The sequence below is a fragment of the Lithobates pipiens genome, unplaced genomic scaffold (assembly GCF_037356315.1).
Source record: "Lithobates pipiens isolate NorthernLeopardFrog02 unplaced genomic scaffold, aLitPip1_a1.2 Scaffold_10, whole genome shotgun sequence".
NCBI lineage: Eukaryota > Metazoa > Chordata > Amphibia > Anura > Ranidae > Lithobates > Lithobates pipiens.
In genome coordinates, this window is record NW_027507686.1 from 37254001 (window position 1) to 37398179 (window position 144179).

The window sequence follows — 144179 nt, forward strand, 5'->3', positions numbered from 1 at the left end:
ATGAGCTTTTGGTGTCTGTTGCCTTTTGGCCATGGCTCTGCTACTCTGCCTGTCACTCTCCTTGGCCACTAACCACCACCCGTCTAGCCTGTTGTGTGTTCCGGTATCCTGGCCAGCTACATTCAAGGCTGTCTTTCCCTTGGAATCTACCTGTTGGTGTGCATGAGCACCTCATAATCAAGTATGCCTCTAGAAAGGCACTTCCATAGACTAGACTCTTGACACCCTTCCACTTTGGCTTTCTCTCTCCCTGTTCTCCAGTCCAGAGGTGCCTTGACCAGAGGTGTAAGAGAAGCCACCTCGTCATTTCGACCTCCAGCCAGGTATTTGATACCCACACAAAAATTAAGAGGTGTCAACTTTTCGATTCAGCCAATTGGCAACAAGGGATTCATTTAATTTAACTTCTACTGTTAACTGTTGTTCACAGCATAACGTCCAAGACACCATAGTAGCTAAATGCTTTCTTTGAACCTCCCAGCAATGATTAGCTGAAAAGGAGAAGCACCTACACAGGGGACACTGAGCTTGTCCAGAAAATAACTGTCCTATTTATGGTGCCAAATGTACAGTATTTGATTTTGAAGCTGAATGCCTTGGGGCTTCAGCAGAGAACTTGTTATATGGCGAAGTTGAATTTTTTTTTAATGAAGTTGATCTTAATAGGAAAAAAAAATCAAATCAAGGCCAGCTAACTTCATCCAAATGACTGTGCTGTTTATGAACTGTAAAAGTCAACATGCTTAATTTAAACATCTCACCCTGAGAGCCAACTTTCAACTCGTTCTACTTTTTCTTAACACATCATTTAAGTAAAAACAGTGGGGGGGCACAGAACCTTCAGGATACATGGGGCGTCACACAAAATCCATTTTACAGTTAATTGAGGATGGAAGAGGACCTATTTTTGGTTATTGCGCTGTACAGAAGTGGGAGGTATATGGATACATCTGTGTGAGCAGATGCTGAGAAAGTCGCCTGTAAAGACAGGAACAGGAGACGAAATTAAAAGCATCGTAATCAGGAAAATTGTAATATAGTGCTCTTTACACGGCAGGAACACAATGTTTTTGTTTTGTTATTCTTATTTTTCATTCCATGGGGAAAAAATATAAAAGACATACATTATTTTGTTCAGTAGTAGCTTGTAAATAATATATACATACACAATAAAGTTATATAAAATACAGTGAAACTTCGGATTGCGAGTAACATGGTATACAAGCTTTTCACAATACAAGCTATTTTTATCTTTTTAAATCCTGACTCGGTTTGCGAGAATTGTCTCACAAGGCGAGCAGGGTTCAAGCCACTGGGGTGTGCAGTATCACATTTGGCCAGAGGTGCGGGGGGGCCGGAGACACTCAGAAAAGCTCAAGTCTCTCCGAGTGTCCCTGAGCCTTTCCGAGAGGCCCCGCACCTCTAGCCACATACAGTACCGCATACACCAGCAGTGACTGTGGAACCAATTTTCTGAGTTTTCATTGATTGCTATGGGGAAACTTGCTTTGATATATGAGTTCTTTGGATTACAAGCATGCTTTTGGAACGGATTATGCTATTAATCCAAAGTAATACTGTATTTACAAAAAATCTATCTATCTATTGTACAATATACACAAACATTTATGGGATGCTTACATATGCTCCCCACCCATCTCACCTTGCTTTTTTTCTCTCTATCCCTTTATTCTTCCCTTTATCTACTTAATCTCTGGTTTACTTTCCTGTGTTCCTTATGCCTTCCTTCCCTCTCTCTCTTTTGCTCCTTGGTTATTGAATGCTTCTTTTCTTGATTCTTTCCTCCTCCTCCTCACCTATCTTCACCCTCCACCTTCCTGTTTTTCTTTGCTCCTCTCTTCACTTCTTCCATCCATGATACTTTCTTTAACTCTGTACAGCACTCCTTCTCTGCATTCTATATCCCATGCTTTCCTCCCTTTCTATTTCTTTTTTCCCTTTCTCACGCTCTTTCCCTCTCTCACCCACTCCTTCCCATACTCCCTCTGTTTCTTTCTGATTTCCTTCATCCTTCCTTTTTCCTTCCTTCATTCTGTTTTCCCTCTCCTCGTTTCTTTAGTCCTTCCCTTGCTACCCTCTTTTCCTACTTTCCTTCTTTTGCTACCTTTTTTCCTCCCTTCCTTCCGTCTTTCAATCCTTCCTTCCCTACCCGCTATCCTTTCTTCCTTCTTTACTTTGCTTGTTGCCTTTTTTTCCTATCTTCCTTACTTCTTTCAATCCCTTCTTTATGTCCTTTCCTTTTTACCATCTTTTCCTTCTTTCTTTTATTTCCTTTCTTCCTTCCTTCTCTCCTTCCTTCCCTGCCTTTTTTTCCTATCTTCCTTCCTTTTTTCCTTGATGCCCTCTTATCCTTCCTTCTTTCGCTACCCCCTTTCCTTTCTGATTTTCTTCCTCCTTCCCCTTTCATTCCTTCCTTCTATCTCTCTCCCTCTCTTAGTTTTTCTGTCCTTCCCTTGCTACCCTCTTTTCCTTCCTTCCTTATTTCCTTCCTTTGCAGCCCTATTTTCCTATCTTCCTTCATTCTTTCCTTCCTTTATTCATTTGCTACCCGTCCTTCCATTGTTACCCTCTTTTTCTTCCTTTCTTTCTGGTAGGCTAATTAGACCTTGTCTCAAAAAATTGTCCTTAATATGTGTATGTGTATGTCAATGTTGTATGTGTTTGTAAGCGTGTCAGGACCTTACGGGGTAAAAGGACCATGCAAAGCCGCAGATGGACTCTGGTGGCAAGAAAGCGCCCTGAGGCAATTCAGTTTGCATAGGTAGCGCTATACAAGTCACTCACTCCACTCACTCCTTCTTCCCTCCATCCTTCCTACCTTCTTTCTCTTGCTACCAGCACCGGCTGGTGTTTTTTTTTTTTTTTTTTTGGGGGGGGGGGGGGGGGGAGTGGAGAAAGTAAGACAGTAACACAGACACAGTGCACTTGTTCCCTATCCCTTACTCTCACAGTCTTATCTGAGGCTGCCATTACACACACACTTACTGTGATCCATGACATCCGCTGCTGCTGGCCGTTCCATACACTCACTCTGATCATGACTGGTCTTAGGGAAGTAAAGTTGGAGATTAAAAATGCTGCTGTCACTCCATAGGCACTGATAATAAAAAAATAAAAAAACAAATGTGTTACAGATACCCCCCCCGGAGCACAGCAGCACTTACCTTGCTAACTGTGTCCTCTCTCCTCTCCTGCGGTGTGAGCGAAAACAGGAAGTGACATCTGAGTCAGATGTCAATCAAACCGCTAGTGGCGCTTCGGAAAGCGCCGCAAGGTGGGATAAAAGCCCGCAAATGAAGCGCTACGTCTGGAATCTTGGGATTGCATTGACGTGGCGCTTCCATAGTGCACTGTGTCTGGCGCTCTTACACTGTGCACTATGTTAAAGGACTTTTTTTTTCTTAAAGGGGCAGTTTTAAAAAACATATTTTTTTTTGACTACACAGGAGGGGGGGCGGCGCCCGGGCGCCCCCTATGGACGGACCGCCACTGGCTCCGGACACATCCTCTGCGACCTGAGCCCACCCAATTTTGAAGACTATTAGAGCCCATGGCTCTAATCAGGTGCTTAAAAAAACCCTGGCCACTGTAATTCATGTGCCCGGTGCTCCGAAAGAGGCCGGACACATGAATAGAGGACGGCAGCGGCGGCCATAGATTGATTCATGCTATGCATGAATCTATCCACTGCATATAGGGAGTGGAGAGGAGAGCGGGGGCCGTGCCTGGGCGCCCTTAATGGACGGACCGCCGCTGCTTGCTATCCTTTTTTCCTTCCTTCCTTCAGTCGCTACACTCTTTTCCTTCCTTCCCATGCTACCCTTCCTTTACTTGCTACCCTATTTTCCTTCCTTCCTTTCTCCACTGTCCTTTTTTCCCCCAACCCGCTCCCTTACCTCCTTTCTCAATACTTTCCTCTTTTTTTCTCCGGCCTTCCTCCCTACCTCCCTCTTCCCTTTCCTAGTCTCCCTTCTATTCTGTATTATTCTTCCTTCCTCCCTTCCCCCCATTTATTCTTACCCCCTTTTCCCCTACTCTTCTTCATTATCTCCCCCCCCCTTTTTTTTTGTTCATTCTTGCCTTTCTTTGTCCCTCCCTCCATCCTCCTTCCCCTACTCTCCCCTTCTTTATTCTGTCCTCAATCTCTTCTCTCCTATCCATCCCTCCTTCCTCCCTAGTCTTGCTTCCTTTCCTTCTCCCTTCCTCCCTCTCCTTTCTCCCTTCCTTCCTTCCTCCCCTCTTTCCTGTGGTGTTGAAATCCATATTATAAGAGATGTATAACATTTCTTTTTTTTTTTACTTACCCAGCAGATCAGATTTATGCTTCATTTTCTCATTTGCAATAAAAACTATCAATTCCAATGTAATTGTTTCTTGCAGGTAACATGGACACGTTCCTTTCTTCCTCGGTGTACACCTCACCTCCGCTGCTAATTCTCCCTGACAAGGTACACTTTAAATCTGAAGCGGTATTGAAGGAAAGGCACAGAAACTCCTGATTCAAGCACTATTTGGAATCCTTTGTCTGGAAGTTGGGTCATGCATGCGTCCCTGAGAATTAATGGCGCTGTCCTGTGGGTTAAACTGGTTCACCCTCTCTGGGTTCCTGCCAAATTTCCTAGTGCAGCATCTTTTGTACTTCTCTGAGATTCCCCAGTGTCAGATTAAATGGAGCTTTTCGTATAATATAGCCATCAAATATTTCCGAATGAATATATCGGACAGAGAATATGCAAAACGTGAGCGGATGTGCTAGAGCAGCATAATTAGACAGACTCATAATGAAACTTATGCTAATCTGGAAACCTGCGCTGTTTTTGTGGAAGAGAATGGACAAAGGTAAATTGAGCAGACCGAAAAAAAAAAGGTTTCATCAAATCACTCGAAGTCTGGATATAACATTAAAAAGAGCACCTGTCACTTCTATAAAAAGACATAAAAGGAAATACCTTTTGGCACTGCCAACAAACTTGCATACAATCTGTGATTTTTTTTTTAGCTTTGTTTAATGCATCCTGAATCATGACTCCGCTGAAGATCATTGAGGGAAAACTCCATTTATGCTTCTAAAAAATTAGTAAATATAGATAGAAAAAAAAATAGTTATGCTGCGTACACACGACCGGACTTTTCAACGGACTTGGTCCGGCGGACAATCCGACGGACTTTGCAGCTGAGGTCCTCCGGACTTTCAAACGAATGGACTTGGCCACACACAATCACTCCAAAAGTCAGACGGATTCGAACGCGATGACGTAGAATAAGGAAGTTCATAGCCAGTAGCCAATAGCTGCCCTAGCGTCGGTTTTAGTCCGTCAGACTAGCACACAGAAGACCAGATTTTTTCAAACAGACTCGAGTCTGTCAGAAAGATTTAATGCAAGTTTTATTTCTAGGTCCGCCGGACTTTTGGGAAGAAAAAGTCCACTGGAGCCCACACACGATCGAATTGTCTGACAGATTTCGGTCAGCCGGACCAAGTCCGTTGAAAAGTCCAGTCATGTGTATGCGGCATTACATATGTTACTTTGGAATTTAACATCCTAAATAAATTAAAATAATAGTGCTACATCCTTATATGATTAAATCAAAATAATGCAGCAAAAATTGAAATGGAATATTTAAAGGCATGGCATTTTTCATAAAATACTATTTCTTTATTAAAGATACACATACTGTATAAAAATGTTTTTTTTTTTTTCTATACAACATGTCATAAAATTAATCAGAAATAGAATTTATCCAGTAAGTCTGTAACATGCCATATTATGAAGGACATATACTGATTTCTTGTGGCCCGACACTTTTCATGGAAATTATCCACTTCTTCAGGGGGCACTAGTAAAATTATATATCGAAAAGTGATCTAAACAGCAAGATATTCATTAAAGTATTACTAAACCCAGGACCTTGCGTTGACTATATCTGGTCTCCCACAGTACACAGAACATGGAAATGCAATTATTTTAGTAAATATAAACTGCTAAATACTTTTTTCATCAGAAGTATATAGCAGTCTTGTGACTTCTATCAATGGCCGAGCACTGGTTAAAGCTTGTAGGAGTTTTCATTCTCCTGACTGTCCTATGAAGCTGCATGACTCCTGGCCCTCTATCTGGACAGTGCTGGTTGGCCTTGTGCCAATCACATGAACCTTTAAAAAAAAAAAAAAAAAAAAAAAAAACTCTCTAGCAATACATATCAACTTGTTTTATATCAGTTACGACCCATGGTTAGTAAATGTTTAGACCCTTTGCAGTTTGCATACCAGCCAAGACTAGGGGTTTAAGATGCTATAATTTTCATGTTAAATCGCATGTATGCACACCTGGATAAGTCAGCAAGCACTGTGAGGGTCATGTTTTTTTACTTCTCCAGTGCTTTTGATACTATCAGGCTAGATCTTTTGGGCGAGAAGCTAGCAGCAATACAGGTTGATGGCTCCCTTGTGTCATGGAAGGAAGACCACAGTATGTGCATTTGCAAAACTGTGTTTCTGATAGGGTGAACAGCAATATTGGGATTCCACAGGGGACCGTTCTCTCTTTCTTTTTAAAGTCTATACCACTGATTTCAGCTACCAGAGTCTTGCCATCTTCAGAAGTTTTCTGATGAGTCTACGGTAGTGGAATGTATCAGGGATGGGGAAGAGACTGTGGTGGAGAACTTTGTCAAAATGTTGCAAAGACAAAAAAGCTGGTTGTGGACTTCGGAAAGAGGAAGCCACCAGTGATCCCAATCTCCATCTCGCTGGAGTGGAGCAAGAACACTGAGGTGCTCTATGAGAAGGGCCAGAACCGCCTCTACTTTTTGAGGAGACTGAGGTCCTTTAACATCTGCCGGACGATGCTGAAGATGTTTTATGAGTCTGTGGTGGCCAGCGATCTCCTGTATGCAATGCAATGGCTGACTGCTCTGTAGCCATCATTTGGCTATAGTGTGGTCGGCAAATGGTTAAAGATGTTATGCCATTCACTCTGAAGTGACTAAACCTGTGAAAAAGGTTATTGAGTTATTTCAGTTTTGTTGCAAGAAGAAATTACTAATCTAAATTCTTATGAAGGGGATCACGTGTATTACTGTGGTATGTTCATGGTGTATCTAGAAATACGGGATTTGTGTTTTTATATGGTAACTAAGTTAATACTTGTGGTTATTTGTCTATAAGTGAACATTCCAGTCAACCTTTATGGTTGGAGAGCACAGATGTAACAAGACTGTCAATCAACAGTGGAAGCAGTGATGATGGTAGATGAAGAGGCTTGGTATTGAGGGAACAGTTAGTACTTCATTTTCCCCATTTTAGTAGCAGGGTCTCTATATTGGAGCCTGCAGTGGTATAAGTTTTGCCTATGGGCCGAGCCTGTGGTTCTGATGTGCAAGGCCCTGTGAAGAGAAGTATGGCGGCTTCCCTGTGTGCCCAAGGATGGAATCTAAATAAAGGTGCGGTGTGAAGACTTGAGATTGTCCCTAACTCCAGCAGCCTTACTCACTATATTACGTTCTCACAATGCTATGGGGTCTTTGGTTTGGGCAGGTAAGAGCAGACCTAGCCACTGACTGGAAAAAAGACATGGTTCTTCTGTACGTGTGTGGGGCTATGCATGTAATGTGGCCGCTGGCCTGAAAGTGTTAATGTCCACATGAAGTAAGAGACGTATGCTGCGTACACACGACCAAACTTTTTCAATGGACTAGGTCCGACGGTCTTCCCGACGGACTTTCGGCGGAGTTCTGATGGACTTTCCGAACGAATGGACTTGGCCACACACAAGCACACCAAAGTCCGACAGATTCCAACGTGATGACGTACGACCGGACTAGAATAAGAAAGGTCATAGCCAGTAGCCAATAGCTGCCCTAGCGTCGGTTTTCATCCGTCGGACTAGCATACAGACAAACTGATTTTTCGACCGGACTTGAGGCCGTTGGAAAGATTTGAAACATGTTTTATTTCTAGGTCTGTCTGACTTTTGGGTAAAAAAAAAAGTCCGCTGGAGCCCATACACGATCGTAATATCCAACGGATTCATTCTGTCTGACCTAGTCCATCAAAAAGTCCGGTCGTGTGTACACAGCATTACAGTGGTTGTAAACCATCACATATATCCATTGAAGTGATTGGCCTCAGGTGATACACAGATGTGAAACAAATCCTTCTACATACATTATACCAGTTTATCTGCGGTCTTCTCCTACTACATTCGTTCAAATTCCAGAAGTCCAGAAAGCTTTTGTCTGGGCTGTCAGAAAACAGAGGGGTGAAAGCTGAAATTACACACTGCAGACCTCAGTGTGGAGAGCTTTGAGAGCTGATTGGAAGAGAGAGAGAACCCCCCTTCACACAGGAACAGAGCTGAGGCTGCCAATCACAACTTGTGCACTGCAGCTCCCTCCTCTGTCACCTTTTTTTCTCCTGGTGTCAGGAAAACTTGTCAGAAGTGACTAATAATGATAGCAGAGGAATGAAACAGCAGACAGAATATATCCAGAATGCAGGGGGAAGCGTCAAACTTGCAGCCTGTGAGATCTAGAACAGCTCAGAGAAATCAATAGCTGCTCCAATGATTAAAGAGGAGCCAAAAAGAACTACCATTTTCTAAAGTCCTAGCAACCTACCTATCAGGGTGGTACACAAATAATGGATTGGTTGTTACAGGCACCATGTACAGGTAACAAGGAACCTATCCTCCTGTCTTCGCACATTCCATGTGTCCATTTATATCTCAGGAAACAGTTAATGTGAATTTAGCAGTAGTGACCTCTCGGTTTGATGGACCTGCATGTAATGCACCAATAACTGTGTTTATTGCTGCTATTTTTAGTGAGTCAGGTTTATAATGTCTACAAGTAAAAACTGACCTTTTACAGGTAATTGATGGTATTGAGCCGATTTGCACAATATGCTAGAATTAAATACTAGATCATTATGGCCACCCTGCAAACTAAGAGAAAAAGAGGAGAGCGGGTAGAGAATTGATATCTCTCTACAATTAAAGGAGAACTGCAGAAAAAAAACAAAAAAACAACTTCTTAAAGAAGACCTTCACTTATGTTAAAAATGCAACAACAAATGCACAATTATGCTGCATTCACTGTGTAGTAGCACAGGAACATGCACAAAATCGCGCAATTTTGCATGCCTCCATGAAACATGCAAAGAAAGCGCATCATGTTTGCGGTATCATTCCTTTCTAATGGCACCCCAGATGCACACAGGTGGGTGGTTTTGTAATTCAAAAAAGCACACAGCAAAACATGCAGTTAAAAAAATGCGTGAATCTCAAAACTAAATAAAATGCCCTAATTTGCCGCGTATAGGGCAGCCCTTTGAAAATAATGGATTGCCATAAGCGTGTAGTGTGACAACGTGTAAAAAAGTACACATTTGTATGAAGCCTGATGCATACCTCCCAACATTTTGAGATGGGAATGAGGGATACCTACTAGCAAACGTATGTAGGCAGAGGACACGCCCCCTGTCACACCCCCTTAAAGGAGAATTAACCAAACAAAGTTTAATTAAATCCATAAGGGCTTTTTTTTTACCACTACTATTCCTTTTTATTGGCTTTTAAAATTTACAAATGCAGCAATTTAGAAATTGGAGGAAAGGTTTAGCATTGAGAAACACTTTTTGAAAGATAAAACGTGCATTTTATATACAACTATATAGATCAGCTCAAAATAAGGGACGAATGAGGAGGAATGAGGGAAAGAGGGACATTGCTCCAAATCAGAGACAGTTGGGAGCTATGCCTGATGTACTGGGTCATAGTGTGAATGGGGCCTTAAAAATGTTTAGAAATGGCAATCTACAAACAGATACAATAGTTACAGATAATAACAGACTTTTCATCCTTTGTATACCGTATTTATCGGCGTATAACACGCACCCCAAGTTTAGGAGGGAATTTTAAGGAAAAAAACTTTTAGGAGGGAAGTTTAAGGGGAAAAAAAAAACGTACATTTATATGCCCATCAGTGTCATCTGCAGCCTTGTCCACCATTGCAGTCTTGTCCCCCATTGCAGCCTTGTCTATTTATTTTGCTATTTGTTTTTTGTTTTTTTTAAATGCCACCGCCGAGATACAGAGCCGGATGTGTATCTCGGCGGCGTGCGGTAGTTCTCGGCGGGCCTTCGGCTCTTCTCGGCAGCTTTCGGCCGCCTTCGACCATTCTCGGCAGCTTTCGACCACCGAGCAGAGCTGAAGGCGGGCGAAAACTGCAGAGAATGGCCGAAAGCTGCCGAGAAGAGCCGAAGGCGGCCGAAAGCTTCCGAGAACGGCCGAAGATGGGCGAAAGCCGCCGATAATGGCCGAAGGCGGCCGAAAGTCGCCTTGAAGAGCCGAAGGTGGCTGAAAGCCGCCCAGAGGCTCAGAATTTCAGGGGATCGGCGTATAACACGCACCCACGATTTTCCCCTGCTTTTAAGGGGAAAAAAGTGCGTGTTATACGCCGATAAATGCGGTACATAGTTTTCTCATGGTGCCCATTTTCACTAAGGGCAGATGAATCCATCTCCCTTTACTTCCTGAAACAATAGGGCAGCCTCCTGGAACATGTAACAGTGCACATCATCTTGGGGGCGAGGGCACTGGTAATGTAGCCTTCTCATGATACATTTGGGAGACCCTGGTTACATCACCCAGTAAACAGTAAGTGGAGAAACAGTCGTTGAAAGTAAAATGTTTGTTTAAAAGAGATGTACCAGTATGTTTTTCTTTGTTTTGTTTTATTTTAAGGATCATACTTACCTAGGTGGATGTAGGGTGACCACGTGTCCCGGATTGCCTGGGACAGTCCCTCATTTTGCAGATCTGTCCCGGGTCCAAGGCACCTTCATTGCTGCAACAATACAGTGTCCCGGAATGAAATTGACACAGCCACCCTGCACAGTGCATTCTGCACCCTAATTGAGCAAAGCTTTGTAATACATAACTTATTGATAGTTTTTAATAATGTGGATTTAATGACACTTTAATGATAAAAGGCAGAGCTTTTATTAAAAAAAATCCTGCTAAATATGTTGTTCACACTCAGTAGTAGATGTCCTTAAAGGTATTGCTGTCATCACTGACCTTCTTCAGAAATTATTAAGCTTTAGATGGAGCGCAGAAGGGCTGGAAACTCTTTTGACACCTTAAGCGTTCCCTTCACTGAAACTAAGTGGCCAAGCCCAACCCCTGAAAAACAACCCCACACAATAATCCCCCCTCCACCAAATGATTTGGACCAGTGCACAAAGCAAGGTCCATAAAGACATGGATGAGCCATTTTGGGGGGGGAGGAACTTGACTGGCCTACAGAGAGTCCTGACCTCAGTCAGATAGAACACCTTTGGGATGCATTAGAGTGGAGACTGTGAGCCAGCCCTTTTCATCCAACATCCAAGCCTGACCTTACAAATGCACTTCTGGAAGAATAGTCAAACATTCCCATAGACACACTCCTAAACCTTGTGGACAGCCATTCCCAGAAGAGTTAAAGCTGTTATAGCTGCAAAGGGTGGACCAACTCAATATCGAACTCTACGGACTAAGACTGGGATGCCATTAAAGATTCATGTGCGTGTAAAGGCAGGTGTCCAATGCTTTTGGCAATATAGTGTATATACACAGTGTATGAATCGATCAATGGGATGATACATTGAAAAGGAAGAGTGAAGAACAAATAGATAGCTATACAATATACACTGTAAAGGAAGAGTGAATAACAAAAATTCTCGTAAAGGTTCATTTAGAGAATTTCACATTTAGGCAAAAAAAAATTTTTTTTCAGGGATGTTATCTCCACACGATGAAGAACGATATCCAATTATACTGTGATTCCAGCCTAGGATGTCATATAGCTAGCAGGGAGGAGGTATCTACACTGAATATTCATTTTTAGGCATGTGTCTATAAATATTTAAACATGTTTAATGATGTCTGCATAATCATGCGGGAAGTTTCTTCTCTGAAAATGGCTGTGTATTCTAAATTGTATGAATAATAATAATTTGTTATAGGATTGTGAACATTAAATAATACGCTGGCATTGTATTTAGAGACAATAATATTATGCCAGGCAAGATGAGTAAGTGCTTTAAATGCAGCCCACAAACACCCCTTCCACAAAATTACATGTTTGGTGAATGATCTTTGGATCATTTTAAAGTAGATTTCATGCATTCTATGATAAAGTGGCAGTTGATGAGAAATCGCATGACCTTTGGTGACGAGTGGTGTAAGATCACATGACCCTCTTACTTGTCGTTTTTTTTATAATTTCTTTATTTTCACAAAAACAGTGTTACAGTTACATAAGAAAAAAAGCCACGGCTATGACATAAACGTTAATGTGGAACTTTCCAATCTCATGGTTAGTAAGGTTTACTATTACAGATACTGCCAGGCTATATTGTCTTTAAATGATATAATGATTCTGCAAACTTTCACCATAATCAATAGAAAGCAACACGATTTCCCTTTTTATTATATTTTCCTTAACCAAGAAGAGCCCTGGTTAACATCAAAGAATAGAAAGAAGGAAAAGAAAAGAAGAGAAAGGGAAAAAAAACATTTTTCTCAAGTCTCAAACGCAATCAACTATTCACCCCTCTATTTTCCATTGGATACCCTCTACAAGACAAATTAGTGGACCCCTTGTTGCTGAGAGGTTGAGAAAATCTGTTCGCTATAAATAAAATAAGGATTTCAGAATTTCTGATATTTCTCATCTTGGTCTTTCAGCTTCATAGTAAGATTTTCCATTTGTTGGATTTCTGTTATTCTGGCAAACCAGTGTGATCTGGTTGGATGGGTAGTACTCTTCCACAATTCCAGCATACATGCCTTCGCTGCGGTAAGCAGATGTTTTAAAAGTGAGTTTTTATATTTTTTAATAGATAAAGGGATGTCATGTAATAGAAAAGCTGCCGAGTTTTCTCCAAGAGAAATATCTGTAATTGTTTTAACAGTTTAAGCAACCCTCGTCCAGAATTCTTTCAGGCCCGGACATTCCCAAAATGTGTGTAACATAGTGCCCTCAGTCTCCTGGTATCACCAACAGACATTCGATACCTGAGGAAATATCCGATTTAGTACTGTTCAGGATTTTATGCCCTCCTTCTTGATACCTACTCGCCAATGACACCTTATGAGCAAACAATAAAGTCCTATCCTTCTGAACCTGAGAGAATGTGGCCCCCAAATCTCTTGCCCATGATTGTAGGCAAGCAAGTTCTTGTGGAGCTTTCAATCCAAACAGCGAAGCATAACGATATAACACCGAATGTCTCAGCAGTTCCCCAGTTAAACATAATTGCTCAAACATGGAAGGTGCTCGTACTACAGCAAGTGTTTTTGGCATCGATCGAAGGAAAGCACTGAGCTGTGTCCAGTGAAGAAAATCCAGATCTGATGAAAAGTTACATTCAAACTCACTGCTTGCCATCAAATGATTGTCCATTGAGAAATGTAAGAGCCTACTAGAGCCGCAGCAGAGCACTAAAACACTAAAAGCACTGAAAAGCTGGTGTGCCTAGATTTGGAGTTAAAGGGTTCGGGTATGGCAACATAGCAGTAGTTTTAAAGATATTTTTCATAGTCCGTAAAGTGGCACCCACCATTGGCTGTATTTTCACATCCCATGGGATGTCTGCCTCCAGTAGCCATGAAAGCCCTTCCAAGGCTGTGGCAACCATTGCTTGTTTCATGTGGACACATGGCTTCTTATTTTGAAGCACACACCAGTCTACTACCTGTGCCAGATGCAAGTCTTCATGATATTTAACTGGGTCGGGAATCCAATCCCTCCTTTTTCTTTAGGAAACAACAAGATAGCCCTGCGTACTCTCGCTGGTTTCCTGGCCCAGATAAATCTCAAAGATCTTGATCGAAGATCTCTCATAAAATCTGGGGGAATCTTAATAGGTAAAGTTTGAAGTAAATACAAAAGTCTTGGCATCACATTCATTTTTATAATATTGGTCTTACCAAACCATGTAAAAACGTCCCTATCCCACCGTTAAAAGTCAAGTTTGAACTGTTGTGCCATCGGGGCAAAATTACGCTCAAACACCCTATTTAATTTATTCTGTATATTTGTCCCAAGATAACATATATGGGAATCTGTCAATTTTAAATCAAATTGGGTAGTTATCTGATTTTGAAGGGGTGCACTCAACTCCACCCCCATCACCTCAGGTTTGCTATAGTTCACTTTAAAATTAGACAATGCACCATATGTGCGTAACTCTAACAAAGAGCATGGGAGGGATATAATTGGGGAGGTTATAAAAAAATATCAGATCATCCGCATAAGCGGCATGTTTAATGTTCCCCTCCCTTCGTTGAGATGCTCCTGATATCTGGGTTAGCATGAATGATTCTTAAAAAAAGGTTCTAACGTAAGGATAAAGATGATGGGCGATAATGACCAGACCTGGCGCGTCCCATTGCATATGGGGAAATTATCTGACATTATGCCATTGATCTTGACCAAAGCAGTTGGGGCGGAATATAAACTTGTAAACCAGCTTTGCATGCCAGCCTCCAAGCCTATATGTTGTAGCATGGCTTTCAAACATGTCCAATAAACCCTATCAAATGCTTTCTCTGCATCCATGGATATAAGGACTAAGGATTTATGGTGACTTTGAGAAAAAAGTATAGCGCTCAGAACCCATTGCATATTATCTCGGTCTTATCAGGGGTGAAGCCCACTTAATCAGGATGTACTAAAGAGGAGATATGGCCCAATAATCTGGTGGCGAAAATCTTTGTAAAAAATTTAAGGGTCCACATTTAGTAGGGAGATTAGATGATAAATAAGACACTGTGCCCGATCTTTCCCCTCTTTGGGGATGACTGTTATATGCGCTAACAGTGTCTCTGCCGGTATTATCTGCCCATCGCCTAAAGAGTTAAAGGGGGCTATAAATCTTTGTGCCAGTTTATCAGAAAAATTCTTGTAATAAGATAGAGTATACCCGTCAGGTCCAGGGGCCTTATCAGGTTTCAATGATTTATGGGCTCCTTCTTCTACTCTAATTCCTTGGCTTAAGGGCTCCTTCTTCTACTCTAATTCCTTGGCTATCTCGTCGGACAACTCGGGCATTCCTGAAACTTGGTATTCACTGGCAGCGTTTCATCTAATGTGTGATGTCAGGGAGGGAAATTCACCCTCTAACTGGTATAGGCTGGCATAGTAATCCCTAAATGGGTGATGTGATTGCATGCCTTGGTCTCTCTAAGCCCTTGTACACGCTGTCGGAGAATCCGTTGGAATGTGTCCTATCGGACTGTGTTGTCGGATAATCCGACTGTGTGTGTTATGCATTGGACTGTTTCCGTCGGAATATCCGTCGGACCAAATTTTCAAACTTGCTGGAAATATTTTCTGACAAACTGGTCCGATAGGACATACTCCGGTCATGTGTAGAGAATTCCGATCGGACAAAGTGCCACGCATGCTCAGATCAAATTCCTACATCAAAGCTATTGGCTACTAGCCTGAACGTAGTCCCATCGTAACAAAATTACGTCATCACGTTCTGAAAGATCGTATTTTTTGTCAACTTTGTCCGACCGTGTGTATGCAACAGTTTCGGCCAAGATCCGACGGACAAAATCCGATGGATTTGGTTGTCGAAAAATGTCTGACCGTGTGTACAAGGGCTAAGAGTGTTGGCTAACAACTTACTTGCGTGCCCACAGCGAGTTAATTTATCTTTTGCTTTGTGCATGAGTAATGAATAAGTGCACTGGGAACAAGATTGAAAATTTTGTGGATACATTCTGGTGTCACTTTGACTTTGGATAGAAGTAATGGGTGCGTAAAAATTGGTCTTTGGGTGTCAGTGGTGCCACATCCCAAAAAGACTTAATCAGTGACATCGGCATCAGGGGCTTCATAGCTGATAATCCAGGACTGATTCATTTTTATAAAAGTCAAACGGTCCACGGAGTTTGTGGACTTACGCCTTCTATGATCTGTAAGAAAACCTCCTGCAGCACTGAATGCCCATTCTGGATGCAGGGCAGCCCAACAACTAGCATACTGGGCAAGTTCTGGTCAGTGGTGTATTCTCATGACACAGTAAGTCAGTGGATCATCAGCTGAAAAGCTCTCCATCTCTGTTCTGGCCCAGAGGTAATCATCCACTATGTGATGCCGACGCTGCCGATGGGATGTGGAAGATGACAGCGCTGGGCTGTGAGAACTAAAATTTTTTTGAAATGCCTCACTTAGGCGGACACCTTCTCCAATGCTCCTCTCTTTACCAACAGAAGACTCAAAACAAAGTTTTCCATCACACTGTAACCTACTGGAGTCAGCAAAAACAACGTGTCCTCAAGACATTTTATCTTCTGCACTCTTAGTAGGGATGGGATGAGTTCTGAGACCTTCCCCTTATAACGGTGGTCAAGGAGGGTTGCCAACCAGTAATCATCCTTCTCCTTTATGCCACGCATTCTTGGGTCCTTTCGCAGGCTTTGAAACATGAGGTTGCCCATGCCCTTCAAATTTGCAGAGGCTTGAGAAGCAGACTCCTCAGGGTCGCTCAGGATGACAGCATCTGGAATTTCCTCCTCCCAGCCCCGTACTACTCCCAAGGGTCCTGGGGTTGGAAAGGCATCACTTACAGATTGACGCATGTCTTCCTCTTCTTTGAAGCCTATGAAAGTGCCAGAATCCTCCTCCTCATTCTCCTCCCCACTCTCCTCATTTGTGTTCTGTGACATAGGAATGATGGTGATTGGATAAAGTGGCCCTTAAGGGGAAAGGAAGTCCTCCTCTTCCTCCTGCTGCTCTGCCTCCAGTGCCCTGTCCATAATGCCACGCGGAGTCTGCTCCAGCAGGAACACAACAAGGATTGTGTCACTGATCCATGCACTGTCTTTGTTCACCATGCTTGTGGCCTCCTCAAATGGTGACAATACAGTGCATGCATCCTTAATGATCAGCCATTATCATGGGGAAAAAAAAGCTGAGGCAGCCTGAACCCGTCGTCATGCTGTACTAGCATAGATACTCGTTGAAAGCCCTCTGCTGCATGTAAAGCCACTGCAGCATTCCCAAAGTTGAGTTCCACTTGGTGGGCATGTCAGAAATCAGGTGGTTTATGGGCAGGTGGAATTCCCGCTGAATTTCAGCCAACTGAGCACTGGCTGTGTACAGTATGACCGCCTGAAATGGCTACAGACTCTTCTGGCTTGTTTTAGTACATCTTGCAATCCTGGGTACGTACTTGGGAAACGCTGCACCACCAAATTGAGGACATGTGCCAGGCATGGCACATGTGTCAACTTTCACTGTCTAAGGGCTGGCAGGAGGTTTGAGCCATTATCGGACACCAGCATTCCTGGCTCCAGCTGGCGTGGTGTAAACCAACTGTGGGCCTGTCCCTGCAGAGCTGCAAGAATCTCTGCTCCAGCATGGTTCCTGTCCCCTAAACATACCAGCTGAAGCACTGCATGGCACCTTTTAGCCTGACTCTGGGAATAGCCCTTTGAACGCTTAAGAGGTACCTAAAGTTCATAGGACAATTCTGCAAAGGAGGGCATGGGGGTGGCGGAGGAGGAGGAGGGGGTAGAGCTTCACAGATCTGGCATCATCACCACCAGCTGTATGGAGACGTGGGGGCACAACAAGTTGCAGCACCGAGCCATGTCCTGCATCCTTTCGAGTTGCAAGCAGTGTTACCCAGTGTGCTGTGAACCAAATATATTGTCCCAATGAGACACAATTCCTCCCAATGACACCAACAATAGGGCACAATTCCTCCCAATGACACCAATGTTGGGGCACAAATTATCCCAATAACACCAACAATAAGGCATTATTTTTTTTCCTGACTGTGATGTTTTAATACTAATTATAGGCAGACAGCAAAGAGCTTGAACATGAGCTTGGTGTTTATTCGGGAGCATCAATCTTACAACTATCATAGCTTCCCGCCCCAGATCACATGACTAAAACTGTTAACTGTTTCCTACCATGCATAGGGAACTAGGCACTTGAAGTAGAACATAAAGCATACACATGATTACTTCTTCCCTCTCAAGTATGTCTCATATTAAATGTTTCAAAGTCCCTCCATATTTTTGGTTTAATAGCTCGACCATAGCAAGAGAAAGTAAGCGCTGGCTCATCATCCATAGGATTGGTGTCCAGTTGAGAGTCACTCCCAGCATTATCCATGTTTAAGACTTCTGTGCCATCATGGGCTTGTTTTTTATCTCCATTGTCACCCAATTCCCCCTAATGATGTATCTGCGGCAGTGTCTGGATGAAGATGATGCCTGTTTTGTCTCAGTTTCTCTCCACACTTGGTCTCGATTACCGTATATACTCGAGTATAAGCCGAGATTTTCAGCCTCTTTTTTGAGGCTGAAAGTGCCCCCCTCGGCTTATACTCGAGTCATCGCTGTCTGCCCGCTCGATCAGCGTGTCGAGCAGACAGACAGCGGCCATTCTGATTCAAAAGCCGCGCCTCCAGCTCCGCCTTCGCCTGTGATAGGCGGAACACTGAATTTCCCAGCAGCCTGTGTTCCGCCTATCACGGGCATCTTCTCATCCTCGTACTACGGACGAGGATGATACGACGTCCGTGATAGGCGGAACACAGGCTGCTGGGAAATTCAGTGTTCCGCCTATCACAGGCGAAGGAGGAGGCGCGGCTTTTGAATTTTACAATGGCCGCCGACGAAGAGGGCACGGGACGGAGGCAAGGCAAGGCACGGCACGGGACAGGACAGGACGGGACGGGACGGGACGAAGGCAAGGCACGACACGGGACGGAGGCTCGGGACAAAGGCTCGGGACACAGGTAGGCTGGACACACACACACACACACACACACACACACACACACACACACACGGATGGAGACACACACACACGGATGGATGGATGGATGGAGACACACACACACACAGGGATGGATGGATACACACACACACAGGGATGGATGGATGGATGGATGGATGGAGACACACACACACAGGGATGGATGGATGGATGGATGGAGACACACACACACAGGGATGGATGGATGGAGACACACACACACAGGGATGGATGGATGGATGGATGGAGACACACACACACAGGGATGGATGGATGGATGGACACACACACACACAGGGATGGATGGACGGACACACAGGGATGGACGGACACACAGGGATGGACGGACACACAGGGATGGACGGACACACACACAGGGATGGACAGGCATGTCTCACCCTCGGCTTATACACGAGTCAATAAGTTTGCCAGTTTTTTTGGGGGTAAATTGGGGGCCTCGGCTTATATTCGGGTCGGCCTATACTCGAGTATATACGGTACATATGATTTTGGTGAATTGGCTTCTTTTATAATTTCGATCAGGTTCCCATGTATTCCCAGTGACTCTGTGTCACACAGCTTTCCCAGGAGAGAGTGAACGAAGGGATTTTGTAGATTTATCAAAATACAGTTTTTGCCTTTTCTCATATTTATGATCCTCTGAGCTTTTACTCAATCCTGTGGAATAGACTAAGGCTGCCATTTCTGTGGTGCAATTAGCACTGTGGTCCTCTGTGTTCTACCCTTTAGCAGCTGTGCAGGTGAGCATAAACCTTCAATAGGTGTTGCATGATAGTTTAACAGTCCTAGGTACACATCCTGCCCTGATGATTGCGCTTTCAGTATAAGGGATTTGGCTATGCCAACATACTTCTCTGCTAGACTGTGGGTGATAGGGGCTGTGGGTGATAGGGGCTTGTGGGTTTGTGCCTGACTCCCCATTCACACAGGAATCACTGGAACTCAGAACACGAGAATTGTGGGCCATTATCAGACACAAGTTCTTCCCACATTCCATGTCTTGAAAGTATTGTTTTGAAGGCTCATATGACTGTTGATGCTTTTAAATTTCTCAGCTGCACTAGCTCAAAGTATTTGCTGTAGTAATCTACTACTATCAGGTAATGGTTGTCCTCAAAATGAAAAATATCTGTAGCCAGTCTTTGCCATGCCCATGAAGGAGCATTCCATGGTGTAAGAGGTTCTTTTGCATTGTGTTTTTGAAATGTCTGGCAAGTTTCACACTTCTTCACAAGTGTCTCAATATAAAAGTCCAAGTTAGGCCAGTAGACCAACTCCCGCGCTCTGCGCTTTGACAGATTGATGCCCAAATGTCCCTGGTGGATTTGTTTCAGTACTTCTGCATGCTATGACTTAGGAATGAGAATATGGACTCCCATAAATATGATATCCAAATGAATGTATAGCTCATCTTTCATTGGCCAGAATCCCTGTAGTTCAGGACACAGCTTCTTTCGTTTTTTTCAGCCATTACACATGATACGACTAATGCCCCGTACACACAAGCGGAAATTCTGCCAGAAAAAGTCCAATGAGAGCTTTTGGTCCGAAAATGTTACTGTGTGTATGCTCCATTGGACTTTTCCTGGCAGAATTCCAGCTAGCAAAAGATTGAGAGCATGTTTTAAATTTTTTGGTCGGAAAAATTTCCGATCGGAAATTCCGAACGTCTGTACCATTCTGAAGCACAAAATTCCTATGCATGCTCGGAAACAATTTGATGCATGCTCGGAAGCATTGAACTTAATTTTCTAACCCAAACTAGGATGCATCCACTTGCAGTACAGTGTCACAGTTTATGTCAAAATATTTCAGTATTGGCTCTGGATGTTTAGTGATCATTTTTTTCACTTTGTCGAAAGTCTTTTCCATGTTTGTATCCCAACACCAAACAATCTCCTTCTGTAGCAGTGTACGTAGCAGTGCTATCTGTTGAGCAAGGCCCTGTGTGAATTTGGATAGATAGTTGAAAATGCCCAGCTCCTTTCCCGAGGTTGGAGCCTTCATGTTAAGAACTGTAATCTTTGGACCAGGCTTTAAGCCTTCTTTGGTTAGTAGGTGTCCAAATTATGTAACTTCTACCCCAATTTGCATTTTGTTTGGATTGAATGCAAGATTCTTCTCACCACACCGATTGAGCAAAGCAGTAAGGTTTTTGTCATGTTCCATTTGATCCTTTCCATAGACCAGCAAATCATCAACTACTGTATTACTTTAACACCCTGTAGACCAGCGATCAATTTGTGTGATTTCTTTTGAAATATTTCCTGTGCAGATGCTATGTCAAAAGGTACCCTTGTGAAACGCCATTGACCCTAAGGTGAGTTGAAAGTGGTCAAGTAACTACTGGCTTCATCAAGACACAATTGCCAGTAACCAGAATGAACATCTAGTACACTAAATGCCGTTGCTCCTACTAGCTTGAGTGCTATATCCTCTATGGTGGGGAGTTTGTAGTGTTCTCTCATTATGACTTTATACAAATCATGTGGGTCAATGCATATATACAAATTGCACCTGTGTTCATCTTCTCCACCACAACCATAGAACTAACCCACCCCGATGGTTCTGTGACCTTTTTTACTACTCCCAGATTCTCCATCCTAGTGAGTGCTTGTCTAACCTAATCCACAAGAGTTAAAGGTGTTCTCCTTGGGACATGAATAACAGGCTGTGCACCCTCTTTTATACGTAGGCGGCTTACACCCGGGAGGCACCCCAGGCCCTTGAATAGATCACAGTACTTACGTTTAATGTCAGCCTCTGTCAGACCTATTTGTCCACCATCCACAGTCATTATGATTTTCACAAGTCAAATCTCTTTACTTATTCTGAGACCTAGCATGGCTGGGGCTTGTGTTTCTATCACAAACAATTGTAAAACCTTTTCAGATCCCTTGTAAGAACATTTTGCATGGCAGGGACCCATTACTTTCAGCTTTTCAACCCCATATCCCATTAGTTTCGGTAGGTCCTTAGTCTCTAAGGGGGATTCATTACTAAGGTGTTCCAGGTATATGTGGTTTGGCACACAATTTACCTGTGCTCCTTTATCTATTTTGAATGTGATTGGAGTTTTATTAGCACCTATCTGTAATGTTACAGTGGCTTCATCTGCAGACTGATGTGTTTTGTACTGCTGCAAGATATATTGGGGAGCAGTTTGAGTCTGACCCTGCATTGTCATCACTGTCCTCTATGGCATGTACAGAACGTGTTTTTGACCTTCCGGTTTGTGAAGACAGTTTACACATGCTGGCAAAATGTCCATCCTCCATTTTATAAGTGGGCGAACGAACAATATTTCCTATGACCTATTACTGTGCTGATGAACATGAAAGTTGCCATTTTAAAATGTACAACAGTAAAGAAACGCACACAGAGCAGAACGAATGTTAAGAATAAGAATAGGAGCACACAACAAAATACTTTTTTTGCAGCACTCTCTTCTATACTGTTCCTGCTCCCTCAATTTGAGGTCTGACCATTGTTTCCTCAGTTGATCCTTGGATCGCTGTACCCCAAAATTCCTGTGCAGACTCTTCACAACTTTAGGCATGATCTTGGCCTTTCTCACATTTGGCTTTGGGTAAGGTCCATACTTCCCATTATAGTCGTCCCTCTTGAAGATGTCCACCATCTCCACCATCAGCTATAAAGGCCATAATTGAGGCCTTCAATCTCCTCCGGAATCATGAGTTTCGGAGCTCCGGCCTTTTGTCATTGCTGCTCTCCTCTGCATGCAGCTGTTGTCTCTCCGCCATGTGCTCTCCCACTGCGCCGAAAAAGAAGAGGCAGGGAATAGACTAGAAATAACGTCAGAGGCGAGCGGAGTTTCACGCATGCGCAGTGTATATAAAGAAGAACACGCGTGCATCGTACGTACGATCTGTGAGCAGGGGGCGAAGTAACGAAAGCGATGATTGTTATAAGAACAGTACAATTTTAGGTTGGTGCATCAGTGGCTTTTACTGCTTATAGACTGAGGCCTATATTGGGTCACGATTAAGAGCGTTTTGCCTGATATTAGGGTTTGTCTTGTGTTGTGTCTTGCAGAGAAAATGGATCTATTCAATGATGAGGACTTTATCCCCATATTCATTGATATGTACAGGGAGCTGCCCTCTCTGTGACAGGTAAACCACCCCTTTTATAACAATAAATAAAAGAGGAAGGCAGCGCTGGATCAATTGCTGGAATTTGTGAATCCGGTGATCCCCACGGCAGACATCCCTTATTTGAAGGTTCTAATTGGTGGCATGTGGCGCTTATATTTGGGAGCTCAAGAAGGTCCAGGATTCCCTGAGATCAGGAGCAGCGGATGACATTTCTGTACCCAGGCTGTGGTACTATGACAGACTGCATTTTCTGGCAGGCCAGACAGCATGCAAAATGCTGGAAATGGAGGAGGGCCAATGCCTCTTATGTGAGGAAGTGATCTTGCAAGCCCTAAATAAGGGGTTGAGGGGCGAACTCACAAGCCAAAGCCACATTTGTGAGTTGAACCCTGGTCCTCCTCCTCCTCCACCTCCTGCCACACCTCCAACGCCAGAGCCACAGCCTGGAAGGAAGCATGTAAGGAGGAACCAGAGAGTGATGGCCTGGGTTAAGTCTGGTCTGGCAAAAGATGCCGGCTGTTGTATGACCACAGCCTGGGGACAGATATGTCACCTGCTGCTGTTCCTGATTTCTTGTAGTCCTGGACCGGATTGTGCTCACTATTATATGGACTCCTCAGGCCACCAATTTTGACTGTAAAATAACTGATGTGTGCCCTGGGGTACAAAGCCTTCGCAAATTTCACCAGTTCCTTCAGCGTTGCCTTCCTCTTTATTTTGTTATGACCCAGAATAAATGGCTATTTCTTTTTCACAAATACTTGGCTATGTGTTTTAGTTAAAAAAGGACAGTTTGTATTTTTATAATGTACCTGCCTACTCACAAACAATGTCAAATTAACAAGGAACACCAATCAACCTCCTTGAGGTTAAAAAATACAAGATAATAATGGTGTTGTGGTAACTTGACACACAAAAGGAGAAATAATATTATGGAGAGCACTAGAAATGCAGATCTTGATAAAAAAAACAAATAAAAAAAATAAAAAAAAAGTATTATGGAGATCTCATGAAAAAATTTGTGAGATCACGAGAAATTATAAAGAAAGAAGTTTGTGAGAACTCCAACCTCATTCTTCTAGCATTCTAAAGAAGAAGATAATCCCCTATATAAGGACACATACTTCAACAGAGGCTGTCCTCTGAAGTATCAGAAAGTTTGGTCCAAATGGTTGGAAGAACCATCTATGGCCTAGAGGAATCTAGATGGGTCTGAATTGAGAATAACCCCCCTAGCCTGAACACCAATAAGACACTATACCCTCCACGAGAGTCAACGGTGGGGAGCAAGTCCTTCCTGAGGTCTTTACACTTACCACATATAAGTGGGAGCAGTGGGTAAATGCCCTGCCATCTTTCCAATCAACACCTCATTTGAACATAGTGGTGACCGCTGTTTAATTGTAATGACGAGTTTATGAGGATGTACACCTATGCTTCTAAGTCACAGTCACTACTATACATCTATTCTGCGTTCTATGTTATTTGTTTGTTTGTGCTTTAGCACCAATAAAAAAAAATTATAAAAAAAAAAGAAGAGAATGCATTAAATGATTTCTAAATTTGCAGCAGGACGAATGTGCTATGTCCATTACGAATGCTAGTTTTACCAGACCGAGGGCTTCTGCCTCATAATTTATTCTGAGCATGCGTGGGACTTTGTGTGTCAGAATTATTATGTACACGTGATCAGAATTAACGTGAACGGATTTTGTTGTTGGAAAATTTGAGAACCAGATCTAAAATTTTGTGCGACGGAAATTCCAACAGAAACTGAGCGGCACAGTGGTGTAGTGGTTAGCACTCTCGCCTAGCAGTAAAAAGGGTTGCTGGTTCAAATCCCAACCACAACACTACCTGTGCCTGCATGGGTTTCCTCCCACACTCCAAAGACATACAGGTAGGTTAATTGGCTTCTGCCCAAAATTGGCCCTAGTATATGAATGGGGACCTTGGATTGTGGGCTCCTTGAGGGTAGGGACTGATGTTAGTGTGCAATGTACTGGGATAGGGACAATTGTAGACACTCACTCAGGTTGAACTAGATAGACTGGTATCTTTATTCAACCTTACTAACTATGTAACTGTCCGATGGAGCCTACACACAGTCGGAATTTCCGACAACAAGCTCCAATCGCACATTTGCTGCCATAAAAGTCCGACCGTGTGTACGCGGCATTAGAGGCAATAAAATTTAAGCGCTACACTAAAGTTTTAGAATTAAAAAAAATTGATTTTATTCCAAACTGTTGAATAAATTAGCCAACACATTTTGGGAACCACTCAGCTCCCTCTTCATTAGGGTTACAACAAAATTGTCAGGGTACTAACCAGAAAAGTTACCTGCACAAGCAAAGACCTGGCACACTTGCCAATATCCACCATGGCCGTGCTCATCTACACAGGGATGCACGTAGACTTATTGGAATTACACTTGGGTGCGCTTGTGTGTGCTGGTTCAAGTCACACCCTGCGTATTCTCTCAACAATTATTGGCACCAAATGCCCTTTATATTAACGGCAGCTATGCTTAGAGATTGATGGTTTATATTCAGTTCCCTGCATTCCTTGGTCCAGTGTATGCTGCATCCTTGGATCTCCTGTTACCAACCTGGCTTGACCCTGGACCCATCTACTGCTCTTCTCCTGGCTCTGCCCTCAGATGTTCTTATGAACTCTACTCTTGTTGATTCCCTGTGTATGACCCTGGTTTGTTCCTGACTACACTTCTGCCACTCTCCTGCCTATCATGTCTGACCTTTGGCTCATGTTCCTAACCACATCTGTCCAGTCCTTCCAGCCAGACCTATCTGCTTGCCCGGAGTGCCACTCTGCCCTAGTTGCTACTTCAGTCCTGTCTTCAAAGAGCTCCGTATTACAGCTGATTCGTCCAGCAACCACACATCTGGCAGCCCATGCTTCTTTGGGCTCAGCACCTCCTGTCCCCACCTTCAAGGGAGCTTTGCAAAGGAAGCCATCTCATCGCTTCAGCCTCTCACCGGGTACATGACACTAACATAAGACATGTAATTAGCCCTGATTAAGGGGGAGTTGTGTGGCCCTCAAAACATGTTGCCTCATTTATTCACCATAGATTGGGAATCAAACTTCACTTTTTGGACTGTAAAGATTTAGTGTGGCACTTAGATTTTTTAGACTTTAAACTTTCATTTACCTCCTGAGGTCTCTGTATTAGTTTCTTAATGTATGGAAGAAGCCCACATATCACTTGGTTGTCCATGTGGCTCCCCACCAGTACCAATGTGTCAAAGTCAAATTCAAACAAGTTCTTTTCACCTAAGGTTCCAGTGCCATTAACCTATCACTTCAAGAGCCACAATTATCTAAAATTTTTTGGCATCCAGTATACTTCAGAGAGTGTTAGATGCCTGCCCTCCACCCCACACTTCTGCTACTACTGTGTCCTGATCTGACCAGAGAAAGGGATCACAGCACAGAGGTGGACCAGGCATCTCCGAAAGTGGCCGATGCTGAAGATTTTCAAGTCAACTTAGCTTCTGAAGACAGTGGGTACCTGCAGGAGGGGCAAGTATTAACACTTTTCTTTTTAGACATAGCTTCGCGTTCTGATTGAAAATTAATGATGGGTTCTCTTTCTTTTGAAGGATGCTCCAAAAGGTGCAGGCAGATTTAAGATAACCAGTGGTTACATGTAAATCCATTGGCCTGTTCACATGAAAACCTCTTTCAATCTGTCTAATCCTTAGACTGGTCACATTGTTGTGGCAGCTTTATAGTTATCACAACAAGGTTCATTGTGCTAGCCATTGCACTGGATATAACACCTCAGAAAAATCCAATTATTACAGCTTTGTTTTGTGATCTGGCGCCTTGGATACTGAAACAAGAGATGTTTAATTAAATGACACAAAGGGCATTTGTAATGAAAGAAATTATCAATTAAGAATTTGCCTTGCATCGTTGAATAAAATAACACTTCAGACAAGTTAGAAGTTTTAATGCTAATGTGAAATAACATATGTCTGCATGTACCATGTCTGTGAGAAAGGTTATTCTTCTCTTCAGTGCCATGTCAAGTGTTTTTTTTTTTCCTCTGCCTGATGTCCAGGTGTAGAAACATTGGAGGCATTGGTAGATACTTCCAGGACCATGGCCAGCTCTGATGTATATTTAAGAATTAATGGGCCTTTGAGCCATTGGGAAATTGAATGTTGGAAATATGGCAAATGTTAAGAAGGCGTTAACTGAAGATGCTTTCATATAAACCATTTAGTCAAGTAATTTGAATACCATATCTGGAAATGAGTGAAACAGGTTTGGCTATTTAAATTAGTGCAAGAGGTAGGTACACTCCCAACAGACTGTACTTGCTTGATATTGCCACAACTTTATTGGTGGGGTTTACCCTAATGATTGCTCCCTGTGGGCCCTGGATAGCAATCACGGTGAATGTTACCTGTGTAAATTCAATAATACCTGCCCTTCCAAGAATACAGTTTTTGCCCATTTATATCATTGTGGTGCATAAACTAATGTGTATTATGATGTATAGTGATTCATTTCAGTTGGCTGCCAATGCACCGAAAATTGGACTTGCACAAGCTTTTCTGATCCATCACAGCACAGTGCTTGGTAGTGTGCTACCCTGCAGTATGTGCACCAGCACAAGTGAGTTGCTTAAATGCATTAGGTATCCATTGAAAATTAATGGCATCTTAACTCATGAATGCCTAGGTAAGAATGGGCCCTTTCAATTTTCTTTATTGGTGTGAGAAGAGATATGGGTTTGACTAGGTTTGGTAATATATTATTATGCCTATGTTTACCTGTTTGCTGAGCTTAGCTCGCACCTGCCCAGGCATGTTGGTCAGGCACTATAACATTGTGTGTAAGACCTGAGGGCAACCGAATACCAATAGGCCCACTTGCCTTCTGAGAAAGTCGGCTGCTATAGGTGAAGAACACAGAGTCAGCTAAAGTGCCTGACCACCTACACTAGGGGTTGGCATGACAGATAAATGACACATTTACAGATCTGTTCAGCTTCCATATAGTACAGCTGGCATCACATACAATTTCAGATTCACATTTCTTCTCTCTCTCCCTTCAGAAACACTTGTTCTGAGATTAGGATAAGCTATACTGTGAAAGTGGCACTAGTTATATAAAAAAAAAAAATTTAAGTCTATTTCATAAATAGTTTTAACAGTCTGGTACTCAGCACCCCGCTAAATTGTTGCTCCTCTGCAACATAGACTTACATAGTGACACAGGTTGTCCTTACTGTACTCCTCTTGTGCATGGACAGCTACAAATTCTGGTCTTCTGTATAAATTACTTTAGAAGCAGGAAACGAGTCATGCATAAGACACACCACAGCTTCAAACATTAACCCTAGCAGCACCAGTCAATGACTCTTCATTCCCAGCAGTGGCTGGCCCAAAGGGGACCCCCTCCAATCTCCATGCGGGGCACCGGACTCATAGATTTCTATGAGTTTTTTAAGCACATGATTGGAGCCTGAGGCACTAATTGGCTTCAAAAAGGTTGGGCTCGGGGCGCAGAGCACTGCACCACAAACTCACCCACTTGTGACATTAGCAAATCAATATTTGCTATTGTCTTCTGGCTTCTGCTCCCGGTCAATCAGGACAGGAGGCAGATCTTAAGACCGGATTAGCCGGTAGGAGAAGCCGGGGAAGCCACACCCTGCATGGGGTAAGTGCATATCTTGCGGGGGGTTTGTTGCCCCCCTCCCCAAAAAATGGAGCACCAGCTGTCACTGTTCATTACTCAAACATAAAGGGACCTTAGTATGTTCTTGCCTGCACATGCCCTGCATCAGGCAGTACTCGGTTGTCACTGAGAAGTTTGTTAAGCAAATTCAGTTTTGGTACCTCCATCATTGAAATCTCAAATATTTTCAGCCTAAAATATCATACTGAGCTGGCTGTAAACCACAAAATACATAAGAGAGAAGTATGGGATATAAAAAAATAAATAAACATTTATACTCCTCTAGGTGGATATAGCATTGGCCCGATGTTGCATATTCCCCTCGCTACCTCTAACACCGAGAACAGAGGGATCAAAGACTGCTAAATGCTTGGCCCTCAGTCTTCACTGTCAGTCACCGGCTCTCTGCTTTGCCCCTCCAGCGCTCACTGTCGGTTGTGGAGGGGGTGAGAGCATTTGGCTCAGGTTCTCAGAAGCATGCAGAGGTTGAGCCAGCTGGCGATCCAGGTAACTGGGTACCAACATTAAAGTTAGGATTTCTAGAGAGCCTGGAACAGCTGAATGATGTCAGTCAACAGTGGACTTTAGCCCACTATGGGCCACAGGAGTGCAGAATGAGGCCCTATAGGAGTGAAGAAAGAACAGATAGCCAGCATCTCTACCTTTATACCTTCTGGCATTTTTACCATATATGAGTCATATACAGTAAAGCACCAGCAGACATGAAAAATGCATCAGATGTCTCCAGCCTCCTTGTTTCACAGTTCTTTGTGTTTTTCAGGATTATGAGTGTGATGGTCAAACAATTGTGAGCACTATGGTCATACAAACATATAGACCATTGATGTTTTAACTGGCATAAAATGTAATAGTGGAGATTTTCTGCATACCCAGTCATAGCTGTAAGAATTTCATGATTGTTTGCTGGATTGGCTTAATAGCCTTATACTGAGCTTGAAACATAATACTTCAAGAATACAATAAAAGTTCAATATTAGAGGAATGGATGGATCTGCCTCCTTTAAAGAAGTACATCTAGGTAGTAGTGTAACTAAAGGCAATTTATTTTTTTCATTTTGGATAGAGTAAGAAAGAATTATAGCCCTGACAGGTTTCTCTTCACTTTCTGTCCCATGGGCAAAACAGGAAGGGAGGAAATATTTCTCCAAAGTGAGGGAATCCCAGAATGTAACTAGGGTCACCAGAACTATTGTACCCATTGGAAGATTTGCCCTCTATTAGTGTTCTGATGTCAAACCAAAATTTGGGATTTTCTTTTTGGGATTTTCTTTTACATTCACTTTAAAATGATAACAGGAAAACAGGACTAATAGGGAGAATGAATCTCACTAACGGGGGCACAGACAGCAAACAACAAAAAATTGGTTTTAATGAAGAATTAAAGGCACAAGCTTACACATTAGCTGTCCTTTAGTTAAAAAAAAGTCAAGCTTTGTACAGTACTTAACCATTTCTGAGTAACTCTGACATCTAAAATGAGCACCCCATCTGAGTAAAAAGATCCAGGTCACCCTGTTCCAGAGAGTTTCCAGGTAAACTATAAAAGTACAAAATACCACTGTGCTAATGGACTACCATGGAGCTTCAAAGTAGAAAATGCCATGGACAAAAAAAGAAAAAACATATTTATAATGCTGCTCACAGGATAATTTTACCATCAACACAACCATGCAAGCCACTTCTTCAGGTACACTTATGCCATGGAAGTATGGAGCCATGGAGCTTCAAAATACATACTGAAAATGTCATGAGAAAACAAACATGTTTCTATGTTTTTCACTGGATAATATTACCTTCAACACAGCCATGCAAGCCAGCAACTTCTTCACCTACACTAATCCCAGAGAGCCATTACTGAGGTATATGAAATATTGTACTGCAATGCCTTCTAGAGGAGCAATAATGCTACTAAAGAACTAAATATATAAACCCTTCACAGCAGCTGAGAGCAACTTCCAAAAACCATAGGAAGTAGACAGGCAGAAAATGCAGTGTGCCATGATTTTTATGTTGTCTATAACATACAGATGCAATGAGATGTCTTAAGCCTTGTACACACGGTTGGATATTCCGCAGACAAAACGTCAGACTTTTGTCCGATTGGCGCTGGCCAGGAACTTGTCTTGCATGCAAATGGCAAGGAATTGTCGGCCAACAAACAGGAACGTAGTGATGTATTAGACAAAGAGGAAGTTCAATTGTCATGGGCCACCCTTCGGGCTCCTTCTGCTAATTTTGTGTTAGTAGAAGTTTGGTGCATGCTGATTCGAACATTTCAGTTCTTGCTTTTCAGTTTGTTTCTGAATGGCCGTTCGTCAACCAGCCATGTTGTGGAATCGGAGGAGAGAATGTGCTATTATTGGGCTTGGAGTTATTGCTTTGACCCAAGTCCAGTCCAGGAACAGGAGCAGGAGGAGTTCTTGGACCAAAAATTGGTTGCTTAATCGTGACCAATTATGTAATGCTTCATTGCTGCGGGAGCTCCAGGAGAATAATTCTGATAATTTTAGGAATCATCTTCGGATGACCCCTGCTTTCACCAACTCTTGGCATTGTTGACCCCTACATTAAGAAGCAGGACACATGCATGAGGCTTGCCATTAGATGTCTCCAGGACCTCAAGTTTACCACTGGCATCTCCCCCCAGGCTCTGGGACTCATTATTCTAGAGACCTATTCAGCCATTATTCAAGTGCTGCAGAAGGACTATATTTCGGTAAGTTTTTTTTCCTTTAACATCACATTCTATGTGTTTAATGTTTGCTAATGTATTGTATTCATTTCTTGATTCCATAATTAACAATATTGTAATATGGTATGAAGGAAAATATGCATGTAGGCCAAAAAAGGAGCAGAAAAAGATTACAGCATGCATTAGAACAAATTTGTACACACCCATACACACTATCCCTCTTTTGTGGTAATATTTCTTGATGAATTCACCAAGGCATGTAGTGCAAGGGCCTGCCTGATTATCTTCAAATTGTAACGTAGAATTTTTTTGTCTCCTATTATCTTGATAGGTAATTTATGAATGGCAAAATGTGCTTCAATTTGGACAGTGTGTATCCATATTTTTAGAATATGACACTTCTTACCTGTCCACTGAGCTGGCAATAGTGTAAGTAAGGAGGGTCTCACACATTATTTATGCAAACAGCTCTCATAGAAGTGGAGAGGATTATGTGTCCAAAACATCTACCCATTACCCCCCCCCCCCCAATAACATTTTTAGAATGAGCCACCAGAGGGGGTGAGGAATCAGATAAGTTGACCTTACAGTTTTGTCACTAAATACTCCTTTAAGTTTTATACTTATGTTGGCCAAGAATGTTTGTGTCAAATCTCCCTGGAATGTTATGTGCACAGGTAGTCATTTCTTTTTACTTTTTTTTTACTCCACAGTTTCCTTCCAACCCACAGCAATGGCAGGACGTTGCAGCCCAGTTCCAGCATCAGTGGGATTTTCCCAACTGTGGTGGTGTTATTGATGGCAAACATGTCCAGATTGTCCCACCACCCTTTCAACTATAAGGGCTTCTCCAGCATAGTCCTGCTAGCTGAAGTGTTTGCCACATATGGCACATCTTGTTCCTGGATGTTGGGAAGAACGGCCACAACTCTGATGGAGGAGTCATTATGCAGACAGAGTTCTACAAGTGGCTGCAGAATGGTAGCTTAAACTTGCCACCTGCTGAGGAGAATGTTGAGGGCCTCAATATTGTTTTTCTTGCAGATGAGGCCTTTGCTCTGGGGGAACATCTTATGAAGCCATTTCTTATGAGGAACCTCACCCCAGAGCAGAGAATCTACAATTACAGGCTCTCTCGTGCCAGAAGGGTGGTTGAAAAAATTATTTTGGCATCTTCTTTAGTTGTTTCAGGCTGTTTTTAACACCAATTAACCTGGTACTATACAAAATAAATAATGTGGTATGATGCTGCTGCATCCTCCATAATTTTTTAAGGAGGAATGCTAGCAGCTACCTTGCCTCAATGCCAACTGATGCGGGCCCTGCAGTGTCAGGCCCAGCTGAAGACGCTGCAGCTCGTCCATCTGGGGGCGTGATGATGGCTCTAGAATCTGGCTGTGCTGGATTGCCCTCCCAAGATGCCAGAGATATCCGACAAAAATACCTGGAATATTTTGTGGGTAGAGGAGCAGTGGCTTGGTAGCAAATTGTAGCTGATTCTGCCTAACCTAATTATGAGATCATAAACTCATATTTGAACTACTGTTGTCTTTGTTTCTTATCTGTCTATTACGTTCACAAATGGGCATTATTTTGGCCCCTTTCTCCAATAGTGCAAATGTACCTTATTTGCTACATGAGGTGACAATCTCTTCTTCAGCCAACTATTATGGTGTGCTGTGGGTCGGCTACACACACAATGTTTTTGTTCTTAATGGATCTAATGCATGAAGTTCAAAAACATTACGCCTTTTGAACTCCTTTAATTTTGTTAGGTCCAACAATTTGCGGAGTTGCCTACATTTAAGAGCACATTGTCACTGTAAATACAACAACTTAACTAATACACTGGTATTGAGCATTGAAATAATATGTCACACATTGTTTAGTAAAATGCAAATACCATTAATGTCTATTGGACATGAACGTGAAAAATCAAAAGTGCTCATTTTAAAGGCTTATATGCAAGTTATTGTCATAAAAAGTGTTTGGGGACCCGACTACTGCCTCATGGGTCATGTATCAATGCAAAAAAAAAGTTTTTAGAACTTCCATTTTTTAAGGAGCAGTGATTTTAAGAATGCTTAAAGTGAAGAAATAAAAAATGAAATATTCCTTTAAATATCATGCCTGGGGGTCCCTTTAGTCTGCCTGTAAATTAGCATATTTTTTCCATGCTTATAGCAGTGCATTTCTAAAGGAAACATGTAATTTAAAATTGCTCACGCCTGTAATGTACAGACGCCAGTCCATTACCAGACCCTTTGGGTCTGATATGGATATTAAAACTCCAAAACAAAATGTAAAAAAGAAATGGCATGGGGTCCCCCCCAAAATCCATATCAGACCCTTATCCGAGCATGCAACCTGGCAGGTCGCAGGAAAAGGAGGCGGCTAGAAAGCTCCCCCTTTCTGAACCATACCAGGCCACATGCCCTCAACAACGTGGGGAGGGTGTTTTGGGATCCCCCCAAAGCACCTTGTCCCCATGTTGATGGAGACAAGGGCCTCATCCAACCAAACCCTTGCCTAGTGGTTGTGGAGGTCTGTGGGCAGGGGGCTTATCGGAATCTGGAAGCACCATTTAACAAGGGGGTCCCAAGATCTTAGCCCTACCCTTATGTGAATAAGTATGGGGTACATTGTACCCCTACCCATTCACCAAAAAAAGTGTCAAAAAAGTAAAAATGACAGCAGACCGTTGTTGACAATTCCTTTATTTAAAAAAAAAGTGTCCCGCGTTGTAAATCCATCTTTAATCATAGTGCCGACGGCCCGGAGAAAAAAAAGCAAAAACTGAAAATCTTCGCCTCCACAAGAGGCGCCCCGCTGACTGCCATTTCTTTTTCGCTTTGACATCTGTTATATAGGTAAAAGCGGGGCCACCCGGTGACTTACACGGGTGACCCTGCCCCCTCTGACCTCGCATGTTATCAGGCCAAAATCACCAGGGTAGGTAAACTTTTGATCAGGTTAATTTGATTAGTTTCTGTTGTGATTATTATTTAAAAAGAGTAAACACAGTTGATTGATAATAAATGGCTTCAGCCAAACACTAATCATGAGTGAAAGAAAAGTTTTTATGTTATCATTCATACTCTCTGAAAAATGGCCAAGAAATCATAAATTCTGCCAGGGTATGTAAACTTATGAAAACAATTAGATAGAAAGAAAAAAATGTAAGCGCAAATATTTGTGTACATGAGGTAATATAGCGGTCAATATGGAAGCAATAACAGCTCAATAGTCCATACAGCAACAGTTCTTAGGGTGAGGTGGCAGGAGGCAGCTGTCCTCAGAGAAAAGCCAGCTCTGTAAGTAGATTGATGAAGAGGGAGATACACAGATATAAGGTACGTTTTATTAGCAAAGTAAGTAATGCACTTACAGGAAATAGCATAAAAACAGGATCATCTGTAAATGGTGGTGTCTGCAGGTGTAGATAGGCATCCAAAATGAACGTCCACAGATCTGGCAGATGACTGGGGGAGCCTCAATCCATGTTGTGGCCACCAGGAAGTCGGCCTGCGCCACCATGGAGTGCAGGGAGATGATGTCACCAGGAAGCAGAGAGACACCACGGGAGAAACACCAGGGGAGAAACAAGTGAATACAAGAGGCTACGTGCTCAGAGCATCAGCTCCTTCTACAGGGTCCTTCTATCCAGTCACGGATATTTACGTGTGCGCGCCCCAGGGGGTGTCAGAGCGCAATTCTGGGAAGACGTCATAGTACGCCCCCCCAGAGTTATCGAGGCTCCCCCAATCATCTGCCAGATCCATGGATGCTTGTTTGGATGCCATTCTACACCTGCAGACCCCACCATTTACTAGACATGTGCACACTGAAATATTTTGTTTCGGAATTTCGTTTTTGGCCGAAAAATACATTTATTTTGTTTCTCCTGAAAATGTGTTTTTATTTATTTTGTTTCGTTAAAAAATGCATTCGTCCAAAAATCCGAAATAATTAAGGTCAAATCTTAAAGGCTTATGGTGTCTGTTAGAATTCTTCTATGGCCTATGGGCGGAGCATTTGACCATAAATGTCAGCTTACGGTGATTGCTTAGTCGAAACTTCATGTCAAATCTTTTTTCTCTAGGTCGAATAATCTTGGACTGAGTTAGGTTAGGCACATTCAACCTTTTTTGCTATTGTCTCTATAATGTCAAATATTTTCTCTCTATGTAGAATAATCTTGAACTAATAGAGCTAAGGTTAGGCACATTCGACCACAGGTTTGATGGACACAGATCGCTATTGTCAGCGTCACGTCGAATCTGCTATCTATATCGAACTGTTGTCACAACGAAAACAAAGCATTTGTATATGTCGGATCTTTAGGTTTTCGGATTCTGCACGTTCGCTATCGTTCGTTAAAACGATAACAAAAATACCCGAAATTCGGACGAAAACAAATGTACATGTCTACCATTTACAGATGAACTTGTTTTTATGCTATTTCCTGTAAGTGCATTACTTACTTTGCTAATAAATCGTACCTTGTATATATTCAGGTTGGCACTTTCTGCATCTCTCCCTCTTCCTCAAACTTATGAGCACAACTGTATATTTGTCACGATCGTCCTGGCGTCCCGGTCGCACACGGGAGAATTACCCACAGAAACCTGTTGTTGAGAACCCGTCGTTCCCCTTTGACGCGCGTTAGCGCGAACGGACGCACTCGGGTGCGCGTCGGCACGAACGAGCGCACACGTGTGCGCGGGGTCACGAACGGGCGCACGGCCACTCGCGGGGGCACGCTGACTCGTCGTGCGACCGTTTTGGTGCCCTAAAGGCTTCTTAAGGTCTCTGCTCCATTCCCTTCTTGCTGTCCAGTCTACAGCGTGTTCGGAGATTCTGCTATTCTGTTACCTGTTACCCGTTGCCTAGATTCCTGTGACCCGGCTTGTTCTTGACCACGATCCGTTGCTGCCTGCCTTCGACTACCTGCCTGTCTGACCACGTCTCTGCCTCGTCCCCTTGTACTGTGTTGACCGCCTGTTGCCGACCCGGCCTGTACCCGACTCTGCTGTTCCTGCCAACCCGTTTGGATTTCCTGTGCCTGCTGTCTCCGCTGACGACCGTCTGCTTGCCAGTCTATCCGCTTGTGCCTGTCGTCACCAGCCGATCGTCATCAGCCTTATCTACCTGCTGTCTGTGTGCTGCTGACTATCCGGACCTGCCTCTACCTGCCAGGCACTTGTGCCCTCTGAACTTTTGAATCCCTGTTACCACCTCCAGGGGTTCTTGAGCCAGGGGATACGAGGGGCCGCTCCCTGCATTCCGGGCTCGCCTACTAGGTACGTGACAATATTTCAAATATATTGCCGCTAACTAACCTGCCTGCCTAATCTAGCTTAACCACTTACCCACTGGGCACTTAAACCCCCTTCCTAACCAGACCAATTTTCAGCTTTAGGTGCTCTCACATTTTGGATGACAATTACTCGTGCAACACTGTACCTATATGAGAATTTTGTCCTTTTTTTCACACAAATAGAGCTTTCTTTTGGTGGTATTTAATCACTGCTGGGTTTTACATTTTTTTTTTTATAAAAGAAAAAAGACCGAAAAATTCTGTAAGAAAATGCATTTTTCTTCATTTCTGTTATAAAAGTTTGCAAATTAGTATTTTTTTTTTCATAAATTTTGGCCAAAATGTATACTGCTACATATCTTTGGTAAAACAACCCAAATCAGTGTATATATTTGGTCTTTGTCAAAGTTATAGAGTCCACAAGGTATTGTGCCAATCTCTGATAATTGAAAATCTAATTTCTTGAGACTTTAACACGCCAGGAAAGTACAAATACCCCCCAAATGCCCCCTTTTTGGAAAGTACACATTCCAAGGTATTTAGTAAGAGGCATGGGCAAGAGGCAATCAAGTTTTTTTATTTCTTTTATTTTTCACAAAATTGTTATATTAGCAGGTTATTTCTCACATACAGCATATACCTAGCACAAATTACACCCCAAAACACATTCTACTACTCACCCTGAGTATGGAAATACCACAGGTGGGAGACTTTTACACAGCCTGGCCACATACAGAGGCCCAACATGCAGGGAGCACCATCAGGTGTTCTTGGAGCATAAATTACACATATAAATTTCCTGACTACCTCTTGCACTTTTGAAGGCCCTGAAGCACCAGGATAATGGAAATACCCCAAAAATTACCCAATTTTGGAAAGAAATCACCCCAATATATAATCTATGAGGCATAATGAGTCTTTTGAACATGTCATTTTTTTCTACAAGTTTTTGGAAAATGTGGAAAGAAAATTAAAACGCATTTTTTTTTTTACACAAAGTTGTCCATTTATACAATATTTCTAACACATAGCATGTACATACCAAAAATTACACCCCAAAATAGATTCTCCTACTCCTCCTGAGTACGACGATACCACACGTGTGAGACTTTTACACAGCCTGGCCACATAGAGAGGACCAACATGCAGGGAGCCCCGTCAGGTGTTCTAGGGCATACATTTCAAATCTAATTTGACTACCTATTACACTTTTGTGAGGCACTGTAGTGGCATGGATGGGAACTGATGTGGCATGGATGAGCATGAATGGGGATGGATGAGCCATGGATAGGGATGGCTGATTACTGTATGTCTGAGTATGGATGGGATTACTGAGCCTGGCTGAGTATGGCTGGGTACGGCTGAGTATGACTGGGTACGGCTGAGTACGGCTGGGTACAGCTGAATACGGCTGGGTATGGCTGGATACAGCTGGGTACAGCTGGATACGTCTGGGTACAGCTGGATACGGCTGAGTACGGCTGGGTGCAGCTGAGTACTGCTGGGCATGGCTGAGTGCGGCTGAGTGCGGCTGGGTGCGGCTGAGTGCGGCTGGGTGCGGCTGAGTGCGGCCGAGTATGGCTGAGTATGGCTGAATATGGCTGAATATGGCTGAATATGGCTGGATATAGATGGGGTCGATGGGATGGATAAGTATTGCTGAGTGTAGATGAATGGATGAGCATTGATGAGTATTACTGAGTATGGATGGATCACTGATACATGGATGGATGAATGAGTATTGCTGAGTATGGATGGATGGATGAGGCTGGAATTGTCACAGATCAGCGCTGTGGGCACTACAGATCCAGCCCACAGTGCTGCAGGACCCGATCCTTCCCCTCTCCACTCACACTGTACCGATTGGTACAGAGAGAGGAGAGAGGAACCGGACATGACGTTGGTTTGTTTACAAGGGATCGCTCTGTCATTTGACAGAGTGATCATGTGGTAAACATCTGCTGTCAGTGCCCATTTACAGTGATCTGTGATGCATCGGGTCCAGAGGACACAGATATTTAAGTGTGCATGCCCCAGGGGGCACTCAGGAGCGTGATTCTGGAAGAACGTCATAATACGCCCTCTCAGAGTTATCGAACCACGCTGTAGCTGTCATTTGACTATGGCACGGTTGTTAAGTGGTTAATCTATCTCTGTCCACACACTATACACGACCTGTATGTAACCAACCTTATATAGTGTGGAGCGTGGACATAGTCCTCCTGAGCCATGATTGGCCAAAGACACCCTGCCTTTGGCCAATTATGGCTCTCTCAGCAGAGCGCGCTGTGATTGGCCAAAGCATGCAGGTCAGGTGCATGCTTTGGGCAATCATCATACAGCAATGCACTGTGATCTCGTAGTGCATTATGGGGCTCTCCGTGGCGCTCGAATTTCCCGCAAACGCCCCATAATATTCGCTGTTTGGCGAATGGACGAACACCTTATACGTTAGATTCGATAATCAAGCTCATCCTCGCTTGTCAGAGCCAGCTGCACAACACCAATGATGACTGTGGTTGCCTGTAAGGGTAGAGTCTTGACCTTCACTTTAAGGGGGGCGTTCTTTCTACTGGTCACCAATGTAAGCGCAATGTTTCTCATGGACGCTCAATAAATAACTTTCAGCAGGGGGTTCCTGAGAACTGAAAATTATTTCAAGGGGTCTTTTGTCATAAAAAAATTGAAAAGGGCTGCATTAGGCTGTTATAAACCAGTGTCAACGTGTTTTAGCAAAGCAAGACCTAAAGGGAAAACCAACTGATGTAATTTAACATGACTTAGTATGCAGTCAAGCATCATAAAGGTAATTTCATAGAGATCTAAATTCATTACTTTCTCAATGCACAAAAACAAACCCTAGTGGTCTGCAGACATTTTTGTAAAAGGCTTTAAGGATTTCTGCTAGAAAAAAAAAATATTAACTATGTACAATATCTAATTAGAATGCAGCCTACGCATTTCTTTATTTATTTTGAAATGAAAGAACTCAGGTGATGTTCTTCTTTTCCTCTCGGTGAAAGCAATACATTTTTCAATACACATTAGTCTATTTTATAATTATACCAAGTATATTTAGCTTTTTTTGGCGCCATTACATGAAATTCATTGTGAGATAATAAGGTTCTTTGGATGGGAGGATTAACAAAAAAAAAAAAATATGCACTCGGAAAGATAGACGAAAATATGTGAAAACCGGTGTGTTGTATTCAATATCTAAATTCATACTCTTCTGAAGACTAATAGAAGTAATCAGCTCAGGCTCAGGCTGTAATCAAATTATAAATATGTCACAGATTAAATGTGTTTTATGTTGAGATGACCTGCTGAGTCTTTATATGGCTGAATCTTAAAAAAACATCTGATATTATTCACACAGCTGAGGATATCAGTAATCTTCAGAGGAGCTTGTGTGTTTTTTAATTGTGCATTCTTTTGATGGATAATGGTTATAAAAAGAAGATTTCAAAGACTTACTTTAAAGAACAACTTGGCTCTGTTTACATTTAATACAGTAATTCTCAAAGTTGGATGCTCTGAAAACCACTTTAACCACTACAGATCCGCGCTATTGCCAAATGACGGCATCAGCGCGGACCTACATTTCCGGGACTACGTCTATTGACGTCGTCCCGGATACGAGCGGCCTGCGCGCCCCCTGAGGGGCGCGCGCGGCGCGCTCTGTGATCGGCGAGTCCGTGAGACTCGCCTGATCACCGATCCGTGCAAGGGGTCGATCCCGACCCCTTATCACGTGATCAGCTGTCAGCCAATGACAGCTGATCATGTGATAGAACGGAGCCGGTAATCGGCTATTATTCCTCCTCGCGCTGACAGCGCGAGGAGAGAAAAAAAAAGCCGATCACCGGCGGCCGTGATCGGGACATCAGTCCCGATCACGGCCAGCAATACAGCTGACCACCTGCCCCCTGCCAGTGCCCACCTGCCCACCGCCGTGCCATCCTGAATAAAAGTAAGTGCCCCCCATCAGTGCCCATAGTGCCCACAGTGCCACCTACAGTGCCACCCACAATGCCACCCACAGTGCCATCCAGCAGTGCCACCAACAGTGCCACCCACAGTGCCCACAATCTGCCTCAAAGGTGCTGCGACCCAGTGCCGCCCATCAGTGCCCAGCAGTGCCGCCCATCAGTGCCCAGCAGTGCCGCCCATCAGTGCCCAGCAGTGCCACCTATCAGAGCCACCTATCAGTGCCACCTATCAGTGCCCATCAGTCCCATCTATCAGTGGTACCTATCAGTGCCCATCCGTGCCACCCATCCGTGCCACTTATCCGTGCCACCCATCCATGCCATCTTATCTGTGCCCATCTTTGCCCATCAGTGCCGCCTTATCTGTGCCCATCGGTGCCGCCTTATCTGTGCCTATTAGTGCCGCCTTAACTATGCCTATCAGTGCCCACCAGTGCAGCCCATCAGTGCCCACCAATGCAGCCCATCAGTGCCCACCAATGCAGCCCATCAGTGCCCACCAATGCAGCCATCAGTGCCGCCTAATCAGCGCACTTCAATGAAGGAGAAAAATGACCCGTTTGCAAAATTTTATAACAAACTATTAAAACATGATTTATTTATTTTTTATTTTTTTGCATCTTTTTTTGTTTGTTTAGCAAAAAATAAAACTCCGAGCTGTAACTAAATACCACCAAAAGAAAGCTCTATTTGTGGGAAAAAAATGATAAAAATGTCATTTGGGTACAGTGTTGTATGCCCGCGCAATTGTCATTCAAAGTGCATCAGCGCTGAAAGCTGAAAATTGGTCTGGGACTGAGGGGGGTTTAAGTGCCCAGTAAGCAAGTGGTTAAGTAAAATTTTACCCAGCAATTTTTTTGCTTTGCACTTATAATATACTGGAAGAAACCATGCTTGATGGAACAATGCTCGTCATAACACCAAATAAAATAAAAAGAATAAGATAGACACAAACTGGCTACTTAGACTAAACCAAGGTTATAAACAAGTACCTTATCTATGATGTAAAATATATATGAATAACCAGATAATACGCACTTGTTTTTATATGCTCTATTTGCTCACAATTTTTGGATTTACCTTTAAAATATTATTTATGTGCATACAGATATCGTGCTTTAAAGTGATTGTAAAGGCTCGTTTTCTTTTTTTATTTAAAATAACAAACATTTCATACTTATCCCACTGTGCAGCTGGTTTTGCACAGAGTGGCCCGGATCCTTGACTTCTGGGGTCCTCTGGCGGCTCCTCCCCGCATCAGATAACCATCTAGTAGAAGCATTCTCCCGGGGGTTACCTTGCGGGCATGCTCCCGAGTCCAGAATTCAGCGTTTATGGACACGAATGCCGGACTCGGCCCGCCACCTCGCCACCCACGTCTTTAGATTTGATTGACAGCAGTGGGAGCCAATGACTGCACTGGTATCAATCTAGCCTATCAAGAGCCGGGACCCTGTATAGAGAGGGACAGCGCATCTCCGCCGAGGGAAATACGGGGTTCAGGTAAGTAAAAAAGAAGGGGGGACTGGGGGGCTGGTCACTGCCAGACGTTTTTTCACTTTAATGCATAGGATGCATTAAGGTGAAAAACCACAAGGGTTTATAACCCCTTTAAGTGCAAAAAGTTTACCAGAGGGATACGACTCTAATGTTATAGAGAAATCATATAATGCTCAATATAATTGTGGCCATTATTCCACCTATATTCCACCAGATTGCCACTCAGGGTTAATATAATGTAATCTGGTGAAAGGAAGTTCTAAGATTGGTGGGTTAGTGACCACAATTATATTGAGCATAAATCTGTGACAGAGTTGAATTGCAAGTCTGTTAACTTGTTGCACATTTTCACTGGTAAGTTGTACACTTGCAGAGTACTTGAAGCACAAGTTCTAGTTGACACTTTTCCAATTTGTAGCAAATTTGCATGGTAAGTCTCTAGCTAGAGCAAAGTTGCAGTGGTGAGTCTACAGCAAGAGCTATGCAAGTCTACAGCATGAAAATTCAGCCACAGTGACCCATGTGGTAGGATGGCATTGCACTTCCTGAAGAAGCCTAATGGTGAAACGTGTACATACACAAGGGCTCACTGCACATTAGGTATTAGTATACATGATTTTTAATTTTTCTGTACTGTTCTATTCATGTTGTGTATTTTTCAATAGTGTTTATTTTCATACCTCTTCGTTGTTTCCTATGCCTTTAAAGTCCGACCTAGGTTTACTGTTATAGTACACCTTTTTTTCTTGACTATTGCACAACATAACTGAACCAGAACTTGCAGCAGACTTGCAGAATGAAGAGGGAGATATCATCAGCATGTAAGTATATATATCAAGTAGATTATTTACTTCACTGAATTGAGGCAGTATATGTACAATATCCAATATACTTTTATCATATCTTTAGTTACTTAAAGTGGGAGTCCGCCGTTTTTTTTTTTTTAAAAGCCAGCAGCTACAAATACAGCAGCTGCTGACTTAAAATAAGAACACTTACCCGCCCAGCGCGCCCGCGATGTCGGCACCCGAAGCCGATCTCTCGATCGTCTCTCGGGTGCTGCCGCCGCCATCTTGGGTATGGGAATCAGGAAGTGGAGCCTTTCGGCTTCATTTCCCGGTTCCCTACTGCGCATGCGCGAGTCGCGCTGCGCAATAAGAATGGACCCGCTAGGCGCATGCGCGGCAGGTCAATGGACGGTCGCATGTCCTGAGAGCTCCGTTCACTCAGACCATGATCTCCCGCCGTTGAGCCATACGGAGAAGAGCTCCTCACCGCAAACTCGCCCTCACATCGCAGCGGACCAGTGCCACCCGCTCGGCGACCGATCATCACGGCGAGACGCAGCTTATCCCGGCAGCTGACTCCGGAGATCCAGGCCGAATCCACCGCCATGATGGCGGAAGCTGCTCCCACCGCACAAGGCCTGACTCTCCATCCGATGCAATCCATCGCGGATCGGGTCCCGTCTGACCCACACTCCAAGGATCCTGCTCTACATACCGTGAGTTACCCACAGATGTCCCTGTCATCCCCAGCATCTACGGAATCTTTACTGGGGAGATTTCATGGGGGATCCCCTCTCACTCCTATGGAGGACTATCTCTCCTCTCCGGCGGCGCGTGGGGCTGCCCCATCTATCCACACTAATCCCACTGATCTCCCTTCCCTGCTTGAGACATTCTCCCAAATGCTTTCCAGAGGCCTTGCTCAGAACGCCTCCCATATCACCTCAATTATTCAAGCTGACCTACATCAACTTGGGGCCAGGATTGAGGCAATTGAAATTAAAACTGATCAGACTGTTGCCAGAACCATACAGAATACTGATAGGATTTCTGAACTACAGGAGCAGCTGGACACTGCTTATTCTAAGTTAGATGACCTCAAAAACAGGAATCGACGGTACAATTTCAGGCTCCGAGGCCTACCTGAATCTTTTAAAGATACTGATACGGTGGTACGCGCTTTCATTTCGTCACTACTACCAGATCTACCGGACCATCATCTAGAGCTAGATCGCGCTCACCGAGCACTTCAACCCCCACGCCAAGATGGCTTACCTAGAGACATTGTGGTCAAACCCTAATTCTTTAAAACTAAGGAAGAGGTCATGCGAAAGGCCAGAGAGACTGAAAATCTATCCTTCCAAGGTCATCCAGTCCAAATCTTTTCGGATCTGTCCCCATACACGATTCAACTGCGGAGATCCTTAAAACCACTTTTACAAGTTCTAACGCAAAACTCTATAGCTTACCGTTGGGCATTCCAGTTCAGACTACACTTCACGTATTCCAACAAACCGTATGGTTTTTCCAACTTTACCGATGGCGAGCGGCTGCTCCTTCAATTGGGCCTCATCTCCCATTCACCAGCTGACCCCGCTGATCCCAAGTCTTCAAGTTCTTCGAAGAGACCACCCCCTGCAAGCCCCGACAAGCCCCTCTGGCAAAAGCAGAAGGCTAAATGATCCAAAGATGGGCGTCCAACCTGAGAGAAAGAAGTTGGATAAGTCTTCTGTGTTCATTTTCTCTGATACTAACTCTTTAATTTACACTCCTTGGTGACAGCGCTTAATTTGCGCATTTTCAATTTTCCCCCTTTTTTTTGTGAGGGTATATCCCCTCACAGACGGGTGCGATCCGCACTACCACGGACTTCCTACATGACTTTTGACTTTTTTTTAATATATTTTGTGGTTTTTCTCCTTCTCCATCATTGCCCTAGCCGGGCTTTGACACTATGAGCGGCGGCTCTTCTCCACATGGCTATAGATAGCTCTTGCAAGCTTACGGCTCTCCCAATTTTGATTGTTTTACCTTTCTTGTTTTATGTTTTATGCTTTATTTTTCATTTTTTTAATTGTGCGGGCTATAGATGCCCCCCATTTCTTTTGAATGGGTATTGGGCTTCGGGTGGGGTCCGGTCGGGGTGGTTTGCACTGCACCCCACCAGTCTCCGAGTGACGGGCTGTTCCTTCCCCTCACTCAGAGACTGCCACACTTCCCCCTTTGTTGGGAATTTTTCCCGAGACTTTGATTCTCGGGCCTTACATGCAGGGGACTGACGTGTGTCCTCCTCCCCTGCAGATAGTTTCATGTGTTATACATGCTTTATTTGTTTGTGTTCTCTCAAAGCTATCCATAGTTCACAGGTGGTTAAGATATCTTATGTTCTCTCTCAGCAGGATCAGTCAACTCCTCCCTTTCCCCTCTTTCCTTCTCTTCCTTTCCCGGGTCTACCAGGGCATCTCTCCGCTGACAGCTTCACTTCCTTTGGCTGAGGCTTTTCTAGCCTGGGATGATCCATCTCTTCGCAGGGGTATGGTAAGAGATCCCTCTATGACATATTTGCTAATCCCTCTGACTCGCTATGCCTGACCACGAACCCCCTCCTTCCCTCTGTATAGCTACACATAACGTGCAGGGGATGAACTCTCCCATCAAACGAAGAAAACTATTTCATTTTTACCAATCCCAAAAGATAGATGTAATTCTCATGCAGGAAACTCACTTTAAATCCACTTATAATCCCTCCTTCCTACATAGTCGATTCCCCCAGTTCTTCCTGTCTAACGCCAAAAACAAAACTAAAGTGGTCGCAATATGCCTATCTAAGAACCTTAGATTCACTTCCACAGAAATATTTAGAGACAAGGAAGGCAGGTTTATTTTGGTTAAGGGATCCCTGGAAGGAATTATCTATTCATTTGTGTCATACTATGCCCCTAACAAGGGACAATCAGCTTTCTTTCACTCCATGATGTCCACGTTGGACCCTCTATTAGAGGGTAAGGTAATAATGGGGGGAGACACCAACCTCCCATTTGACCATTCCCTGGATAAAGCAGGAAAAGGGTCAGCGCGAAACAGAAAACCTCCTAAGCAGAGCACTAAGATTGTGGATACTCTACACTCGAGAGGTTTGGTGGACATCTGGAGAGGAAAGAACCCCACATGTAAAGACTTCACACATTACTCAGCCCCCCACCAGGTACATGCCAGGATTGATCACATTTTTGTGCAATCACACACTATTCCATTGGCCATAAAATCAGAAATCAGGGACACGTCACTCTCTGACCACTCGCTTGTGCTCCTTCACGTTCAGTCCACACCCAACCCCTGCACTAGAATCACGTGGCGACTTAATGAGGGTCTTCTTAGTGACCTTGCTCATAGTGAAGACATCTCCACTGCCATACAGGAGTACTTCTCCCTTAACAAGGATCCCGGTACTGCCCAGGAAGTTGTCTGGGCTGCTCATAAAGCTGTGATTAAGGGGAAAATCATCCAAATTTCCTCTCAACTGAAAAGGGGAAGGAAGGCTCACATAGACTCTCTATCCAAGGAATTCCGTTTACTAAGCAAAGCTCATAAACGTAATCCCACTAGAGAATCCCTGGAAGCCATGCAAGCAGCCAGGACTGCCCTCAATTTAGCTCTCACTACTGAGGCGGAGAAACACTTACGATGGTCTGGGGCACGGTTTTACTATCAGAAAGACAAGATAGGAGCTAAGCTCGCAGCCAAATTATCCCCGAAGCTACGTCCTTCTACGTTCCCGAAAATTAGAGATCAGGACGGAGTTCTAACACAGAATCCCCTCCGCATCATGTCTTCCTTCCACAAATTTTACACCTCCCTGTATAAGGATGATAAGGAGAATCCACGGACCTCTGTGGATCAATTTTTGGAAACTATCTCCCTTCCAAAATTGTCCCCAGACCATTCTAACCTACTAGAGGAACCAATTTCGGTTCCTGAAGTCCTAGAGGTGATCAAACGACTCAAAAACAATTCTGCCCCGGGTCCTGATGGGTTCTCTGTGGGATATTATAAGAAATTCGCCCCGGTCATTGCCCCCTTTATGGTTGATTTCTTCAACTCCACCTGGTCCAGGTCTCCCCTGGATAAAGCCCTGAACTTAGCCTATGTTTCTGTCATCCCCAAACCTGGCAAAGACGCATCCTTGGTACAAAACTATCGTCCGATTTCACTTATCAACAACGACCTAAAAATCTTAACTAAGGTGCTTTCTAATAGGATCTCAACATTTATTTCACGATATATTCACAAGGATCAGGTGGGCTTCATCCCGGGGAGACAAGGACCAGACCAAATTAGGCGAGCAGTGGACATCATCTCTATTCTTAACTCACACTGGGATGGCGGTCCCTCACAGGAAGGCTTTTTGCTGTCTATTGACTTGCAAAAGGCTTTCGATACGCTGACGTGGCCTTTTCTTTTTCAAGTCCTGGAGAGATGGGGCTTCGGCCCTCTCTTTTTGGGGACCCTCCGAGCTTTGTACTCTACCCCAAGCGCCCAAGTCCGCTTACAAGGTTGCTATTCAGAGACGTTTAGCATCGAAAAAGGCACCAGACAGGGGTGCCCTCTTTCACCCCTGCTGTTCGCCATAGCAATAGAGACCCTATCTATTGCCATCAGAGCCCACCCAGACATTAGAGGAGTGCGTTGTGGTCAACAAGAACATAGATGTGCACTATTCGCGGACGATCTCCTCCTCTTTATATAGTGGTGTGAAAAAGTGTTTGCCCCCTTCCTCATTTCCTGTTCCTTTGCATGTTTGTCACACTTAAGTGTTTCGGAACATCAAACCAATTTAAACAATAGTCAAGGACAACACAAGTAAACACAAAATGCAATTTGTAAATGAAGGTGTTTATTATTAAAGGTGAAAAAAAATCCAAACCATCATGGCCCTGTGTGAAAAAGTGATTGCCCCCTAAACCTAATAACTGGTTGGGCCACCCTTAGCAGCAACAACTGCAACCAAGCGTTTGGGATAACGTGCAATGAGGCTTTTACAGCGTCCTGGAGGAATTTTGGCCCACTCATCTTTGCAGAATTGTCCTAATTCAGTTACATTAGAGGGTTTTCGAGCATGAACGGCCTTTTTAAGGTCATACCACAACATCTCAATAGGATTCAGGTCAGGACTTTGGCTAGGCCACTCCAAAGTCTTCATTTTGTTTTTCTTCAGCCATTCGGTGGTGGACTTGCTGGTGTGTTTAGGATCATTGTCCTGCTGCAGAACCCAAGTTCGTTTCAGCTTGAGTACACGAACAGATGGTCGGACATTCTCCTTCAGGATCTCTTGGTAGACAGCAGAATTCATAGTTCCTTTTATCACGGCAAGTCTTCCAGGTCCTGAAGCAGCAAAACAGCCCCAGACCATCACACTACCACCACCATATTTTACTGTTGGTATAATGTTCTTTTTATGAAATGCAGTGTTCCTTCTACGCCAGATATACTTGGACACACACCTTCCAAAGAGTTCCACTTTTGTCTCATCGGTCCACAGAATGTTGTCCCAAAAGTCTTGGGGATCATCAAGATGTGTTGTGGAGAAATTGAGACGAGCTTTAAAGTTCTTTTTGCTCAGCAGTGGTTTTCTCCTTGGAACTCTGCCATGCAGGCCATTTTTGCCCAGTCTTTTCCTGATGGTGGAGGCATGAACGCTGACCTTAACTGAGGCAAGTGAGGCCTGCAGTTCCTTGGACGTTGTTGTGGGGTCTTTTGTGACATCTTGGATGAGTCGTCGCTGCGCTCTTGGGGTAATTTTGGGCGGCCGGCCACTCCTGGGAAGGTTCACCACTGTTCCATGTCTTCGCCATTTGGGGATAATGGCTCTCACTGTGGTTCGCTGGATTCCCAAAGCTTTGGAAATGGCTTTATAACCCTTTCCAGACTGATAGATCTCAATTACTTTCTTTCTCAATTGTTCCTGAATTTCTTTGGGTCTCGGCATGATGTGTAGCTTTTAAGGATCTTCTGGTGGACCTTACTGTGTCAAGCAGCTCCTATTTAAGTGATGCCTTGATTGTGAACAGGTGTGGCTAGAGAAATTGAACTCAGGTGTGGACAACCACAGTTATAGTATGTTTTAACAAGGGGGGCAATCACTTTTTCACACAGGGCCATGATGGTTTGGATTTTTTTTCACCTTTAATAATAAACACCTTCATTTACAAATTGCATTTTGTGTTTACTTGTGTTGTCCTTGACTATTGTTTAAATTGGTTTGATGTTCCGAAACACTTAAGTGTGACAAACATGCAAAGGAACAGGAAATGAGGAAGGGGGCAAACACTTTTTCACACCACTGTAACTTCCCCACTGATTCCCACACCTAATATATTTTCCCTCTTGGACGCGTTCGGACTAGCCTCGGGCTTAAAAATGAATGCCTCGAAATCCCTAGCGCTAAATGTCTCAGTACCCCTGACTATAGTAAATACACTACAGAATCACTTCCCTTTTACATGGTGCCCCAATTCATTACCCTATCTGGGCATCTACCTAACACCTAATGTGAACACTCTCTACTCGGCCAATTATCCCTCCGCCCTTGCAAAATGATCTGCAGATTTACTAACCTGGTCCCATCTGGGCCTCTCATGGCTAGGTCGCATCTTTGTGATCAAGATGACCCTCCTTCCCCGCCTCCTGTACTTGTTTAGATCCCTTCCTCTCCCCGTAAAGAAAGCCCAACTCCAACCACTTCAATCAAAAATCCTTCAATTCATCTGGGGTTCCAAGGGTTGTAGAGGCTCAAAACAATTATTATATAGACTCAAAAAGCAGGGAGGTTTAGCGTTACCTAACATTTGGTGGTATTATCAAGCGGCACAATTAACCCAGATTTCTATGGTTTATTCCCAGGGCCCCAAACCTGATTGGGTTGCTATTGAAAGACAGGCTGCTCCCCATCACACTATCGACTATCTCATCTGGGCTCCTCCTAGAAGCAGACCCCCTATCATGTCTCCCACCCTCTCCCATTCGCTAGCCCTGTGTGATCGGCTACACAAAAACCCTGCATTGATCTCAGAACTACGACCTTTAACGCATGTTTTCCACAACCCAGACTTCCCGCCAGGTACGAATATCCTGGCCTTTAGTTGGTGGCTCAACAAAGGACTACTTAGGATTGGCAACTTTTTTAACGCTTCAGGCCCGGGCTCGCTTTCGTTCTGCTTGAAGAAACTCGAGATGCCCCACACCGAACGATTTAGATTCTCCCAACTAGCCCATTTCCTGCACTCCAGATGGCCCAATAGACCAGATCCTCCTACTGTCACGACATATGAGTCTTGGTGTTCAGACATCGCGAGTCAGAGGGGAGGGATTTCCACGATTTATACGTCTCTAGCTTCTGCAGTGACCAAACCTCCCTATGCGTTAGCCTGGGAAAATGATCTTAATATTTCATGGGATAGCGACCTATGGTACACCTGTTTCCAAAGATCCTTCACTGGGATCCTCAAAGTATCCCTGATTGAAGCCAGCCTTAAACTTATCACTAGGTGGTACAGGGTTCCCGCTCGACTGGTCCAGATCTTTCCTGAGGCGTCCCCACTTTGTTTCCGTGGCTGCGGACATATAGGATCATTACTCCACACATGGTGGACTTGCCCACATATTAGGGGCCTTTGGAATAGGGTATTTGCCCTAATTCGCAAGCTGGTACCAATTCAGGTACCCCAAAGTCCGGAAGTGGCGTTGCTTAACCTCAAAGTGGAAAAAGCCAATAAACCATCTCAGGCACTCATATTTTTTATCCTTCTAGGCACCAAAATCACCATAGCAGCACACTGGAAACAACATACAGTCCCATTCGGGGCAGTTAAACGAAAGATCTCCTGGATTATGACGCAAGAGAAGTTGGTCAGTCCCATACAGGACAGAGTCTGCTTCTTTGAGAAAGTTTGGGAACCCTGGGCCACATTCCACAAAATCTCCCTCTTTCCGGGATTATAAACTTGATTTTTTTTGCACCAACACCCTGGTAGACCCCCCCATCCCCCCCTGATTCCCCCTCGCCTTCCTCCCCTTCCCCCTCTCTTACACCTCTTTATCTGACCGATCTAGGTTACGCTTAGAATTGACTAATCCCATATCCTCCATGATACCTGCATGTTTCACTGTTCTCTATACCCACCTTATAGTTTGCACGGCCTTACAATTTTCATGGCCGGAACAGGGTGTAACTGTAACTATAGTCCATGTTGGTTATAGGTGCTGTGCGCATACTGAGCCCGGCGCCGCTTTGGCTCCCCGGGTTTGCCTGAGGAACTCAGTCTTATGTGCTATTAGTGTATAAACAGTTTGGCCTCAAATTTTCTTTAACTTGTCCAGACTCTGACGGACTATTTAGGTCTGGGCTGGGTGGGGGGGGTCACCTACCACAGCAAGTGCCCTTTTCGGGGTGGTGGGGGACCTTCTGTCACTCTTCCCAGGACCGCCCGCAATAGGGTGTAGGTGTGAGATGCACCCCCAAAAACATTAATGAGCAGTGACGATTAATTATTTAAGCCACCTCTAACGAGCCAACTTCCCTGGATAGCTGGGATCCACGCCTGGTAGATTTCCTCAATGTTTTTCTTTTTGGGGCGATTTGGTTCCCTGATGGGCCTACCCAGATCCCGGCCAAAGTTTAAAACATGTTATGTTCCGTTACTTTTTTATTTCAGATTGTATATTGCCTATATTTTCTGACACCATATGCCTCTCTCTTGCTGGTCATAATCTATAAGCAACCATCTACTGTATTACTGCTTGATGATGTAAGGTTGATGTGTCTTGTTTTTCTTACGGTTTGCATAAAATCAATAAAAACATTGAAAAAAAAAAAAAGAATGGAACCGCTGCCTCTGGGATCTGTGTGTTTCCCAGCAGGCAGCGGGGGACTTTCGGAAAGGGGCGTAGATCTACGCCCCTTTCCGCAGAGAGCTATCCCGGAAGTGGGTGCAGATACCTGTACTGTACAGGTACCTGCACCCCCCTCCCCCCTGAAAGGTGCCAATTGTGGCACCGGAGGGGGGGAGGATTCCAATGAGCGGAAGGTCCACTTTAGGGTGGACCTCCGCTTTAATGTGTACCCACATTCTGGCTTATGAGCCAATTGTGGCCGCCCTGGGGGTATCCCTGCGGAGCCGTAGGGGCAGTGCTGTGGCTATAGTGTCCGTGATACAAGTGAGTGTCTAGCGGGCATGGCACAGGCATTTGCCATTACCTTATTTGAATTTCTGTATTTTCAGTGAATGAATGAATGAATGAAATACTTATATAGCGCACAATGCGAACTGAATAGCCTCTAGGCGCTGTGGCGAGCTTTGATCATCTGCTAAAAGAGGAAGGTCTTGAGTTTTTTCCTAAAAGCCAGGTAATTTTCTTCCAGGCGGATGTTGATTGGTAGAGCATTCCATAGCAGAGGCCCTTGGACAGCGAATCTCCGATCACCCTTGGATTTATACCGGGCTTTGGGCACGAGGAGGAGGTTTTTGTTGGCTGAACGAAGACTGCGGTTTGGTGTGTAATGATTTATTTTCTCCATTAGGTATTGCGGAGCTTCTCTATGCACGCATTTGTGGGTGAGGCAAAGGGTCTTGAACGTGATCCGATTTTTTACGGTTAGCCAATGTAAGCTCCTCAGTGAAGGAGAAATGGATTCCCAGGGTTTTTTTCCTGTTATCAGCCTTGCCGCCGTGTTTTGGATCAGTTGTAATCGCGCAAGTTGATATTGTGGTAATCCTATGTAAAGCGAGTTTGCGTAGTCCAGTCCTGAATTAATGATTGTTCCAACTACCACTGCTTTGTCATTCTTTGGGATAAAAGGGATGAGTCTGCGAAGCATGCGCAGTAGATGGTGAGATCGACTGACTACAGATCCTATTTGCGCATCCATTGACATTTGTGCGTCTAAAATAACCCCGAGACTCTTCGCTTTGGTCTTTGGGGAGATAGTCTGCCCAAAGACGGCTGGTGGAGACCAGGAGGTTTTGGTTGCGGGCTTATGATTTGGGTGTAAGATAAGAAGCTCTGTCTTTGATTGGTTCAGCTGGAGGGAGTTGGTGGTCATCCAGTCCTCTATTGATTTGAGGCAGTTTTCAAGTTGTTGTTGGTGATCTTTTTTTCCATTGATCCGGAAATAAAGTTGCGTGTCGTCAGCGTAAGAGTGGAAGCAGAGATCTGAGCATCTGATGATTTGAAGGAGTGGGCGAATGTAAATGTTGAAGAGAACGGGTGACAATGGAGAGCCTTGAGGGAGAGGAATTTTCCTAGTTTCACTGTCTGTGACCGATTTCCTAGGAAGGACGCGAACCAATGGAGATCTATGTCTTGGACTCCGGCTACTTCTGTGAGGCGGACGAGTAGAGTATTGTGATCTACTGTATCAAACGCTGCACTTAGGTCTAGCAGTACGAGGAGACACGGCTCTCCGTCATCTGCTGCTTCAAAGGGCGTCATCCCAAATCTTAAAGGAGAGCTGTTTCTGTTCCATGACCCGGGCGGAAGCCTGATTGCAGCGGGTCCAGGAGTTTGTGAGTATCCAGGTGAAGTTGTAGCTGATGTACTACAGCTTTCTCCATGATCTTAGAAATGGTGTTGAGGCTTGTAATCGGCCTACGGTTGTTTGGATCCTGAGGGTCCAGGTTTGGTTTCTTGAGTAGAGGTTTGACAATGCCTTGTTTGAGGATGCTGGGAACAATCCCTTCGTGGAATGATCGGTTTATGAGGTGGGTTATGGTTGGAGCCACGATGTCGGAGCATTCTTTCAGTAGTTTTGTGGGGATGATGTCAATAGGTGAGGTACTGTCACGCAGTTTATTAATGATGTTTTTTGCGGTGTCTACGGTAATTGGGGATAGTGAAAATTTTGGCGGTTGCGGTATGTTGGTGCGGACATCCTCTTTATGTATTTGCTGGCTGAGGTTGGATGTTTTCTTCTGACAAATTGTTTCCCTGATGGTTTTGACTTTATCGATGAAAAAATCAGACAGTTTGTCACAGTAATCCTGGGATTCGCTTTCTGGGGGTTCTAGGCACACCGGATTCATTGATTGATTAACCAGTTTAAACAGTTCCCGTGGTTGGTTTGCGGCCGTTGAGATTGTATATGAGAAGTGGTCCTTTTTGGCTTTGAAGATTGCTTTCCGATAATTCTCTGTCAGACCTTTGTAGTTAAATAGGTTTTCCTCGGTGGGATTTCTTCTCCATGTTCTTTCCGCTCTTCTGCGTTCTTGCTTTAGTACGGAGAGGGAGCTATTAAACCATCCAGCATTTTTCTTCCTGATGAGAGCCCTGCGTTTTGGTGCTACCGAGTCTGCTGATTGCAGTAATGCCTTGTTCAGGGAGTTGAGTGTTTCCTCCGTAGAGTGGTTTAAGGTTATTGTAGATATTTTTTTGGACAGAGTGGTTTTGAAGGATTCGGAGTACAGTTTTTTATGCGATCTGGTCCAGTGCGTTGTTACAGGTTTCCGTTTTGCGTTGGTGATGTTGGTAGCGATTTTGAATTTGATGGCGTGGTGATCCGTCCATGGCAGAGTTATGTTGTCGAGTATGTTGACGTCGATGTTCTGTTTGAAAATGAGGTCCAGGGTGTGTCCTGACCCATGCGTGGGAGTCTTTATCAGTTGCTGTAGACCCAGTTCTTCTAGTTGATTGATGCAGGCAGTCGCGATGGGGTCTTTAGGCTCGTTTGCCCAAAGGTTGAAATCTCCGAGTGCCAGGAAATTTTTGAATTTTAGGGTGTGCATTGCAAAGGATTCCGTGAGGGGTGAAAGAAGATTGGACTTTGGTCCCGGTGGTCTGTAGCACAGTAGAATATGAGTGGTGTCATGGGGTGTTGGTTGAAAATGTAGCGTCAGGGTTTCCATAAAAGACACTGGGTTCTGAGCTGATGGTTTAGTGAGATCAAGGTGACCTTTAAAGATCACTGCTAGGCCTCCTCCTTTTTTCCCTATCCGGTGTTCGGTTATGATCCTGTAGTTTTCCGGCACCAATTCGGTGAGGATGGTGTTGCAGTCAGAGGTTAACCAGCTTTCGGTGATGAAGAGGCAGTCTACATTGTTCTCGATGATGAAGTCGTGTACTTCCAGTCTATGTTTGACTGCAGACCTGGCGTTAATCAAGGCGCAATCTAATTGTAGTGGTCGAGTAGATGTCTTCCTGTGGTTGGGAGCTCGTTGTCGTCCGGTTTTTAATAGTTGTTCTCTTTGAAGTATTTTTTGTATGGAAGATGGCAATGTGGTGTTGATGTTCCTTAGTCTGTGCAGAACTTCAGCTGAGTATTTGAAGTAGCACATGGTTTGTGGATGCTGTTGATGGTACTATGGGCCTAAGATGATCCTGATCAGGGTATTGATCCTGAGGTGGGGCTAGGTATCAGACTTGCCGCCGTGCTTGAGGCTATTAGCGCGCAAGTTGATCAGGGTATGCCTATATGGATGCGGAAGGAGTTGTTGTATTCGGTTGCTGGCTGTATTCGGTTGCTGGCTGTTCCAGCTGCCTTTACTTAAGGTTGAGGTCTCCGCTTATAAAAGAAGTCTGGCTGTGATCTGGAATAGTCGTCCTAGGATAGCGTAAAAAATGGAAAGGAGGCCGGAGGTAGGGGTATGCTAACCTATGGTTGTTCCAGAGGAAGGCGAAAAACCCCCTGACAGTAGCAGCCAAATGCACCAGTGGGGCAAAAATTCCTTCCTGACCCCCGTAGGCGGTCGGACGGAGTCCCTGGAACAATCACTGGGGGGGGAGTGGAGGTGCGAGCTTACCTGGCTGCGGTTGTCCCCTTTAAACACTCTGGTTCCGGTGAATCTGGCTTGCTGTCAGCCTGATGTTTCTGGAAAGCTGTCTGGTTGCCCCTTGCAGTGGGATCTTTAAAATGGAGGGGAGGATGGAGGTTAGAGACTCCTGTCTTAACTCCTGTTTTCAACTCCTGGTTATTAACTCTCCACTTGTGTTCAGAAAATCCACATGCAAGCCACAAGTATGTTTTATATTTCAATAAATATATGTTTTTACTTGAATAGATATATCAAAGCTCCTGAAGAAGCTATGCTGTGGTTGTGAAACATGTTGAGCAGGACAGATTAGCAGGAAGATTTATCAGGACAAGTGGCATCCCCAACTCTGAGGACTTATATAGCGAAGCCATTTAGATTTATGTCAATATAATATATGGTACTATATCTTCGAGGGGAGTCACATGTTGTCCAATTTAGATGTTTTTGTGTATCATTATTTTTGTTTTTTGTGGTATTTTTATGTAGATCAGTAAATTGTTAAATTTTATTGTATGTGCCTCTAAAGTCCATTATTCTCTAGGTATTCATATGTATTTCCCAGATGTGACACTTATAATGTCCAGTGGTCAACAAGGGCATTTCATCCACTTATTTCAATTTTTTTTTATAATTGTGGTCACTATTCCCCCAATTTTAGAACTTCCTTTCACCAGATTGCATTATATCCCCCTTTGTGGCAATCTGGTGGATGGATTTTGGAAGATTGGTGGAATAATGGCCACAGTTATTTTGAGCATTATATGATTTCTCTATAACATGAGAGTCATATCCCTCTGGTAAACTTTTTGCACTTAAAACACAATATCTGTATCATAAGTAATATTTTAAAAGTAAATCCAAAAATTGTGAACAAATAGAGCATATAAAAACAAGTGCAAACAAAACATGTACAACTGCACGCACTATAATATGTAAAAAATCAGAAAAATTTGAAAAAAAAGACCAAATTGTAACACTGCCAGTGTGGAAATCTGTGTATCCAGAGGGAAATCAAGTAGTTACATAGTTACATAGTTAGTAAGGCTGAATAAACACACCAGTCCATCCAGTTCAACCTGAGTGTCTACAATTGTCCCTATCCCTGTACATTGCACACTCACATCGATCCCTACCCTCAAGGAGCCCACAACCCAAGGTCCCCATTCATATACTAGGGCCAATTTGGGACAGAAGCCAATTAACCTACCTGCATGTCTTTGGAGTGTGGGAGGAAACACACGCAGGCACAGGGAGAACATACAAACTCCAGGCAGGTAGTGTCGTGGTTGGGATCCAAACCAGTGACCCTTTCTACTGCTAGGTGAGAGTGCAACCCACTACACCACTGTGCCATTCAGATCAGCTAGCAAAACAGCTTACCAGAACCAAATGACCCCCAGTATGTAAGTGGTCGGAGGAGTTGAGAACGGTATGTGGATCTACCGAAATTGTACATAGGGTAACCCCTGCTCCTCTCTAAGCAAGGCTATGTAATAGGAAGATAAAACATAGAAGGAAGCATCCTCCATGGTGTAGCATTATAAAATTATTTCATTAAATAGTTAGAAGAGAATTGGTACCGCTCAAAAATTCTAAGAATACAAAAACGGGGATATCCCAGCTTGCTGGCTGCTGTGTGTAATGAAGTCAGCACGTCTGGCTATGCCCTATATATTTCATCCAGGGGCTTTAGTGAAATTTTAGGGGTCTGAATAGACCCCTGATGTTTTATTTTTAAAATAAAGAAAGAAATTTGAGTCCTCAATCTCTTTCTCATTTGCAGTTGCACTAATTACATTGAATAGGAAGTGTTTTGCACAGAGCACTTCCTGTTCATTAACGAAATAGTAAATACGGCATTCATGTTTACTATCTTAGCATTTATGAATGAATATGTGATATGTATGTGAGTTAGGGACCTTAGATTGTAAGCTCCTTAAGGGCAGGGACTGGTGAATGTACAATATATGTGTACCGTACAGCGCTGTGTAAATTGACAGCGCTATATAAGTATCTGTAATAGAAATAAATAAAAAAAACACTGGGTTATGAGCACTGAACATCACAGTGTTTATTCTGAACAGGTAAAGGATTGGTAAATATGACACACATATATACAAATTCTCTGCTTGGCTTGGCCTTTTCATAGCCAGTTGTCTCCATCTCTATAGGCAGGGGAGAGTGAGACAGCCCTGTCCCGTCAGGTTTGTCTCAACCTCACTATTGCTCTTAAAGTGGTTGTAAACCCATGGGTACAAAATAAAAAGCAACCTGCAAGGCAAAGGCATAATGAGCTAGTATGCATAGCTCATTATGAATAACTTACCTGAGAACGAAGCCCCCGAAGCGGTCCTCCATCTTCTTGTCCGCCGCTGCCCTGGATCCCGGAGTGACTTCCAGGTCTCGCTGCTCCGGCACTGTGATTTGCCGGTGCAGCGATGACGTCACTTCTCGTTCATCGTTCTTCACGTCATGCGCACGGAAGCCGACACTCGCAGCATATCGCTGCAATCTGTAGCCTGACCAGTGCGCCTGTGCGGCGCTGTCTACAGCGCAAGCGGTGGCTGTCTTTTTGTAAATATCTCCTAAACCGTATAGGTTTAGGAGATATTTCTTGGACCTACAGGTAAGCCTTAATCTAGGCTTACCTGTAGGTCAAAGTGGTTTGTACGGGTTTACAACCACTTTAAGTACCCACCACTCTTGACTCATGGTGGCCATTTGAGCTGTGTGCAAGCACGCTTGTCCAAATCATAGGAGAGGAGAAGTTCCTTTAATGGTCCTCTCCATGAAAGAAGTGGTCTGTGTGCCCAGTTAGTTTCAAATAGTTGTTGAAAGGTTAAATATTTCTGCCTTGTGTTCTTTTACCAATAGGGAGTGGGAGGGGAAACCGACCTTGAGGTTATATATTTCTGTGCCTGCGTTTACTATAAAGAGTCTTATGCTTTTTACCATCCTTCACTGTGTCCTGCCTAGTGACTCGGTGGGCGGTGGAACCTGAATAGCAGTTGGTGTCCAGGCAAGGGAAGCTGGCATGGTGAACATACTCTTTCAGAGTACCAGGGTCTGTCACAGAGATCAATGGGGGGATTGGAGGGAACGGTTAGAGAATCAAGCTGTGCAGGGGGGCACAGAATTATGTTTTTGCCAGCGCCCAGCAGGGGGGATCTGCAGAGTGGCGGGTGGAGGCAGATAGCAGTGGAGGGAAGTGGGGGGGAGTCAGCTTTTGAATAAATTGCAGCTATCTACAACCACAGATTGTAGGTTTTCATTTAATTAGGAGAGTCAGGAGGACTATTTTGATGAGTCAATGTGCACCTTACTTCAAAAGCTAGTTACAAATTGGGGTGTTGCCTCACTGGATTTGGATGAGGACACATTGGATGCCTTCAGCTGCCGTTGTGCTCTTGCTGTGTCCTTGCACCTTTAGGCTAGGTTCACATTGCTGCGATGCGGGAACGCCGCGAATCCGCGGCGTTTTCCCGCATCGCATACCTCCCGCCGGCAGTTCACACTGCCCTATGCGGACGGCTGGGGGTGTCAATGTTATGTTAATGACACCCCCAGATCCGTCGGCATATCGCAGTGCGATCTGCCGACTCGCACAGGAATCGGATCGCATGGTGTGAACCCCCATGCGATCCGATTCCGTTGCGGACCCAAAAAAGGGTCCCGTGCGAGTTTGCTGCGGGACCGCTGCGAGTTCAGCCATACTATCTGTATGGCTGAACTCGCAGCGCTACGGAGATTGGATGTGATTTGCTGTGCGAATCACATCCGGTTCTCCCCCCGCAGCGGTGTGAACCCAGCCTTAAGGAGGATTGATCTCCCTCCAGGTACACCTACCTTTAAAGCAGAACTTCACTCTCTCAATCAACATTGACTATTTTTAATCCTTATGCTGCAAGCATTAGAAAATAGGTAGGAAAATATATCATATTTACTTGTTTTAACCACTTGCCAAACAGCCGCCGTCATTATACTGCGGCAGGTCATCATGATCCCGCTAGCCATCGTAGCTATACATTGGCTCCTTTAAGTGGGATAGCAGGTGTACGCACATGCCCTCTGCACTGCGGGGGTGCCGATGCTCGTGACTGTCGGTCGCGATGACCTCAAGCCATGAGCGATTGCGGGCACAAGAGGCAGAACAAGGACGTGTGTGTAAATTACCGTTCTGCTCTGAGAGAAGATGCAGATCGTGAGTTCCTAATAGCTAGGAACCACGATCTGTCATCTCCTATAGTCAGCCCCCTCCCCCTACAGTTAGAACACACAGTCAGGGAACACAGTTAACCCCTTGATCTCCCCCTAGTGTTAACCCCTTACCTGCCAGAGACATTTATACAGTAATCAGTGCATTTTTATAGCACTAATCACTGTGTAATTGTCAATTGGCCCAAAAATGTGTCAGAGGTTTCTGGTGTGTCCGCCATAATGTCACAGTCATGATAAAAATCGCAGATCAATGCCATTACTAGTAAAAAAATAAATAATAATAAAAATACTATAAATCTATCACCTATTTTGTAGACGATATAACTTTTGCGCAAACCAATCAATATATGCTTACTGCGATTTTTATTACCAAAAATATATAGAAGAATACGTATCGGCCTAAACTGTGAAAAAAAATTAGCTTTTTAAAAAAAAAAAAATTGGGGATATTTATTATTATAGCAAAAAGTACAAATATTGTGTTTTTTTCAAAATTAACGCTTTTTTTTGTTATAGCGCAAAAAATAAAAACTGCAGAGATGATCAAATGCCACCAAAAGAAAGCTCTATTTGTGGGAAATTTTGTTTGGGTACAGCATCGCACAACCGCACAATTGTGAGTTAAAGTGACGCAGTGCCGAATCACAAAAAGTACTTTAGTCATTGAGCAGCCAAATCTTCTGGGGCTGAAGTGGTTAAAGTGTCTTTTTTTTAATTTTTTTATTTCTTTCGTTGTTTCCTGTTTTCATACATCCCAGGAGCCTTCAGGAAGGGCAGAGGGGTTTTCTCATCTAAGCACACCCTCCTGTTTGCATGGCTGAGCTAAGGGCAGATTGATTCTAGGGCCGCGTACACACGCGCGGACTGTTGGCCCAACTTTGTCCGTCCAACAGTTTGAGCGAACAGTCCGCTCAAACTTAGCATGGACGGACATGGCCACACACGACGAACGAACAGTTTGCTGAAACCGTGCGCGATGACGTGAACGGCACGTACGACGGGACACAAAATACGACGTCCTATACACTGCATTATAACTTTCGGCTTGAAAATCCTTTCTGAGCATGCGCGGAACTTAGTTTGACGAACAAGCCTACACACGGGCGGACTGTTCGTTGAAACAAGGTTTCAGCGGACAGTTTTTCGGAATTTCCGTAAAACCTTGTCCGTCCAACTGTCCGCTGAAACTGTCCGCTGAAAGCCCACACACGAGCGGACTGTCCGCCCAAACACTGTTCAGCGGACAAGGTTGGGCCAACAGTCCGCGCGTGTGTACGCGGCCTAGGAAGTAAATACTACATGAATCATCTGCCCTTTCTCAAGATGGCCATGGCTAGAAATGCTAGTTTTTTTTTTTCAAAGGGATTTCTCAGCATAATAAAGCATGGGGGCATGGATGGATGGATGGGCGAGTTTGTTCTGAATATTAAAAATTCATTTAATAGCAATTTTGGTTTGTGGTGCTCAGATGTAGTTACATATAGTTACATAGTAGATGAGTTTGAAAAAAGACACAAGTCCATCAAGTCCAACCTATGTGTAGTTCCGCTTTAGTTTATCCACTGTTATATATGCTCCAACTTGGAGACTCTCAAATTTAAGTGTTAGGACCACATTTGTCAGAAGAGCATTAACGAGGCAGTGTGGCTTCCATATATAATTGTATATGCAAATTTGTGCAACTAAATCCTCCTGTTTTTAATGTAGTCAATTTTTTTTTTTTTTTGCAGGCTAGCTGGGAAGTGTGCTGGGAAATTTTTCTATTGTGTAGTGCGCCTTACTTTAAAAGCTAGTTATCAATTGGAGTGGTTGCCATTCCTGTATAATTTACTCATTGGATTTGGTGTGTAGAAACACATTGGACACCTTTCACTGCCATTGTGCTCTTGCTGGGCCTCTAATGTGTAGCTGCACCTGTAAGGAGGAATGGGCTCCCTCCAGGAATACCTGTCCTTCATTTATCCACTGCTATATATGCTCCAACTTGAAGACCCTCATATTGAAGCACCATGAACTTATAACAGAGCAGTGAACACAAGCCATACTGACCAGACCAGCTAGAAACAGTTCTGTTCTGCTGTATGCCCTAAATTACTAGCAGCAAAACAGTTAAGGTTTTTGTTTTTTGTTTTTTAAAACAGCTATGGGTATAGGGTTTTGTATATGGAAGTTGTCAATGTATTTATTCATTTTCTTTCTCTATTGGTTGAACAAAATGGATTCATGTCTTTTTCAACCCGACTGTGTAATTAGCCAATTACGCTTTGCTTATTAATTCTTCTTGCTGCTTCTTTGACCCTTTTCAGCTTCCGCGGTGTAAGTTCCAACATCAATGAGAAGAAGAATAACTAACTTTCGTTGCCAAGGTGACGTATATAGTCACATTCTCATCAATCCTGCAATAGTTCCACCTCGACTTTCTAGACCACTCGGGGGTATCTGCAGAGCCAGTAAATAAACAAAGGGGGACTTTGGCAGATCTTTCCCTATACTAAAACCAATAATTAAATGAAGACACCCAGTGAATGTTTGTTTCAGTATTCCAAGGCATTAAGTTTCTCCTTCCCTTGCTCTCCCAAGGACATGCCTCAAGCAATCATGTTGGGCTTTGCTGTTTCATTCTCAACAGAAAAATTGTGTTACTTCTTTCAAAACCTCTACAGGCCGACTGCTACAACCCAGCAAATGGAAGAAATTTTCCTCCAATAACAGAACAGAACCTTTCAATGGTGGGAGGAATGAAGCCACAAATATGTAAGCACCCCATACAGGCTGATCTTTCTCCCCTTACAGCTAATGGTTACTACAATTAATGATCAGTGGTAATTGGAAAGAAAATTAAAAGAAAAAGGCAAGATAATCACTTGGAAGTGAACTTATGTATTGACCATGCCCTATTGGGTGGCCCTAGGCCCATAAAAAGTGGATCTGCTCGCATGATTTATCTTCAAGACTCTTGAGCAACCCTAAAACCCACTTAATTATCAACACAACTTCCAGGTCATTTGGCCTATTAGCTGGGCCATCCACTTGACCATGTTTATTGCATTTGGCAACCAAGAGGAAGGTGTGCGGTGAGCAAGAGGAGGCAGACTAGGTAGGTATTGACCTTTAAGTAGTGGCCCATGCACTTTAAATGCAACTTTCAAAATCTCAAAAACCTGACTATATGTTACAAATACAATCTTTTACTCCTTGCTGTTTTAAAACCTGACTGCTCTTAGCGATTGCTTGTTGAGATTTAACAAGCTACAGCACAATTTCTCTTGTTTAGGCTGAGTAATATATTCCGCCCACAACTTAATTTTCATACACACTCTTTTAATTTCTGCAAGCATTTACTGCAAGGAAATAAATGCATTATGGTCATCTCCCTGCTTGTCTGTGAATAATATTAAATCCTCTAAAAGGTTAATCATATAAAGTGTCTCACTGTGTATTACATGACTACATATAATTTAATTACATTCTGCCTCAGAACTTACACAATGTGCCACAATAAAGAATTGCATCTCTACATTCATTACGTTGACACGAACATTTGCGGAGCTCCAATGTGTATAATTCATGATTCCGAAACACTTCTAATTAAACAGATATGGTTAAAATGATCAATGCTGCTTTAAAAGATGGTAAATATTACATGAGACACTAAAGAAAAACTACTTGGCTTTAAGAAAAAAAAAAGTTTGGGATTCATTTTGAAAAATGAGCTGCATAAAAAAAAAAAAAAAAAAAAATAGAATAATTGTGAATGTGTTCATTGGCTTCCTGTGTAGATTTAAAAAGTCATGCTTTAAAAAGACATGCAGAAGAGTAAAACCGCACAATGGTGGGTGGTCATTTCTCTACGTAAGAAAGTTGAATGATATAATTTGGCCCACAAATGTTGCCCTGTTGGTGTTGTTATCCAGTAGTATTGTGAAGATTTTGGTGTAGGTTGGTGGTCTCCGTTTTCTTGCTTGCTCCGTTTTGTATCACTATGCTGTGTTAGTTCACCTTTACAAAAAATCTGTAATGGTGGCCTAACACCGGACCTCGCCCCTCCCCGCTGGACATTGCTGTACTTAGCTCCTGTGAGGGATCCAGCAAGCCCGTCCATTGGTCTAGAAATTTGAAATTCATGCTGCTCTCTTTCTTCTCTGTCCAGAGCTGCCAAAACAGGCCGGAATGATTCTGATTGGTTAACACCATTACATGGATGGTGCTGACCAATCAAAATCAGTCTGGTCTGTCTTTGCAGTTCAGTGTGGGCACACTGCAGTGTAGGCTTTATATTTACATAAATATAGTATGTCCACTTTAAGGCATTAAGGAAACACATATAGCTTTTGTAACTCTCCCATGAAACCAGACTCAAAATGTCATTCACGTTATTGACACGACCGCCCAGAAAAAGCAATTTGACATTGAATGATGGCAATAGACAAACTAAAGATTAAAATAAAGAAAAACTCATTAGAAATCATGTTTTTTTATTAAATAACAGAGGGGTTTAATCAATACATCAAAAGTTCCCATTATTCATTGACATGAAAAGCCCCTTCGGGAAAACCACATTTGTTTACCCTTTGTTTTGTCTGGTCTGCCGTTAGCGTAAAATAAGTTAAATGAATAAATGTCTGAGCAGGTGTTTTCTGATCAAGTGTGAACAAATACAAAATTCCCTGACATGAAGTACGGCCCACCATAAATCACATCAATTGCTGGAAAATAAATTAATCATCATTAGCCAACTGTAGAGAACCGACTGAGGTAAGCATTACTTTATAGATTATGGAGCATCCAAAGAAAGGTAGGAACAACAACCAGAGAGCTGAGCCGGAGTCCATCCTACTAACATTTTCTACAGACAAATCTATTTACTCTTATAATTGCAGTCCAACTCTGGGCAAAACCTTTTTTCCAGTTTTGGATAGTGTGAATAAGTTCTGCATTTTATTGCTGTTTGTTTTATTGGTATGTAGTACCTCCTAGTGCAGGTTGCTAAGTGAATTTAGTTTTTGGCAATGATCCTTCGAGTCTTTGCCCTGGTCTGTTCAGGTTTTCACAGGCTGGGAGTTTGATTTCTTCCCCCTGCCTCTGGAAGAAGCTTCCAGAGTTAAGGGAGGGAGATGCAAATAAGCAGCCTGAATATTTATCTTGCTCCAGCCAATCCACGGAGAGGAGTGTCCAGAAGGGGCCTGGAAAGGTGATAAATAGTCTGAAGCACTGGAGAGCTGGGTCCTCTCTCACCAGAAGAGTTCCTGAGCCTGAGGGGCTCATGGGCCGTGAAGCTGTTCTAGAGGTCTCAGAGGTGTCAGGGCTGAGGGCCTAGACAAATCTTCCTAGAAACTGATTGCAGGACCTCTCCACAAGGGATCTGGTCTGGAGAAGGACTATCTTACTCACTGGACCATGTCTAGATGAAGCTGGAAGCTTTCCTAGGGACTCGTGAGTTAAGACCCCAAATTGATCCTTGTGACTGTACAATGCTCTTAAAATCGCATTGGATACCAGTAATTGTGCATAGGCACAAGGAAACCAGATGCCAAAGAAACTTGCCTCATGGTCTTCAGCTGTGAGGCCCTAGACTAGTGTCCAATACTCACAATTACTTAAGGAGAAGAATGCCCTCTAATTGCTAAGTTCTAAACTTTTTGGAGTATCTCATGTCCTAACCAGTCTCCTGTTAGAGTTTCTTCAAGCAATAAATCTTAAAAATACATCCCCTAAATTGTGTTATTGGAGCCGGTGTGAATGGATTCTTGCTTGTGGTGGTGGGCAGCCCTTATACTTTTAGGGAAAAAACTGTTAATATCAGCGGCCCCTACAGGGGTTGCATTACAGGTACTTAAAGCTCCTTTATGCTGTTCAGTGGTGTCAATGTGAGACATGGGGTCCCCTTGAAAGAGCCAGTGGAGAAGACCAGGTTTAGCTGGAAATGCTGAAACTGATATTCCCACATGGCATATGGCATTATTAACAAGCACCAATGTATATGTATAATGCATCATTTTGCTGATTAAGGTGCTCTAGCTATGACTCAATAGAGGCTGTGTCAAACTTCTGGGGAGAGACTACTAATTCCATGAAGAGAGCAATGGTCCTTTTCTACAGCATGCTGACAGAGGACAGACTTTTCTATTCAGGCTGTGGCTGCTCTAAACTAAGAGTTCCATTGTGCTTTACCATGTAAGAATCTACGAGATTCTAATGATTTTGTTTGCAATACTTTACTATGGCACTTATACTTAGTCCGCTAACCCTTGAACCTAACTATCCATAATTTAAACCAAAACCATATCCAAATGTCTAATACTAAATTCACCATCTATACTGCGTTCTTTTCTTAGTGATAGAAAAGCAGTCCTATGTCAGGATCTACCAGCACTCATCATGGAACCAACAAATCTTATACCATTTCCGAGACATTTTTCCCTTAGCAGAAATCCTGGATTGTATTCAACCAAGGTATAAATATACTCTACTGTGTAAAAATCATGACAAAGAGACTTACACAATCTTAAACAATAAAAAGCTGCACAAAAGAGAAAATTTAATTCCAGTTCTTAAGCTTTAACTGGGGATTTTGGGCTGCGATCAAGTCTATAATTTTCCATAAGAGCTGAAGGCTTGTTTGCTATATGACCTTCTGTTTGTTTAGGAATGAAGTTGTATGAGTGACAAAGCATAATTACAACCTCTGTTGATACAAAACAATACGCGACATGACAGTCTTGTGGTTACGCTCACACTATCATTAATCTATGCGTTGGCTGTAAGAAGTGTGGGCTAATACATTACATGAATGATCTTAAGACGTACCATTTGAGTCACTGGAAAAACAGCATGCAGAACAAAACCCCTGATCCTCTGCCATTGTTTCATTTGGGATACTTTTTGCTTCCAAAGATTTCAGTCCTCTGAAATAAAGAGATGTCTTTGTATTTGTCTCATGTCTCAAAAGTATCCAGTAGCTTGTCAGTCTGGCAAATGCATTCATTGGCATTCCCAATGTTCTGGAATGGAATCAGCCAGTCAGGTTTTTATTTCTGATGTAGCACATTTCTACGACAAGATGCTAGGTAAATTTAGTTTTTGGCTTCTTCTACAATCAAGGGAGCAGTGATTGTTATGCCTAGTCTTTTCAGGGTTTGGAGTTTGATTGCTTCCACTTGTCACTAGAAGAAGTGTCTAGAGCTTAGGGAGGGAGACAAAAAAAACAGCCTAAATATTGATCAGGGACTAGACTATCCCTGGGAAAGTGTGCCTAGATGGTGATTGAGAAGCTGATAAATAGTATGAAGACCCAGAGAGAGGGTCTTTCACCAGCATGGAAAGTCCCAGGCCTCAGGGGGCTATTGCCCCTGAGGCAGCCTATGAACTGTGTTGCTGTTCTATGAGGTCTCAGCTGTGGTAGAGCTAAGGCCCGAAAGTGATCTGGAACTGATTGCAGGGTTTAACCAAAAGAAACTGGTCTAGAGAAGGGCTGTCTCACTCACAGGGCTTTGTCTCTAGAAGAAACTGGTAGGTGTGCAGCTGTTCTGGGGACTGTGAGCTTAGAATAGAGTGCCCTTCTGTACTGTGCAGTGTTCCTGAGATTGCACTGGGAATAATAGCTGTGCAATGGTGCAGGGTAACCAGATGGCAAAGATACTTACCTTATGGTCCCCAATTGCGAGGCTTTGGACTGTCCAATATTCACAGGTGCTTAAGGAGACGACTGTCCTGTAATTGCTAAGTACTGATCATTTTGGAGTATCCCATGCTCTAATACCCTCTCCTGTTACAAGTTTTTCCAGCAATAAATCAAAAAAAGACAGCCCCTAGACTATATTGGAGCTGGAGTGAATGGATTGTTGCTTGGGTGGCTGTTGGCCTCTGTGCTGTTTGGGGGAGAACCAGTTAAAACCTGTAGCCCCTGCGGGGGTAATGCTACACTTTTGTATAGAGTAGGGAATGGTTAGAACCTTTGCCAGGTTTGTATTGCTGTGTTTCCATTGTGGAGAACTATGCAGGCGTAAATAAGGTGGGAGAATTACACACTTGCTTCCATGTGTTGCCCCCTCACGGGCGACTTACCTTCTGCAGTCATTTTGTTAAAGAGAGAGCGGTGCTCCACTCATCCAGCCAGCAAGGAAGTGAAACATGGAAGTAGGTTTTTTCTTTGCTGTTTTTGGTAACCCAGTTAGCCCTGGATGAGAAAATAGATGGAGGGGCTCCATGACAAAAGGAAGGAAAAGTCGTGGTTATGGGTTAACATTTGAGGTGGAAATGTAAGAACAATAAGTCTTACCTAATTGGCAGTCGCTGATCAGAAAGTAGGGAGACGCTGCACGTTTATGTACAGATTGCTCCTGCAAAATGATTTCAGAAAGATCTGCTGGGGTGCAAAGTTGTACCATGTGCTCTTCTTCAATCATCAGCATCAAGTGGGTGTTTTTCTCATTGGGGGGTCTTTGGTGGTCTCTGAAAGACTTGGAATCTTTACAAAATTGGACCCATCAGGTGCTATGATGCTCCCTTTTGGTAGGTTGATTGGCTGGTTTTGGTTAGTTTTACCAGGGGCTTGGTCCCTAGATGGAAGTCATTATACTGAGGTGCTACTGGGGACAGGGGTGGTGCTTAGTTAAGATTCTGGTTAGTGGACACAAAGACCCAAGACTGCCAAGACTTGTCTGGTTATGTTTGGTATGTTTTATTAATTTACTGTTATTTATCATAATGGTTGTTACCCTAATGGCTGCTGTGGCCGATTTTAAATCCATGGCATTCAGTCTGAGTCATTCATTTGGAAGAAAAATTATAATACATATGAATTCATAAAGGTGTTTATAAATTAGCTATAAAATTGACCCTTTTTCATTTTATACCAATTACCTGTATATTGCAGTTAATAGGATTTAAAGGGGTTGTAAACCCTCGTGTTTTTTCACCTTAATGCTTCCTATGCATTAAGGCGAAAAAACGTCTGATACTGACCGCCCCCCCCCCCCAGTCCCCCGGTTTTACTCACCTGAGCCCGTTCGTTCCCTCGGTGAAGACACACTGTACCTCTCTGCCTGGGTGTTCTCGGCTCTTTATTGGATAGATTGATAGCAGTGCAGACATTGGCTCCCGCTGCTGGAAATCCAATCCAATGAAGACAAGGTTCAGGGCCACACTGTGCAAAACGAACTGTACAGTGGAGGTAAGTAAGTATATGTTTGTTATTTAAAAAAAAAAAAAAAAAACAAGCTTTACAATCACTTTAAGCTTATAAGCTTTTAATAGTCATCAGTCGATAAAAAGAGCTAAGTAACAAACAGCTCATTTTGCTAATTACTAGTCCCATTACCACTTGCTTCTATGAGTTTGTGATTGTCCATTACCCAACATTGCAACCTATAGAGTAGTATAGTGTAGTACATAATATTACAGTAGCTGTATGTAGCTCTTGTCCTGGCAAGATCAAACAAAGTGTATGCTTATTTAATATCTTTGGTATGATGCAGCAGGGCCCTATACAAAAAGGGTTTATATCTCAAAAGTATGCCACATTCTTGTCTACCTATTTGAAAGAATACCCCTGCAAGGTGTTGGAGCAATGGGTGCCAGATGTGGGTGACTTCCGTAGTGAGCAATAGAAGATGGAGCTGGAAGCAGTGCACAATAGCTCCTTAAATATATCTCAATGCCTATCCCAGTTATGTATACTGTTGAGGCTACACTACACCCCTTTGAAACTATTTAAAATGGGCCTCCTTAAGCAATTGCTAAATCCCAAATTCAGCAGGGATCATGGCACTCTGATACACATGTTGGGGGGGGGGGAGCCAGTACCTTCTTTTCAGAGGGTTCCAGCTCCCACTTCCCTCTGGCATGCCCTTGGCGCTGGAAGGAAGATCACCTCTCCCCCCTCCCTCTAGGCAATCATCTGGGACACATCACAGGTCCCAGATGATTGCGCGGCCAGTCATTCGCAGTGGGTGCCTGGCTGTGAAGCCACAGCTGGGTGCCCGCAGTAACAATGCCGGCGTCGCCGAGCGGAGGGGGAGATGTGCTTCTATTCCCCGCATCGCTGGACCCTGGTACAGATAAGTGTTAAAAGCTGCTGTTTTTGTAGCTGCTGACTTTAATTTTATTTTATTTTTTAAGTGGAACTCCGCTTTAAGTGTTGTATGCTAGGTATAGTTGATGAGGTGGTGACGGACCAGTTTGACAGGGAGGCGATCACTAGAGCACTATTTCTGGCACGTAAAGTTTTACTACTCCATGGGAAAAGTACTTACCCTCCTACTCTTAAATAATGGGTGGAACACTTGGGTACTAACCTCAGATATGAACAGGTTATTTACCAGCATAGAGATTGTTCAGATAAATTTAACAGGGTCTGGGGAGGCTGGCGGGATATTCCAGGCCTAACTCAAGCAGAATTAGTCATGTATAGATTATTATGTTGACATCTGTCAGGGCCTGGAGTTGAACCTGGGACCTCTGCTGTGTCTGGCGATGACTCTTCTCACTGAGCTTAGAGGACCATTACCAGGAGTAGTTCAGGCTGAAGCCATACCTTTACCTTTCTATATAGTGGCTGGGTTCTGGCATGCAGCATTTTTACCTTCTGTCGGGTAAATTTAACAGGGTCTGGGGAGGCTGGCTGGATATTCAAGGCCTAACTCAAGCAGAATTAGTTATGTATAGATTATTATGTTGACATCTGTCAGGGCCTGGACTTGAACCTGGGACCTCTGCTGTGTCTGGTGATGACTCTTCTCACTGAGCTACCAGAGATTCTGGGCAGTGCCCTATCTGATCTATTGGATAACCCTGCCTTGTGCCTTGACTTCTGCTGAACATTGAACTCTTTGCATCTCCCATGAACTTCCTGATATAAGCCATGTCTCTGCATTTCTTGTTTGCTAGATTATTGTGCTCTCTTCAGCCAGTATCCCAGAATGTGTGTGGAAGCCAATACAAAGCACAGGGAGAACAAGCACACTCACTATAAATAGTATCTTGACCGATACTGAAACCAAGTACCCTAGAGCTGCAATGAAGAAGGATTAACTACTAAGTCAATGTGATTTGTACTTAACATTGCAGATATTTCGCCCCTGACCCCATTGTGTAGTGATGCTAAAATGCCTGTTGACTTATGATTTTCCATTGATAGCTGCAGGTCTGAATTTGGCAAAGGATAAGATTTATTGCTCTTGTGAATAATTCACTTATCAGGATGGAAGAAAACCAAGACAAAGACTGGGCCCTTGACTTCTCAGAACCATAGTCATAAATTAACAAGTTGGAAGAGCGAAGAAAACAATATTGAATTAGTGCAAAATTTAATTGTTCAGCATTACAATCAGCTATTACAAACAGATCCTGGGCCAACCAGGGGCATAGTGTGAAATTGTCCACGGTTTTGTTGTCGAAAACCTGATCGCGTGTATGGAGCATTAGAAAACAACTAAATACATATATCCGAGCTGTTTTACCTGCTAAAAGATTTGTATGTCTGTCCATCCGCTTCTGAGATTTACACAGCTCTGTCTGACAGGGCAGAATACCCTTTTTCCTCCTGCAATTAAGTAACATCGACAGGTCTTGTCCTTCCTCCAGACTGTAACTGGACAGTGAAAGGAGAAGCAGCACACAGATAAACTCATCTCTCTGTCACTCTGACCTCTCGTTCTTTCAGCATGTTCCCTGTGAGCACATGAGCACTGCAGCACACAAACGGCTCCCAGGCTGCTCCTCCTTTTTCCAGTCTGGATTCTTCTGCACAGGGGCTTGCAGGAGGCAACGTGTCCCATGAAAGTGGGTAGGGATGCAATGCAATAGACCCACAATCACGTGCAATGCACAAGGTTGCAGCACAGGGGTGCAGGGTATTATGGGTTAAAACAGGTGGCAATGAGGCAAAATAACACCTTCTCGCCGCCTGTCAAAAGAAACCCACTGCAGATTGCTCTTCAGAGGACCAATGCAAGTGTACACGAGCCCTTAACTGTTTTGGGAAACAGTTAAATCGATGGGTTTAGCTCTACTTTACTTTCCATTTAAAACAGCTAAACACACATCAAGTACATGAAAACAAAAAGTGTTCAAAAAGGTTTCACAGGTCCTTTAAAAAAATAAAATAAAAAAAAAAACAGCAACGGTTTGAGTAGGAAAGCCGGTTCCTTGGCAGAATTCTGCAGAGTGAGACCCTTGCTCTCTAGCGGGAAGCAGTGGTCTCTCCTGAGAGGTCCGATACAAGTCAGTGCTGGAACTTCACAGTCAGCATTGATTGTGGAGCTGTAGGTCCACCGTGAGGCTTTAGGAGCCTAATGCAGCGTACACACGACTGGATTTTCCAGCAGACTAGGTCCAAAAGTCTTCCCGATGGACTTTCGGCGGATTTTCCGACTGACTTTCTGAACGAACAGACTTGGCCACTCACAATCACACCAAAGTCTGATGGATTCAACCATGATGACATACGACCGGACTAGAATAAGGAAGTTCATAGCCAGTAGCCAATAGCTGTCCTAACGTCGGTTTTCGTCCTTCGGACTAGCATACTGACAAATTTTTCGAGCGGACTCGAGTCTGTTGGAAAGAATTGAAACACGTTCTAAATCTAAAGTCCATCTGATTTTTCGACAGCAAAGGTCAGATGGAGCCCACACATGATCGAATTGTCCGATGGATTAGTTCCGTTGGACCTTTGCTGTCGAAAAGTCCGGCCGTGTGTACACGCCATTAGGAGTTGCAATAAAATGTGAATTTAAAATTTGGGCTGTCTGACTGCAAACATCGATGATGTAAATTCAGAAGCATGCGTTGTCTGCTTATTAAAGGCTTCTGGAAGGATGCACCACCACAAAAGCTGGACCTGATCGCTCACGACCGTCAAGAGAGAATTAAACATGTACAATTGCTGTTCACTTTCCTGGCAATCAATAAAACCATTAGGCCCTATGCTAATCACTACGCTTTCTCTTCTGTCCTTTCAGCAGTCACTGGCTGCAATCGCAAACTGCTTCAGTCATTGTACTGAACATCTACAATGTGTTTTACAACTCCAGTTCCAGATCAATTCTCCTCAAACAATGGAATACTGTAATTACATTCTATCATCAGCGGCATTGGCCTGACTCATGCTTTGCGCAGCAAACAAATATCTGACGTTGTTTCACATGTCCAGCTTTCAGAATGTCCTTAAAGATCACACAACACTGATAAAATCTCCAAAGTAAAAACCCCGGCATTAACTAAAAATCAGGATGTATATATTTTTTAAACAAGCACTCTAGCCTTGTAAAGTCTACTTGGGATTCTACCTATCCTGTTTCTATTAGAATTGTAGCACCCTCCTAGTTAGTGCAGTTTGTTAGGCGAATGTAAACAACCAAAAAACAATGTAATATCCGCTTTCAGACTCTCAAACAAAAAAGATGATAATAGTAAAGCAGCTGGCAAAATTTGTTGATCACAAATATATAACAGTCAAAGTAACTGCAGTGCTAATAATGACGTCAGTTGATGACGAAACATGTAGTTTGGGACCAGAAATGTGTGACGTCATCATGCTGGATGCTGTGGTGATCTTGCAAATTTTTATATGCACAATTCTGTGTACACAAGCGAGTTTAATAGCTTTCTATTAACTGCTTGCTGACTAGCCGCCTCAGTTTTACTGCGGCATAATGACACAGCTGGCCAAAACGACATTACGTCGCTTGGCCTTCTGGCCACTAGGGGCGAGCACACTCGCAGCATGTGCCAGGAGCCCATCCGAGTGCCCGGTAGGCACGATTATCTCCGGGCACCCACGATCGCTCGTGACAGAGTGAGAACCTGGATTTGTGTGTGTGAACACAAATCACGGTTCTTTCAGGGGAGTAGAGACAGATTGTGTGTTCATACTAAGTATGAACACCGATCTCTCTCTCTCTCTTATTAGACATTCCCATCCCCCTACAGTTAGAACACACACTAGGGAACACAGTCAACCCCTTGATCGCCCCCTTGTATTAACCCCTCCCCTGCCAGTGACATTTATATAGTAATCAGTGCATTTTTACAGCACTGATTGCTGTATAATTGTCAATGGTCCCAAGAATGTGTCCAATTTGTCCGCTCTGCAATATCGCAGTCCCAATAAAAATCACAGATCGCCCCCATTACTAGTAAAAAAATTAAAATAATGATAAAAATGCCATAAATCTATCCCCTATTTTGTAGACGCTATAACTTTTGCACAAACCAATCAATATACTCTTATTGCAATTTTTTACCAAAAATATGTAGAAGAATACATATCAGCCTAAACTGAGGGAAAAAAATAGCTTTTTGTAAAAAAAAAAAAAAAATTGGGGCTATTTATTATAGCAAAAAGTTAAAAATGTTTTTTTTTTTTCAAAATTGTTGCTCTTTTTTTGTTTATAGCTCAAAAAATAAAAACTGCAGAGATGATCAAATACCACCAAAAGAAAGGGGAATGGGAAAAAAAGGACGGGAAATTAGTTTGGGCACAACGTCGTATGACTGCACAATTGTCAGTTAAAGCGTTGCAGTGCCGTATCGCAAACAAATGGCCCGGTCATTCAGCAGCCAAATCTTCTGGGGCTGAAGTGGTCAAAGTTTGCTACAAAATTATTGCACTATGGAGGCGGTTACATGTTTTTATTCCACTGCTTTATCAGGGTGTGTGTGGCGATCATTGTGGATGCTTTGGTGGATCCTCTGGATAGAACAGTCGGTCCCCTCTGCCTTTGAGTGGCTTCATCTGTGGGATTTTTTTAAAGAATCACCCCGGAGTGGCCATGATGGATCTGGGATGCCTGTTTTTTTAATAAGCAAAATGAACTGCTATTTACAGTGAGGGTCATTGTGATCGGGTAAGCAGATAGGCCCTAACACTGTGGTGGTGTGTGGATCTCTACAGAGTTTGGACACTGTGCTGAGACTCTCTCTCAATAATGTTTTATTCCTATGTAGACTGTTTATTCTTTATGTTCTGTATCAGTATTATCATATATAGTATTAGTGCTGCATTTACTTTGAGAGTTAGGAAAATGTAGTTCAGCTCCTCTGTAATCCTCTGTAATCAGTGGAGCAGGGGTTGATTGTTCTAGCCTGCTCAGTGTTTCACAGGTTGCTGGTCCAATTACGTCTTTCTGCATTCTAGAGGATTCTAGAATTACAGTGGGAGGAAGAGTGGGAGTGCAGCTGGAATACTTATGGGGACCCAACCAATCCATGGAGATGTGTGTCCGGTAGGTGGCTGAAGAGCCCATATATAGTCTGAAGCCTGGAACAGAAAGAGGAAGTTTTTGGGTCCAGTCCTGCTGAAGGAGACCCCTGTTCAGGGGCTCTGCCCCTGGGGCAGGTTTACTGAAGAAGCCATCTAGAAGCCATCAAGGTCCTAGCTGAAGCTTGGGGGGAAAAGTGACCAGCTGTTCTATGATCCTCCTAAGTGGCTGCGCTATCCCTTTCATGAATAAGCCTATTTTTGGCATTTGGTGTTTACAAGTTAAAATCCATATTTTTTGCTAGAAAATTATTTGGAACCCCCAAACATTATATATATATATATATATATATATATATATATTTTAGCAGAGACTCTAGAGAATAAAACGGCGATTGTTGCAATATTTTATGTCACACGGTATTTGCGCATCAGCGTTTTAAACGCAACTTTTTGGGAAAAGGGACACTTTCATGAATTAAAAAAAAACTAAACAGTAAAATTAGCCCAATTTTTTTGCATAATGTGAAAGATAATGTTACGCCGAGTAAATAGATACCAAACATGTCACACTTTATAATTGCATGCACTCGTGGAATGACGACAAATTACGGTACCTAAAAATCTCAATAGGCGACGCTTTAAAAAAATTTTTTACGGTTACCAGGTTAGAGTTACAGAGGAGGTCTAGTGACAGAATTATTGCTCTCACTCTGACGATCGCGTTGATACCTCACATGTGTGATTTGAACACCGTTTACATACGCGGGCGCGACTTCCGTATGCATTTTCTTTGCTTGGCGAGCTCGCAGGGACGGCGGGCGCTTTAAAAAAATTTTTAATTTTTTTTAGTTATTTTATTTATTTTAAAATTAATAAATTGTTTTTAAAAAAAATAAATTTTTGATCACTTTTATTGCTGTCACAAGGAATGTAAACATCCCTTGTGACAGAAATAGGTGGTGACAGGTACTCTTTATGGAGGGATCGGGGGTCTAAAAGAATCCCAATCCCTCTTTTACACTTCAATGTATTCAGATCACCGAAAACGGCGATTCTGAATACTGTATATTTTTTTTAAAACCGGCGCCATTGGCAGTCGAGTAAACGGGAAGTGACGTCATGACGTCACTTCCGTGTTTACTATTAGGAGACTGGAATGAAGCCGCTTACGGCTTCATTCCAGTCCCTGCCCAGCAGCCGGAGGCATCCGATCGTGCGTCAGTGCTCCCGATTGAGCGGGAGCACCGGTAAGAGCGGCGGGAGGGGGGGGTCGTCCTCTCCCGCTCCTCCGGCATAACAGCCGAGCGTCTTTTAGCCGCATCGGTTGTTATGGCTGGATAGCCGATCGCTGTGAAAAATGGTACTGGGATGATGCCTGCAGGTATAACCCCCGGAAACCGAGTACGCACATCTGCGTACGCTCGGTGGGAAGGGGCTATAGAACCCTAGTGTCCCCCTGCCCTACACTGCAGCTAATTAAGCCTAGATCTAGGCCTGGAAGTGACATAATACTCATCATTTACGAGTTTGTTAGTCACAGGGGGCTCAGGGAACATCATGCTGTCAGTGATACAACAAGTTACTGTGGTTCTGGGCTTCCTAGTGGAACAGGAGAACCCAAGAACCACCTTGGGCTCTGCTGGCAGGAGGGGATGTGCACCTTTAAAGCCCCATACAAATGACCCTTTTACCTGAAAGCTGCCTCTAAAACTCAATACCAAGCTCAGCAGCAAACGTACCTTGGTAGATAAGGGCGAACTGCAGCTTCATTGTCAGCCTGTAGCTTGAGCAGTATGTAATCGCATCAGAAAATTCAATCTGTAAAGATTTTATACTACATATTATTTACAGGAAATGGAAATAATAGGTAATAGAAATAATTATTTTACTGGTTTGACAAGGACATAATTAACAACAACTATCACATTGCCCAGAATTAATGCTGAGATTACACTGCATTGTTCAACCGGCGTGTCCTGTGTTAGATACATATTCAACCACTTTCCTTGCCAAAACACTAATTTGCAGAGTAGTTCCTCACTTTGCTCTGGACATGGAAATGTAATCTTCATTAAAAGCTTTATTGCAGTTACAAATCTGATACAATATTCATTCATTTAGTCGTCAGCCTGATCTTTATCGCGATGGCCCAGAATTGCCTGTGAAAGTAATAAAACCTTAACAGACACATATATCCTGTCTACCGCCAAAGTCTTGAAGTTCTCTTCATACACCCTGGAGATTTGTTGTGTCCTTCCCATAATAACTGTTCACACACTAAACAAAGAGCACCTGTGCCCCCCCCTGCCCCAGGTTCTAATAAGCAAGGAAAGGCTATGAATCATCCCGAGCTTTGTTCAGTATTGATAGGATCATTAACTCTGTGACTTGTCCGGGAGAAAGATGGAATCTAACGTCAAATAATTTACAGTAAATAAAGGTAACAACTATCATTCAGATGGGGATTTATTAGATAATTGTAGCTCAATTTTATTCAGTGCATTAAAAAATCACTTTCGGAGGATTTTTTTTCCTGGCGCTCTATAAAATACATTATCATCAGTTAGCAATTGCTTGTAGAACTTACAAATTATTCAACTTTGACATTATAGACATTTTGATTTGCAATGGCCAACGTTCAACTCCTCCCCCCATTAATCTGTTTGGTAGATTTGCTATCATTTAGATTCAATGCTGTATTGATGTCTATTGAGAACTGTTCACTCATAATTGCCTATATTTTGCCATACTCTCAACATCTTACCTGAAACCTTTACCCTTAAATTTAATCTGTTCTTTGCCGATTCAGAGCAAAGAATCCGTTTCTTTTTAATGCCTGCCTCAATAGCTCCATATACTGACTTTGCTTTCTTCCCTTACCTTCCCTTCACCAATCCCCACCACTATGTTCAACTGCCGGCTGTGAAAGGGAAGTCTCCAAAATGGGAAAAGCATGAGTTTGTGTTGAAGGAGAATTCTGTGTTGCTCAAAAAAATCATTAAAAATTGCCAGTCCCCCAGCTAATGAGGATTTAATGGTTGTTCGGTCAAGAGGATGATCTAACACAGATTAAAACTTACTATGATCCATGCTCCAACAGGCTTCCTCCCAGTTTTGATGACTGGATCCCAATGCTGCTCTCTTCTTGAAGGCCTCCAATTGGTCTTGCCACTGCCCACATCACATTATCATGTTCAGTGAAGAATCATCAGCCTGCCATCCTGCATTGTACTTGACAACGTATTCCAGCGCTGGAAAGAAGAGGACTGAAGCTTTGGCTGTTGCAGGACCATGGAGTACGATACATTTCAGGGTTTCTGTCAATGGGCTTTTGTTTGCTTCATATGGCTTTTGCATTACTATACGAGTCCATCAGCTGGCAGCACTGCATCAATAGACCAACTTCTGTACAACCATGGTGTTCATACATGATCAAAATTTGTCAAGTCCTTGTTGACCTGGCCAAATTTCGATCCAGGTATGGCCAGCTTAAATCCCCACAGATAATCCTCTTAGCTATGATTCCTCGCACCATAGCTACAAGAAGGACCGCTTGCACTTTTTCCTCATAGCATCAAGAACTGTAATACTTAGACATTGGACTTAACATATTGACCAACTGTGATATAATCGATTGATGCATTAACCTTATGAAGTGGATGAAAGAACTAACTGCACAATTGTGGTACAATTACCCAACATTTTTAGCCATATTCCCTGGATACTCTTTCATGATAGCCCCTACTTGCCACCCCATGGACAACTATGGACGCTAGTTCTAATATGTACAGCGAACATCTACTCACATGTCTTAGCCCTTGTACACACGGTCGGAGATTCCGACAACCAAATCCGTCGAATTTTGTCAGTCGGATTTTGTCCGAAACTGTTGCATACACACGGTCGGACAAAAGTTGTCGGAAAATCCGACGTGATGACGTTATTTCGTTACGACAGGACTACGTTCATGCTAGTAGCCAATAGCTTTGGTGTAGGAATTTGATCTGAGCATGCGTGGCACTTTGTCCGATCGGAATTCTCTACACATGATCGGAGTATGTCTGATCGGAGCATTTTGTCGGAAAATTTTACCAACAAGTTGGAAAACTTGGTCCGTCGGAAACAGTCCGATGTAGACCACACACAGTCAGAATATCCGACAAAATCGTTCTGATCGGACACATTCCGTCGGAATCTCCAACGGAATTCTTCCACCTGAGCTGTGGATCTCTGCAGCTCCTCCAGAGTTACCATGGGCTTCTTGGCTGCTTCTCTGATTAATGCTCTCCTTGCCCAGCCTGTCAGTTTAGATGGACGGCCATGTCTTGATAGGTTTGCAGTTGTGCCATACTCTTTCCATTTTCTGATGATGGATTGAACAGAGCTCCATGAGATGTTCAAAGCTGGGGATATTTTTTTATTACCTAACCCTGCTTTAAACTTCTCCACAACTTTATCCCTGACCTGTCTGGTGTGTTCTGTGCTTTATGATGCTGTTTGTTCACTAAGGTTCTCAAAAAAAAAAAAGAAAAACTCTGAGGGCTTCACAGAACAGCTGTATTTATACTGAGATTACATTACACACAGGTGGATTCTATTTACTAATTAGGTGACTTCTGGAGGCAATTGGTTCCATTAGATTTTAGTTAGGGGTATCAGAGTAAAGGGGGCTGAACACAAATGCACACAACAATTTTCACATATTTATTTGTAAAAAATGTTGAAAACCATTTATCATTTCCATTCCATTTCACAATTATGTGCCACTTTGTGTTGGTCTCAATAAAATACATTTACGTTTTTGGTTGCAACATGACAAAATGTGGAAAATGTCAAGGGGTATGAATACTTTTTCAAGGAACTGTACATGTAATCGTGTGCAACGGCATTGCTTTTATACGCAGTTGCTTTTTTGTGCCTGTACATAAAGCCACATGTTAATTTTTTTTTTTAACTGGCGAGTTTTGTCATATCTGTAGTTTTTAAATTAAAAACAAATCTAACATATAGGAGTGACCCTTTAATTCACCAGGCAGAAATTATTATTTATTTTTAAGGAATGACATCAGATGACAAATGTCTTGCAAAAGGACACAATATTGCTAGCAATATTGCCACCTGTACCCTATGTATTAAGTTCATCACTTAGAGGTCAGCACCTTGCACTACAACACATAGATAATGGCATTATGTGTCATGCTTGTGCTATTAGGTCCATTATGCTGGAACCTTATTGCATTACTTATGTTATTACAGTGGATTTCTAGGTTCTATTTGCAGATCTTTGAAACAAAGGAGCAGAATGCATAAAAATATAGAAGGTAAATGGGAGTGTCAGTGGAATTTCAAATCTGAGACCATTCCATATTTAAAAAGATATTGTTGTGGAAATACATCTGCCATGATGTTTGAATTTTGGATGGGTAATCCAAGACCAACAGGTGTCAATATTGTAGTTTTTTTTTTTTCCTGCGTAATTCTGTAAGGTGAAAAAAATACTATCAGAGTTTGAGCTTCCAAGTCCCATTTTCAGACTAGTGATCCTGTCGTTGGGAGCAAATTTCCAGTAACAGGATCACTAAATGACATCGCTCCCTCACTAGGCGAAGCATTGCAGAATCTCACTTGCCAGCAAGAGCGCAGTGTTAAGGCTCTTTCACACTGGGGCGGGAGCGGTGTCGGCGGTAAAGCGGCGCTATTTTTAGCTCTGTTTTACCATCGTTTTAGCGGCGGTATGCGGCCGATAGCGGGGCAGTTTTAACCCCCGCTAGCGGGCAAAAAAGGGTTGAAACCGCCCACAAAGCGCTGCTGCAGCGGCGCTTTGCCGGCGGTATCGCCACGCTGCCCCATTGATTTCAATGGGTAGGAGCGGTTTAGGAGCGGTGAATACACCGCTCCTTCACCGCTCCAAAGATGCGGCTAGCAGGACTTTTTTTACCGTCCTGCTAGTGCACCGCTCCAGTGTGAAAGCCCTCCGGCTTTCACACTGGAGTGAAAGGGGCCAGATTTTTTCAGGCGCTATACAGGCGCTATTTTTAGTGCTGTAGCGCCTGAAAAATGTCCCAGTGTGAAAGGGGCCTTAGGGCTGCGGGCAATACCCTTCTATTCCAGCCTGCAAAAGCAGGGGAGTAATTCTTACCTTTTTAATGGCAACTGTCCAGCGACAGCATCCAATAGTAGGACATAGGCTAAAGTCTTGTATTACATATCAATGCAAGACGACCATGCCAAAATTTCCAGTGCTTTTTTTTTATTGTCAAATCTTGAATGTCCTCTCCAACCTCCCACATATTCCTTTTGGCCAAACGGCAGCCAAATACACTGTGTGCACAATTATTAGGCAAGTGAGTATTTTTACCAAATCATTTCTATGCATATTGTCCAACTCAAAGCTGTTTAAACTTGAATGCTTTTTGGACTTGAGGGAGGGTGTGGCCTAAGGAGATCAACACCCTATATCAAGGTGTGCCTAATTATTAGACAGATTATCTTCCTCAGGCAAAATGGGCCAAAAAATAGACTTAACTGGCTCTGAAAAGTCGAAAATTGGTAAAGGTCTTTCAGAAGGATGCAGCACTCTTGAAATTGCTAAGATATTGAGATGTGGTCACAGAACCATCAAATGTTTTGCTGCAAATAGTCATCAGGGTCGCAAGAAACGCGTTGAGAAAAAATGAACTGCCAAAGATTTGAGAAGAATCCAACGTGAAGCTGCTAGGAACCCATTATCCTCCAGTGCTATCATATTCCAGAACTGCAACCTACCTGGAATGCCCAGAAGTACAGGGTGTTCAGTGCTCAGAGACATATCCAAGATGAGAGAGGCTGAAACCCGACCACCACTGAACAAGACACATACATTGAAAGGTCAAAACTAGGCCAAGAAATATCTGAAAACTGATTTTTCAAAGGTTTTATGGACTAATGCGATGAGAGTGAATCTTTATGGACTAATGCGATGAGAGTGAATCTTTATGGACTAATGAGATGAGAGTGACTCTTGACGGACCAGACGGATAGGCCTGTAGCTGGGTCAGTAACGGCACAGAGCTTCACTTCGACTCAGACACCAGCAAGGTGGAATTGGGGTACTGGTATCAACTTTCCGGTTGAAGATGGACTCAAAATCAACTCCCAAACCTACTGCCAGTCTTTAGAAGAAGCTTTCTTCAAGCAACGATACAGGAAAAAGTCTGCATTTTCAACAGATCAAAAAACTACCAGACTCCATGAATCGAAGGCTTATGACTGTTATTAAAAAGAAGGGTGGCTATATATATATTTTTTTTTTTGAAATGTCAGAAATTGCCTTCAGAAGTCACCTAGTTAGTAAATAGAGTCCACCTCTGTGTAATTTAATCTCAGTATAAATACAGCTGTTCCACTAGATTTTAGTTAGCGGTATCAGAGGAAAGGGGACTGAATACAAATGCACGCCACACTTTTCAGATATTTATTTGTAAAAAAATGTTGAAAACCATTTATCATTTTCCTTCCACATCACAATTATGTGCCACTTTGTGTTGGTCTATCACATAAAATCCCAATAAAATACATTTACGTTTTTGGTTGTAACATGACAAAGTGTGGAATAGTCAAGGGGTATGAATACTTTTTCAAGACACTATATATATCTATTCATATTTTTTCATATATTTAAACTTGACATACATATATATATAGGAAGGAAGGAGGAAGTAGAAAGAAGACATTGTTGGAAGTGGCAGTAGAGGAGCTTCGGACCACCCCATTATGGTGACATCTAGCGACCAAAGAATGTAATGTTTTGAAGGCTCCTATATCCTTGATTTCCCACGACCAAAGAACTTAGTGGTTTGGTATATTGAAGGCTCATATATCCTTGATTTTCTGGTGAGTGCATCCCCTTGGGGGGCTTGTATTTGGAGAGCACATAAGGTGGAAAAACGCCAGGTGGAAAGTGGTCTCGATCTCTCTTCTTCTTTTCACGTGTTGGACTCTATCACCATTCTTTCAAGAGCACATATGAACAAACATCTGAATAAGATTTTGTATATTGAGCGCTGCCATATATATATATTTAATCTGTGGACTCTTTGAAGTTTCTTCTATTTTTTATGTATATATTTCATATGACGTGCATTTCAAACAAGCAGCAGCTATTATTATTATTCTTTTGATCTAATTGAATTGCTTAGTAATCATAAGGATTGGTCTAAAGATTGCTATAATTTTCTTTTAAATCCGTATCCTGAAGCGCTGAGCAGTGTGCAATTTGCAGTCGGGGACGATAAATTTTCAGCACGCAGGCTTGAAATATATATATATATATATATATATATATATATATATATATATATATATATATATATATATAGTATATGTCAAGTATATATTTAAAATATATTATTTTTTATATATATATATATATATATATATATATATATATGTTAAGTTTAAATATATGAAAAAATATCAATATATATAAAACAAGTGCAGGTGAAGGGGGCACAGTTGTATAAAAACCTAAATCTTGTAAGAAATATCACAAACAGATGATTCTGTAATGACCCTATAATTAAAGGGTAGATATAACCCCTGTAAGTTATAAAGAGTGCTATAGACACTGTTTAGAATTGTGTCGTGTCTCCGTACCACAAATAGCTTTGACTGCAACAGATTCATGTACCTGTCAGAAATAGGTACATACATTTGTCTCATGGCGGAAATAGTGGTGGGCATCACTAAGGCTGAAGTGTCCAAACCGTGGACACCTCATCCCCAATTCAAATTCAACCTCTGAGCCGTACGCCGTCCTTGGTTGCTATGATACTTCCGACTGTGCCCTAGCAAACAATGATTATGCATCCTCAGCCCCATTCACAGGCCGAGAGATTCCCCATAGCTCTCGCAACTATATTAACCATTTGCAATCTTCCAGAGATGTTTAGTACAGTATTTTTAAAGCCAATGTCCAGATAAATAGCTAAATGCACAGTTGAAAAATACTTAAAGCGGAGTGCCCCCCCCCCCTACAAAAATATTTACAGTCAGCAGCAGCTACAAATACTGTAGCTGCTGACTTTTAATATTAGGATACTTACCTGTCCAGGGATCCCGCTATGTCAGCACCCAGCCGATTTTCGGATCAGCTCTCGGGTAGTGCTGCCACCATTTTGGCTTCACAGCCAGTTCCCTATTGTGCACACTGCACATTCCAACGTGGCCCGAAGGAAGGAGGAGGGGGGCCAAACTTCCGGGAGACCTTGACATGGCGGAGTATCACGGACGTGGGGATGGGTACCTGTCAAAAACAGATAACCGCCCCCCCCCCTTCCCCATGAACGGTGCCAAATGTGGCACCGGAGGGGGGGGGGGAAGCAGATAAGCGGAGCTTCCACTTTTGGGTGGATCTCCGCTTTAAATAATTCATTTTTTTCCCATTTGGTCCAAAAATGTAAATTAAACATGTGACAGTGCTTCTTATTCTCTGTATTGAATAAAAAAATATAACCTTCTAAAAAAAAAAAAAAAAAAGGACAAAAAAAGAAAAGAAAAATCACTGGGGTTGATTTTCTAAAGACAAATCCACTTTGCACTACAAGTGCACTTGGAAGTGCAGTTGCTGTAGATCTGAGGGGTAGATCTGAAATGAGGGGTAGATCTGAAATGAGGGGAAGATCTGAAATGAGGGGAAGAGCTGAAATAAGGGGAAGCTCTGCTGATTTTATGATTTTATCATCCAATCGTGTACAAACAAAAATCCTGTTTTTATTTTCCTTGGATGTCCTCCTTGGGTCTATAGCAACTGCACTTTCAAATGCACTTGTAGTGCAAAGTGGATTTGCCTTTATTAACCCTTTCCCGCAGAGCGTACGCATATCTGCGTACTCGGCTTCCGGGGGGTATACCGGGATGATGCCCGCACCTGCAGGCATCATCCCGGTACCGTTTTCTTCAGCAGGCGATTGGCTTTCCAGCCATAGCAACTGATGCGGCTAAAAGCCGCTCGGCTGTTATGCCGGAGGAGCGGGAGGGGACGTCCCCCCTCCCGCCGCTGTTACCGGTGCTCCCGTTCGATCGGGAGCACCGATTCAAGTTGCGCTGCCTCCGGCCACTGGGGAGGAACTGGAACGAAGCCGTAATCGGCTTCGTTCCAGTCTCCTCATAGTAAACACGGAAGCGACGTCATGACGTCACTTCCCGTTTACTCGGCTGCCAATGGCACCGGTTTTAAAAAAATATACGGTATTCAGAATCGCCGTTTTCGGCGATCTGAATACATTGAAGTGTAAAGGAGGGGTGGGGGGTCTTTTAGACCCCCGATCCCTCCATAAAGAGTACCTGTCACCACCTATTACTGTCACAAGGGATGTTTGCATTCCTTGTGACAGCAATAAAAGTGATCAAATTTTTATTTTTTTTTTAAAACAATTTAGTCATTTTAAAATAAATAAAATAAATAAAAAAATAAAAAAAATTTTTTTTAATCGCCCGCCGTCCCCGCGAGCTCGCGAAGCAAAGAAAACGCATACGGAAGTCGCGCCCGCGTATGTAAACGGTGTTTAAATCACACATGTGAGGTATCGCCGCGATCATCAGAGCGAGAGCAATAATTCTAGCACTAGACCTCCTCTGTAACGCTAACCTGGTAACCGTAAACATTTTTTAAAGCGTCGCCTATTGAGATTTTTAGGTACCGTACTTTGTCGTCAATCCACAAGTGCGTGCGATTATAAAGTGTGACATGTTTGGTATCTATTTACTCGGCGTAACATTATGCAAAAAAATTGGGCTAATTTTACTGTTTTTTTTTTTTTTATTCATGAAAGTGTCCTTTTTCCCAAAAAGTTGCGTTTAAAACACCGCTGCGCAAATACCGTGTGACATAAAATATTGCAACAATCGCCGTTTTATTCTCTAGAGTCTCTGCTAAAAAAATATATATAATGTTTGGGGGTTCCAAGTAATTTTCTAGCAAAAAATATGGATTTTAACTTGTAAACACCAAATGCCGAAAATAGGCTTAGTCATGAAAGGGTATAAACTCCATTGTGTCATAAATCCTTACTATGAATACATCTATTTATTGCAAATCTTTTGCATAAGGTCATTTTCATTCAAATCAGAACAAGTATTGCTGTTACATGTTTAGTTTTCCTTTTTAAGTATGTAGCACTGACCCCCGAAGGAGCTGCTGTTTTTTGTTGGGCTTAGCGTTACCTCATCTGCTCACTGTGTCCGTCTTAGGGGTCACGTTGTAGAGTGGATTAAAGAATGTTAGCTCCGAAACGTAGTCCTTTTTCCAAAGATTTATTTGAAAGAACATGAAGTTTTGCAATAGAGGGGTAGAGGGTTAAGGGGGATTCAGGTACCTTGTAATTGCGGGTTAGAGGTATTTCCTTGATCCAGAGGACAAACAGCTTGCACAGACTGGATCTAGTAATCACCGGATAGGCCTCTCTCACTGACCTAGCAGCCGGAGAGATGCTCGAACAAAGTCTCTGCCACAGACTTGTCAATTCAACAGAATCGCTGTGCGATCCTCTGCCACAGGAAAGCACAACCAGCAACTTGTTGTAAAATTAAAGAGTTGTCACACAGTACCAGTTTCTTTCAGCCGATCCGGCGATACTGTGTGGTAGGTGACCCGGGATGCGTCCTCCAACTGAGTCTCCAGGCTCTTCCAGAGATACCAGCCTTGTTGCTCGGTCCTCTCCTGAAAAAGTCCTCCCCTGGATCCTCCATTCGCTTGGCTTCTCCCCACAGGCAAGACAGCACAGGACCACCCCTGGATCGGTAGCCCCCAAGACTTTTGGGCCCACCCTTTCAGTTACAAAGACCCGGGCCAGCCGGCCCTGAGACATAGAGGAAGGCAGCACACATCCCAGGCAAGGAGGGCCACGAGGTCAGGATAACGAACCCCAAAAATATGGCGCCTGTACCTTAAGTACCCCCACCCAGAATGCTCAGCGGGTGAATCACTCCCACTGGGCTATTTCTGAGTAAAAGGGGTACCCAATGCATTCAGCCTGTTGCATTTTCAACACTTACCAATGGTGACAGCAACACCCTCGGCCAAATGGAAACTAGCATAACCCAGCTGAACTGGTACAGAAACCAGAACTTTGACATAATTAGTCTGAGCCAAACTGCAGCTTCAGGCAAACTTCAATTTACAAAAATAATAACGTCTGCTCATTAGGAGCAGGGCGCTACAAGTATATTGTTTATACTTTAAACTAGAGCTATAGGCAAAACTTTTTTCATTTTGGATAGAGTAAGGGAAGGTTGTAACCACTGTCAGTTTATTCTTTGCCATCTGTGTCCCATTGGGGAGATTTACCTTAATTTCCTGTCCCATAACCAAAACAGGAAGTAACAAGAAATCCCTGCAAGTTAGGGGAATTCCTTGGGGACCCCCAGGTCACCAGAACTAGTGTCCCCATTGTAAAATGTCCCCTCTATTACTTTTCTGGGAACAAATCTTCATTTAGTTTTTTTGTTTTTTTTTACTTTTATTTTGATGATAATGATAAACAGGACAGATATAGAGGGTGAATCTCACTAACAGGAGCACAGACAGCAATATAAACCCGACAATGTACACAACCTTGGTAGACTGCACGGTCAGGTTAGTTAAGAGTTAAGCTTGGTCACAGTCCCGCTCTAAGACCCCATACACACTATTCGATTTTCTGTAGATTTTTGTCTTCAGATTTACCAAAACCATCTAATATGAGGTCAAACCTTAAGCCCTTGTACACACGGTCAGAGATTCTGACGGAATGTGTCCTATCGGACCATTTTGTCAGATATTCCGACTGTGTATGGTCTCCATCGGACTGTTTCCGTCGGTATATCCGACGGACCAACTTGCTGGTAAAATTTTCCGCCAAAATGCTCCGATCGGACATACTCCAATCATGTGTAGCCTACTCCGACGGACAAAGTGCCACGCATGCTCAGATCAAATTCCTAGACCAAAGCTATTGGCTACTAGCCTGAACGTAGTCCTGTCGTAACAAAATAACGTCATCACGTTATGTACGATCGGATTTTCTGACAACTTGGTCTGACCGTGTGTATGCAACAGTTTTGGACAAAATCCGTCGGACAAAATCCAACGGATTTGGTTGTCAGAATGTCCGACCGTGTGTACAAGGGCTTAGAGTTGCAATTTGTATGCAACCAGGCAGGCCCTTGCAATACATGGTTTTGGTAAATCTGAAGACAAAAATCTGCAGAATTTCTAATAGTGTATATGGGGCTTAAGTCTGTGAATGGACAGTATAGGATCAGTGGAATACCAATGAGCCATCTGCTGTCAGCACAAAAGTATATAGCACCGTGATTGGCTCCTACTATTGCCCCTCCCTCTCTCAGTCTAAATGCTACTGTACAAAGACTGTCAACAGATATGAAGTCAGATTTAGGTGATTACACCTTTAAAAACATTTAAAAATGCATTAAAAATTTACTATATATTTTATAATGTTTATTGAATAAATAACAACAATAGTTGGTGATTTTTTTTTTTTTATATCTGCCTTGAATTCAGCTTTAAAATAGTCCTACTCTCACATTGTTTACTCTTCGCCTTTTTAAATTCATATTATTATTATTTATTTATTTTTGCCATTGCTACATCTCTTTATTACATTTTTTATTACAAACTACTGCAAAGTCAGAAAAATACCAATAAATCATCAATTAAAAGTTGTTTACTTGTATGACATTGAAAAAAGAGGAATGGATTAAATGCCCTATTTGTGGGATGAAAACATTGATTTATTTGTGCAATTTTTGCAATGACATTAAAAGTTTATTTTATAATTTGTTTTTGGAATCACTTTAGCCACTTGCTGATTGCTTGGTTTTACAGATACCAACCCTGCCTGGAGCGGCAGACGGCTATGAGCTGCGTGAGATCTGTATCTGCAAAATGGGAAAAAAAAAATTATTCTTTGGTGCATTTAGGGCTCTTTTACACATGCTTTTCTCTCATAAAAGCGATCTGCCATGGATTGCTTTTTTTAGGGCGTTTGAAGGCGTAATGCCTTCTTGCTGCCTGTTTAACCCCTTAAATCCTGCACCATTGCTTTTGCATGCGGTTGCAGGGTGGTCAGCTGCACAGGTCACATTCAGTATGCGGGCAGGGCCCACTTGGCCTGCAAATGGAGGTACCTTTCATGTGGAGCATGCTCATCAATGCCTGGGATCAGGCAGAGATTGCAGTCATGTGAAGAATCTAACATTAAGGCAGTTAAAGATGAGCCTTCACTGTGTGCAGTAAATATACAGAGTTCCTTTGAAAAATACTGTCCCGTGTCACTACACAACAATAACTGATGTATGTTGCCTGTGGCCAGGCCCCAGATCTCTGTAACATGGGCTAGTTCCGGAAACTGACCACTAGGGAGGAAGCCAGACAACCAACCCCTGGCTACCGGAGGACCTGTCTTGGTTGGTTGGTGTCTTGAACCTATATTTGGTTGCTCTTAGCAACTGAACGTCTCTTCCTTGTTTTGCCAAGTTAAAGTGGATGTAAACCCTCTCGTATACCCAGTGAAGTTAACAGCCTCAGATGATGCACAGAGATGAAACAAATCTCCCTACATAAGTTTTACATGTATATCTGCTCTCTTCAGCTTTAGAAATATTTCAGCAGTGGGATGGGAATCTGGGCATACACTATGTGAGAGCTGATTGGAGGAAGGACACACCCCCCCACTCAACATAAGGAGAGGAACGAATAAACCTTACCTCCCCAACACTAATTTTACAGCTGCTTTTATCTCCTATGCAGCCTCACTGTGCCCATCAATTGCAGCCTTACTGTGCCCATCATATGCAGCCTCACTGTGCCCATCATATGAAGCCTCACTGTGTCCATCAATTGAAGCCTCACTTTGCCCATAATTTTCAGCCTCACTGCGCCCATCAACGCAGACTCACTCTGTGCCCATCATAAATGCAGCCTTAGTGTGCCCATCAACACAGCCCTTAATGGTACCCATCATATGCAGCCTCACTGGGCCCATCAATTGCATCCTCACTGTGTCCATCAAATGCAGCCTCACTGTGCCCATCAAATGCAGCCTCGCTGTGCACATCATATGCAGCCTCACTGTGCCAATCAATTTTGGTTCACTGTGGCCATCAATTGCAGCCTCACTGTGCCATCAATTGCAGCCTCACTGTGCCCATCATATGCAGCCTCACGGTGCCCATCATATGCAGCCTCACTGTGCCCATCAACGCAGCCTCACTCTGTGCCCATCATCAATGCAGCCTCACTGTGCAAATAATATGCAGCCTCATTGTGCCCATCAACACAGCCTCATTCTGTGCCCATCATCAATGCAGCCTCACTGTGCCTGTCAATTGCAGCCTTACTGTGCCCATAAAATTCCACCTAACTGTGCCCGTAATATGCAGCCTCACTGTGCCCCTCATATGCGGCCTTGCTGTGCCCATAAAATGCAGCCTCACTGTGCATGTAATATGCAGACTGTACAGTATGGAGGGACCTGAACATAGAGAAGATGGATGGTATTAGTATATACTGGAAAGAAAGTGGTTGTATACAGCTATATATACACCCACCTTACTTCCTGTATATGGAGACCTTCCTAAATCATCACTGACTGCAGATATACATCATCTGACCTGTATACAGCTATATATACATTAACAGGACAGTTGATGTATATCAGAGAAAAGAACCGCCTACCGTCCTCAGGACCCACCAATCACAAACAAGCAACAGGAGGAATCATTGTAGAGTGGGAGTGTTTCAGGCGCATGGCTTGTGCCCGGAGGACACTCTAAAGCCAGACCAATGAAGCTTCTCAGCTGCAATCATCTGATTGCAACAGTTAAGCTTCCCATAGACAGCTCAGTGTCCGTACCACTTTTTTTTTTGCATGTCTATCTTTGGGGGGGGGGGGGGGTGTGTTTCACCCATTCGTCCCCTATTGACAGCCTGCTACTGTATATATGCCCAGGTCAGATTTCATTAATGGGGTTTGCAGCACTTTGAATAACTTTGAACCAGGCTTGGAATAGTTAATGTAACTTTACCAAAAAGACTTCAAGTGATGGTAATGGCACACACGAAAAGCTGCTTGCTGTGGGGGCACTCAACAGGAGGGAGGGGCCATGAGCACTGAAGAGGGACCCGAGAAGAGGAGGATCTGGGCTGCTCTGTGCATAACCACTGCACAGAGCAGGTAAGTATAACATGTTTGTTATTTTTAACAAAAAAATAAGAGACTTTAATATTACTTTAAACAATACAGTCCAATGTGAACAAGTCCAATCCCAGGCATACCTCTATGAGATGCTAGTCCATGCTGGTATTCTCCATGACTTGGATGTTCTCTGAAACCCCCGGTGCAAGGAACTGCAAGGAACAGCAGTCCCAACACCAAGAGTTGCGCCAAACATAATAATAGGAGGTCTTGGACCTCAGCCTTTACCCTTTTTATACCACAGGGGGCCAAAAAGCCTGGGAACTGAGCACACATAACTTAACCCTTTTCCCCAGCTTGGGCCAGCCACTAACTTTTTAAATCAACATTAATACAACCTACCTACAAGGTGGTACTGCTTGTCAAATGCAACATGTCATGTCATCGAATGTGTATTCCCCTGTACTGCCTTTGCATCTTAGGGGGGCAGATGGTTGGGGTGGGCAGCAAATATGTAGATCAGCTACCTGTTTTGTCCACCATCCCAACCACAAGTGTAAACTAGGCCTTAAATTACTATTTCCTTCATTCCAGGGTCGCAATGAGAAGGTTCTAATCAATGAATGTAAAACCAGTGAGTCTAAACAAATTCAAAGACTTGACTGTTGGGCAAGGAACAGAGCAATGTTTTTACTAAATCAATCAGTGCTAAACATATTTTCATTCTGTCGAAATATAGGGCATTAAATCGCACCTTTCATGGAAGAAGGAAGGTCTGATTGTTTTTTTTTTGATAGTCCTCTGCCTCCCAAACACAAATAGCTTTAGGAAACCATTGATCAAGAAAATGTCTCCCTCCCCCAAAAAAATAAATAAAAAGAAAAGAAAATAGATGGCCTGTCTCTGTACAACAAATTATGTCTTAATTACCTCCAGGCTCATTGTCTACAAACTGGTAGAAATTCTGGATGTGGGGGCGGGTGGGGTTTCTGAAATCAGTAAGTCTTTGTCTAGCATGAAATTTTCTGTTTGTGAAATTCTTACCTCCTTGCTGCAGTGGTTTCCCTATTCTATTTACATGTGCTGCTGACTTATGGTTTCACCTATGGGCATCACCAGCTCTACTGTGGATTTATATATCTTTCCCTTCTATCACTTTCTGGTCCACCTCCTAGTCTGCTTCCCTGTATATAGACATGCTCAGTGCAGCCCGGGTTGCTGTACTCCTGGTTTGCTTTGTATTACTTGTATTCTGTACTGACCATGGCTTTGTCTACTGTTTTCTCCTGCCTGTGGCCTGCCCTGACCTTGGCTCATTGTCTGGATTTTTCTTTGTTCCCTGCCTTCTATACTCTTCACACGTGAACGTTCTCCGCTTTGTCGACCGGGTGTATCTAGGGGCCGCAACCTGGTTCCAAGTTTGCTGCAAATCGATCTCCATCCCCAGGGGCCCTGGGGAAGAAGCAGGCCAGGACACGCTTAGACTCTGTGCCCCGGGAACTCCCAAGATGGCCTTTTACAAGGGCTCCCTATCATAGAAACCCAACACAGTGCTTACAGTATGTTGTTTCCAAGACTTCCAGTCATTTAGGCACTAGACACATTTTCAGCCACCATATTGTGGTATATCTGCATGAAGTTTTTCAATAAATATGGGGTGGTTTTGGATTGCACCTATGTATTATCTTGTCTATTCCTACAGCTAGCTAGTCTTTCAAAGCTTTGATAAAGTTAATGATGATGATACAATAACAATGTTGGCTATGAAAATAAACATACTACTTAAATAAGCAAGGGTCTCATTTATTTTTCAAGAAAGTAGAAATGCTAACATAAAACACTATTGCAGAGCAAATAAAACAAGAGAACCGGGGTGATACAATACCGTAAGTCCTTCCTTTCAGGTTCTGTATGCTGGCTGGGCTCTAGAACAAAGAGGAATAATTCTAGCTGGCCAGTACTTTTAAAGCTCACTCAGACACTACCCACGCAAACAACCGCTGCCAACCTGTCCATCTCTCTGTCAAATAAAAATCCATAAGGAGCCGTCCTTCCTAATCACCAGAATGTTTATTCTTCTTTTAGCCATCTAGAGAGGAAGCATGCTGTCGTCTCCACCATTGGTCCATGAATCACTGTTTTTTTTTTTTTTTTTTTTTTAAATTTGTTTTTATTAAAGATTTTCACATAACAGAAATAAAAGGACAAGAATACACAACTGCAAAATGACAGGAAGTTACACTGTAAACAATAACATACGGTGCAATCATATATTTATACAAAAAAAAAAGAAATAAGAAGAGAAGTATAGTGATATAACCTCTGAGGTCTCAAGATAACACAGAAGTTTCAGCCAATCATCGTATATATTGTAACTTGACCTCATTCAGTAACTACTGTCTATCCATTCACAGCTCTATCAAGAGAGGAGTAGACTAGAATCTTCAAAAGACATAAAGAAAAGGTGGAAGGGGAAGGGAAGGTTAAGGGATAAGGGGAAAATGAGGGAAAATGAGGAAAAATGAGGGAAGATGAGGGAAAATGAGGGAAAAAAGAGGGAAAAGGGAGATGGACCTAGTGGTGTAAGCATAGTAACAATGTATACCATTAATACAGGGGTAGTTCAATGATATTTAAGTTTCCATAATTTCCAGTTATCCATACGTTTCATACCATTTCCCACTCTTTGTAGCAATAGGGTTTCATATACACAGTTAGTTTTAACTATGTTAAGTACTTCTGAAAGATTAGGGACCTGGTCTGACTTCCATTTTCGAGTTATAAGGGACCTGGCCGCCAAGAGAATGTGTGTTACAACCGTACGGTACTGAGGAGGATAAGTCTCTATTCCCAAATTTAGTAGAGCTAGGCCTGGCTCGGAGGAAGAGATAATTCCGGAGAATGAGGATATCAACCGGAACACACTGTTCCAGAAACTGGTCAAGCTTTTACAGGACCAGAGAACATGTTTGAGAGTACCCACTCCCCCACAGCCCCTCCAGCACAAATTAGAGTGATTAGAGGAAAATTTGGACAGTCGATACGGGGTAAGGTACCACCTTAAGGATATTTTTTGGTGTAGTTCCCAATAATTAACGCACCTAGTAGCTTTATAAATTGAGTTAATGGCATATTGCCATTGTTTCGGTGAGTACACCTTCTCCAAGTCTCCCTCCCACTTCAAATATGGGGAGGACTTGGTAAAAACATTTTTATGCTGGAAAAGGCCGTAAAAGAGGGAAACTCCTTTTACCGAATTACATTTATGCATGTAAAATTTCGAGATCTCTCCAGGTAGGTTCAACTGGTACGTTGGTAAAGAACGTAAAAAATGTGAAATTTGACCATACTTGTACACCTCCCCTGCCTCAAGACCATATTCCGCCCTAAGAGTGTTAAAGCCTTTAATTTTCCCTTCAGACAACAGATCAGATATTAGAGTAATACCCTTTGTTTGCCAGCTCTGGAGGGAAAGATTGGGAATAGCTCTAGTGAGTATCTCAATGTCTAAAGGAATCTCGGTTTCACCCAATTTTGTGTTTTCGATCCGCTCGAGATTTCTCCACGCCCGAAGAGACGCCTGTATTGTTAGGGGTAAACTATGTAGAGGAAAAGGCTTCAAGCGGTCTAGCCACAACAGCGTAAGAAGGTCTCCCGTCGGGGACATGATTTGTTCAATATCCCTCCATGGGGCAGATGCTTGTTTGTTAAACCAAGTTTTAAGTTGTGTGAGTACGACCGCTTGAAAGTAATCCTGTACCTCGATATATCCCATGCCCCCTGCTCTTCTATGTTTTATCAATAAAGCCTTAGAACATCTAGGTTTCTTTTGTTGCCAGATATAGTTGTTGAGGAGCGAGTTAAGCGATTTAAGATGTGTGGCCTTAATGGGAATAGGTAATGTACGAAATATATAGAGAATCTGTGGGAGTAGTAGCATTTTGAAGGAGGCCAGACGCCCCGACCAGGTTAGTTCTGTTTTAGAGATACGTTTAACTTCAGCGGACAGCTTTTGGAGCAACCTAAGATAATTGGTATCCGCCAATCTATTTGGGTCTGCTGTAATTTGGATGCCCAGGTACGTTATGTTATCTTCTTTCCACGAATAAGGGAAAGATTTCTGTAGGTGAAGTTTAACTTCCTGCGGGATAGCTAGAGGAAGGACAAGGGACTTAGTGTCATTAACTTTATAGTACGATATACGACTAAAATTATCTAGGACCATCTGGGCATATTTCAAGGACGTCTTCGGGGATGTAAGAAACAAAATAATGTCATCTGCGAAAAGGTTTATTTTGTGATCCTTGCCACGGAAGGTAAAACCGTGAATGTCCGGGTGTGATCTAATTTTTTCCGCTAGAGGTTCAATCAATAAATTGAAAATTGAGGGGGAAAGGGGGCACCCCTGTCTCGTGCCATTTGTAATGTTGAAAGATTCAGATAGGATACCCGAGGTATAAACTTTAGCTGAGGGGGTAGAGTAAAGGGCAAATATTGCTGTAAGGATTGGGCCTTCAAATCCAAATTTGCGCAGAACAGAACTCATATAGCCCCAATGTATCCTGTCGAACGCCTTCTCCGCATCCAAAGAAAGGAGCAGAGAAGGCGTCCGACAGGACCTCGCGTGGCACACCACATCAATCACCCTCCTAGTTGCGTCGGATGCCTGTCGCCCCATTGTAAACCCTGCTTGATCCGGGTTAATAAGTGAGGGTAAAACGTGAAGTAGTCTCTGGGCCAGGATTTTTGCATAAAGCTTAACGTCCGTATTCAGAAGCGATATAGGGCGGAAATTAGGTGGAGTATCGGGGGTTTTTCCTGGTTTGGGTATGGTGACAACGTATGCACCTAACATTTCCGGGGGGAATGAAGAGGACGCAGCCGCCTTGGAGTAGAGCGTTTGTAAAGTAGGGGTCAGTAGGTCACCGAACTGTACATAGTATTCTCCTGGAAGGCCATCAGGACCAGGGGATTTGCCCAAAGGCAAGGACTTGATGACTCTCTGTATTTCCGCTTGGGATATGGGAGTATTAAGGGTTGAAAGTTGCTCCTCCGATAATGTGGGAAGAGAAATATCGGCCAGGAAAGATTGGATATCTGCTTCCACCGGTTGCAAAGTCTTAGGGTCCGAGTTAATATTATAAAGGGAAGCATAATACTGGGCAAAGGAGTCTGCTATACCCTTGGGATTATATATTTTGCTTCTATCCGAAGGGTTGATTAAGTAGGGAATAGTGGTACGAATTCTATGATTTTTCAAACGTTGGGCTAGGAATTTGCCTGCCCTGTTTCCTGCCGAATAGTGTGTGAGTTTAAGATGGTTAATATATTTATTATGATCCTCTAATAGGAGGAGTCTGAGCTCGGATCTAAGGGCACCCAGCTTATGTGCTACCGTAGGGCAAGGGGTTTGTTTATTTTGTTGGTCTAAAAGATCAATATCTTTCAATATACGGTCTACATTAGAAGTTCTCTGCTTTTTAAGTCTCACACTAGCTTGTATTAAGATACCTCTTACAAAGGCCTTATGTGCACACCAAAGAATCATAGGGTCATCTACGGAACCTGAGTTTAGCAAGAAAAATTCCTTGATATTATTGGTCACCTCTTTCATCTGAGCTTGTGATTTGAATAGTCCCATATTCGCCCTCCATACACTAGACACTTTATGAGTGTTCTCCTCCGCCACCACAGCTGAGACAGGGGCATGATCAGACCAGGTAATGCTGTGAATGGCGGAGGAGGAAACCGCTTGCAACAAATATCTGTCAACCAAGATCATATCAATTCTCGAATATGTATTATGTCTAGAAGAGTAAAAGGAATAATCTTTTTCAGTGGAGTGCTGACATCTCCAGACGTCGTATAACCCCTCCTCATGCAGCAAACGCCGCAATGAAGGAAGAGGTCTACGAGATCTGGTGGTGGTATCCATTTCGAAATCTACTGTGACATTGTAGTCTCCACACATCAACAAGGCCCCTTGTCTCACTTCATTGACTTTCGTAAGTAATCTTCTGAGAAACCTTGTCTGGTGGGAGTTAGGAGCATAGAGACATACAATAGTATAAATTTTGTTGTTTAGAGAACCCACCAATATGATATACCTGCCTTCAGGGTCCGTCACTGTGAGACTGTGTGTGAAAGCAACCGAGTCTCTGAGGGCAATTATGACCCCTTTGCGTTTTTGGGAGGCAGAAGCAAAGAAAAGGTGTGGGTAGTTTTTATGATGAAACGATGGAGGATCCGAAGCCTGGAAATTAGATTCTTGCAAGCAAAGTACATCAGCACGCAGTTTCTGTGCTTCTTTCCACACTGAAGCTCTTTTAGCAGGATGGTTCAAACCATGAACATTTAATGAAACAACGTTCAGCATTAATAGCTATTTCAAGAGAAAATGATGAAGGAGCAATCAATAAAGTGAAATATTGTGTACCTTCCTATATTGGAGAACTGTTCAATGCTTGCGTAGGAGTCCAATCTAAGGCGAACCCTCATCTCTTGACGGGGAGATCCACCTGTAACGTAGTCCATCTCATGGGGGGAGGAGGTTAACTTGAGGAGGGGGGGATAAAACACAAAAAGAAAATTAAGAGAAAAAAGCACAAGTAAAAAAAGAGAAAAAGAATAGCTTCGAAATCCTGGCATCCGCCAAGGAAATAAGAAGGTCAATTCAACTTGGAATCTGTGGGCATTGTTACTGCCCGCCATATAACTGAGGGGGAAAAACGAGAACTAGCAAAGTCCCGCAGGTACCGAGAGCATCTCAAAGGGAAAGAAAAATCTCATACCGAGGTATGATATGATCCGGGGTTTCAATTATTGCAGCTCGCAACCTTCTTTTTGCGCGACACCACCTGCCAGTTGTCTTGCGATGATACTTTAGACAATGAAGTGGAGGTGTTGTCTTCCTGGTAGGGGATTATTTTCCACTGCTTGAGCAGGTCTAGGCCCTCTTCTAGGTTGTTAATCACTTTCGTTTGGCCTTCCCTGGATATGGTAAGCTTGCAAGGGAACCCCCACTTGTATAGTATGCTGTGGTTGCGTAAGGCCTTTGTAATGGGCAGCAGTGCTTTCCGTTTCTGCATAGTGTGTTGTGATAAATCAGCAAACACTTGTAGATTCGCGTAGCGCTCTGGTGGTTGATTATTGGTCCGGAAGGCTAAGGTAAATTTTTCTTTAACCTGGAAAAAATGGACTCTTAGCAGAACATCTCTTGGGATGTTATCCGGAAGGTGCGACGGTTTAGGCAAGCGATGTATTCGATCGATTGCCAGGTCCGCGGCTGACAAGTCCGGTAAGAAGGCACCTATCAGCTCTTGGGCATATTGCAGTAATTGCCCCGGCAACACTAACTCAGGGACGCCCCTGAGTTTGATGTTGTTGCACCTAGATCTATCCTCTAAGTCTGCGATTTTCGCTTTTAACCATGCCACTTCCTCCGTTTGATCATTATGAGCATCCACTACAGAATTGATGGTGGTCGCGAATTCTCCCATTTTGTTTTCCACGTGGTCAATTCTAGCGCCCATTTCGTTCATATCAGACTTAAATCCTCTCATGCAGTCCATTATATCAGAATGTAAGGTACTGCGCAGGGAGACCAACATGTCCTTTAGTGTGGTGTCGGACACAGGCTGGTTTGACGTGGGGAACATGTCAATAGAGTCAGTAATTTCCCTGGTGTCATCTAGTTGTTCCCCTTCACCACTAACCTGCTCGGTGTGAAGGGTCTCTGCTATCCGCGGCTTTGATTTAACTGGGCTGAGGGAGAGCGGAGTAGACATCCCCGGAGATCTGGGCGATGAGCGTTTTTGTACTCCTGGGCTTGGTGTCTCCGATCCGGAGCCGCTGGAAGCCGAGGGTGAGGCGCTGCCGGCGCCATCTTGAATTAGGCCTCGAGGAGTCCGCGGGAAGAACTGCGGTAATTTCTTCAGCTGAGGCATGCCCTTGCGTTTACGGGTCATCCCGGCGAGGTGTAGAGGAGTTTCGCCGCCAAGTGCTGCCTGTAGGAGTCCGTACGATCCCCCGGTCTGTGCTATAAGGCTCTCGGTGGTACGGAGCTAGTGCTTCACGCGTCCATCCGACTGCGCGGTAGCCACGCCCCCCCATGAATCACTGTTTTTGACCTGGGTCATCTTTCAGTAATGGCTGGCCTTTGATGTTGGTGTAACCTCCCCAGAAGGTCGTATCTGGTGCTCCTTTACCCCAATACATTACATCAGGGGGCCTATGCGAGAACATCCTGTTAAAATATGAATTTCCATTTATGACTTCTTGTCAGGAACACCGTGCTGGGTAAATTTTCTGTACTGGCATTCCAATATGGCAATTTCCAACATAGGCCAAATGGCTGTATCAACCAGGCAGTAAACTCCATAAATATATGAGATTAAACCATGTTGCCTTCCAACAGGCTCCCTACCATAGAAACTTGAGTCAGTGCTTACTAATGTTGTTTCCAAGACTTTCAGTCATTTGGGCACGCAAAACATTTTCAGCCACCCATATTGTGGTAAATCTGCATGAAGTTTTTCTCTTAAAATCCAAAAACATACTGATAGATATGTTTCCTTTCTCCTAATTTGCTGCTGATGTATGGATGAATATGGAAGAGACATTAGACTTTTAGCTTCTATGGGAAAAGGGGATGATATGAGTAGATCATTGTAATCTGTAGAGTGCTTTATAAGTTCAAGAGAACCAGTCACAGAGGGGAATTTACGATTAAATGAAGCTCCATTAACAAGGTACCCATAGACAAGATTTTAGATATTTCTCTTAATAATTAACTAATTTTTCTCCATTGGAGGCAACATTTTTAATTGTTGGCAGTAAGCCCCTTTTACTTTCTACCTAGGCTCAGTGCTTAAAATATATGCTCTTTCTTGCTGTCACAGAGAGGGGTCCATAAAAGTATCATGTAACCAAACCTTATATTTTTGTTCATGTAATGCTGATCGCTCCCTTGTTGCTTCTACTGCAGCATCTCTCATCGCCTCTGTGATCAGCAATAAACTTTGGCAAGAGATAGAACCATCTTTCAGTAGATCTTCAGTACAGAAGAGTCAGTCCCCAGAGGAAGAGACTACAAATAAATAATGAGACAAATAGCAATCCCTCAAAAGTAAGGCTGTCCAAATATGACATTATAAAAATGGATGTTTAGATGTTTGCCCATTCATGACTAGTTCCCTTTACACCTCAACTTTGATAGACTCATCCAGAAGTATATTTTGACTAATGCCGCATACACACAACCATTTTTCCTGTCACAATAAACTCTGATTGTTTTTCCGACGGAGTTCCGCTGAAACGGACTTGCCTACACACGATTACACCAAAGTCAGATAGTTTAGAATGTAGAGATGTACAGCACGTACGACGGGACTAGAAAAAGGAAGTTCAATAGCAATCTAATAGCTGTCCTTGCGTTGTTTTTGGTCCATCGGAACAGCATACAGACCAATGGTTTTCCCGATAGAAATTGATTCAGTCAGAAAGATTTAAAACATGTTCTATTTCTAGGTCCCTCAGAATTTTCGAAAAAATAAAGTCAGCTGGAGCGCACACACGATCGGAATATCCGATGAAATGATTCCGTCTGACCTTTTCTCCCAGAAAGTCCAACCGTGTGTACACAGCATAAGGCTACCTTGCCACTGCTGCTATATGATTCTGATCCCACTTTTTTTTACTATGTTGTGCTATTCGGATGCAACTTTATCCACTTGACCTCTGGATAATGTACCCCCTTCATACAGTGTGAGAGGTGCCTTTACTAGGGAAAGACATGATCCATGTCTCTGCTTTGCAGGAACACAGGATCCATGCCTTCCCTACTGACAGAATGGCATCTGCCTTCCTTGTCTTACATACATAGGTCGAGTTTAACAAGACTTGCGGCCACTCATGGATCTCGTACATCTTAAACCTACAGTATCGCTGCACTTGATTTTTTCTGGAATTTCCTGGAGTGGAGTATCAAGATTCTAAGCTTGTTTTAACCGAACGATCTGAAATTAAGAACTCAAAAGATTGGAGTGGTATGTCATATAGAGGTATATGAGTGTGTGCATTGCTCCTTTCTAGAAGACATTAAAATTAGAAAAAAGAGGTTTAACATTAAATTACGGTAGAGGGTTCTTTACCGTAAGAGCGGCAAGGATGTGGAATTCCCTTCACATTGCAAGTGCAGTTGCTCCAGAGCTTAGTAATGAGGTAAAGCTTCACTTTGCAAAGAGTACCCAATCACGTGCAAGGAAAAAAAACAGCAGTATTGCTTGCACATGATTGGATGATGGAAGTCAGCAGAGCTTCTGCTCATTTACTAAGCTCTGGAGCATCTGCACCTTGCAAAGTGCATAGTCTGTTTGCCTTTAGTAAATCAACCCCTGTGTGTTACTCAATTTTAAACAGTATAGACACTTATTTGTAATGTTTTACGTTGCTATACCTACAAAAGGACCAGCCTGAAGTGATCTAGCAAAGACTTAATTTTAGCAAAGACTAAAGTTCCACTTTAACAATGCAAAGATGTGAAGGTGTCAGAAACCATGAATCAGACCGAGACAGAAGTACACTTAAATCACACTTGTTTATTAAATAAAAATAAAAAGGTAAATAGAGAAAACATAGTCAAAGCATAGCCAGAGTCCAGTATCCGGATCGAGTAGTCAGCCAGTCCAGAGTTCAATAACCAGATCAGGTAATCAGCCAGGCTAGAAGTCAGGGATCCAAGTAGAGCAACAGCAAGCAGAATAAGGAGCCAGAAGGGATGTCAGCAAGCCAGTCTTTAACCACTTGCCGCCCGCCCTATTACAAATTGACGGCGGCAAAGTGGTTTCATAATCCTAACCGGACGTCATATGACGTGATTAGGATTATGAGCCGCTGCGCGCCCCCGGGGGCGTGCATCGCGGCGATCGTTGTTGCGGGGTGTCAGTCTGACACCCGGCAACTACGATCTCGGTAAAGAGTCTCCGACGGAGACTCTTTACCATGTGATCAGCCGTGTCCAATCACGGCTGATCACAGTGTAAATGGGAAGAGCCGGTGATCGGCTTTCCCTCACTCGCGTCTGTCAGACGCGAGTAGAGGAGAGCCGATCGGCTGCTCCTCTGACAGGGGGGGTCTGTGCTGATCGATTATCAGCACAGCCCCCCCGAGGATGCCCACACTGGACCACCAGGGACACCACTAGACCACCAGGGAAAAGGTAATAAAAATCCATAATCCTCCCTAGACCACCAGGGTGCCAGTCAGCACAATGGGTGCCAATCAGTGCCCATAATGGATGCCAATCAGTGGCCACAATGGGCATCACTGATTGGCATGCATTATTGTTTGGCACTGATTGGCATCCATTACTATAACACCGATGCCGCCTATGAGTGCCCACCTGTGCCGCCTATGAGTGCCCACCTGTGCCGCCTGAGTGCCCACCTGTGCCGCCTATGAGTGCCCACCTGTGCCGCCTATCCATGCCCACCTGTGCCGCCTATCCATGCCCACCTGTGCCGCCTATCTATGCCCAACTGTGCCGCCTATCCATGCCCATCCGTGCCGCCCATCCGTGCCGCCCATCTGTGCCAGCTACCAGTGCCAATTTGTGCCACCTATCAGTGTCCGTCCGTGTCGCCCATCCGTGTCGCCCATCAGTGCCGCCTATCAGTGCCACTTCATTGGTGCCACATTGGTGCCCATCAGTGCCACCTTATCAGTGCCCATCAGTGTAGCCCCATCAGTGCCCATCAGTGAATGAGAAAACGTACTTATTTACAAAGTTTTGAAACTGAAACAAAAAAAAACATTTTTTTTTTCAAAATTTTCGGTATTTTTTTATTTGTAGCGCAAAAAATAAAAACCGTAGAGGTGATCAAATACCACCAAAAGAAAGCTCTATTTGTGGGAAAAAAATGATAAAAATTTCATTTGGGTATAGTGTAGCATGACCGCGCAATTGTCATTCAAAGTGCGACAGCGCTGAAAGCTCAAAATTGGTCTGGGCAGGAAGGTGTTTAAGTGCCCTGTATTGAAGTGGTTAAACAGAACCAGAGGAGATGGTTTCTTGTGATGTGACCAAGGCGAAGGCAGAGGTGAAGTGAGCTGGACAGCTTTAAGTAGGCAGGTCAGACAAGCATGATCAGGAACAGCTGGTAACTGTGGAGAGAGATGAGAGCTGGCAATTAGCCGACAGCTGAGCAGCCAGCTCAGAGAAGGAAGGGCTAAGCCAGCCCTGACAGAAGGGGACATTACCCTTTTTGCAGACTGGTGAAATAGCCAAGGCACATGCCAAGGCAGGGTAAACTTTTAAATATTTACTTTCTACCCTCAAATCATTATATAAGATAAGCAGCTAAATAAAATAAAAAAAATCAACCCTTCCCACAACAATGACTAAATGTGCCCTTGAACACAGAATATACTGTTAGACGATTTTCTAACCAGCCAAAGAAAAATGACAGATGGAATCGGATTGGTTGAAATGGACTTACACTCAACACAAAACGACTTCAGTTTATCGTTTTGAGAGAAAACTCAGGGGGGAAAAAAGCTAAAGGTTTTATGAAGACGTTTAGTATCGGTATATTAAAGTGCATCACAACTTGACTCTGTGCCAGGAAAGGTCTCTAAACCACATTAGATATGAAATTGACTTATTTCTATAAGCATCCATCATGTGAGTCATATAATCTGCTTTAGCAAACACAACATAGCCGGCTAAATCATCATTTAGCAGCCATGTGCGGTTTCTACAGTGTATATAGGTTTCGGGAACAAAGAACTCACAAAATATATTCCACCTGTAAAGAGAGGAAAGCTTGGAGCCTGGCCAAAGTGCACTCATCTGAATAGCAAAGCTTGTATATATATATTTTTTTGTGTGCTACATCATGGGCCAAACTATCGGAGGAGTTGTTTATGATATTTTGACTGCACTGGATGCAAAAATATATATTAAGCTGACAGTAATAATAGCCTGCATATTGCTGCACTCCTGCTGATAGTAGAGCAATGCACAGAGCGAGTGAGCGAATCACACCGCTAAATATATAGAAGCTTTCGATGGAGGCCTTGCAGGGCAAAAACACTGATGAGAAAACCTCAGGGATGGTCACCTTGGACGTGGAACGTTGGATAAAATCAGAGCCAAACATAGCTAATATGAAGGTTACAGATAAGTCTATAAAGGGAATTCTAATCCCATAGCTCGACTAAGGAATTCTTCAAAAAGGACCCTTCTTATTACCCAAAAATGTATTTTACCCAAAGAAAACACTAGACTGCGTAACAAAGATTTAATAGGTCGAAGCAGCCATTTCTTTTTAAACCTTGATAATGAAATTGATCATTTGATAATTTGAAAATGAGATTTCACTAAATGCCATTTACTAAACTTCACTGTCTTGAGGACCTCTTATTGAAAATGAAAACCAAAAACCCCTGCAAACTGGGCACCCGTGGGGACCTCTACAGCCACCAAACACTAAAAGACTTCATACTAACCAATGTGTCCCCTTTAACAAACACCCCATGTTGATTGCAGGATCCAAAGACCCCTTACCCACCTGGCTCCTAGGACAATTGACTTACTCAAGTGCTGAACAATGAAGGGTGCGTGGACAGAAGAAGTTGTTGGCTCCACAGCAGCTGCGGGAATCTTTAATACAAAGACAGAAGTGTCCAACTGTGTCCTACCGAACCCACATGTCCTAAGTGAGCGCTGGCATTTCTCTGTGGGCCAACTCAGAGCTGGTCTTAATTACCACCAGTTTCCTAATCTGCAAACGGGTGGTAACTCTTTTTGAATTTGATGGAGCTATAGCAACAGATGCTAAAAGTGGCGCAATTAAGAACTACCTGAATCTGTTGTGAACTCTGTTGGAACTCTTATCAAAACTTTCATAAGGCATTTATAATTTGGCACAGGTCGTTTTAAAAAGCCATACTGGCAGAAAAGTGCCCTAATTGTTTTATTAATACATGCCCCACTCTGAGCACTGGCGTCTCCCTGTAGGCTAATTCAGAGTTGTCCATAAAGTGATTGTAAAGCTTCCAATTTTTTTTTATTGAAATTATAAACCTGTCATACTTATCTGCTCTGTGCACTGGTTTTGTGGAACAAAAATCACAAATCCATCTGGGACACTGTTTAGGGGGATCTGATTTGGCACTCCGTCAGATCAAGCAAAACCACTTACGGACCTCCCGCCGTCGTTATACGTTGGTACTTTGAAGAGGAATATCGTTGTTATGGCAGCAGCTAGCTACCATAACCCCGGTATCCTCTTCTTCAGCAGGTGGTCTGCTTTCAGATAAAAGTGGTCTCTGTGGCAGATTCACAGCAAGATCACTCTTTTTGGGGGTGGGGGAGGCCCCCCCGCAGCGCTCCGTGCCCTCCGCTGCTTACCGGTGCCAAGGGCAGCGGTGGAGGCGATCGGGTCCTGTCTCCTGTTAGGTATGGAGATGAGTGAGGGGAAGGTGTCCCCCACCTGTCTCCATACCATTGCAGGGGGCGGAAGTGACATCAAAACGTCACTTCCGCCCATAGCTTTTAAAGAGACTTTTTTTTAATGACTTTTTTTTTGATTTTATTGCATTTTAGTGTAAATATGAGATCTGAGGTCTTTTTGACCTCAGATCTCATATTCAAGAGGTCCTGTCATGCTTATATATATATATATATATATATATATATATATATATATATATATATATATATATATATATATATATATATATATAAAGAACAGTGTAAAAATAAAAAAGAAAAGGTAAAATAAATAAGAATTTTTTTTTTCTTTTAAAAGTGCCCCATCCTGCCGAGCTCACGTGCAGAAGTGAACGAATCGCCGCGATCCGTAGAGTGAGAGCAATAATTTTATTCTGTAACTCAAAACATGCAACCTGTAGAATTTTTTAAACATCGCCTACGGAGATTTTTAAGGGTAAAAGTTTGTCACCATTCCACGAGCGGGTACAATTTTGAAGCATGACATGTTGGGTATCAATTTACTCAGCGTAAACATTATCTTTCACAATATAAAAAAAATTGGCTAACTTAACTGTTGTCTTATTTTTAAATACAAAAAAGTGAAGACTGCTGCGCAAATACGGTGTGACAGAAAGTATTACAACGGCCACCATTTTATTCTCTAGAGTGTTCGAAAAAAAAAAGTAATGTTTGGGGGTTTTAAGTAATTTTTTAGCAAAAAAACTGTTTTTAAATATCTTGGTGCTTGTCAACACCAAATCTCAGGCCGCGTACACACGGGCGGACTGTTCGCCCAACTTAGTTTGTCAAACAATCCGACAAACAGTCCGCTCAAAATTTGCATGAGCGGACTTGACCACACACGATGAACGAACAGTCCGCTGAAAGCGTGCGCGTACGACGGGACTAGAAAAACGACGTCCTATACACTGCAATGCAACCTTCGGTGTGTAAATCCTTTCTGAGCATGCGCGGAACTTAGTTTGACGAACAAGCCTACACACGAGCGGACTGTCCGCTCAAACCAAGTTTCAGCGGACTGTCTTACGGGAATTCCGAAAAACTTTGTTCGTCAGACTGTCCGCTGAAACTGTCCGCTGAAGCCCACACACGAGCGGACTGTCCGCTGAAACACTGTTCAGCGGACAAAGTTGGGCGAACAGTCCGCCCGTGTGTACGCGGCCTCAGAGAGAGGCTTGGGGCTGAAGTGGTTAAGAGGTGCTGCCTGATGAGTCATCCAATCCCATTGATCACTCTCCCTGACCCAGATTCAAAACACAGGTTTGGCTGCCAGCCAAGCCTTAATTTACCTACACTACAAAAACCCTATGTACATTACTTAGCACTCTACACTAGAGGGTACTACATGTATGAGACATGAATGATGAACCTTTAAATTTATTTTTAATTTAACTAGTTGGGGTAAATGACGGCAAGGCAGTGCGGCTCTCGTTCATATGACGGCGTCCCAGAACGCCCGCTCTCACGCTCCCGCTGGGCCACGGCGCAACCCCAATCTCTGTAAAGAGCTGTTTCCGTGGATCTTTAACCATGTGATCGGCTGTGTCCAATCACAGCTGGTCACATGTAAACACAGAGTTGCTGATAATCTGTGTTCCTCGCCATGCACTGAGAGAGTGAGTATCAAGGTGAGTCGATCAATGGCATCTCCTCACAGGAGACATCTATACATCTATATATGTAATCAGGGCACTGATTATCAGTGCCCTGATTACAATAGCGACATCAGTGCCACAAATCAGTGCCAGTGATGAGTGCCCACCAGTGCCAGCAATCAGTGCCCACCACTGCCAGTAATCAGTGCCCACCATTGCCAATAAGTGCCACCAATCAGTGCCCATTAGTAATGCCAGTCCGTGCTGGCTATCAGTCCCGCCTATGACTGCTGTCTATGAATGTCCATCAGTGTCACCCATCAATGTCCATCAGCGCCCACCAGTGACGCCTATCAGTGTCAATCAGTGCAACCTAACAGTGCCCATAAGTGCGGCATATTAGTGCCTCCTCATCAGTGCCCATAAGTTCCACCTCATCAATGCTCATGATTGCAGTCTATCAGTGCGCATCAGTGCTATCTCATCAGCGCACATCAGTGAAGGTGAAAAATTACTTAATTACAAACTTTACTGATCGAAAACAAAAAAATTTTTTTTTATTTTTTGGTCTTTTTTTTGCAAAAAAATAAAAAACCCAGCAGTGATTAAATACCACCAAAAGAAAGCTCTATTTATGTGAAAAAAATTATAAAAATGTCATCTGGGTACAGTGTAGCATGACCGCGCAATTGTCATTCAAAGTGCGACAGCTGAAAAATGGCCTGGGCAGGAAGGGGGTAGTAAGTGCCCTGTAGGCAAGTGGTTAATGTCAACCAGAGGCTGAATGTTTGTTTAGGACAGCGTCTGTATTATAGACAAATTAATGTTTCCAAGCATAGATTTTTTGAAGTCCTACATTCAATTAATTACATACCTATGGTTTTGAACAGGCTTTCCGTGACCTTGGTCAAGATATTTAACATTTCTGGTCTTCAAGAAGCTACCTTAATCTGATGACTCACACTGTACGTGTCGTATCATTGTAATACTTCATCAAGCACCCGTCTCTTGTGGAGCTGTGTTTAAAGCAAGCGGCTAATTGGAAATACATGACTAATCCATTTAAGCTATGTATACAGCACTACGGACACACAAGTCTGGAACTGAAGGAGAACAGTATGAGATATTATGAAGGCTGCAAGTTCTGATCTCTCCTTTGGATGTACTACTTGACTGACTGGTAGGCCATTCCAATGTATTCAGTACTTTCATGGGAAATGCATAGGCATACCTCCCAACTGTCCCTGATTTCGAGGGACTGTCCCTGATTTGGAGCAATGTCCCTCCGTCCCTCTTTCCTCCTCATTTGTCCCTCATTTTGGTCTGATCTATATAGTTGTATATAAAATGCATTTTTTATCTTTCAAAAAGTGTTTCCCAGGTCTAAACCTTTCATCTAATTTCTAAATTGCTGCATTTGTACATTTTAAAAGCCAATATAAAGGAATAGTAATGGTAAAAAAGCACTTGTAGGTTTAACCGATCTTGTTTTTTTGTACAATTCGCCTTTAAGTGGGAGTGGCGAGGGGTGTGTCCTATGCCTGCATACTTTTGCTGATAGGTGTCCCTCATTGCCATCTCAAAAAGTTGGGAGGTATGGTGTTACGGAACAGTATTATGCCCACAGACTAAATTAGCAACATTGCATTCTGGTACCACATATTTTGCCCCCATTATGCTGACTTACAAGCTGTCTGCCACTTCTTCCCGGCGGACACGTTTTTGGCGTCTCAATGACAGCTTGCTACAGCGACCTGAGATACTGGAACAGGTGACTAGGGAGCTTACTCTTTACTTTCAGACGAACACGACGGCTGACTCCTCCCCGGGGGCGGTGTGGGAAGCACACAAAACGGTTATTCGGGGTGTCCTGATTAAACACGGCTCGCGCATCAAAAAAGAGACTGGGAAACAATTGGACTCGCTTCTGGCCAAACTCCAGGTTCTGGAGTCGAAACACAAGGCCTCCCTGGATCCATCCGTGGAGGCTGAACTTTCCTCTCTTCGAAGCCAGGTCAATGACCTCCTTGGCTACAAAGCCAAGGCGGCGTTACAAAAATGCAGACTCGTGGCCTATGAATCGGGTAATAAGTGCGGGCGTATTCTGGCGCGGGCGGTCCGAGACATTAAGACACAGACCTATGTCCCTCGAATTAGGTCGGAAGCGAATGTGGATGTCGGCCTCCCGCATCAGATAGCGGCTGCATTCAAAAACTTTTACAATACCCTCTACAATCTACCACCCCCTCCGGGAGGACGACCTCTGATGGAGGCGTATGTGAGTTCTAGTCAGATCCCCACATTATCACCTGACAGTGTAGCTGAATTGGAGGCCCCGATAACTCCTGAGGAGTTGGAGTCGGCGCTTAACACGGCTAAACCTGGGAGGGCGCCTGGACCGGATGGCTTCACCCTCCCGTATTATAAGACGTTATTCCCCATCCTTAGCCCTCATATGGTGACCTTTTTTAATGACATAGGGAACACGGCCACCTTCGTCACTGATACTACTCGGGCCCATATCACGGTCATCCCCAAAGAAGGCAAAGACCCCTTGGCCTGTAGTAGCTACAGACCAATCTCATTGTTAAATACGGATCTTAAATTATTCACCAAGATATTAGCAACATGATTGGCCAGACATGTGCAGTCCCTAGTCCATCAGGATCAGGTGGGCTTCATTCCCACGAGGGAAGCCAGAGACAGCACAACCAAGGTATTGAATCTGATCCACGTTGCGAACCAGGGCCCCACTCCTTCCATTTTCCTTAATACAGACGCTGAAAAAGCCTTCGACAGGGTTAACTGGGAGTATATGTCCACTGTCCTCCACCACATAGGCTTAGGTGAGAAAATGCTTAGGTGGATAGCCCAATTATACGCTACCCCGACGGCACAAATTAAGGTGAATGGGATACTGTCGGAGCCCCTGCTGATTAAAAATGGAACCAGGCAGGGCTGCCCGTTGTCGCCGCTTCTTTTTGCCCTTTCCTTGGAGCCCTTTCTATGTAGAGTTAGGAATAACCCCGATATCCAAGGCATAGTTGCGGGTGATGCTCACTTCAAGGTCTCTGCGTATGCGGATGACTTGCTGTTCTCCCTCTCCAATCCAGTGATATCCCTCCCGAATCTCCTCCGGGAATTCGAGGAATACGGGCAAGTCTCTAACCTAAAGATTAACTACACTAAATCGGAAGCCATGGGAGTGGCACTGTCGCAAGCGACCATGCAGGGGCTTCGGTCCAGCTTTAATTTTAAATGGACGTCCACGGCGCTGTCGTACCTGGGGACTTTTGTCCCGGCAAATCTAAATCACGTCTTTAAACTCAATTTCCCTCCCCTGCTGACCAGAACCAGGACTCTTCTGGAATCCTGGAATAAAGGCCTTCATTCATGGTTTGGCAGGTGTAACCTGCTTAAGATGTGCATCCTGCCCAAATTTTTATATCTGCTGCAGGCACTCCCTATTTCGGTACCCACGTCATATTTTCGACAGGTTCACGGTTTGTTTACGGGCTTTATTTGGGCATATAGGAAGCAGAGATTGGCCCGGAATTTACTCTCCATGCCCAAACTCTTCGGCGGCCTTGCCGTTCCTGATGTAAAGAAATACTATCAGGCGGTACACCTCGGTAGAATTGTAGACTGGTGCCGGCACCGGGATCTGAAGCTGTGGATCCGGTTGGAGCAGGCCAAGGTCCGGGTGCCGTTATCAGGGGCTGCCTGGTGTTATAGACACCTCCCGGCCCACATGAAGAGGCATCCCCTGATAGGGACGACGCTACGGGTGGGGTCACAGATTTGCTCAAAGGGGTCGCTATCCACGCCTAACTCCCCGCTATTTCCTATTATGGGGAACCCACAATTCTCCCCTGGTATGGACCCCCATCTTCTGCAGGCCATGTCCAGTAGCGGGTGCACACAAGCACGATGTTTCCGGACAGGTGGGGACTGGCCGTCTATAGAGGCGCTCTGTAATTCATCGGGACCCTATAAATTAGCCTTCTGGACTGCTGTCCAACTTAGACACTTTTTTCGAACCCTCCCATCCCCCCTCCGATTTGACGGACCGTTGACTGCCTTTGAGGAATGTTGCTCTGGCAATGGGGTGCTTCCAAGAACGCTGTCCACAATGTACAATCTCCTTATCACACCCGGGGATGATGCTCATTTGACCTTCCTGACAAAATGGGAGAGGGACTTGAACTGTACGTTTACTCCGAGCCAGACTCAAAACATTGTAGCATTGGCCCTGAAATCCACCATCTGTACGACCATACAGGAAACGAACTATAAAATCCTGACGAGATGGTACTTAACTCCTCAGGCTTTGCATTCTTTCTATCCGACCACCTCTGCGCTTTGTTGGAGATGCGGACTGGAACAGGGCACTTTGTTGCATGTGTTTTGGTCATGTTCGAAGTTGTCTCACTTTTGGTCCACTGTTAGGACCGTTATTCAAAAATTTACGGAGTATAATGTCCCCAATGACCCGGCCTTCTTCCTCCTGCACGTGAACGCCATGTCCACTAAAAAGTACAAAAAATCCATTCTATGTCCTCTGGTGAATGCCGCAAGAGCATGTATACCGCTCCACTGGAAAAGCCAGGCCCCTCCATCGGTGGCGTCCTGGGTTCGTAAGGTGGAGGAAATTAGTAGACTGGAGGACCTGGTGCTTACGGGGAGGCAACAGCAGGAAAGATTTAGGAAAACATGGGCACTCTGGCACCAATTTATCTTCTCGCCCGAAGGGGTATCTCTGAGGACCTTGTAATATGTTCGGCGATATATACTGCATGGGGGGTAGGGCAGTCCTGAATCAACCAGAAATCCCCCCCTCCCCCCCCTCACCTCACCCCCCCCCCCTCTCCTTCCCCCCCCCCTCACCTCACCCCCCTCTCCTTCCCCTCTCAGTCTTCCCCGTCAGTGTCCCTTCCCCTACCCTTAATGGTCTCTGCCTTGGTACTGGGTTTTTACCGGGGTATCGAGGTTCTGATGAGAGCCGGAGATGGGGGAACTGAAGGGATCTAGGCTCCCAAACACGCTTCGGCATTGGAGGTGTTATGGATGGGCCATGTACAATGTTTTTTATGATCCTGTCTCTCCCGTGAACTCGGCAATATGTTTGATGTATGTTTCCCTTTTCCTCCCTCCCCTTTTCTTTTGTATCCCACTTCTATGTTGTATTACATGTCCATGCCCATGTTGGGCATTGTTTGAAAATTAATAAAATTTATATTTGATAAAAAAGCACTTGTGGATTTAATTAACCTTTTCTTTGGGTTAATTCTCCTTTAAGGGGCGTGTCCTATACCTAAATACATTTGCTAGTAGTTCTCCCTCATTCCCATTTCAAAATGTTGGGAGGTATGCATAGGGGCGGACCTGAACAACTCTGATGCCACCTTTGGCTTACTGTGGATTGGTGGATTGTGCAGCCAGCTCCTGTGACAGGTGCAGCGGCAAATATCTCCACGGTAAATTGAGCCCGATTGTCTGTGCCGAATACAAACAGGCACCAATACATGTGAGTGTATAACTTGTTTTTAAATAAAAGTTTCCTGTAGTTTTATGTGATGAGTATTTCCTTGTTTCCTCCTTTTCCTGCTGGTGGAATATTTGAGGTCTGAGAGCATTGAGAGCACACCCCATTTTCTACAAAGAGTGTTTGACCTTTGTTATGAGCAGTGGCATCTGGTACTCAATTTTCTTGGCGGGGCGGCCCCCCCAGCCAGCCAACAACCCCCCCCCCCCAGCGCCGCTTCCCCCCGTTGCTCGATTGCTGCATCACTCACCCGTCGCCCGCCAGCCCCCGCACTTACCCCAATCAGGACTTAGGACCCATGGTCAATAGCGTCTTAGGATAAACAGAAAAACATTAGAGAATATTGTTCACTAATGTCACACAACACCCTTTTTGAAGCCAATTAGAGCCGCTGGCTTCTAAGAAAGAAAAAAAAACCCACTGGAATCCATGCGTCATGCATACAGATTAGGGGCCAGGCACATGATTTAGGGGTCATGAGTCACCACCGCTGGTTGGTGAGTTCAAGCTGTCCAAAGGGTGGCCATGGGATTCGTATCACCTTGGAAACATTGAATGGAGCATAAGTGAAATTTCTATATTGGGTGGAGCACCATAAGGGGATTGTTGGACACTTTTACTATTTGGATCGACATATTATGTATTGAATATCACTCAGTGGATGATGCAATTAGGACACTTTAATTGAATCTGCACTGGACTTTATTGATGTTTTCTGATAATTTGTAACATCACTTTGACACTTTTTTTCAGTGAGATTATATAGCACTGTCTGGATTCACATTACATGTCAGATTTTGGGCATCCCCTGCAACAAAAATGTAATTTTTGGCGAGATACTTCCAAAGGGAAATCATGTCTAAAGGGGTGCAGTCCCTGATTTCCTCATTAGGATCCTGCAAGTGCATCAGCTGATTAATAATTATAAAATCAGTCCCAATAAATTCACTTTCCACATGGACACAGGCAAACGAACAGCCATCATCTCAAAATAACAAGAGGTAGGAATCTCCCTGTGAAGGTTGACGATTGACTATGTAATGCTTTTTTTGACCAGCTGAAGGACAAAATAAAAAAATGTGTAATTGAAAAAAAAAAAAAAAGTTATGAATCTGCAACAAACTGTGTTAAAATCCCTGCAATGTACATAGATTACCCAGAGGGGAATGCTTTTTTCTCAACAAAAGTGGAGCTACTCTTTAACCACTTGCCGACCGCTGCACGCACATGTACGTCAGCAGTGGACCGTTGCCTGCCGATGGGTTGTTCGGTCTCATGCGCTTTGTTCGAGACCTTCAGCTCTTTCATGGAGTGAGTGGTACGGGACGTTTCGGGATTGAATTCCATAATTCACTACCTGGACGATTCCCTGTGCGTCGGCTCGGCAGGGAACACTTGCGCTGTTTTATTGTCCACGCTGCAACAGGTGGCAGATTCGTTCGGGATTCCTTTGGTGGCGGGCAAGACTGAGGGCCCGACATCGTTGATCAGCTTTCTGGGGATTGTGATCGATTCGGAAGCTATGGAATGCCGCCTCCATGAAGGGAAGCTGGTAGCCCTCCGGGAGGAACTACGGTTGGTGGCAGGCATGCGCAAGGTTCAGCTGCGGAAGCTGCAGTCGTTGCTGGGCAAGCTGAATTTTGCCTGTCGGATCATTCCCATGGGCAGGGTGTTCTGCCGACAGCTGTCGGCGGCCACCGCCGGGGTGCAGGCGCTCACGCATTTCATTCGGATCACGAAGAAACATCGTGAGGATTTGAAGGTTTGGCACGCTTTTCTGGCAATGTACAATGGAAGTCCCTGTGGCTTCGCGGGCCCGTGAGCAACTGGGACTTGGAACTTTTTACGAATGCCGCAGGGTCGACCGGGTACGGGGCCTACTTTGGGGGCCGTTGGAGTGTGGCCCCATGGCCGGCGGAATGGGTGGAGGCGGGGCTGTGCACGTACCTGGTTCTGCTGGAGTTGTTTCCAGTGGTGCTGGCGGTGGAAATTTGGGGCGCGGACTTCCGGGATATGAAGGTTAGGCTGAACTGCGACAATTTGGGCGTGGTGCAGGTTATCAACCATATCTCAGCGTCCTCCTTGCTGTTTGTGCGGCTGCTGTGGCACTTGGTGCTGCGCTGCCTAGAATTAAATATTTTCTTGTATGCAGTGCATCTACCAGGGATTGACAACACGTTGGCTGACGCCTTATCTCGTTTCCAGTGGGACAGGTTTTGGGAGTTGGCGCCAGCGGCCGATCGGGAGGGGATCCCCTGCCCCAGCTGGATGTGGTTGATGGTTCAGGAGCCCTCGCGGGATGGATCGAGCGGTTGGTGAGTGCCTCCACGTGGGGGGCCTATGGTAAGGTATGGCACGAATGGGGGGCCTTTGTCGACCAGGTAGGCGGGTATCCGTCTGCGGAGAATTTGGGGCTCTTGGTTCTTTATTTTGTGTCCAGGAATCTGGAAAAGGGAGTGTCGGTTTCGGTGATGGACAGGAAATTGGCGGGGCTGGCGTTCTGGTTCAAGTTGCCAGGGTACTGGGATTATACCAAGGAGTTTTGCATTCGGCAGGCGATTAAAGGTTATCGCCGGGCGCGAAAACAGAGGGATACCAGGAGGCCGGTGACGTTCGGTAACCTGAAGGCCTTGGCGGGTAGGTTGGGTTCGGTGTGCTCCTCGGCGTACGAGGCGTCCCTATTCCGGGAAGCGTTTTCGCTGGCTTTCTTTGGCGCGTTCCGCATCAGCGAACTGGTGAGTCCGTCTCGGAGGATCCCCGGGGGGGGCTCATGGTGTGGGATGTGAGACTGTTCGGGGACCGGGTCGAGGTTTGGTTGCGGAGGTCAAAGACGGACCAGGTGGGAAGAGGGGTCCGAGTGAGCTTGTATCGCTTGGAGGGGTCGCCGCTGTCCCCGGTACAGGCGGTAGGGGAATTTTTGGGGGTGCGGCCGGTCAGGATGGGACTTTGCTGCTTCACGTGGATGGGTCCTTGCTGTCCAGGTTCCAGTTTGTGGCGGTGTTCAAAAAATGTTTGATGGCGGCTGGCCTGGACAGCTCGCAATTTGCCTCGCACTCCTTCCACATAGGGGCGGCTACGGAAGCGGTTCGATGCGGGTTGGACGAGGCGGCGGTCAGGAGAATAGTGCGATGGGATTAGATTCAGTTTCGGTTGTATGTACGGCCCGAGTTGGTGGTGGAGTGAAGGGTGGTTCACGGTTCAGCATCCCGGGGGGGGGGGGTGTGTGGGGGCCGTGTGTGTGTTCATGTCTGGGTTTTGTGGAGTGGGGCTGTTATCTGTGGTTTCTTCTATGTTTTTCAGATGGATTCCAGATGGGGCTCGTCTGGATACTGGGGCACTCTTATGTGTTCAGGGGGGCCCGGAGGGCAGATATGAGGCCAGACGGCAGGCAACTGGGGATTCCACGGGAGGAGGCATGTGTTAGGTGGATTGGGAGGCCAGGGATGCAGTGGAGCAGGGTCTTGCCGGAAGTGCTCCATGTGGCGCGCCTGAACAGGCCGCCGGACGTGATGGTTCTGCACGTTGGGGGCAACGACTTTGGGGGCAGGCCAGCTAGGGAGCTCATTCGTGATGTCAAATTGGACTTCCTGCGTTTGAGTACCCTTTTCCCGGGCATGCTGATCGTCTGGTCTGACATGGTGGCCAGAACGTGTTGGCGGCTGGCTCGGTCGGTCGGTGGACAGGATAAACAAGACACGCATCAAGGTGAACAAACGGGTAGGACAGTTTTTCATCAGGAATGGGGGGTTGGTGGTTTGCCACCGGGAGTTGGAGCGAGATGCGGGCCTCTACCTCTTGGGTGACGGGGTACATTTGTCTGATGTGGGGTTGGATCTTTGGGCTCTGGGTTTGCAGGATAGGATCCAGAGGGCTCTGCGAGTGTGGCGGGGCTCCCAAGGGTGAAGGGGTCTCCCTTGTTAGCTGATGGCGGTGGTGGTGGCTTGTCTGGTGGTAACTGACCCAGGAGATGGATGTGTGGGAGACCCATTAGGGAAATGGGCTCCTTTGGTGGACAGCTAACGCGGGTTAGCTGAGGATGGGATGGTGGACACTGCGAGTAGGGAGTTGTCTCCGGGCTGAAGTATTCACGGCCGGAGGCCTAGCACGGTAGCCTGCCCGCAGTGTAAAAAGGTGTGACATTATGTAGGAAAGTGCCAGACAAGCCACCGGGTTGAAAACTGATGTTCCGGAGTTGGGGGGTTATTGTTGGAGAAAAGGAATGGAGATTTTGGTTATTATGGTTTATATGTTTATATGTTATATATTTTATATATTTATAAATAAAAGGCTGCTGTGGCTGGTTATACCCCATAAAGAAGGTGTGGTCTCATTATTATAGGCTAAGAGAATTGGTATTTATGAAGGGGTGTAACGCTGGGGCCGCAGTATGGGGGGGAGAAACGAAGGTGCCTCTTAGGTCCACTAGTCATGACGTTTTGAATACTTTGAAGTGCAGAGGAAGGGTTTGGGGTTAAGAATAAAAAAACTTTTTTTTAAAAGCACCCCATCCCTCCGTGCTCATGCACCAAAGAAAACGCATACGTAAGTCGCGCCCGCAAATGTAAACAGTGTTCAAATCACACACAGGAGGTATCACCGCAATCGTTAAAGCAAGAGCAATAATTCTAGCCCAAAACCTCCTTTGTAACTCTAAATAGGTAACCGTTAAAATGTTTTAAAGCGTCACATATGGAGATTTTTAAGTAGTGTAGTTTGTAGACATTCCATGAGTGTGCGCAATTTTAAAAAAAGCTATTAACTTGGCATAACATCATCTTTCACATTATACAAAAAAATTGGATGAACTTTACTGTTTTTTTTTTTTTAATTCATTGAAATTTATTTTTTTCCAAACAAATTGCATTTAAAAGTACACTGCGCAAATACTGTGTGACATAAAATATTCCAATGACCACCGTTTTATTCTCTAGGGTCTCTGCTAAAAAAAAAATATATATTTAATGTTTGGGGGTTCTAAGTAATTTTCTAGCAACAAATACTGATTTTAACTTGTAAACAACAAGTACCAGACATAGGCCTGGGCTTGAAGTGGTTAATGTATTTTGGCTACAAGTGAACTTTAACCCATGAAATGCCATGCCTACCATTTGGGTAACAGGGCTTTCAGGTCCAAGAGCTCTCATTCTGATCCCGAAATCTTGGAGCTGAAAATGACTGACGCGGTGCGAGCAGCGACAGCCCCAGTACATAACTTATGACGGGTGTCATTTACCTTCCTCCAGTTATAACACACTGAGAGCCCGGAATCAACATTTTTATTTATTTATTTGTTTTTATTTCCACTTTTACAGCTAAAAAAATATTTTTTGTCACTTCCGTTGTTGTAACCTTATTGTGTCGGCTTTAAAACATATGAAATACAAAACTGCTTTATGTCTGGTGCTTTCCTCAGAGGGAAAATTATGATCTCAGCGCCAGCTTGGCAGGTATAACAAAATAATACAAACGACTATCCCCGTAGACATAAAGCTGGCCCCGATATTGTATTATTTATTCTGTACATATACAGCACACAGTGTATGAAGAAGTGCTGTGCAATAAGACACGGAATCCAATCAGAAATCAGCTTTCTACTGCTTGGAGTGAACTATTGAGATTAAAGTGGAGATTAACCACTTCCAGTCTGGGCCAATTCTGACATTCCTCTCCAATATGTAAAAAAATTAATAAAATAAAAAATATATATATATATTTTTTTTGCTAGAAAACTACTTAGAACCCCTAAACATTATAATATATATATATATATATATATATATATATATATATATATATATATATACACACATACACACACACACATATTATATTATATATTAAATAAATATTACCCTAGAGAATAAAATGGTGGGTGAATAATTTATATAAGTGGAGATTAACCACTTCCAGTCTGGGCCAATTCTGACATTCCTCTCCAATATGTAAAAAAATAAATAAAAATTTTTTATTTATTTTTTTTGCTAGAAAACTACTTAGAACCCCTAAAAATTATATTATATATATATATATATATATATATATATATATATATATATATATATATATATATATTTATTTAATTAAAGGACCCTAGAGAATAAAATGGTGGGTGAATATTTTTATGTCACACAATATTTGCTCGGTGTTTTTTTTTAAATACAATTAAAAAAAAATATTATTTTAATGCAGAGAAACACAATATATATATATATAGTCAAGATACCAAACATGTCATACTTTAAAATTGCATACACCCGTGGAATGGTGCCAAACTACAGTACCTAAAAATCTCAGTAAACAACATTTTAAAAGCTTTTAGCCTGGGTTCAAACTCATGCAATGTAGACATCGCATGTGATTTGCACAGGAATCCTGTGCACATCACATATGTTGTCGGTGCAGTGCGATTTCAGCCATACATTTTGTATTGATTAAATTAATCACTTTGCATCCGCACCAAAATGGTGCAGGGCCCTTTTTTCCTCCCGCACCTGAATTGCATTGCATGGGTGTTCATATCCATGTGATGAGATACTGGCCATCGCACTGCGTTTTGCAATCTGTTTTCAGGTGCGATACATTTTGCCCTAAATTTATGAAGAATTTTTTTTATTTATTTTTTTATTGGGTTTTGGATTTATAACAGAAAGTAGAAAACTTTTTTTCAATATGTTCTGTTTTTTTCATTTATATTGCCAAAAAAAAAAAAAAAAAACCTAGTGGTGATCAAATACCACTGAAAAAAAGCTCTATGTGTGAAAAGAATTATATAAATTTCATCTGTTTACAGTGTTACATTACCACAAAATTGCCAGTTAAAGTGCAGTGCTGAATAGCAAAAATCTGGTCATGAAAAGGGTAAAACCTTCCGGAGCTCAAGTTGGTAAAGTACACCTGGAATGGGAAAAATCCTCTAAAGTAAAGGAAAAGGTAAAAAGATCCCGAATCCTCTCCTGCTCGGGTTTTAGGAACCGTGTGGTGCCAGTACTTACCATTACCTCTCCCTTTCTGCTCAGATTCTCATCATTCCACACAGTGGAAGATCTTCAAAGGCTTTGAGAAGTATTACCATAATGTACAATCTGACCTTCTAGTCACCTTCTTTAAAGTTGTGGGTAGACATGGGCCGAACACCCTCCTGTTCAGTTCACAGCAGAACTCCAGAACAGGGGAAAAGTTCTAATCTGAACAGTAAACCCCATTGAAGTTTGAAGGCTTATATGCAAGGTATTGGCCATAAAAGGTGTATGGGGACCCGGGTACTGCCCTGGGGGGACATGTATCAATGCAAACATTTTTTTTTAAACAATCGTTTTTGCAGCAGCAGTGATTTTAATGATGCTTAAAGTACAACAATAAAAATGAAAAATTACTTTAAATATAGTGCCTGGAGGGTCCCCTTAATGTGCCTGTAGGTGCATCTGTAGCATGCAAAGAACATGCTGCAGCAAAAATTACATTTCTAAAGACAAAAAAAGAGTCTCTCTCTCTCTCCCCTTCACTCCCTCTCTCTTTCGCCCCCTCTCTCTCTGTCGCTCTCCCACTTTTTCTCACTATCTCTCTCTCTCTCTCTCCTCTCTCTCCTCTCTCTCTCTCCTTCTCACTCTCCTCCCCCCCCTCTCTTTCTCCATCTCCCTTCCTCTCTCTCCCCCTTCCTGTCCCACCCTCTCTCCCTTCCTCTCTCTCTATCCCTCTCTCTTGCTTACTCTTTCACCCCCCTCTCTCTGTCGCTCTCCCTCTTTTCTTTCCATCTCTCCCTATCCCCCCTCCAACTTCCTCTCCCCCTTTCTCTCTCCCTTCCTCTCTCTACTTCTCTCTCTGTCTCGCCCTCTCCCCCTCCCTCTACCCGATCCCCCCCATCTCCCCTTCTCTCTTTCTCTCCTATCTCCCCCCTCTCTCCCCTATCCCCCTCCCCCATCTCTCCCCTCTCTCTCCCCTCTCCCCCTTTCCCCCCCTCTGTCCTCTCTCTCTCTCCTATCCCCCTCTCTCTCCCCCTCTCCCTCTCTCTCCCCTATTCCTTCTCTCTGCCTCTCTCCCTCCCCCTCTCCCCCTTTCTCTCTCTCTCTCTCTCCCCTATCCCCCCTCTCACTCTCTCTCCCCCTCTCCCTCCTCCCCCTCCTCTGCCTCTCTCTCTCCCCATTTCTTTCCCTCTCTCTCTCTCTCCCAATTTCTTTCCCTCTCTCTTTCTCTCCCCTATCCCCCTCCCCCCTCTTTCTCTCATATCCCCCTCTCACTCCCCCTATCCCCCTCCCTCTCTCCCTCTCCCCCTCTCACTCTCTCTCTCCCCCCATTCTTTCTCTCCTACCCCCCCCCTCTCTCTCTCTCTCTATTGTAAAAATATCTCACACCAACTGGATTTTAAAACATGGATTATAACACATACAGAGGTAGATTTACTAAAATTGGAGGAAAAAGGTTCTTGAGTACAACCAATCAGCTTCTATCTTTTTATTTTAAAAGCTTAACTGAACAAGTTGAAGACAGAAGCTGAATGGTTACTTTGCACAGTTAGCCGCCCCCCCCCCCCCCCAAGTTCCTTTTAAACGTAATGCATCCTTCCTAATTTTCACACACAAAATTCAGAGAAGTGAATGATACTTTTTATTACTTCATTTGATACCTTATGAAAGCATTCTTTATTCAAAGCCCTCAGCAGAGAACGCCTCTAACTGACATTTGCCGTATGATTAGATTGTAAAGATATGATTTTGGCTTTGTCATCCAACAAGTCTCAATCTCTCTGTTGTCAGAACTGTGAATCAGATTTCCCGGCAATGTAAAGACGTGGCAGTTTAATAATATTGTGTAAAGAGAAATTACGCAATGAACTGACATTAAGTTTGAATAAAAATATTCAACAGGAATAGCAGGTACTACCTTAGATTAGATTGAGATTTGGTATTTGAAAGGATATATAGCAGTAAGTAAAGCGCAGTTAACTATAATTCTGTGTTGATTCTACACATATGTTTAATTATAAAGTCAAAACAAGAAATATAATTATTTTTAAAAAAAGTGACAGTTATTTTCAACAGAGTCAACTGAGATTTAAAAATGTAAGCCACCTGAAATAAAGATCCTCATATTTGTGCAGAACTAAACCTATTGATTTAACTGTTTTCCAAAACAGTTATATTCAACGGATCCCATGAATGGTGCCTGTCACAGTTGCTTGTGCTTTAAACCAAACTGTTAAGGCATCACATGGCTGGTGTTATAACTGGCAACTGCAGATCAAATGAAGCCTAATGCCGCGTACACACGATCGAACTGTATGACGTACTTAGTCCATCATACAATCCGATGGACAATCCGGCGTACTTTCCACTGAACGGACTTGACCACACACGGATACACAAACAGTCCGACGAAAGCTTGCGCGATGACGTACAGCACGTACGACGGGACTAGAAATAGGAAGTCCAAGACACAGCAAAGCCCTGTAAATCCTTTCTGGGCATGCGCCATTCTTAGTCTGTCGGACTAGCATACTGACGACCGTATTGTCCGCTGAAACCAAAGTACGACGGAAAGATTTTTGGGCAAACCGAAATTCTTAGTACTCCGGACTGCACGCTGAAAAAGTCAGCTGAACGGATTGTCCGTTGACAGTTCGACCGTGTGTACGCGGCATAAGAAGGATCTTGTGATTTGAACATGAATGCAGTTGCTTTATGCACTGTCAAGTTAGAACATGAAGGGGGCCATCCCCAAACTGTTCCCACAAGGTTGGGAGCATCAAATTGTCCAAAATGTCTTGGTATGCTGACACCGTAAAGAGTTCCCGTCACTGGAACTAAGGGGCCAAGCCCAACCCTTGAAAACAAAACCATACTGTAATCCCCCCTCCACCAAATGATTTGGACCAGTGTGCAACGCAAAGTCCATAAAGACATGAATGAGCGAGTTTAGGGTGCAGGAGCTTGACTGGTCTGCACCTCAACAGGATATAACACCTTTGGGGTGAATTAGAGTCCAGGCCTTCTCGCCCAACATGTGCCTGACTTCACAAATGTGCTTCTGGAAGAATAGTCAAACATTCCCATAGACACACTCCTAAACCTTGTGGACAGTCTTCCCAGAAGAGTTGAAGCTGTTATAGCAGCAAAGGGTGGGCCAACTCAATATTGGACCCTACAGACGTATGCCCTGTACACACTGTTGGACATTCTGACCACAAAATCCATTGGATTTTTTCTGAAACTTGTGTTGCATACACACGGTCACACAAGTTGTCGCTAAATCCGATCGTTCTGAGCGAGTTGACGTCAAACACGTACGTTGGGACTATAGACAGGCCAGTAGCCAATATCTTTCGTCTCTTAGGCCGCGTACACACGCGGGGACTGTTCGCTCAACTTTGTTCGTCAAACAGTTTCAGCGGACAGTCCGCTCAAACTTAGCATGGACGGACTTGGCCACACACGATGAACGAACAGTCTGCTGAAACCGTGCGCGATGACGTGAACGGCACGTACGACGGGACTAGAAAACGACGTCCTATACACTGCAATGCAACCTTCGGCGTGTAAATCCTTTCTGAGCATGCGCGGAACTTAGTTTGACGAACAAGCCTACACACGAGGGGACTGTTCGCTGAAACAAAGTTTCAGCGGACAGTTTTTCGGAAATTCCGAAAAACTTTGTTCAGCAGACTGTTCGCTGAAGCCCACACACGAGCGGACTGTCCGCTGAAACACTGTTCAGCGGACAAAGTTGAGCGGACAGTCCCCGCGTGTGTACGCGGCCTTAGTTTATTCTGAGCATGCGTGGCACTTTGTCCGTTGGAATTGTCTGCACACGATCGGAATTTATGCGATCGGATTTTGTTGTCGGAAAATTTTAGATCCTGCTCTCAAACTTTGTGCGTCGGAAAATCCGACAGAAACAGTCAGAGCCCACACATGATTGGATTTTCCAACAACATAAACCGATTGGACTTTTCCCATTGGAATTTAGGACCGTGTGTACAGGGCATAAGACTGAGATGCCATTAACCACTGCAGCCCCGGAAAGGATTTACCCCCTTAATGACCAGGCCATTTTTTGCTATACGGCACTGCATTAATTTAACTGACAATTGCGCAGTCCGGAGACTCTGTACCCAAATAAAATTGATGTCCTTTTTTTACAACAAACAGAGCTTTCTTTTGGTGGCATTTGATCACCTCTGTGGTTTTTATTTTTTGCGCTATAAAACAAAAAAAAAAACTATATTTTTTTACTTTCTGCTATAATACACATCCAAAAAAATATTTTTTTTAAAAAAAGGCATTCATCAGTTTAGGCCAATATGTATTCTTCTAAATATTTTTGGTAAAAAAAAATCCCAATAAGTGTATATTGATTAGTATGTGCAAAAGTTATAGCGTCTACAAACTATGGAATATTTTTATGGACTTTTATTTTATTTTTATTGGTGTGTGGCTTTAACGCAGGCTTAAAATGTTGCACATAGGCCGCACGCTCCTTGGGACTCGGCTGACCACAGATCGGGGTAAAAGGCCAATCACAGCTGCCCTTTACGACGTGATCAACTGTCAGCCAATGACAGCTGATCACAGAAGTAAACAGATGCCGACTATCAGTTATTTTTCCCCACGCTGACAGCATTAGGAAAAAAGAAAAAAGCAGTTAACGGTCTTCTGTTACAGGGTCATTGGTCCTCTCAGTGCCCACCAGTGCAATTTATGAGTGCCCATCAGTACTACTAATCAGTGCCCACCAGTGCCACCTATCAGTGGCAATCAGTGCTCATCAGTGCCTCATCATTCGTGTCACTTGTCAGTGCTGTCTATCAGTGCTGTCTACCAGTGCCTATCGATGTCCCCTATCAGTGCCCATCAGTGTCACCTATTAGTGCCCATCAGTGCTGCCTATCAGCACCACCACTCAGTGCCCTTCAATGTCTCCTATCAGTGCCCACCTGTGCCGCCTCATCAGTGCCTAGCAGTGCCACCAGTGCAGCCTCATTAGTGCCTCCTGATCAGTGCCTATCAGTGCAGCCTATCAGTGCACATCAGTGAAGGAGAAAAATTACCTGTTTGCAAAATTTTATAACAAACTATAAAAAAAAATAGTTTTTCTTCTAAAATTCTTAATCTTTTTTTTTTTTTTGCTAAACAAACAAAAGCAGTAAATACCACCAAAAGAAATCTCTATTTGTGTAAAAAAAAATGATAAAAATGCCATCAGTGTACAGCGTTGCATGACCGCGCAATTGTCATTCAAATTGCGACATCGATGAACGCTTAAAATTGGCCTGGGCAGGAAGGGGTTAAAAGTGCCCGGTAGGCAAGTGGTCAAGACTGAAGTCAGTGTACAAAAACTGTACCATATCCCTCACAAAGCCTAGTTTATACATACACTCGTATGTTAGTGTTTTTGTATAATGGAGTTTTGCTTTAAACGCTGGAATGTCATATTTGATGGGAAGATTACTTTTAAAAATTCTAACAATAAACTGAAGAAATAGGGACGCTGGTAAGAAGCGTGTAGCTATCATTGCCTCGATATAAAAAAAAAAGAAGTAGGATAAGCCGGCTATTCATCCCAAGTGGCTTCCAGCATTGAGACTAAACATTGTAAGCACAATACAAAAGTGATCTATTATGATGCTCAATAATGGCCGGTAGAGTATTATTATGGTATAAATGACTGGAGATCTAAAAACACGCAGCAAGTTCTAGGGGAAAATAAAAGACCCATTTTTAAATCAGATAAATAATGATTTTCACGCTGGAAATAAAACAGAGATCTAAGTGAAATGAGCAGAAAGAAAAAAGCTCCAATAGTTAGTCTGCTGACATATAACTTTGTATACTCATGTTATATTTAAACAAATGCTGTAATTTCTCACTTAAACACAAACCGCCAGACGGAATCAATCAGAGATTGACTTTTTGCTCGGCATAAGGCTCGGTTTAATTCATGTCAGAATGCTTTTAAACTCCATTGACCAACTCATAAATGTTTCAGAGACATACCTAGCGGCCTCCCAATAGTCTATTTATCACAGCGTCTCTGACAGTTGACAGCAGGCACACTTCCTGCTTTACCCCCGACGAGCCTTTTAAAGTGTAAGTTCATCTTTGATGCCCCAACAAAATTAAATAAACATTTAACAGGTTAATTGTGGCAAAACATTTAAAGCGTATGTAATCCTTGACTATAAACTTCTCTTAATTGCTCCTGTTAAATATATAATTGAAAACTTGTTACATTTGTTTGATAAGTGCAAAAATACCTCTAGATCCTGCCAGAAATCCTGTCACCTTCCTCTGCTGCCGTCTTATCAGTTATTTAGTTCTGAGGACTACAGAACCCCCCACCAATCTATATTTTGTACGAGAACAAGAGAAGTTCCTAGCAGCTTTGCTCTGCTTTATGGGTAACTTTTGAAGACAATGCCAGTGCCACGCACCTGGTTATTGAGCCCGATATGCAGAGGGTGGTCTCCCTTACAGTTTTGACTCTCGGCCCCTGGTAGAGCTGAAAAGAGGCACAGGAGTGCAGGACAGCACTAGTGCCTGGCAGGATCAACAGCTGGTATGCAGGTCTGATGCTCCGGACGTAGCTGGGACAGCAGGTGGAATGCAGCAGTCTGGAAGCTGAAGCTGGGAGGCAGGCACTCACAGGATTCGGATGGATGGTCCCAAAGGTTGAGACACAGGAAGGACAGGCAGGCTGGGTCATACACTGGAAAGCAGTAATGGAACAGGTGCAGAAGGCAGAAGGAAGGTCACTAGGCAAGCTGGGTCGGTAACAGACTGGTGCAGATAAGCCAAAGGATCAGGCAGGAGAGGGGTCGTGGACAAGAGGGGGTCAGATGCAGGCGGATGGCAAGGATAGTCACAAGGCAAGCGGATAGTCTCAGGAACGGTTCACTGGAAACACTCAGGGAACGCTGTAGATCAGGCAGCAAGATTCCTCTGTCATGACAGAGTTTAAATAGCGCTTCTGGCGCCAATGGCCGTGCACCCGCATGCGGGTGCGCACGGAACTGGCACTCTCAGCAAGCCTTTCCTGATAGCCACTGAGCATTCTCCGAAATGCGTCACCGTCCCTTGCTCACTTCCCCCCTTGCGTACGGTGGTCCCAGAAGTGTGGCAACCATCTTGCTCCTCCAGACCCTTTGTTCCTGCAGCTGCTGGTCGGCACAGTGACAGGGAACACCGTCCCAGGAGAACTTCAAAGGTTGATAAGGCAGTTTACTCTGTAATCTTGTAAGTGTTTTTAACCGTTGCTTTATAATAATAAAAGTTGACATACTGCACTTAGAAGGGCCTTTTTCTGCAAATGATTGCATATATTCCCAGGAGTTGTAGTCCATAACTCCATTTACTCTTATTTTGGATCCTCTTTTTATACTACATTTCCCAAAGTCCGCTGTGGCCTAATGTACATCAAAGTCTCTCAGGTCCTCCATTCCCACTGGCTCCGTCTGCTGGATGGATACTGATTGGCAATGGAAGCCAGCATAAGAATCTTGTATAGGCACACAAAGCAGCTGCAGCACAATGCTGTGATAGTTGCTCTGGCCAACTAAACGCCTGGCTACATTTTTACTTAAAATTGAAAACATAAAAACAAAACAAAAAAACTGAAAAAAGGGGACAGACCTTGTAATGGGAAGTATCCCTTGTGTTGGTGCCAGTTGTCCTTGTTGAAATCGTCCATCCTCCATTCTTCTCATACCCCCATAGCAGTAAACTTCTAGTGTTGGGCGGTTCAATATATCCTCTGGACCTTGACTATGCCCACCATTTCTGCCCCATCCTCCATTCATAGAAGCTATGCAATTGCTTCCATCAGTGAAAAGTGCTCTATGAATAGAGGACAGGTGGCCCAATGAAAGATCTGCCTCTTCCATTCATGAAACGTTTCAAACCCAGCACCATATAGAACTCTTTTTTTTTTTTTTTGTGGGGGGAGCCTAAAACATAAGATTTGCAGGTTCTGCAAATCAAAGTGCTTTCAAGGCCAATGTGAACTGGAACTGAGTAGAGAAGAGCTTTCACTGTGACACCACTGGGGAGATCCCCCCCCCCCCCCCTCGTACTTCCTGTCCCTGTGGCACCCAGACAAGAAATGAGTTACCAGGACAAAACAATAGGGACCGATAAAAACCCCAAAAGGTTCTCCTGGACTCTTACCAAATTAAAACACTTTTTCCTATGTTATGACTTCAAATTTAACATGTCTCCTCCTGTCTTGGTTGACCAGAATTTTGCATTCTACCCTGTAGAACTTGCAGAGAGCAATATTTAGAGAAAGAATGAACATAGTAGGCAAAACTGAAGGCAACTTTGCCCTGTATAATTATTGGACACACACAAGGAAACTGATAGATGGGCCTAGATACCCTTATATTCCACGTTTCCATCAAGTAGTTTGGGGTTAGTATTATATTACAGAGTCTAGAACAGCCTTTTACCCCTGAAGAACCTCTAAAATACCCTTTGGGTCTTGGCAAAACCTTACTAAAACCAATTCATTGCTTATCTTTGGGAAAAATGCCCTGATATTTGGTCATCAGTAAGAAAAATGCACCCCTAAAATGGTGGTAAGATTGCCACCCTTACAAACAGCTAAAAAAATCATTGATATCATGCTACTGGCTTTGCCAAACTATTGTTGGTTCTGGAACTATGCAGGCACCATGTTATGGGAGGTCAGTCTGCAACAGCTCTAGAAACCTCAAGCAACCTTTGGAGGTACCATAGTTGAGAATACCTGGTCTAGTCTAGACCATAAGGCTAGCAGCTCCTGCAAACCAAGGGCTTCTAGAAAGAAAGTATACAAATCAAGCACCAAAATTAAAGTTCACAGGTAACAAATTAATTCTATTCCATCAGGCTTTCCCAGCTTCCTCAATGCATGTGTTAATTCTGTTTATCCTATAATATAAAGGACCAAATTATTTGACAAAACCTATTGATATCATTGCTGATTTTTTAATCATAAGAATCAGCCAATAGACAATATAATGAACAGTTATTAAAAGCCTGGTTAAGGGCCCATTCACACTGAATTGCAGTACACTGTAGCACATGCGTTTTCATGCCTTAAAGTGTCTTTCAGCATGCTGTATTACACAGCCCATGTGCAATGATCACTGCAGGTTAGAGGAGAATTAGCAGAACTGTCACTAAATACACAAGGCAAATGCACCGACTGCAGTGCAGGTCTATTAGCATCTATGAGCCCTTGTACACACGGTCGAAGATTCCGACAACCAAATCCGTCAGAGTAATTCCGACTGATTAATTCCGGAAGAGGTCCGGAAGTGATGTTGCATACACATGGTTGGACTAAGTTGTCGGAAAATCCGATTGTACATAACGTGATGACGTTATTTCGTTACGACAGGACTAGGTTCAGGCTAGTAGCCAATAGCTTTGGTCTAGGAATTTGATCTGAGTATGCGTGGCACTTTGTCCGTCGGAGTAGGCTACACATGACCGGAGTATGTCCGATCGGAGCATTTTGTCGGAAAATTTTACCGGCAAGTTGGAAAAGTTGGTCCTTCGGATATTCCGATGGAAACAGTCCGATGCAGACCACACACAGTCGGAATATCCAACAAAACGGTCCGATAGGACACATTCCGTCGGAATCTCCGACCGTGTGTACAAGGGCTTAGACTTTAACATTGGGGTGTAAAGCTACATTATTAGCATCACAATGCACCTACAAGAATCATGTATGTTACTGTGCAATTAGGTAATGTGCAGTAAAAATACAATTACTGACATGCATAGATTTGAAAGGGACTTTAGGATAACTATGCTTTCAAATAACTTCATTCTGATGAACCCTCTCCCCATAATAACTAAAGCCCTTGCACTTGTACTTTAGATCAGTGGGCAAGCCTACCCATATTAGGTGTACCCCTGGTAATCTGCATATTGCATCTCTGTGTCACCCAGCATCCCTACCACTATAGCCCCCTATACTCCTGACTGAACCTCCCTGCCTTGCAGCACCCCTGATACTGCACCCCAGCATTATAGACACTGAAGCATTCTGCCAGCCAGCTCATCCCCACTGCCGAGCAACTCTGTTACTACATACCCCACTACTGTTTAGCCCTTGTAACCTTTGCATGGTCATGCAGAGAGGAGGAGAGAATGAGTTTGGATTTCTCAAGCTCTTTTCCCATTTTCTCCTCTCTCCTGTGACATCACCTCCTCCCCAGCATAGCCAGTAGATAGAGATCATTCATTAGACCAGTGGTCTCCAAACTGTGATCCTGGGGCCATATGCGGGCCTTTTCTTGCCTTTATCTGACCCTTGAGGCCCTATTCCTGCCATTGACTCCAACAATGGGTAGAATTCCTGTCACTGACACCAGCAATGGGCTATTCCTTCCACTGACACCAATGATGTGGCATAATTCCTTCCACTGACAGCAAAAATGGGGCACTGTTCCTCCCACTGACATCAACTATTTCTCCACCTAATACAAAAGGTCAGGCATTGTTTTCTCTGACTGGGCATGGTCTGGCCCCCTTAAAGTCCGAAGGACAGTAAACTGACCCTTTCTTTAGAGACAAGTATATTTTTATTGGTTTTAATAAAGGAAGAACAATAGAGGGAGACCCTCCTATCAGGAACAAAAAACATAATAGATGTAAGATACAATGGTATTAAATTCTCAAACTGTTGAGGGAAGGCATCGCTAATAAAGATAAAGTCACATAGTGGGTGAGCATAAAACATTAAGGCATAGAATGGCATAAAGAAAGAGAAAAGGGAAGAATATGTGAAAATAAAGAAAAAATAAGAAGTTATAGACCCGAAAAGGCCTTCAAAGGAAGAAAGTAGGAAAGCTTGAGCGAGTCCTCCAGACCAGGCTGAGGATGGGCTATAGCGGTACCGTTTCGGAATCATCACCAGTTGACAGAATGGCCTTCAAAACATCAGAAGTGGAGAAGTTGAGCCAGGCAAACCATAAAATGTTATACTTCTTAAAGGAATCATTATCTAGAGCTAGCATTTCCTCCATACGCATAATATAAATTTACTGTGGAAACCTACAAGGGCAATGAAGGGGTAGTGTCCATTTTCCAGAATAGTGGTATTAACTGCCTTGCTGTTGATAGAAAAAAGCACAATAGACCTTGCTTCTGAGATGCCACCAAACTCAGGAGCATAGACAGGAGCGCAACCTCCAGAACTGGCCCTTTCTTTAGAAAGTTTGGACATCCCCACCTTAGACGCTGGAAGAGGACCTTTAATTTGGGTATCTCCTGATGAGTTTTCTTAAAAAATGGCAGCTATGCACTTGGCAACTATGAGTCTAAGGTCACTGAGCACATTATATGTGTTCCAGTTGAAAGGTGGAGGAGGTTGCGGAATGAAAGGAAGCTAAACACCGATGTTATTGTGAACCCGCCCACTGACTTCATCACACTACGGAACCCTTCCAATGTGACAGCCATTATGTAGAAGTCCAACATCCAAATGTATTCTTTATTTCTTTTAACTTTAAGAAAATACAACAACTTTATTTATGACTTCTACCACCTAAAATATTGACCCTTCTTTACGTTCATATTGAAAATGTAATCTCTAAATCAAGCTTAAACTAAGGTGGAAAATAAAATAAAATAAAATATTTTACATCCTGTACTTGTCTTTTACAATAAGTATAACATAGGTTTTAAAAAAGACCGAAGAGACGTTACATTTCCTCCAAACCGCTCTCTGCATCAGTGTTAAATTGAATTTATAGAAGGCTAATAGCATCTAAACAGTCTAACCTTGGCCTGTCACCGAAGGGAAGTCAAGTTACTTAGTGTTCATTCAGAAATGGTACACGATGAGTCATTACCATGAAACATCTTTTTTCAATCTTTTTTCACTTACAATACATGGAAATCCTTCAATGGTTTTCCCTTTACAACCACTGGGGAAATGATTCCAGCGTTACTCGCATTTTGTGCATATATTCACATAGAACAAAATGTTCCAATATTCCTCTTACCTCGTCCTCCTTCTATTGCCTTATATCATTTATGAAACGTTGAGAGATCCTCATGTGCCAGGAAACCGTTGGTATTACAGATCCAGCTCAATGAAATAAAGCAAATAATAAATAGAAGTGGAATTATCATTCTCTATCTCTTTAAAAAAATATCTGCCAGTAAACCAGACTTCCTTTTAAGGGGTGACAACACTAATTCCCCTGCTGTAAAATAGAAGTAGTGTTGTCACCCTGTTGAGCGCTGTGCAGTCACACAAGTAGAGGTGGTTTTGCTGAAAAGCCTCTTCCTCAATGAACAGTAATGACAATAATCGTTGGCCAAACCTATCTCCTCCTATAGAGAGTGTGACTTACAGCTGTTTACATTGTGTAAGGAGAAGACTGGGAGTAGGAGGGTGACCTCTTCCATCCCTCCTCCCAAGTTTTGTTGACTGGATAAGTTCTGTAATCCATGTGATGGCATCACATGGTCTACAAAAAATAGGATTTCCAGCTTCCCTGGACCAGATAAATGAAAAACAAACTACAGATTTTAAAAGAAGACGAGAGAGCAGCTGGAAAAAAATAGACAACAGATTACTTTAATGTGGTTGTAAAGGCTGAAGGTTTTTTACCTTCATGCATTCTATGCATGAAGGTAAAAAAAACTTGTGTGCTGCTCCCCCCAAAGCCTCCTCCAAATAATCACCTGAGCTCTCTCTCGATCAAGTGCCTAGGCTGTCCCAGGATTCCCTCTTTTTATTGGCTGAGACAGCAGCGGGAGCCATTGGCTCCCACTGCTATCAATCACAGCTAGTGAGCCAATGAGAAAAGATGGGGGGGGTAGGGCCGAGCTGTGGTTTTATATATATTATGTACGAATAGAGCAGGGCCCAGGAGCAAGCACGCACCAGTTGCCTCATTGCGAGCAGCTTGCTATTGGGGGCACTGGTCTAGGGGGAGGAACCCAGAGCACTGTTGGGGAGGATCAGGCTGCTCTGTGTAAAACTACTGCACAGAGCAGGTACAGTGCCTTGAAAAAGTATTCATACCCCATTACATTTTCCACAAAATGATAAATTGTTTTTGAAAAGTTTTACAAATAAATATCTGAAAAGTGTGCCGTGCAAATAAATAAATAAAATACACCCCTTTAGCACTCAGAGCCTCCATATTTCTAAGAACTCAGGAAAGGCTTCCTTAAAAGCTGAAATCCAAGAATCAGGCAAACCTATCCTTGTAGTACCCCACACCACCCCATTCCCCCATGTGCAATTGTTTGTCTGGTCTAGGGGTGCAGAAATAAGGTGTAATACTTACTTTCTTGACTCTGGCAGGTTTTCCCAATCTAGGCAGGCATCCTAATGCTGCCACCTTTCTAAGGTACTTTGGGCCCTAGTTATTTCACCCAGCCCTGGAGCTTAATGGGGATCATGATTCAGCTCAGGGGCACAGTGACGTGTTGGGGGAGTCGCCTGGTTGGAGCTCGGGCTGAAGGTGTCATATAACTCCTTACAAGGTTTTGTTGTGATGTGCAACTTTTAGGACTTCCTTTCCCTACTAGAGGCTTGAATATTAGTCTTGTTTGTCATGATACACACTTCTGGGTTACCGGCCACCTGAATAAATGAGTGTCAGGGCTGGCTTAGGCCTTCCTTCTCTGGGCTGGCTGCTCAACTGTTGGCGAATTGCCAGCTCTCATCTCTCCCCACAGTTACCCATCTGTTCCTGATCCTGCTCGTCTGACCTGCCTACATAAAGTGGAAGTAAACCCATTGATGTAAACGGTTAAAAAAAAAAAGGCTTGCCGGGAATGCTAACTGCACATTGGCTGTGCTCTCAGCCAAACTATCAAACCATCCAATGTGCAGCACCATAGCAGTTGAAGATTAAACAGAGGCAAAGATGGCAGCTTCCTTGGCTGAAAACGATAGGGGAGTTTACATCCACTTTAAGGGTGCCAAGCTCACTTCATCTCTGCCTTCGCCTTGGTCAGATCACAAGAAACCATCTCCTGTGTTCCTGTTTAAAGACTGGCTTGCTGACATCTCTCCTGGCTCCGTATCCTGCTTGCTGTTCCTCCACTTGGATCCCTGACTTCTGGCCTGGCTGATTACCCGATCTGGTTATTGAACTCTGGCCTGGCTGACTACTCGATCTGGTTACTGGACTCTGGCTATGCTTTGACTACGCTTACTCTATTTAGCTTTTTATTTTTTATTATTAAACAAGTATGATTTAATTGTACTTTTGTCTCAGTCTGGTTTATGGTTGCTGACAATGAGCCTTACTGTTGGTACTATTTTTCACATTTGGTATTCTTAGATGGACCCCAAATTTTTGTCTATTTTCAGCCTACATTCTCCTTTAAGGGTCATCAGGCAGCTGCTTGAAGAGTAAAAGAGATATATAGGTGCCTCTAAGTGTAGACTGCATACAACATTTATTAAGATAAAATGAGTGAAACTCACATGGTAGTAGTAAAAAATAGGCACATCTTTACAATCCGGTGCGTGGAAGCTCTGCTGTTCTGTCTGTGAGGTTGCTGCCACCACTCACGCTGGCTGTCCTGACGGGCAGGAAGCTGGTTCTCTCAGGCCCAGTCACCAACTCCCTCTGCTCTGCGGAGTTGGAGAAGTTTTGCACGCTTTGTACCACTCACTGCTGCTGCAGCTGCTTGAAGAATGTCAACTGAAAGCGGAACTAAACCAATTAATATAACTGTTTACCAAAACAGCTTCAATCAAGGCATGCCATGAATGATAACGGACATAGTGATTTAAAAAAATTGTCACCAAATGGCTGGTGTCATAACTGATCACATGTATGGCACCATGGCAACTGCAGATCAAACAAAGGCTAATGCCCCATACACACGGTCGGAAATTCCGACCACAAAATCCGTCGGATTTTTTCCGACGGATTTTAGCCGAAACTAGTCTTGCATACACATAGTTGCACAAAGTTGTCTGAAAATCCAATCGTTCGGAATGAGGTGATGTTCGTAATGTACGACGGGACTACGTAGAGGCCAGAAGCCAATAGCTTTCATCTCCAAATTTTTTATGAGCATGCGAGGCAGTTTGTGCATCGGAATTCTCTACACACGATCGGAAAAAGTCTGATTGGATTTTGTTGTCGGAAAATTTTAAATCCAGCTCTCAAACTTTTTCCGTTGGAAAGTCCGATAGAGCCCACACACAATCGGATTTTCCGACAACATAATCTGATCGAACTTTTTCCGTTTGAGTTTCCGACCGTGTGTATGGGGCATAAGATGGCAGCTTTCTTGTCTGTAAAGGATAGGGAGGTTTAGTTCCACTTTAACACAGGACTTTTTATATAGAATTTTAGGCTTCCCATAGCTATAGGGGCTTTTGGACTTTTGATTGTTGGTTATGGGGTCCTGTGGCCCAGGTAAGGGTAAGCATGTTATTTACCCCTTCCTCCCATCTGACCACAATGATGCTTGCTGCCCAGGCACCTACCTCCATCACACAGGGATGCAGGGAGGCTCCAGAGCTCTGTGAACTTCGTTTCTTTCTCCCAGTGGCTGAACAGAGTTGTCAAGGCTGATAAGTATGTGCAGATGGTGGAACTTTACCTTATATAATCAAACACAGGTTCATTTTAAGGGTCCCTACAGTATTAATTATACAAGGCCCCAGGATAAATATAAATACCAATTATCCACTGTGATTAAAAAATAAAAATGCTTGTTTCTTTCTACCTAGAGCCGAACAAAACTTTGATATCGAAGGGAGAGTGAATATGGCCATTCGCGATTGAAGCACCCAAAGGAAATGGGACATGAAATAAGGATAATTCAGACTCTTTAAGCAGCAGGAACTATGATAAAATAATCATTTGTACATAATCTTTTCACAGCCGTAATCTTACAAACCCACTTTATCCGGCTCAGGCACCAAGGCAACCATATTGCAGCACGAATGAGATCTCACAAGAGGCACGGTAACGAGCATCTAGTCACAATCCATGCATCTACTATATGATTCTGATTAATAATGCAGCATGAAGCTCGCCATAATGGATAAAGCTAACATCTTATGTATCTGTAACTGCTGTGTTGCCAACGGGGCCTGCAAAGTACCAACACACACAGAGGCCATAAACGAAGATCTTCTGCTCCATAAAAATCCCGGACGGAATTTCCCCAAACTCGTCACTTGGGAGGAATGTTATCTAATGAAGCTTGCTGCGCTGTCAAACCAGAATAAGTATTCCTTCTGCTGCTTACATCCCGTGGCACAGTCTGCTGAGCCTCATTTTCAGTTGGTACACATAAAATCTGATGTGGGTTATAAATAAAATGATGGATCCCATGCCCGAGTAATGTTTTATCAGGAGGGATGAAATTTATAGTGAAAACCTGGAAAGTCATTTGATGTTATTAAAGTTTTAGGGATGTGATCAGAAGCAGGCTGATGGAGCAAATAAAGGATAATAAACCCATATCAACTATCCACCTCTTATCTCTCCTAGATCTACAAAGACAGGAAATTTGAAGATCTGGAGGTGATGCAATGTTAAGCTAGCCCTACCTGGTCAGTATTTAATGTTCATATTTTAAATGTTCGTTCGATATTAAATGAGAACATATCACCAATCATTTTCAACTGTTGCAGCAACAAAAATTGAAGGCAGAGGGTAGAATTTTTTTCTCATATTTGTTATGCGCATGTGTTTATTTTTTAATGTATAATATATTGTATATTTAGAAGTTTATTTATGTATAAATTAGGTTACTGGTCTCTGAACAGTAGATGGGCGTAACTGGGTCCCACTGGTTGAGTGCATATGACATGAAAACAAGGCTAAGCAACTCAACTATGCATGAAAACCATAGGAACTGGGGTGCAGAAAAATGTCAGTGGAATTAAAAATTTGGAATATTTGGCTGTAGCAGGAGGCGATCTGTTAGTGAGGGGTTGGAAAGCGATACAATAATGAGTGTCTACAGGCATCAGTAAAGTATGGTGGCGGTTCCTTGCAAGTTTGAGGCTGCATTTCTACAAATGGAGTTGTAGATTTGATCAGGATCAATGGCGTCCTCAGTGCTGAGAAATGCAGGCATCTTTAATATTGATTGAACCCTGGGCAAACATTTTCTTGGGCCCCGTTGAATCCACTTATCAGCTATTTACGGGCAGTGCAAGCTCAAGGAGCAGCTGCTTCGGGCCCCACCACAATGACTGGGCCCGGGACTGCTGTCCCTTTTGCCCTGCGTTAAACATAGCCCTGATCATGCCATACCATCAAAGAGGGGTGTGATTGGGCCCAAATTTATTCTGCAACAGGATAACGACACCCAAACATACAAACAATGTCATTATGAAATATATGCAGTGTAAAGAAGAACAAGGAGTCCTGGAAGTGGTGGTATGGCCCCCACAGAGCCTTGATCTCAACATCATCATGTCTGTCTGGGGTTACATGAACAGACAGAAGGATCTGAGGCAGCTGACATCCACAGAAGATCTGTGCTTAGTGCTCCAACCTACCTGCAGAGTTCCTTTAAAAGCTATGCGCAAGTGTACTTAGAAGAATTCATGCTGGTTTAAAAGCAAAGGGTGGCCACACCAAATATTGATTTGATTTGGATTTCTCTTCTGTTCATTTACTTCCCATTTTGTAATTGCTAAAATTAAACTATTAACACTTCTATTTCTGAAAACATTCTTAATCTACAGCATTTTTTCACACCTACCTAAATCTTTTGCATAGTCTTGTATATAAAGTAAATCCACTACAATGGCTGATTGACAAATAATATATACTGTATTTATATAACACACACTTTTTCCCCTTGAAAATAGGGGGCAAATCATGTTATACGCCGATAGTGTACCTCGGAGGGGAAGTAGGGGGACAAGCAGCGCTAAGCACTGCCGGAATTCACCGAGCTATCATCTCCTGTATAATTGGCTCTCACTTGGCTCTGACATCACCCCTCTGCCACCGGTATTGGACCGGTGTTCTGTCAATCACAGGAGCTGGTCCAATGCGGAGGCAGGACGGTGTACGTGACTGCCGACTGAGAGCTGAGTAAACAGAAGATAACGGCTCGGTGATTTCCTGCATGAGAGATGGTGAAGCTACAGCTGAGCATCAGGCTGTATTAATGGGAGATGGGCACAGATCAGGCTGCATTGAGGTTGCAGATCGGCACATATCAGGCTGCATTGAGGTTGCAGATCGGCACATATCAGGCTGCATTGAGGCTGCAGATGGGCACAGGTCAGGCTGCATTGAGGCTACAGATGGGCACAGGTCAGGCTGCATTGAGGCTACAGATGGGCACAGATCAGGTGCATTAAGGTTGCAGATGGGCAGATATATGGCGGCATTGGGGCTGTAGATGGGCACAGATCATGCTGCATTGAGGGTGCAGATGGGCACAGATGATGCTGCAGATGAGCACATATCAGGCTGCATTGATGGGCACTGACCATTATTTTTCTTCAAAGTGGTTTATTTTGAAGAACTTCCCTCTTAAATTGAAAGTGCGTGTTATACACCGATAAATATGATACATAAAAAAAACATCTAAATATACAATACATTATAAATTAAGAAACAAACAAACTTTGATTTGTATTATTCTTTCCTTGATTTCATAAGCAATAAAAGAAATGTGTTTAGTAAGTCTGGGAATCCATTCAAATAGCATGTCTAGATGGAAATGTCATTATCACCTTCCAGGTGAACCTCTAAATGGCGCCTATAAGACAATATTTTTAAGGCAAATGACAGAAGCTCTTCCCACACCTTCCCTTCTTTCTAATTATATTGATCTTTACTGTGCTCCCCCACTATTCTGTTCCTCAATAGCAGCTGTCACTAATATTTGGCACTTCCCAGTATAGGGAAGCATATGTCCTCATCCATTATGCAGTTCCATGATCTCCAATCAGCAGGAAGTATGAGATTTTCTAAATGCAGAGCTTTAGGTATGACTCAGCAGGCGGAGTGTTGGATATCTGCATAGAAACCTTCGCTTCAACATAGAGGGCTAGGGTCCTTGCCTAATGCCGCGTACATACGACCAGTTTTTCCGTCAGAATAAACTCTGATGTTTTTTTCCAATGGAGTTCCGCTGAAACGGACTTGCCTACACACGATCACACCAAAGTCCGATCGTTTAGAACGTGGTGACATACAACACGTACGAATGGACTAGAAAAAAGGAAGTTAAATAGCCAGTAGCCAATAGCTGCCCTTGTTTCGTTTTTGGTCCGTCGGAACAGCATACAGACGAACGGTTTTCTGAATAGGAATTGATTCCATTGGAAAGATTTAAAACACGTTCTATTTCCAGGTCCGTCAGAATTTTTAAAGAATGAAGTCTGCTGAAGCCCACACACAATCGGAATATCCGATGAAATGATTCCGTATGACTTTTTCTGCCGGAAAGCCCAACCATGTGTATACGGCATAAGGCATGCTAGCATTTATACTCAGGTTATGTAAAATTTATGAAGAAAACAATCTGTAGGACATCTTTTATTTGGTGCACCTGGAACTGATTTAGCTCAGTTGAAATGAAAGCTCAATTAGGCTTTGACTCTTTCTAGTTTCTCTGTCACACTTCTACTACTTCTACTGTAGTAGATTAGAACCTTCAGCTTTCCCCACATTCCCCACTTGGTCATCTTTGTCAAATCACCCACAGGTGTCTGACTCTGTTTGGAGAAAGAGAGAGGTACAGCAGCGCCGCTCTAAGAGTAGTAAATCAGTTTAAAAGTTTGACTTTTATCATAAAAAAAGTTTGCACTCACATTTGAGTAGGTTAAACCATGCCTGGGATAGTTCCCTTTAAGGCGTCCTCAGCTGGCCCCCTGTTTCCTGCTGGGCTGCGGTGAGGGGTCAAAAACCGGTCGCTTCCAGTGTGGTCCGTAGCTCTGGAGTGTGTATTTCCCCCAATGGATACCGTCAGCAAGTACATCGGTGGGAGACGTTAGAGGCTTGAGAGCGGGGGGCATGGCTATAGCGCTCACGTTCGGAGCATGTGTGCTCCTTCATCAGGCAATTACTCTTTTGTCCACTCTGGAGGAAGACTCAAGTTTTGGAACCCACTGTTGGAAAACTACAAAGAATAAATTCTGGTGGCTAAAAAGACCTGCTAGCCAATCATTGACACAAATGGTTGAGTGAGTGTAGTGAATGACAACAAACAACCTGGAAGTCTCCTGTAGTCCACTGGTGGTCTAAATACCAAAAGAAAGACCCTAGTTATTTATGAGGGGGCAGAGTCACCTTTTACAAATAACCTCCAATTGCTAATTCCGCAATTTTTTCATCATATACACAGCATTGATCACCTTGTTTAGTGTACGTGTGTTTCCTGCAGAGGTGCTGTAATCCAGTTTTCATTATCTTGACTCACTACTAATCATTGTAGTTCCTCCAATCACCAGCTACATCACAAATTTTCTTTTGTAATAGCAGTTTTTTTCAACATTTTTACATAGGATCATGTTGTCATGGTCAGGGGTCTGTCTCACAGCCCAATAGCTATAGAAGTAACAAAGCTCACACCGCCCATCTGGATACATACAGTAGCAGGTCGCTGTGGCCAATGACACAGGCTCACCTGAGGTGCGAAGTCTAAACACTAACTGTTGTTTACTAGAGTTCTAGATGGTGGGGATGGGTTTTGCTGTGTGTTAGTACCAGGTTTTGATCCTCAGGATTGCCCCAGCAGGAGTTGAGCAAGCTGGGGTCTAGTAGTAGATTTGGAAGGTAGGGATCAAGCAGAAGCATAGTCAGTAAACAAGCCAAAGGTCAGTAACACGGGGTCGCAGGTAGGGATAAAACAGAAGAATAGTTGACAAACAAGCCAAAGGTCGGTAATCAATGATTGCAGGTTGGAATTAGGCAGAATCGTAGTCAAGGAACAAGTCTGAGGTCGATAACGAATGGTAGCAAAGATACAGACAGCAGCAGGAGTGACAAGAGCAAGATGTTGGCTAGAGAGAACATAATAAGTTGGCAAACAGGAAGTGCAAAGGCATGGTTTGAGAGAGAAGTACAGCCAAATCTTGTTTTTAGCTGACATCATGTTCAATCCCGCTGTCAGCTGATGTCACAGAGGTGGCCCAGACTGGGGAAAGATTGTGACCATATGGTTGGAATACACCCAGATGCCTGGACTGGAACCTGGCTCGTCCTCCCAGCGAAGGGCTGAGAGCCTGAGCCAGCTAATCCCACCCCCTCTACAGCCCAGCGCTTCAGTGAGTGGGCAGAGCAGAGAGCTGCTGACTGACAGTCACCACTCTCACAGAAGCACTGAGAACTGAGCAATCAGTTGTGTTTAATTGCTCCATTCTCTGTCAAAACAAGAAAAAGAAAAAAAGAGGAAAAAGGACTTTGAGGGCCAGTTCACAGCAGATGCAGTTCCGTTCAGTTCTGTGCGCTTTTTTTCTGCACTAAAAATGGTGCAGAAACTGACTGCATGGTGTGAAGTAGAGCCATTGGAATACATGGGAAAACACTGTGCATGCATTTTGTGCAGAAAAAATGCCAACGGAACTGAACGGAACTGCGTCTGGTGTGAACTAGCACTAAAGGTTGCCACTTAGAGCCTGAAATAGGAAAGAAAAAATGTTCTCAAATTATAATAAAAATGTTTTAATTTATTATAATCACATTAAAAACACATGATGAGAAAAAACCATGAACATATTCTGAAAAAAACACTGTCCCATGTATGAGAACCGATATACGAAAATCACATGGATGGCCTAGAAAGTGTTACAAAGTAGTTCTAGAAGGTCCCTTATGGCTGAAGGCCACACGTACAAAATCACAACATACAGGGATATACAAGGTAATACTAACATATAATTACACACATAGGTTGGACTTGATAGACTTGTGTCTTTTTTCAACCTCACCTACTATGTAACTATGTAACAGTGTCAGTGCCAATGGATAGCTACGCGTTTCACTGATTGCTTCTTTGGGAGGTCCTATGGGTATTAAAAAGTATGTTGGAATCATTGTGGAGTTCATGTATTTTTATACAGTATCTTACAAAAGTGAGTACACCCCTCACACTTTTGTAAATATTTATCTTATATATCTTTTCATGTGACAACACTGAAGAAATTACACTTTGCTACAATGTAAAGTAGTGAGTGTGCAGCTTGTATAACAGTGTAAATCAGTTGTCCCCTCAAAATAACTCAACGCATAGCCATTAGTGTCTAAAGCACTGGCAGCAAAAGTGAGTACACCCCTAGGTGAAAATGTCCAAATTGAGCCCAAAGTGACAATATTTTGTGTGGCCACCATTATTTTCCAGCATTGCCTTAACCCTCTTGGGCATGGAGTTCACCAGAGCTTCACAGGTTGCCACTGGTGTCCTCTTCCACTCCTCCACGATGGCATCACAAAGCTGGTGGATGTTAGAGACCTTGCGCTCCTTCACCTTCCGTTTGAGGATGCCCCACAGATGCTCAATAGGGTTTAGGTCTGGAGACATGCTTGGCCAATCCATCACCTTTACCCTCAGCTTCTTTAGCAAGGCAGTGGTAGTTTTGGAGGTGTGTTTGGGGTTGTTATGTTGGAATACAGTCCTGTGGCCCAGTCTTCGAAGGGAGGGGATCATGCTCTGCTTCAGTGTGTCACAGTAAATGTTGGCATTCATGGTTCCCCCAATAAACTGTAGCTCCTCAGCGCTGGCAGCACTCATGTAGAGCCAGACCATAACACTCCCACCACCATGCTTGACTGTAGGTAAGACATGCTTGTCTTTGTACTCCTCACCTGGTTGCCACCACACGCACTTGACACCATCTGAACCAAATAAGTTTATCTTGGTCTCATCAGACCACAGGAGACATGCTTGTCTTTGTACTCCTCACCTGGTTGCCGCCACATGCACTTGACACCATCTGAACCAAATAAGTTTATCTTGGTCTCATCAGACCACAGGACATGGTTCCAGTAATCCATGTCCTTAGTCTGCTTGTCTTCAGCAAACTGGTTGCAGGCTTTCTTGTGCATTATCTTTAGAAGAGGCTTCCTTCTAGGATGATAGCCATGCAGACCAATTTGATGCAGTGTGCAGCGTATGATCTGAGCACTGACAGGCTGACCCCCCACCCCTTCAACCTCTGCAGCAATGCTAGCAGCATTCATACGTCTCTTTCCCAAAGACAACCTCTGGATAGGCCGCTGAGCATGTGCACTTAACCTCTTTGGTTGACCATGGCGAGGCCTGTTCTGAGTGGAGCCTGTCCTTTTAAACAGCTGTATGGTCTTGGCCACTGTGCTGCAGCTCAGTTTCAGGGTCTTGGCAATCTTCTTATAGCTTAGGTTATCTTTATGTAGAGCAACAATTATTTTTTTAAGGTTCTTGGAGAGTTCTTTGCCATGAGGTGCCATGTTGAACTTCCAGTGACCAGTATGCGATCGTGAAAGCGTTAACACCAAATTAAACACACCTGCTTTCCATTCAGGTTGCTGGTTCAGAACTTGGTCCTGATACATACAGTTCTTGTATACAGGTATAATAATGATTTTTTTTTTCTATATAACAACAGATTTGATAGATGCTATGTCACCTAAAAGTGTTCAAATCATCCATTCTAGTAAATGGCAGTACTGCCAGGTTGCTTATCCAGACCTATGACATTTCTTGTCTTAGCAAAACTGTTTCTGTCTCCCCCCACCCCCCCCCCCCCTTTCAATATATAAAAAAAGGGATAAAATCCCAGAAGCTCGGGGAGGGGGAAGCACAGTAGTATTTGGCAAACATAAGGAAAACATGCTTACATAAAAAGAAATATTGATTACACAGTGTTCTTTCTGTTTCTCTGGAGGCTACTCGGGCTGTCATAAAGTATCTGCACTTGTGTGTATAAGCAGATCCTCTAAATTTAGACTAATCTCGGTGGTGTTATGAAACACACCAGCAAGCATCTCTTTTACAGATCAGCGGATGTGCAAATGCAAATCGGCCACCAGTGAGATCCAGGCATCGCAATGACTTTGCCTTTCTTTAAAATGTCTATCTGATGCCTTCATCTGTTCCAGCTGCAGAAAATCTTGCACCCTATTTAAATCTCTATATTTATATTCTGACAAATAGAATA